Here is a 144,179-nt window from a genome sequence, read left to right on the forward strand (position 1 = left end):
TGATCAGGAATGATGGGAGTTGTTGTCCATTGACAACTGGAGGGCAGCAGGTCTCCCTGATTTAGATTTTTCTTTTCTTTTTGCTCTCTTTCAGGGTGATTTTGTAGCTTTTTGTTGCTCGTGGAGGCAGGGGGCAGCCAGTCATGTTTTACCACCTGGGGCAAAATGGAACGGTGCTGCCCTGTGTGCCCCCTGCCCCTCCTTGCTGCCCCTGCCACCACCAGCCCATTACCTCGGCTTCCGGGTTCTGGAGAAACTTAATCCGATTTTGAGGGGCTCTTATAATCTCTCACTAGAACACAGAAGCCACCGCAGCCCCTTCTCCTTGCTTTGGGACCCCTTGGATTCTGCCACCTGAGCTAGCTGCCTCAGTCTGCTTCATGAATGGGCCGACCCTGTACTTTTGAAAAAAATTAAGTCATTGGCTCAGCAGCATACCTGCCAAGTTCCTCTCTGAAAAATAAGGGACCGGACCGAAAGTAGCATACCGGAAGTAGAGCGACGGCCATTTTGGAACTGGGCGGAGCATGCTCAGAAGTGACTTTTGATTCTGCTTTGCCCAGTTCCAAAATGGCCGTCGCACCAGAAGTCGCGCTGCAGCCATTTTGGAACTCGGCACAGCAGCAGCAAAAGTCGCTTCTGAGCATGCTCCGCCCAGTTCCAAAATGGCCACCGCGCCAGAAAAAAACCGGGGAAAAACAAAAAAATCTGTTTTTTCAGCTGGGGACAGCTGGAAAAATGGGGGTTTCCTGGGGAAAACGGGAGACTTGGCAGCTATGCTCAGCAGGGCTCCAAAGCATATGCTAGAGCAAATAGTTCACTTCAGTGTCAAGGTGATGCCTGCACAGAGCTTTCACCAACACAGAAGCAAATGAGGAAACCTTTCTTGACTTTCAGGAACTCCCAACTGCGCAAAAAGCTGCTGTGTCGGGAGCAGCGTTAGGGCAGAGCAAGAGAGTGGCACTCCTCTAATCTGCATGGTTACTCATCCCCTGTCTCTTGGAATACCAGTTCCATTTCTCTCTGCCAATGGCTCCTTCCTAAACCAGTATTCTTCACCTTGTTGAAACACAGGGCCTTAAAGCGCGCAAATCGCAATATTCTGCAGAATGCGGAATTCCTGCTCTACAACAAAGCACGTGGACTGATACAAAACCAATGTATTCTTCCGAGGGTTACACTTATACATCCCTTGTCCAGAAGCTTGCTTTTTTTTGTTCTCTGATTAGGCTGCTGTGCTGCTGATGTTCCTCTTTAGCACTGACTTTAGTGTGCAATCCTTTCCTGGCCTCAGCTGAACTATTTGCTGTCGCCTTCATGGGCATAGGCATGGGGGGCAGGAGGGGGCAATTGCCCCCCCAGAAGCAGGGCCGCTGGCCAGCCTGCCCCGCTGCCCACTGCCGCCCGGTGCCGTCTCCCTTCTAGCCGGCTGGCTGTGGGGCAGGTGGAGGGAAAGCCAGCCAAACGCTTTGCGCGGCTCTGGGGCTTTCCCTCCACCCACCCCATAGCCAGCCAGCTAGAAGGGACATCTCCTTTCTCCCTTGCTGGCTGTGGGGTGGGTGGAGGGAAAGCCATCTTTCCCTCCACCCACCCCGGCGATCGCGGAGGGGGAGGAGGGGATCGGAACAGCCCGATTTCGGGCTGATCCTGGTGCCCCCTCGCCCCTGAACGACCATGGCTTTCCTTGCCCCACTGTGGCCCCTCCCCCTGTGCCTTGCCCCTGCGCCTTGCCCCCCCCCCCAATTTTATTCCTGGTCGCCTTCCTCATGGTTCTATTGCAGACGAGATCCCGGAATAATTATACTGTGTTCAAGTTCCTCGCCACTTCATCTCTGGGAATAGTCCGTCCTTTTATGTCTGCAATACTGTTGTGTAACTCAGGAATGCCCCAGAGGCATCAGGAGTTCGGCCGTACTTTACAGCCACTTAGTTTTGGTAGAGCAGCTGCTGCCACAGCCAGCTGCGGGAGGTACCGTAATACCGTAGTTTTGGCTTAGCCTCTCGGTGGCTTTTGGAATTCTAATTGCCATGCAAAAATTCTGCCTTCCTGCAGCAAACAGAACCTGTCCGCACTGAATGGCTGGGTGGAGCCCTGGGACGTTAATAAGCCTAGGAAATAAACAAAGCCATAACAAGCTGTGTTACCAACAGTTAACAAGTCCCAGGAACTCATTGGCTGGGAGGAGCTGAATGCTGAGGGATTGATCAGGGATTTGCCTGTGACCCAGAGTTTCATTGCTGCTCATGGTCTTCCAGTGCTTCAACAGAGTGTGTGAGACAGGAGGTGTTATGATTATAGGGTTTATGGCCCAGCCGACTGAAAGTGTGTGTGTGAGTTGGCTCATGTTCCAGTGGGTGAGCGTTACAATGAGGGAGAGATCAGGACCAAGGAGGATACCGCTGACAGATCTACAAATATGCAGTGACTAAATTTAGCCGATTGTATGTCACAACCTTCGTGCAGGGTGCTCTTTTAAACAAAAAAACACATGCCGCAAAGGTGTTGAAAATATAGCATAATGGATGTTTTGCGTATGTGTATATGTTATTAGGGGATTGCAGATAAACGCAGTGAGAATGTATGTGTCAAGAGGAGTGTCTTTGCAGGGAAATGTTTTAGAGGTGGATCAAATGTTTTGAGGAGAGCTGGAATTGACTCAAGAATAAGAAGTCAAAGCAACTTCTACCTCACCGTCAGAAAATGCCTAAGGAAGTGAATATTTCTCTTGGAAGATTTACCACCAAAGGGCACTGAGCTGTAATTGGCCCATGGATAAGATGGAGAACACCCGCAATCTATTATTTAGGTAAAGGTAAAGGGACCCCTGACCATTAGGCCCAGTCGTGACCGACTCTGGGATTGCGCGCTCATCTCGCATTATTGGCCGAGGGAGCTGGCGTATAGCTTCCAGGTCATGTGGCCAGCATGACAAAGCCACTTCTGGCAAACCAGAGCACCACATGGAAACGCCGTTTACCTTCCCGCTGTAGCGGTTCCTATTTACAGTATCTACAGTACTTGCATTTTGACGTGCTTTCGAACTGCTAGGTTGGCAGGAGCTGGGACCAAGCAATCTGAGCTCACCCTGTCACAGGGATTCGAACCGCCGACCTTCTGATCAGCAAGCCCTAGGCTCAGTGGTTTAACCACATCGCCACCTGGGTCCCCAATCTATTATTTAGGCAACTCAAATGCTTTCTTGTCTTGAAGCGCAGTTTCAGGCTAGCCATGACTGAAGCAGGACACCGCAGGAGGTGGAAGTGCATGCTATGTGATCCCATATGGTCTGTAGGGCTGGACTATCTCTGATTCAAACTGGGCATCTGTGAATCCACAACTTCTCTTGGTCTCCACAGGAGACTTCGCTCCATGATGATCTCCCTTCCTTCAACCTCAAGACACAAGGCAAGAATCTTCCTTGGTGTCTTCCACATAGAAATGAGCGCCTTAGGGGAGCTATTCTGATCCTCCTGTCCAGAGGATGGAATGGGGCAGAAGTTCAATTCAGTTCACATTTAACAGTGAGCTTACCCAATGCACACTTTCCGAGGCAGTACGCAAACTGAAACACAGCAATCTTTTGAAATTTGCACTTCTCCGAATTTTGCAATGCAGTTTTCCAGCCAAGTACTGTAATGTGCTCAAAAATGCATATAACTTACGGTTACCAGACGTCCCCGTTTCCCAGGGACCGTCCCCAGATTTACAAATCTGTCCCCGGACAAAACCTGTCCTGGGAATGTCCCCAGATTTCATTTAATATCCCCAGATTTATTTTTTAAGGCAAAATGGCGGGTGCCATGGCAGCGGGCAGCTCCTGAAGCCATCGAGGGCCAACTGTGCTACCAGGCTGGCTCCAGGCTGCTGAGACTGCCGTTGCCACCGCCACTGCTGAAAGGGAACCGGGGATGCCTGGCGCGTCAACTAGGGGAACCGCTGACCCACACCCACCCCACCCCCTGCATCCCAAATCGAGCTGGGAGCAAGAGTGCCTGGCCACCCAGCTGACTGCCCAGCGGTGCTCCAGGGCCAGAAAAACCCCGGAGCCGACGCAGGGAGAAGGAGGAGAGAAGGAAGAGGAAGAGGAAGGAGAAAAAAGAGGGGACCCCTGACCTTGCCGCGCTGCTGCTGCTAGGAGGAGAGGTAGGAGAGCACCAGGAGGGCAAGGACACATGGCTGAGCCCAGACCCGGCCCGAGCCTACGCCATGAAAGCTAGCGCTCCAAGAGAGTAGGCCCAGAGGAAGGCTGCGTGATAGAGGAGACCACAGAAGAGAAGATAGTAGTTCTTATAAAATAAAATAAAAACACCTTTTTTTAATAACGTTTTTTTCGCTTTTCAAAAAAAAAAAAGTGTCCCCGGTTTCTTTGGAAAAAATCTGGTAACCTTAATATAACTAGTTGAAAGTGTGCCTTAAAAATATTAGGGCAAATCACATGCAGATTAGTGCAAATAGCATGTGTTATCACTATCTTCTCCCTCCTCAGTCTTTGCAGGCCGAGTTAATATTTCTGTGGACTGAAAAAAGAAGTTGGGGGGAGGGAATTGTACAGAAGCCAAGGTTTGAACCTGGCTAGGATCCAGTGCAGAACTATTAACTCATCTGCCACAAGCATTCAACATCCTCATTACCAGTGGTCACTCAGGTCAGACTTTACTCCTCCTCTCCCTGTCCTCCCAAGGAGGCAGAGGCGAATGAGGCCACCCCAATCCAGGGAAAATTCTCACAAGCACAAACTCAACACTGCGGGATAGATTTGTAATTGGACCCCCTGAAATATTCTCTCAGAAAGTAGCACAGGAACGAGGAAAAGGAAGGAACCACCATCACAAATTGGAACTTCTGAAATTACGTGGACAATAATTACAACAATTAGCTGTAACAGAACTGGAAATAATGACTCTGGGGAATGAAGCATTGCTGGCAAAGACGATGCAATTTATTAGTTCAGGATTATGTAATGATTGGGCTCATCTCACCCAGATTTAGATATGCTGAAACCCGTCCGCTTCAATGGGTTGACGTGCGCCTAATTCTCTATTGGATACTAATCATTTTAACACCCCAAAGCTAAGAAATGCAATAGTCATCTCATATTGACACTGCTAACCTTTTATTACCCATTACACACCCTCTCCCAATGAGGGATGCAAACAGAAGTACCAGTACTGTATGCTGAAATTGGGTCATATCTTTGGGGTTGTATTCTCAGCATAATCATAGAATTGTAGTGATGGAAGAGGCCACGAGGGTCATCTCGTCGTAGTGTTCAAACTGTAATCTGTCTGCCACCAACGCCTTCTCCCCCCACCCCAATCTTTTTCCTTGCCCCATTTGTCTCCTTGTCGTTCTGTCTCCTTGTCCAAGAACGTTCCTTCTGCAGCCGCTTTAGGATGGGACCTGTTTTCGAGAAGAGGACGCTTGTGGCATTAATGTTGTAGCTCTTCTAAAGCACCGGTAGTCTTTGATCACATTGACTGTGGAATAACAAAGGCGTTTTTGAAGAGCCTTTGCTAAATCATAGAGGGAAGGAGGGTTCTGTGACCCAGGATCTATTACAGACATGGATGGGGGAAACCAGTGGTTCTCCAGACATTGTTGGGGGTCAACACTCATCAGCCTCAGCAACCATAGACGGGGATCAGGAATGATGGGAGTTGCCAGTAAACAACACCTAAAAGGCCACAAGTGACCCTCGTACCTACGGGACCGCCTCTCCTGGTATGCCCCGCGGAGGACCTTAAGGTCCACAAACAACAATATTCTGGAGATCCTGAGCCATAAGGTGGCTAGATTGGCCTCTACTAGTGCCAGGGCCTTTTCAGTATTGGCCCCAACTTGGTGGAACGCTCTTTCCCAGGAGACCAGGGCCCTGCGGGATTTGTCATCTTTCTGCAGGGCCTGCAAGAAAGAGCTGTTCTGCCTGGCCTTTGGGTTGGACTTAGTCTGACCCCTGTGTTTTCCTCCCTCATGGCTTGATTTATGGACTACTTAAAATCAGGCTGCATTTTAAATTTTAATACTGTATTTTAATTAATTGCCTTTTATGTTTTATTGTAATTTTATTGGTGTGAGCTGCCCTGAGCCCGGTTTTGACTGGGGAGGGCAGGGTATAAATAAAAAATTTATTATTATTATTATTATTATTATTATTATTATTATTATTATTATTATTATCTCTGTGTTACAGAACGATGGACTATGACCAGGGTTCGAATCCCCGCTTCAGCCATGAAGCTCGCTGGGTGACCTTGGCCCAGTCACAGTCTCTCGGTCTCATCTACCTCACAGGGTTGTGGTGAGGATGAAATGGGGAGGAGAACCATGTGGGAGAAAAGGTGGTATATAAATGTAGTAAATCAAAATAAACTCACCGAGGGACCCCTGCTCTACATATGACAGTTATCTGGTTCAGAATGCTTGGAGGTTAAGTGGAAACTTAAGAGATTGACTGACCACATTTGGTTGGTGACCTTTAGCAAAGGCCTCACCTGCATGGAAATAACCACTGTGCCAAATACACAGAAACACCAGCCCCTTGTCAGTCTAGGGACCCTACTTACTTTGAATCATTCCTTCCTGCTAAGCAGTCCTCCTTTCTGCACGTTTCTTCCTTCAACTCCCTGCAGCCTGGGCCATAGTTAAACTTATGTGTACAGTATAGATACTTTGCAGGTGGCATCTCTCTGCAACTCCAGGTGATAGTCCCACGCCCCCTCCCCCGAAACATAGGCTAACGCACGAAATTGGGAAACACGCTAAGGATTTGGGAGGGTAGGAAGGTGCAGGTAAGGCAAGGCAGAGGCACCACAAGCCCAGCAAGTTAAAAAGCCACACCAAATACAATAGGGCTCTCTCCACCACCACCGACTGAGCCTTTGCCTCTGACTCAGAAACACATTGGGTGGCTCCCTTGATCTTTGTTTCCACATTCAGCACACAGAGAGTAAGGACACCACCCTTCTAGTAAAGGGTGGCTGAAGCATACTGAGAAAATGTGCTTTGTGACGGTAACACATTAATCATAATGCTACTGATATGAGGTAGCAGAATCTTCTAAAGGTAAAGGTAAAGGGACCCCTGACCATTAGGTCCAGTCGTGACCGACTCTGGGGTTGCAGAGCTCATCTCGAGTTATTGGCCGAGGGAGCCGGCATACAGCTTCCAGGTCATGTGGCCAGCATGACAAAGCCGCTTCTGGCGAACCAGAGCAGCACACAGAAACGCCGTTTACCTTCCCACTGAAGCGGTACCTATTTATCTACTTGCAATTTGACGTGCTTTCGAACTGCTAGGTTGGCAGGAGCTAGGACTGAGCAACGGGAGCTCACCCCGTTGCAGTGATTCGAACCGCCGACCTTCTGATCAGCAAGCCCTAGGCTCTGTGGTTTAACCCACAGGGCCACCCGTGTCCCAAGCAGGGTCTTTTAGTGGACAGTAAAAGGTAAAGGGACCCCTGACCAGTAGGTCCAGTCGTGACTGACTCTGGGGTTGTGGCGCTCATCTCGCTTTACTGGCCGAGGAAGCCGGCGTACAGCGTCCAGGTCATGTGGCCAGCATGACTAAGCTGCTTCTGGCAAACCAGAGCAGCGCACGGAAACGCCGTTTACCTTCCCACCGGAGTGGTAACTATTTATCTACTTGCACTTTGACATGCTTTCGAACTGCTAGGTGGGCAGGAGCAGGAATCGAGCAACGGGAGCTCAGAGTTCGAACAGCCGACCTTCTGATGGGGCGGGGAAACAGCTGCAGGGAAATTCTTGGGCTAGCCTATTGGGGGGGGGGAACCCAACCCGGCCAAGTTAGGACCATAAATAAACAATGCAGGGCCATTGAGGGTCATTGCAATGCAAGGGAACTGTGCTTCCCCAATGCCCTGAGATAAAGACAGAAACAGCTTATAGTCGGCACAAGTGGCGGTGATTTATTGCGAGGTGTCCTTGGCCTCAATTGCTCACCATTGATGTGCTGGCTGTCTTCATTGTTATTCACATGTGCCATAGCTTTTCAGTCTTGCATTCATTAGCAGTGATTTGTCTTATGCAGGGGTCCCCAAACTAAGGCCCGGGGGCCGGATGCGGCCCAATCGCCTTCTAAATCCGGCCCGCGGATGGTTCGGGAATCAGTGTGTTTTTACATGAGTAGAATGTGTCCTTTTATTTAAAATGCATCTCTGGGTTATTTGTGGTGCCTGCCTGGTGTTTTTACATGAGTAGAATGTGTCCTTTTATTTAAGAAGCATCTCTGGGTTATTTGTGGGGCATAGGAATTAGTTCATATTTTTTTCCAAAATATAGTCCGGCCCCCCACAAGGTCTGAGGGACAGTGGACCGGCCCACGGCTGAAAAAGTTTGCTGACCCCTGGTCTTATGTAAAAAATAAATAAAAATTCTTTGTCTCCGAGATAAGTGGTGAGAAATAATCTTTTTTAAAAATTATTATTGCTCCATTGATGTGTGTCTCATCTGCATTTTTGGGAAAGCATCGCCTCCTGTAAAGGAAGTAATCATGCACTGGAGCCAGGCAGGTACAATTTGCTGCCTTCCTTCTGGGAATTTCCTTTATCAGTTTCCTTGAGTTCAAGCTGGTCTTTGCCCTTTTGGCTTGGTCATGTGTTGCCCCACAGATTCCATTTGCTTGTTGCTACTATTCCCAAACTGAATAGTCAATCCTTCTTCCCAGGGAACTCTGGGAATTGTAGTCCTGTGAGGGGAATAGAGGGTCCCCTAACAGCCCTCAACACCAGGCATAGGCAAACTCGGCCCTCCAGATGTTTCAGGACTACAACTCCCATCATCCCTGACCACTGGTCCTGCTAGCTAGGGATGATGGGAGTTGTAGTCCCAAAACATCTGGAGGGCTGAGTTTGCCTATGCCTGCTCGACACCTTTAAGAAACTACACTTCCCAAGAGTCTTTGGGGGGGGGGAAGCCACAACTATTTCAAATAGCATGATACTGCTTGAAATGCTTAGCAAAGATCTGGCCCAAGGCTGCGTGCACACTATTAAATGTATAGTGTATAGGCAGAAGTACCGTAGATGCTCCTGGTTGTGAACTTTACCCCGGGATGCAAGCAGAAGTCGCATGGCGGCAGCGGGAGGCCCCATTAGGAAAAGCGCTCCTCATGTTAAGAACGGTTTCGGGTTAAGAAAGGAATTCTGGAACGAATTAAATTCATAACCGGAGGTACCCCTGTAATAATAATAATAATATTAATATTAATAATAATAATAAATTATTATGGGCGGCTTCCAACAAAATATTTAAAATACAATAAAACATCAAACATTAAAAACTTCCCTAAACAGGGCTGCCTTCAGATGTCTTCTAAAAGCCAGGTAGTTGTTTATTTCCTTGACATCTGATCGGAGGGCGTTCCACAGGGCAGGCGCCACTACCGAGAAGGCCCTCTGCCTTACACTTTAGGTTGTGTCTGGGGATGTTTATTCAAAGGATTTCCCTGTACAGTATCTGTGTTCTTGTGGGGAGGGTGCCTCCAGCGACATTCAGTCAGAAGAGTACAAGTAACATACAGTGGTACCTTGGTTTGCAACCATTTTGGAATACAACTGTTTTGGATTGCAACCACGTCAAACCCTGAAGTGTGTGTCCCTTTTTTTTTTTGGATTGCAACCCATTTCTTTTGAATTACAACCTTTTTTTTTTAAGAGGCTCCATTGGCGAAAGCGCGCCTTGGGTTACAACCTGTTTTGGTTTACAACCGGACCTCCAGAACGGATTAGGGTTGTACAACCAAGGTATCACTGTTCTGCAAAATAAGCAGCCAGCATTTGCACAGGAAACTCGCTTGACAGGCAAGAAAGAAGTGTGTGGCATTCCCCCTCCCCCCTCAAACTGCAGACTAGCATTGCTCACTTATGAGGCTAGACAGGACGGCTCTCAGACCAGGTGTGACTTCCCAGAAAGCAGCTCCTCTTTGCAAATGAAGAGTTGCTCCTGCCTTAGGTGTAAAAGCACCCAGGCCTACGATACAGAATAATACCAAGGGTGATTGTGGGGACACAGGACAATTGCTGACTCCATGTGTTTCAGGAGCTCTACTGATTATTCCTCAGGACCTTGGGCCCTCCAGATGTTCACAGAATTGTAGAGTTGAAAGGAACCCTGAGGGTCATCCAGTCCAACCCACTGCAATGAGGGAGTATTTCCTGCAATGTGGTGCTCAAACCCACAACCCTGAGATTAAGAGTCTCAGTATACCTGAAGGAGCGTCTCCACCCCCCATCGTTCTGCCTGGACACTGAGGTCCAGTGCCGAGGGCCTTCTGGCGGTTCCCTCACTGCGAGAAGCCAAGTTGCAGGGAACCAGGCAGAGGGCCTTCTCGGTAGTGGCACCCGCCCTGTGGAACGCCCTCCCAGCAGATGTCAAAGAGAAAAAGAACTACCAGACATTTAGAAGACATCTGAAGGAAGCCCTGTTTAGGGAAGCTTTTAATGTTTAATAGATTATTGTATTTTAATGTTCTGTTGGAAGCCGCCCAGAGTGGCTGGGGAAACCCAGCCAGATGGGTGGGGTATAAATAAATAATAATAATTCTCTACCAACTGAGCTACCCTGGGCAGGTGCTGAACAACAACTCCCACCAGCCCTACAGAGCACAATCAAGGGCCAAGGCTGATGGGAGTTGTAGTTCAGTAACATCTGGGGGGGGCAAGTTTCCCTACACCTGTTAGGTAAGGAAAGTACTGGATAAATCTACTGTTGGGGCAAAAAGTACATAATGCTCTGCAGAGAGGGAAGCACTGTGATGTACGTACTGTACTGTACTTTAAACTATGCAGTTGGATCCTGTCCTGCATACATTGCTCTAGGGAAGGATAAGAGAGCAACAAAAACAAACAGACTGTGTTTTGTCCCTTGCAACCAAGGGACAGATGCTTTATACTCGCTTGGTTTTTATTCTGGAGCTATGGACCCGTAAGGCAAGCAAAAGAGATGACCATAGTTTGGCCTGCAACGGCATCAGTTAACCACACAGGTGCAGCTCAGGTAAACTGTAGGAAAAGCTGGACAGGACTTGCAAAATAGGGAAAAGAAGAAAAGTAAAGAAAGCTGTTGACACCTGTCTGTCTCAAGAGACAATACAGGTCACCTCTGGGGGTGAAGCACTGAAGTGACCTCCCTGGCGCAAAAGCATATGGGGGACCTGGGCTGCCCAGAAAACAAGACCTCTCGGCCTCACTGATGTGGTCCAAAGGAAAGCAGAGCAATAGGACTGGCTGCAGGAGTTGCTGGAAGGAGGCGTACAAGGCATCATCAAGCCATTTTAGGGACTCCACTCCAGACTTGTGTTCACTCCTTACCTTAGCCTTTTCTTCTCCAGAAATCCCACAAGGCAGCAGAGGTTTGGGATCAGAGTTATCGATGGGCTAGCCTTTCCAGGTGGAGGAGCCCCACCTGCCCCCCTTCCCTCTACCATAGCTGCCAAGTTATCCCTTTCTTACAGGGATTTCCCCTTATGCTGAATAGGCTTCCTCGCGAGAAAAGGGAAAACTTGGCAGCTATGCTCTACAGCATGTGCAGAAACTGCCCTCTTGACTATTGAACCCTCTATTGGTCCTGTGCACTCAATCTGCCCGAATCTGTGTCTTTGCGTGCTGGGCAAGTCCATATCTCACTCTGGGTTTAATACCCATAGCTACTTTCACCTGGTTCATCCGGCAAGTCGAAGCCATTTCTCTTAGAATTTTGAAGTGTTGGGCATAGCTCTAGTGGCTTTAGCCCAAACGTAGCAGAGTTTTCCTGCACAATGCAGAAGCTAGTTGAGGTGGAAATGACTAGTCAGCTAGACGCAGAATAACTATTTACAGGATTTATTAAAAGAAAATAAAACCAGCAGTTTCTGCATACAAAGTAAAGCAAAGCAAAATAAAATAAATCCTTTCTCTCTCTCTCTTTCTCTCTCCAACCATACGCAGCACACCTACTCCTAACACCCAACAAGAAACAGCTGTGCTAGCATTCCTAGATAACAGAGTTCAGTGCTGGTCTAACCAATTAGAGAGTAGTTTCCAGGCCAGGCAGACCGTGGCTTTCTGCCAAGAGTAAATTGACACTGCCTTGAGTTAATTGTATGAAGCAAGAATCTGTAAGTTTCCCATGAGAACCAATTAACAGAAACTGAACAGTTTCCCAGCTTAGGAGCCACAGGAGCTGAGTGCAGGGTGGGGACCAAAGGTGGACAAAAACGACCCCCGAAGGAGCCTAACGTGCCCTCCGCCACCAGAGGAGATACCGTCCCCTAACACCCCTAAGTACCGTAATAGGGGGCCCTGAATTCTGCGTTTCCCCCCTTTCTTCTAGAGCTCGCTTTCATTTCCTCTCCGCTCGCCAGTCCGATCACCCGCACGCTTTACGCGGAAGCCAGCCCGCTTTAGCCTATGGGATTCCTCTCTGCGCGCTTCGCCCCAGTTTCGCCTCGCAGGCGCGGAGAGGGAGGCGGCGCCGGAGGCCAGCCGTGCGCGCTGGGCTTCTGCACGTGCGCTGCGCCGGGGCGGTTCGTGGGCGGCGCGTTGGGCGGCGCTGGCTGGCCGTGCTCCGCCCGCGGCTCCTCCTCCTGCGAGAGGCCGACGGACTTGTCGGCCGGGCGCCGGGCACTGGGCTGTGGACGGGCTCCTGGCCGTGCACCGCATCGTGCCCTTCCCCGCGTCTCGCTGCTCACCATGCCCAAGCGGCTCTCCCGGGCCCGGCCGGGGCTGCCCGCTGCCGGCGCCTTCCTCGCCTCCTCCTCCTCCTTCCGGCTGTTGCTGCTGCTGCTGGCGCCCGTGCCCGGGGCGCTCGGCGTCGGCCTCTACACTCCAGACGACTCGGTGGTGGTGTTTGCGGCGGACACCCTGGAGCGCAGCATCTTCAACTCCAGCAGCGCTTGGGTGGTCGAGTTTTACGCGTCCTGGTGCGGCCACTGCATCCACTTCGCCCCCACCTGGAAAGCGCTGGCCAACGACATCAAAGGTAAGGACGGCGACTTGGTTGCCGGTAGGGTGGTGGGACACCTGCCGGTGATGGCTGAATGGGAAGGAAGGGCACTCTGCACGAGCCCAGAGGCGCTCTTTCTCTTAATGCGCGCTGCCCGGTGATGGTTCTTGGAGAGGACTTCGAGACACAGAAAAGCTGCTTGCCGGTGCCCCTCTCCTTGCGCATCCTGGGGGCGCCGGCTCTTCTTCTTGTGACGTGGGAACTCCGTTGCGTTCTTATTTGTACGGTATTTAAACCTCCCCTGTTTGGGCAGTTAGCCCTCGAATCGGCTTGCGTGTCTTGCAGCGCGCGCGAGCGCGCAAGCCTCGCGGTGCCCAAGAGCGCTGACTTCCTGGTGCGGTTTTCCCCTTCCAGCGTTTCTCCCTGCCTGTTGATTCTCCCCTTCTGCACCCACCCAGGATCGAACTGGCAACGTTGACTTGAGAGGCACGGTTCTTCAAAAATATTTAAGGCTTCTCTCTTCTCTACACCTGACGTGCTTGATGAAACTTAAGTAAAGTAGAAACTCGGAAGCAGTCGGAAGGGAAGTTGAGATTCACTTTGGGGGGGGGCAAGGGGGAGCGAATGGTGAGGGCAGACAGCCTTTTAATACTAATTGTGTGCCTCCACTTCCCCCAGCAGTTGGGGCCAGGGGCGGAGCAAGAGGGGGACGGGGGGGGGGGATGGGCCACCCCGGGTACCGCCCTGGAGGGGGTGACACGCAGGGCCCTCTCAGTTGTGTAGATTTCTGCCCTTGTGGGCATATGTCCCCATGAACTTTGTGTCGCTTTACGGTGCACCTCTGTTTCCCTTGGGGTAGATAAGCTACTTAGGTATTTCAGTGTTTCCTCCTCCTCCTCCCATTGTCATGTCAGTTTCTGTGTACTGTATCTCTTTACATCTCTACAGAAAGCGCGGGAGGATGCTGCGTTTAATGACCAGGATCTTATCCAAACTACTGCAAGGCCTCTTGCTGGCTGCTAGCCTAGCTTAGATGGCTTTAAACGGGGATGAGACTAAATGTAGGGAGGAGGACCAGTGTGTCATGGGCTCCATGGAGCACCAAGGTTCTGCGTTTAAGTGCTGCTTGTGGACTTCCTGGAAGTGGCTGGTTGGCTTGCTGTAGGAAACAGGATGCTGACCCAGGTAGACTTTTGATCTAGCAGAGCTCTCCTTGCAATATTTGCTAGCCAGCTATTTCTGCCCCGCCAGGGCTTACAATTCATTACTCTGCATCCCAGAACCGCTCTTGATGTTCTTGTGTGCAACTAACAGCAACTGGGTCCAGGGCCGTCTTAAGCATATCCGGTGCTGTGGTGCAAAGTTCCCTCCGGCGCCCCCCCCCCCCCCGTTTCCCAGAGTTTATTTATGATCAAACACTGGCCATTGGCTACGATCTCCTAGGATATTCTCCAGTCTTGTGTTCCTTCCCTGCAGCTTCTTTGCCATGCTTCTTGCGTTGTTTTGCGTTGCTGCGTCCGTGTGCTGCTTTGGTGTGATTCAATATGGCTGGAGCGGGAGAGCTTTCTGGTAACATGTACACGTTTATTACAGTATTACCATTATCCATATGTGCAACTGCAATTTAAACTTAATGACGACACCTCATAACAAACATAGCTAATTTAATTCATTCCAACAAATCAGAATATATACAGGCAACTCCCAGTTTACGTGGGGGTTACGTTCCGGGGCACCGTACATTTACATGAAATCACATATATTTGAAACACCATTGGAGAAGCCTGTGAACACTCGCTAAAGCCCTGGAAACCCCTGAAAAAACCTTTAGGAAACCAGTCGCACAACAGTCAGTGCCGGAGCTCCTGAGGTTGCACTTGCAAAGGTTCGTGGGATTGCTAAGCACATTCTTTGCCCTTTCTTGGCTCTCTTAGGGCCGCTTTTGCTGTTTTAAAAGTGACTTCCCAGCTCGACACAATGTGCACATGTGCATCGATTGGACATGCATCCGTTGGTCTTTGCCTCTTATATAGCCAGATATACCATAGCTATATTAAAATGGAAAGCGTAATGCTGGCAGTCAACAAAAGAGGTTTAAAGACTGTCTCAAGGCAATTAAGAAAAAAAGTAGTATAAACACCGACAATTGGGAAACAGTGGCCTGCGAGCGCTCCAACTGGAGAGCAGCCTTTACCAAAGGTGTCATGATTTTTGAAGTTGCAGGTAGGTAGCCGTGTTGGTCTGAGTCGAAGCAAAAATAAAAAAATTCCTTCAGTAGCACCTTAAAGACCAACTAAGTTTTTATTTTGGTATGAGCTTTCGTGTGCATGCACATCTGACGAAGTGTGCATGCACACGAAAGCTCATACCAAAATAAAAACTTAGTTGGTCTTTAAGGTGCTACTGAAGGAATGATTTTTGAAGACGCTCGAACTCAGGATGCAAGGGAGAAACGTGCTAAGAGGAAGGCACGCTTGGCAAATCCACACCGTGACCAACTCCCGACCGGAAACCAATGTCCTCACTGTGGAAGGATGTGTGGATCCAGAATTGGCCTCCACAGTCACTTACGGACTCACTGTTAAAACCAAGACAATCTTACTCGGCAAAGAAAGAAGCAGATATATCAATGGACTTAGTAGCTGCCGTGTGATTATTTCTACGGTACAGGGTAGGGTTAAACTGCATCATAAATTCTCTTTGAGTTATGACTTCATCGATTCAATGCACAACACTGGATCGTTCCTGCTGTACTTTTTCTGTTTTTGGCTCCCACTCCTTTCCCTCAGCTAGTTGTGTGGTTCTTACTCGTGTTTCAGTAAGTGAGTGCCTTTGGCTTTGCAGTTTGCAGTCTATTGTGTCTCTTGTCACGTCATATCAAGGTGTCTTCGCCACAATCCTTTTCCTCTTGTGCTGAAATGCCTGTCTGGATTCAGCAAGGGAGAAGCATATATCCAGAGACAGTTGATGCTTGTCAGGTTCCCTAGTGAATCAGTAGCCAAGGTGCAAGGAATGCATTTGCATGTGATGGAGGCATCTGGTCGTGATCTACGGAAGAGTTGTGCATTTCTATCTATGGAAATGTGCAAACCTAACCACCATATAGGGACCCAGGTGGCGCTGTGGGTTAAACCACAGAGTCTAGGGCTTGCTGATCAGAAGGTCGGCGGTTCGAATCCCTGCAATGGGGTGAGCTCCCGTTGTTCGGTCCCAGCTCCTGCCCACCTAGCAGTTCGAAAGCACATCAAAGTGCAAGTAGATAAATAGGGACCGCTCCGGCGGGAAGGTAAACGGCGTTTCCGTGCGCTGCTCTGGTTCGCCAGAAGCAGCTTTGTCATGCTGGCCACATGAGCTGGAAGCTGTCTGGGGACAAACGCCGGCTCCCTCGGCCTATAGAGCGAGATGAGCGCCAAAACCCCAGAGTCGGACACGACTGGACCTGATGGTCAGGGGCGCCTTTACCTTTACCTTTAACCACCATTTTGGCTTCTGTGTGTGTCATTTGACTAAAACCGTGGTATCTGTTCATACCTGGAAACTTTTGGATCTGATGCCCCATAAGCACTATACATTTAAAGCAGGATCCTGCCACTTTTCACGGGAACTGTAGTTTGTTAAGGATCCTAAGTGCTGTTAGAAGACCCCTATTCAACTCGCAGGGCTACAGTTCCCAGAGTTCCCTGTGAAGAGGGATTGATTCTTCAGCCACTCTGTTTAAAGTGGTATGAACCTGCCTTTAATGTATATTGCAGATGGGGCCCAATTGTCTTGTACAATGCCAACAGAAAAATTCCTTCAGTAGCACCTTAAAGACCAACTAAGTTTATATTTTGGTATGAGCTTTCGTGTGCATGCACACGAAAGCTCATACCAAAATATAAACTTAGTTGGTCTTTAAGGTGCTACTGAAGGAATTTTTTTATTTTGCTTCGACTCAGACCAACACGGCTACCTACCTGTAACTAATGCCAACAGAGGTATTGTTATCGGGCAGCTTGTGAACCGAATGAATGTGATCAAATCTTGAATTCAAATCTCTTCCCTGACATGATCTCACGCACTGATCTCAGGCAAGCCACTGTATCTCAGCCTCAGTTTCCCTTCCACCACCCTGATTTCTGTATGGAGAAAATATTGGCATACCATGCATTACTGAGATAAAAAAAAGTATGGCATATGCTTTGGACAAAAGCAGTTGACTTCTTTGGTCAGGAGTGAGTGACCAAAGTTTGCTATTGTTATGCGCAAATTCTAAAAGTGAAAGGTGCAGAACTCTGGTTTGGGGCTGGGCTATTCCCTTATCTCTGCTAATCTGAGCTAGCAGAGATTCCAGACTAAAAGCAAATGGGAGATTATAGCCCCCCCCCCTGAGGACAGTAGAAGGATGAAGGTTGAAAATAATCATGTAAGGCTAAGCAGAATTACACACACACCCCATTTTAAATGGGGCTCCTTCCTCAGACTGTTGAATGAAATAGATTGTTTGGTGTGACTTCTTGTTCAATCCCTTCCCATATGAAAACTAAAGGTGATATGATCACATCTACTGTAAGTTGTATACACACTGTAGTTGCATGAAATGTATTATTGTTACTTTAGTTTATCACAAAAAAAAGACAACCACATTTTCTTTGGGATTTTTCTTGCACCGTCTAAAGTGATTAACTATTGTCATAAGACAGATGCGTCAACTCTTGCCAAAAAACAACACCACCTATCTGGAAGTTTGTGAAATGTTTACAGTGACGATAGGCGTTAAGAAGTTAGATCAGCTGTTCTAACCTTACAGGTTAGATGATAGATCATCCACTGTTAACACGTAATACATTAAAAAAGGTCAGTGTGTGACTTGTTCTTCTTGTTTGATTAAACCAGGCAGAAGATTCAGGTTGTCTAGATAGAACACTGATTATTTGGGGCCAGTTTGCGCATTCACCCCTTTCAAATGGGAATGGACTTCTTGAATTGAATTTCAGGCTGCAGATTGGGACATTTGATGTTTCTCACACACACACACACACACACACACAGAGAGAGAGAGAGAGAGAGAGAGAGAGAGAGAGAGAGAGAGAGAGAGAGGAGAGAGAAGAGAGAAGAGAGAAACTCTTTGCACATAAAATAAGAAGGATTCACCCTCCTTATGTGATGTTTACTATATGCAGGCTGAATAGATCATATTTTTAAAAGGGGAACTAGGATGCTCACCAGAGGCCTGAAATGCTACAGTCCAGGAAAATGTTTTACTGTTGGACTCAGCAGAATGCTTAAACCAGCTGGTTCAGGGGTGCCCAAACTTTTTTCAAAGAGGGCCACATTTGATGAAGTGAGCATGCGTGAGGGCCGACCAAAGTTGTTGAGCTTTTTTTTGGATTGAAGTTGTTGAGCTTTTCTTACAATGTTACCCCAAGGTTGTTGAGCTTTTCTTAGGATTTTACACAGGGGCTGGATTAAATTATCCCCCAGATTAGCCCCCAGAACGGACTTTGTGCATGCCTGCTTTAAAGAGGCCTGGGAAGACTCCAGGGCTAGAGGAAGGTTATTTCTTCTATATGCCACCCTGTGCTCTTCCGCTTGTGTTTCTGGCTGATGCTAGAGATCAGCAGGGTGGCCCCCATATTTTCCAGCACCCCATTTACCTAACCTGTGAGGGCCACGTCGTGTGGTGGCCTGGCGTGTTCAGTTCTGCCCATATCGCATGTGTGCTAAACCTCTCCCTAACAAAATGGGCTTTGGCACACAGGCGTTTATGTTTCAATAAATGCGTTAGCTTTCACAATGCTGTGCGACTCTTCTCAGGCTTACCTTAAAAATTATCTAAGAGGGCGGACAATTCTGAGCTAGTTGGCTCAATGGTCTGATTCGGTATAAGGCAAATTCTCAAGATGGAAGATTAGATGCAGGCACATTTCAAACCAAATTTAAGCTAAATTGGCAAACTTCCACCAGATTTCCACCCCAGTCTTGCAAATAATTATTCCTAATGGTTCCCCTCCCTGCTCTGTTTGACGGACTGTTCTCTTGCTGCATTGACAGTAGCCATCCATACTATATTCCCAATTCCACCTGTACTGGTACGGCTGCTGCCTTGCTTCTGTCATTGGGTCTTTATTTGTGGTTTAAATAAACCAAAATCAACCTCTCTGGCTTGTGGCCTAGAAGTCTTCCCTTGAACCACAACACTCTCATATAAATCAGCCTACTTATGCTTCTAAGCTGAAAGTCCTGATTCAGTTCATTAATTTTAATCAATTCGACTTGTACCCACACTTAACTCTGAGCAGAACGACTCCGTCTTGGACCGATTAAGACATGTGCCATTAAAACGTTGTATCCAGACGGTTTCTTTTTACAAGGCTGCAACGGCATTGCTTTTCATCTGTGCAATCTCATAGCCTTCGGTTCCCAGCTTTGTGATTAGTTACCGTATGTGTTTTTGGTATGCTGCAGCTAGCAGTTTTATGCACTCTTGGGATTTTTAAAAAACCTTTTATAGAATTCCCTTGAAATTATTTCTTGCTTCTTCTCTATGCTCTTAGCAGGCCTAGAACCCTGCTAAGTGGTTTGAAGTGTATTTCCAGTGCAGATGCATAAGTTTTTACTCTTTTCATGTATGTTGTGTTTCAAAATGGAAGCAACCACGATAGCTATGAATTCTGCACCCAGGGAAAATGTGTGTGTGTGCAACATTGACACACACTTCCTTAATGCCACATCCCCACTTCATCTCATGCCATTCTTTGGTTTGGATATGTGCACAGAATACTTTCCACCCATATATGCTGGTACTTTTCTTGCGGATTCGACTCTGTTTCCAAGATTCGAATACATTATATTTTTGCTTTTAAATTCTTGTCAACTTGGTTTAAAGCAGTCGCGACTGCAGTGAAGCACAACAGACAAGCTTCAGTCATATACAGTGGAACCTCGGTTTACGAACACCTCGGTTTATGAATTTTCGGTTTACAGACGCCGCGGACCCATCTGGAACGGATTAATCCACTTTCCATTACTTTCAATGGGAAAGTTCGCTTCAGTTTATGAACCAATTACACCCATGCTTCAGGTTAAGTACTCCGCGGACCCGTCTGGAACAGATTAATCCACTTTCCATTACTTTCAATGGGAAAGTTCGCTTCAGTTTATGAACAGACTTCCAGAACCAATTGTGTTCATAAACCGAGGTACCACTGTATCTTTATGCATTTTGACACCCCCCCCCTTTGCACAACAAGGGTCTACCAATAAAATAAATGGGATAGATTATTCATTGTGGATGAAAGAGAGCCTTTTCTTCTTGGACAATGAACGTGTGTTTGAATGTTGCAGGCGGAGCCATTGTACTTTGCCGGTCAAAAACCACTTGCTCTCAGAGGCATCTTTCCCAACTCTTCCTGTCCTTTATCTGTAACATCTGTGAAGTGTGATGAACTTTTATCAGACGTTCAGAAACTCCCCATTTATCCAGGAGCCACAGTGCCCATTTTAAAATGGCAAGCAGGCCCGTTTCCAAGGCTTCGCCTGTTCGAGACTTCCAGGTGTTATGATGCCACCTTTGCATATGAGCGACAATGTCTCCGCCCTGCCATTTTCGGCTTTCCTCGACTTAATGCCTGCTTCCACCCAAAGAGACACTGAATCAAGACACACCTTTGCCCCAGTACATTCATATCTCCTCCCTCTGCCAGCTGCAATTTGGTTAGGGCAGGGGATCCCAACAAAATTTTCTCGAGGACCCGTCATCGAGCCGCTATTGTGACAAGGACCCCCATTAATTCCTAATCCTAAAATTAAAAAGTGAGAGTCAAATTAAGAGTCTTTTTATGTTTTATATTTATACGTTTTTTACAGTTACAACAGAGTACTCCATCAGTACAGTATACAGTTAGTTTTAATTTTCAGTTCTTAATGAGATGAGTTAAATCTGTCCTTTGAGTCCATTATTTCTGAAATATTAGGTTCCAAACTTGAAACTTTCACTCTGAAATCCGACCGCATGTCGAGCCGATTCCTATATTTGTTTTTCATGAAACACATGGAAGAAAATGCTTGCTCACACCGATATGTGGTTGCAAATGGAAGGATCTTTTTCATTGCCTTATCTCCAAGTTTCTTGTAGTCCTTGTGGCATACAGTAGAACTACTGCCTCTATCTAATTCTAGTTTTGCGCTAGACTCTGCTCATGCAGGAAGCGGCCAAAACAAAAAATCTGTTATCATACGAAATATATTTAATATATTTTTTATTCTAATAGGATCTTGAGGACCCCTCTGGCATAGCTCGCGGACCCCTGGGGGTCCCCGGACCACCTGTTGGGAACCACTGGGTTAGGGACCTACACAGAACAAGATGGTGGGGTTTGGGGAAGTCTGTCGTTTTGTTTCTCATGCCACAGAAACCACTCTTAGAAACTTCACACCCACCTGAGCAACATACCCGATATTGAGCTTATGCTTTGGGTGAATAAATGGCATTGTGGGGTCAATAATAATAATAATAATAATAATAATAATAATAATAATAATAATAATAATTTATTTATACCCTGCCTATCTGGCTGGGTTTCCCCAGCCACTCTGGGCGGCTTCCAACCGAATATTAAAAACAATACAGGGGCAAGGTGGTAAAGGGGCAACAACAAAAGGATTACACTATTATGTGTGTTTTTTTTGTTTGCCACAAAGTATATAATAGAAAAGGGGGCAACAATCATTTTAAAGGTTGTTTAAAAGGTTGTCACATGGAAGATGGAACAAGCTTGCTTTCTCCTGTTCCGGAGGGTAGGACTTAAACCAGGCATCCCCAAACTTCGGCCCTCCAGATGTTTTGGGCTACAATTCCCATCATCCATGACCACTGGTCCTCTTAGCTAGGGATCATGGGAGTTGTAGGCCAAAACATCTGGAGGGCCGCAGTTTGGGGATGCCTGACTTAAACCAATGGCTTCAAAGTTATGAGAAAGGAGATTCCGACTAAACATCAGAAAGAACTTTCTGACTGTAAGAGCAGTTCAACAGTGGAACAGTGGTAGATATTTAAGCAGAGGTTGGATGGCCATCTGTCAGGGATGCTTTAGCTGAGATTCCTCCATTGCAGGGGGTTGGACTAGATGACCCTCGGGGGTCCCTTCCTACTCTACGATTCTAGGGTTCTGCGAAATTTCAATACCCTGCTTTCATTGGGAGTATTATTGGGTGGGTGGGTGGGTGCGATAAATACCAGTGGTGAGCAGGGGTGGAGCCCACGATGGGCAGGGCCCACCCCCTTTCTTTCTGCTACCCCCTTTTCTGGCCCTGCTACTTATTTATTCCATTTATACATGCAAAATTTCTATACCGCTATATCAGAGCTTAAAACTGGATCCCATGGCATGGCAGGCTTGCGCAAGTAAAAATGTTCCAATGGCAAAAGAAAGCACTAACATGCCTAACATGTAGTGGCGATTAATTCTACAATATGGGGGGCTGCCCTCTTGGGCGGATGCCATAAAGTATAGTTAGCATGGAATGAGGCATCAGGTTCTGTGGCCCTGCTCTATAGGAATATTTTGGAAGATTATGTAATCTCTTTATTTCATTTCTATGTAAGTGGATGTAGTTTTCTTGCATTTTCCCTCTCCCATTATTCTCTAGTCTAAATTAAGAGATGGCCTGGTGTGTACTCAAATCTGGAGGCTCCTCGCTTATGGCCTAATAATAGGTCTGTGCATCCTCCAGAAATGTATTGCCAATCGCTTTGTTATTTGATTGCCGCAATTAGGACTGTCTGAACCACTTGGCAGCCGTGGAAGTATTGCCATCTCTGGGGTGGAGTGCATCGGCTGATCAAAAAGGTCCGCTGTGCTGGGTCAGGGCAGGAAGTGAGGAACATTTCCATCCCTTTGAGGTGGCGAGAGGGAATTGTAAGCATGGTGACTTGATTCTGCCTTTGAGTGGACTGAGTCACCCCTCTTTCCTTTACGGGAAGCGATCCTGCAGATTTCTATCATTAGGGCAACTGGCACTTCGAGGTGGGTTGAAATCTAAAGGCCTACGGTGAGAGCCAGTGCGGTGTAGTGGTTAAGAGTTGTAATTTGGGGAACCGGGTTCGCATCTCCGCTCCTCCACATGCAGCTGCTGGGTGACCTTGGGCTAGTCACACTTCTCTGAAGTCTCTCATCCTCACTCACCTCACAGAGTGTTTGTGGTGGGAGAGGAAGGGAAAGGAGATTGTTAGCCGCTTTGAGACTCCTTCAGGTAGTGATAAAGCGGGATATCAAATCCAAACTCTTCTTCTTCTTCTTCTTCTTCTTCTTCTTCTTCTTCTTCTTCTTCTTCTTCTTCTTCTTCTTCTTCTTCTTCTTCTTCTTCTTCTCCTTGTCTCGATCTGGTTCGTAATGCTGATTCTAAAGCCAGTGCTGGCCAGAATGTGTGTTTTACAGAGGCCTCCTCTGCTATACCTTCTGCATAAACCACGATCAAAACTCAACATAAATTAGCACCCAGTGGTACATTAGAGAAAGGTGTTACCGGTAATTACCACAATTTCTGCTGCCTACTTTAAGGAAGTGTCTGCTGTGTTGACTTCCTGCTAAAACAGGTGTGTGGGGGGTGGGGTGGGGTGGGGGAATATGCAAGCTTCTTTCAGTCGCAGCCAGCATGGCTCATGGTCAAGAATGATGGAAGTTGTAGTCCAATTGCATCTTGAGGGCAACAGCAAGATGTCCCCCCCCCCCCGGTGCTAAAGGACCTAGCTTACCCCGTCTTTCCAAAGCCCCTAAACCGGGGATTGTATGAGTGAATGGGTTGCCTCAAAGAAGGGAGACAGGTTTTTCTCCCATTTTGCAGAACCGAGGGAGAATTAGGCATGGCCACCCCCCAGACTTTGAGGAAGATACGGTATATCTCTCTGCTCAACATTCCTTGTTCCATGGGCAGATGGCAAATTGCTGCTTGAGTTTAGCATAGCTGTGGGTAAATGCAAATGAGTGTTGCTCTGGGCACCAGGAAGTTTGTTATCTTTGGTAAGAGATAGTTAACCTGTGGAACTTGCTGCCAGGGGATGTTGTGATGGCTGTAATTATACTGTATGTCTGGGTTTCTTTTCTTTTTTTCTTTGAAATGTTGACATACATTTGTGGATGACGGGTACGTTAATAGTTTTGATAGCCAGGAAGATCAGGGACGATAGATTTCCGTTTTATGGTGTTCCTGATCTGAGGGTTAGAATCTGAGGAGAAAACACTCATCCTAGAGCAGGGGTCAGCAAACTTTTTCAGCAGGGGGCCGGTCCACTGTCCCTCAGACCTTGTGGGGGGCCGGACTGTATTTTGGAAAAAAATATGAACGAATTCCTACGCCCCACAAATAACCCATAGATGCATTTTAAATAAAAGGACACATTCTACTCATGTAAAAACACCAGGCAGGCCCCACAAATAACCCAGAGATGCATTTTAAATAAAAAGGACACATTCTACTCATGTAAAAACATGCTGATTCCCAGACCGACCGGGGGCTGCATTGAGAAGGCAATTGGGCCACATCCAGCCCCTGGGCCTTAGTTTGGGGACCCCTGTCCTAGAGGGCTGAATCTGTATTTTACAGCTGGAGCATTGTGGCCAAACATTTTCCAAACATTTGCTTTTATGCATAGACCTCCTAATCTCACCCATCGGGAGTCCACACAGTAGTTTTTGTAGCCTATGCATTTCTGCTTCAAGTTGGCTTGTCAGTCAGCATAGATGGTCATGTCTATTTCTACCCACACTCTAATAACCAGTTTTAAATGTTATCTGCCAGGCATGCCATGATTTTGAACTTTAGGAGCCCACATCATTACAGACACAGGCTGTGATAAGGCAGGAATGGAATTGCCTCAGCAGCTTGGAACTGCGTTGCAGTGTTCTGGAATGATGAGATGAATTCGTTATAAGTGCTGTAAACTTAAGCCAAATTAAAAATGGACAGCAGATTTTTAAGAATAAAAGTTAATTGCATTTAAGTATTCAATGTATGACCAGTGGCAATTGTATTAATCCAGGAGGCAATGCTTGCTTTAAGATCATGGATGCTTTAGGACGGAATCCCACATTGCAGGGGATTGTACTAGAATCTCAGGGGTCCCCAGACTTACCCGGCTTTGGGCCGGTGCCCGCCGCGCCGTAAGAGCGGGCGACGGGGGTCATCGCAGGCCGGATTGGGAGGCCAATTGGGCCGCATCTGGCCCGTGGACCGTAGTTTGGGGACCCTGTACTAGATGACCCTAGTGAATAGCCTTCCAACTCTGCTATTCCTATTATATGATTCTATGAATCATATTGACTAATATGTGGGTTCAATCAGTCAATCAAAACTCACAGTACGTGTTATGTCGTGAGTGCGATTTCAGCTCTTCGTGAAGTCAGCTCTGAGTAGTGAGTCAGCATACTAGCAAGGAACTGCTAGGAGTCAAGTATAACAAGAACAGTCTTCTTTATTGCAGTAGGAATCTTGACTGACTGGAGCTCCTTTTATACTCTCAGGAGCAGGGGTTGGGAAAAGGATACATTTAGATTTTGGCGGGACCCTATCAGAGTGAGGATCCAAATTGTGCTAACAAGTTAACCAATAGCAACTGTCACCGCACCCATTTGAATCGCCCTGGAGCGGGAAAGGTAGTTGCAGGACTAGCAGAGAAACTCATGTACACAAATTAAACCAATACATAACAACGAATCTCCAGATGAAAGTTGTAGTGCACAAAAAAGCTGCAATAAATGTGTTAGTCTAAAGGTGCAGGTGGTGCTGTGGTCTAAACCATTGAGCCTCTTGGGCTTGCCGATTGCAAATCCCCCTGACGGGGTGAGCTCCCGTTGCTCTGTCCCAGCTCCTGCCAACCTAGCAGTTTGAAAGCACATCGGGGCAAGTAGATACTGTAAATAGGTACTGCTGTGGCCACTGGTCCCATCACCTCCTAGCAAATAGAAGGGGAAGAAATGGAGGCAGTGAGAGATTTTACTTTCTTGGGCTCCTTGATCACTGCAGATGGTGACAGCAGTCACGAAATTAAAAGACGCCTGCTTCTTGGGAGAAAAGCAATGACAAACCTAGACAGCATCTTAAAAAGCAGAGACATCACCTTGCCTACAAAGGTCCATATAGTTAAAGCTATGGTTTTCCCAGTAGTGATGTATGGAAGTGAGAGCTGGACCATCAAGAAGGCTGATCACCGAAGAATTGATGCTTTTGAATTATGGTGCTGGAGGAGACTCTTGAGAGTCCCATGGACTGCAAGAAGATCAAACCTATCCATTCTTAAGGAAATCAGCCCTGAGTGCTCCCTGGAAGGACAGATCGTGAAGCTGAGGCTCCAATACTTTGGCCACCTCATGAGAAGAGAAGAATCCTTAGAAAAGACCCTGATGTTGGGAAAGATTGAGGGCACTAGGAGAAGGGGATGACAGAGGACAAGATGGTTGGACAGTGTTCTCGAAGCTACGAACATGAGTTTGACCAAACTGTGGGAGACAGTGCAAGACAGGAGTGCCTGGCGTGCTATGGTCCATGGGGTCACGAAGAGTCGGACACGACTAAACGACTAAACAACAACAACAACAAGTGGCGGGAAGGGAAATGGTGTTTCCATGCACTCTGGTTTCCTTCATGGTGTTCCATTGCACCAGAAGCGGTTTAGTCATGCTGGCCACATGACCGGAAAGCTGTCTGTGGACAAACACCAGCTCCCTTGGCCTGAAAGCGAGATGAGCACTGCAACCCCATTTGCGACTGCCTTTGACCATCCAGATGTCCTTTACCTTTACTTTTTTACCTTGGCAAGACTCTTTGTTGCTCCAGCTTTCCAAAGTTTCTGTGGCTTGGACTTTGAGATCACAAGGATAGGGTGTTATTCAACTACAGAGGAGTCTCTGGCCTGGTTCACACACCTCCCTAAGCCAAAGTTGAACTATAATTTAACTTTATTAAACCATAGTTTATTAAGCTAACCATGCTTAAACCGCAAGACACCCCACAGACAAACCGTTTTTCGTGTCCCCCCTCCCCACCTGATACCCCAAAAGCCCCTTGCAGCACCCTCACTTTGCCATGCCCCTTCCCATTGGCTAAATGAAAGAGCAAGGGGATAGGAATCTTCTCACATTTTCTTTTCCCATGGCCATTCGCCATCAATTCCCTTCCTCCATTAAAGATCAAAAATCTTAGCAGTGTAGACCACAAAACATGATCCAGCCAAAACTGAGCAAGGGATCCCGTTGATTCCAGTGATCTCACCCTCCCATTGAAATGAATGGGACCAGTGACTGCTTGTGCCTTTCATTTTTTAAGAGACAGATTTAAAATTCTCAGTGTTTTGGTAACAGATTATGGTCCCCACAAGTGGCTGTAATTTCCTGACCTTTATGTCTCTCCATTGATGTCCTGGTGGTGTTCATTCTTATTCATATGAGCCATACCTTTTCAGTCTTGCATTCATTAGTAATGATTTGTGCTACATAAACCTTTTATGTGCCTCAGGGATAACAGGCGGGGAAGTACCGTAATCTTTTTTTCTGCTCCATTGATGTGTCTCTCATCTGTGTTTTGGGGAAAGCATAACCTTTTGTAAAGGAAGTAAATCAATCGTGCACTGAAGACAAACAGGTACAATTAGTTTCCTTCCTTGTCAATTAGTTGCCTTCCTTGTAGGGCAGGGGTCGGCAACCTAGGGCCCATGGGCCACAAGTGGCCCACAGGGGTCGTTTAACCCATAGCTGTCAAGTTCTCCCTTTTTTAAGGGAAATTCCCTTATGCTGAATAGGCTTCCTTGCGAGATACGGGAAAACTTGACAGCTATGGTTTCACCGGCCCACGAGCCACCCGCTCGGCGAGTCTCCATGCGCTGCGCCAAACCGGCACAGGGACTCACTTTCATGGTGCCAGAAATCGCGTCTGCGCAGACGCCGGAAATTGTGGCTGTGCACACTATCTGGCCCACGGAGGGATCTCCGCTGGAGTGAACCAGCCCAGGCGAGGTAAACCTTGCCAACCCCTGTTGTAGGGAGTCCCCTTTTCAGTTTCCTTTCAATGGGATGTCAAGGGTGCTGCCAAAACACCCTGGACTTCTCCACTGATCATGCATTGCTCAGTCTACACAGATTCGATTTCCACTCCACGCTTCGGAATCTGCGTTTCTGTGTGCATGTTTTGAAAGAATCCGTTTGGTAATTGCTTCTCCATTCCGCAATGGAAATGCCCCACGGGTCCAACTCTTGCAAATGCTGGCTCCTATTACTTTTAAAGTGATGTTGTAGGGGAAGAGGGGAGTTACGCCTCTCAAGCTTCTCTCTTCTGTGCATTTCATGGAGAAATGACTTTTAAAGTGACTTTAAAAGTCAGAGTTTACTCAAAGTGCGCCTACTGCCAAGCGTCTCTGGTGTGAGCAGGCTGACCTGTAGTGTTTGCTCTCCAACCCATAATCTCTGAGGTCAGTTGGAGCTGGACCTCAAGGTGCTAAGAGACCGGGGGCTCCATCTACACTTAAGGTTTGAAGCACACCATACCACTTTGAACAGTTGTGGCCTCCCCCAAAGAATCCTGGGAACTGTAGTTTTTTCAGGGTGCTGAGAGTTGTTAGGAGACCTGGCTTCACCTCCCTGAGCTACAGTTGGCAGAGTGTTTTAACACCCCAGGGAACTCTGAAATTGGGAGCTCTGTGAGGGGAGTTGAGATCTCCTAAAAACTCTCAGCACCCTTAAACAAACCACAGTTTCCAGGATCCCTTGGAAAAAGGCACGACTGGTAAAAGGGGTATGACGTGGCTTTCAATGTGTAGTGCAGATTGTGGCTGATGTTTTACAGGCAGAATACGTATACTGCCTTGCCTAGACAAGGTTAGGAGGCTGTGCTCCTATTATTTACTCTTCATAATGTTTCCCATTTTCTAGGAGCTGATCTTTTAGTGTGGCGTCAGCTGTTGACACAAGGCCTAGAGGCACCCTCGCTACCTTGTTTGCTTGCAGCAAACCTTTTTATTTCAGCAAGACTACACAGCCATAAAATTTAGTTATTTAGGTTTGCTTTTAAAGTATTGCCTGTGTTTTTATTGATAATTATCTTACGTGTGTGCATTTTTCAGTTTTGGGGGATTAAAAATCTGCTTTATCAATAATTTTATGGTGTACTCTGCTTAAAAGAGCTATGTGATTAAGCATCCTTTCTAAATTGGCTAATAACCAGCCTGTCCAATCCAGGGGCTTCATTTTGCCTTCCAATTGTAGGGGGCAATGTTGCATGCACCTATTTCAGGTAGCTGATCTGGACTCGACTGCTTCTTTGGAATTTCCCCAGCATTAATAAAGCTTCCGCTTTCCTGTGCACCCCCACATCCCACTGCCACCCACCCCCACCCCAACTGGGTCCACCCAATTTCCACAGCTGCAGAGTAGGAAATGTGCAGGTCTTGCTTCAAGGGGAAAGCTGGGACAAACATTCCGGGTTGTTGGTTTGTTTTTTTAAAAGAGATGTTGGCTTCTTAGGTAAACTATCTTTGTGGCCCTGAAGGTCTTTGCGAAAGCACATTTGGCATTTTGCCACTTTCCTACAATTTATCTCAGGGGTGGCCAACTCCCAAGAGACTGTGATCTACTCAAAGAGTTAAAAACTGGCAGTGATCTACCCCATTTTGGGGGGGGGGGGTTCAGGTCAAAATTGCTGAGCTTCTTTTTGAGAGAAGGAAGGCCTGCTTTTTTAGGGGTTCAGGTCAAAGTTGCTGAGCTTTTTTTAGGGGAGCCAAAGTTAGTGAGCTTCTTTGGGGGGGAGCCAATGATCTACCAGTGATCTACCACAGACGCCCAGTGATCTACCGGTAGATCACGATCTACCTGTTGGACATGCCTGATTTATCTTTTCCAGTACCACGTTGACGCTTTGCCTTTCCCTTTGCTTTCCTCGTTCTTGTCATCAGGAACTGCCTTGGTAAGCTAATAATCTCTGGGAACCCCTCAAGTTGGGGACCATTCGGAGAAGGGTGAGCAATGTGCTGCGTTCAGAACGGCACACGTCCGTGGTATGTTTCAAAGGCCTTTTTTTTTACCAGCATCAGGTCATGATGATTACCCCTATTAGGTTAAATGAGGAAATGGAGATCAAGAGAGTTGCCCAACGTCTTGCCGAATCAGTGGCAGAGATGGAAATGCAAATGTACGTCCGGTAGGAACTGATAATTGCCACGTTCTTAGTCCCAGGCTACAGCTCTCGTCACCTGTGGGAAGGGCAGCTTGTATTCCGCATGGAATCTCAGGGAACAGAAGCGAAGCGAAATGACTCACCGTGGGCTTTGCAATCTCCCTCACCTCTCTGCCTTCTTGGTGTTCTGCCACTCTTGCCTTCTCCTGCTCTCCTGGGTGTTTCTCTCATCCCCTTGTCAAAATTCGGATTGTAAGCACCTCGGGGAACAAACACTGTTCTTCCGTGTACGTTTATTGTGGACACCGAGGCCACCGTATAAGTTATTGTTAGCATCCAGCCATCTTGAGAGACAATGAAGTGTGGCTTCAGGGGTGAAGTCAAATTTCTGCATAGCCGCACTGAAGTGACCCCCCCCCCAAGGGCACAAGCCTGGGCAGTGTGAATGGAGGTCCTGGGCAGCCCAGGCAACACTGTGGATACGGTCCAAAGGGAAGCAGAGCAAGACGTTTGGCACTAGCTTGGCTGCAAATGTACAAGGCACGATCTAACCATCTTAGGGATGCCATTCCAGAATTGTGTAGGGTTTACTGCTTAGCCTTCTCTTGTCCTGAAGGTCTCCCACAAGGCAGTGGAGGTTTAGGATCAGAGTTTCCCTTCTCCTAGATGGGCTCCTTTCCCAGGAGGACGGGCCCCACCTGCCCCTCACTTCCTTCTACAGCACTTGCAGAAACCAACTTTTTGACCGTTTGGACCCGTCATTGGTCTTGCCTGCTCAACTGCCAGAACTGCGGGAAGTCCCTAACTCCCCGAGGGTGCTGCCTTCACCTGGCTTAGCCGACCAGTCGAAGCCATTTCCCAGGATGTGGTCGCTGTTGCATGCCGACAGTTTCTACCGGTAGGAGCCACAGGTGAGAGCTGAGTGCAGGGTGGGGACCAAAGGTAGACAAACTACTCCAGACGTGATTCCTGAGAATCTTCTTCTTTTAAAGCAAGGCGTTTATGATGACAGTTATCAGGGCTTTTTTTCTAGAAAAAGAATAATCATAATCATAATTTATTATTTATACCCCGCCCATCTGGCCAGGTTCCCCCAGCCACTCTGGGCGGCTTCCAGTAACATATTAAAATACAGAAATTCATTAAACATTAAAAGCTTCCCTAAACAGGGCTGCCTTGAGATGCCTTCTAAAGGTCTGGTAATTGTTGTTCTCTTTGACCTCCGGTGGGAGGGCATTCCACAGGGTGGGTGCCACTACCGAGAAGGCCCTCTGCCTGGTTCCCTGTAACTTGGCTTCTTGTAGCGAGGGAACCGCCAGAAGGCCCTCGGCGCTGGACCTCAGTGTCCAGAAGCAAAGTTGTTGAGCTTTTTTTCAACCTATGCCGCTCCAATTGCCTTGCCACCCAAGGCCTCTGTGCCATGAGATGGGGAATGGCACCTTAATGTTACAGGAGTCGGGGCACACAGAAGAGTTGCTGGAACTCATTTCCGGTGAGTTCCTGCTGGAAAAAAGCCCTGCCAGTTATGCCTATAAAAATGAGTGGGAGTTGTCTGGAAGTGCTCTAAGGAAGTGGCCACCAAGCCTTTTTAGGGCACATGGAAGCCACTCCCTCTGGTCCCATCTCTCCTTCCACCTTTACTGAGTTCTTTCCCCCAAGATAGAGAGGCAGTGACACACACACCACCTCCACTTCCCCGAGGGATCTGGGTAAAAGTTGGATTTGGTGTGCTTTGAGAAGCACACAGAGCTGAGAGAGGAATTCGAAAAAGCGTCGCTTTTCCTCTCCTTTCAACCACCTCATGACCAAGGGAGCCGCGAGGAGGGTGAGGGGCTCAGAGGCTTCATGGGGGCCGGGGAAGAAGATCCCTGCGACACCATTGCAGCCACGGGTGCTATATTGGTGTCCCCTGTTTTCAGGGCCAAACAGTTGGGCCCTGCACACAGTAGCCGGCCCTGCTCCTGTCAAAGTTGGCAGAAGTAAAAAGCACACGTCAGAGGTGCTACACGGAGAGGCTCCTGCTTCTCAGAGTAGCAAACAAGTCTGACCTGGCAGAATATCTAGTGGTATCGCTTGACCCTGCTCCATTGGTGCATGGAAACTTCCTTGGCTGGCAGGGCCGTCTTAAGTATATTTGGTGCCCTGGCGCCGTGGTGCGACGGATTGTCAGGAGTATGGGCAGGAGTCAGGCTCTGGGGCCTATAGGGCTTTGCAGGACTGGGGCCTGCCTCAGCCTGTGCTGGAGAAGCAAGGCGTGGCCACACAGGTGAAGACCTCAGCTTGTGCTGGAGAGGCAAGGAGTGGTCACTCAGGTGAGGCCACTTGATACCTCACTGCACCTGGTGGCAGGAGCTGGGAGGGATAATAGCTCAGCATTTCCCTTCAGCTCTTTGCCACAGCAACGCTATCCCTGCCTGGTTGCCTCTGGCCTCTCGCTCCTTGGACCCTTGCCTTGCCGATGCCTTGCTCCTTGACTCCCAGACCTTCGCCTCTGCCTTGCTCCTTGACCCTGCGACTGCCTGCTGCTGGACCCTCAGCCCTGCACCTGTTCCTGCTTCTACATCACCATCTTGCCTCTGGTCCTGACGTCCTCTGTCAGGGCTTCAACCGCCCGCCGACCGGACCGTGACACGGATCCCTCTGGCACCCCCACCCTGCCCCGTTTCCCAGCGCGGCGGGCAGAGCTGCATGGGCGGGCGGAGCTGTGTGGGCGAGCAGGCGCCCTGGTGCCCTGCACCACCCAGCCTGGTCGTAGGGCCGTCCCTGTTGGCTGGGTGTGGTCAACCCCTCTCTGCAGTTCCTCTCAATCCCTCCAGAGCTTTGCTGGTGGAAAAGGGGTAGAATTCCTGTCTGAGGTCAAGGGTTTGAGACCTCCCTCCTCCTCCTCCTCCTCCTCCTCCTCCTCCTCCTCCTCCTCCTCCTCCTCCTCCTCCTCCTCCTCCTCCTCCTCCGTGGCTGTGCTGTACTTCTTTAACTCTCTTCCCAAACGCTCCAAATTACACAAAGACCTTAGCGGGGAGAGGAGGAAGTTGCCTTTTTGCTTAGGGATAATGCAAAGCAAGCAGTTCTGTTTATTTATGTTAGAGCATCAGTACCCTGTTCCTCAGCCAGAAAGGCTCCCGGAGGAGCAATAAATTAGAACAGCACAGTCCCTGCCCCCACAGGCTTGCAAACTAAAATGACACAGAAGGGAAAGTGGAAATCAGACTCGGGCACCAGTTCTGAAAACAGGTGGCAAGCTGGCAACGTTTCAGGGGAAGGAGGAGCCTGACAAAGCTGATGGATTGATCCCACCTTCCCTTAGGAAAGTTGAAGGGGCGGCCATCAACTTCTGCAATTTATTTTGGTTACAGTTTTGGGCTGCTGCTGAGTTGCCTTTGCCTTCCTACGCTCCTGGGCCTTTCCTGGAGACTGCCTGCTTGAAAATGAGCATGCCTCCTGTCAGGGCGGTTGCTGGCTACCCTCGAGCAACGACACTCCAAACCATCTTGTCTTTAGTACTTTTATTGTGAAAGTTATTCACAAGGCAAGAGCTTCATGAAAACATGTCTACTCAGATTCTCCCAATGGCACTTTTCGGCTCCTCCCCCAGCAGAGTAGTTTGGGGACCCCAAATCTCCTCCCCCTGCGTTTTGGAGCCACTGATCGCCTCAGTTCCGGGGTGAATTTGAAAGGACACCCCTCTGCTGTTTCCCCGCTGGAACTCTCTACTGGCCCCTCCTTCCTTGCTGATATCACAGCCTGCAGGTAGGGCTCTTGTATGCTGCCTGAGCCCCTGCCCGCTCCGCTCACTTCCTCCTTCCTTCCTTCCTTTCTTTTCCCCCCCTGTCCCTCCGCTGTTGTCCGAGCCATTCGAAGAGCTGGATTTGATGAGGGGTGGCTGTTCCCTGTAAGCCCACCCCCTTACACTTCCAAAACAAATAAGTAGTATAAAGACCCTCCACAAAATGCACTGTTTTGTATGAAGAGTAAAAGTTTATCTAGATCACTTGCATGATTATTGAGCTTCGTAGAATTGTAGCGGAAAGGTCGCCAAGGGCCGCCCAACCTCCTGCAATGCAGGAATCTCAACTTGTGAACCTTGAATGTGAGGTTACAAAATCTCTGCGCATACATTAGGTGTAGGGCCATTTTATGGGTGTGGTAACTGAGGCCAAGTTCTGATGAGTCCAGCAAAGCAATTCAAGTAAATCTGTGCCTGAGCTGGGATTTGACCTCCGGCCTTGTAGGTCCACGTGCAGACTCTTGTCTTCAAGGTTGTCTGGGCCGTGTAGTTTGGCCATGGACCAAGCATGTGGATGGGCAAGCATCTTTGCCACTCCCATGAAACAAGAGTAAGGCGTGGCAAGGAATGGGAATTTTAACAAGGGCTTCCTTAATCTCCAAGACAGTTGGGACCAAAAGCCTAGGGTGGAGCAGCTGTTGGGATTTGGGCTGCTGCTGTTGTGACTCCCTGCTAGGGTGGCGACTGGGAGTGTCCCCTGATCCAGAGGGTTTGCAATGTGCAGTCTGGAAATAGCTCTCTTGGTTAACACCTTCAGCTCTTCCCTATAGTAACACGTCCTGAGCCTGAATTTGAGTTCCTTTGTATTTGCTCAACACAATGTTTTGACTGATGTCGATGGAATAATGGAATGAGACTAAAGATGGCAGGGTCAAGGCTGGAGGCCCAGAGGCAAGCAAGATGTCGAGTAAACTTGTGAGGTTGGGGGGGAAATATGGCACATGTGGCTCCTACGATTTTATTCTTAGAATTTTTTGAATAGTCAAGTTACTTTAGAGCCAGTCTAATGTAAATACTGTCTGTTTAAGAGAAACAGGTGCCAGTGTTTCTGTTAATTGCTCAAAGGCGTGGGCTCTGCTTCTTGTATATAAGGCTCTGCCAGAAAGCCTTCTGTATCTCTTAGTTAGATCTTTCAGTTTGATTCATCTCTATGTAGATCTCTCTCTCAGTTGTTCTCAGTTTAAGAGATTCCCAGTTGAATCTTAGTATGAGAGTTGCTTAGTTATAATGCTAGTTTGCTGTTAATTCTCAGGTAGTTTAATGGGAGTTTTGTGGGAGGTTTGGAAAGTGGGCAGATAACATTGCTAAGGGAGAAAGCATTTATCTTTAGTTTAAAGTCTCTTTAGATTCAGTTTGTTTTTCAGTTAAAGAAACCCAACCGTTTGTATTTTCATCTGCATACTTTTACAAGTGTGCAGCTAGTAAGGAGTTTCATATAAGGGAGATTAATTCCCTATGCTCTTGGTGATGTTTTCTAAGCCAGGTCGACTTCTGACTGCATATACTCTGCGTGAAGCGTACTTTAAAGGGCCGCTGTAAAACTGGGATATATGATTTAGATTAAGCAAGTTTCAATACCCAGTTTTCTCCAATATTATTCTTATCATATATATTATTTTTCAATACATCCCTGCAAGGTAGACAGGTTATGACTGGTCTGAATTTGCCCACTGACCAGTCTTCATGGTCCAAGCTGTGACTTGAAGCCAGGTTTCCTTGGCCTTAGTCTAACATTTTGAGCCTTACTTGGGTCAAGCCAACTGTCTGTCTGGACCAATATTCTTCCTCTGCCAGGCCCAAATCCTGATACTTTAGGATTTTTTGAAGTGCTAAGCACATATGAAGCACACCACTATAGTTCTTGTTGCTCTTCTTAAGCTTCTTGCAAGTATAAGATATGGGGACAGTGAAACCTCATGAAAATCCAGGTCAAATAATCCCTGCAGTAATGCCCAAATTAACATATTTTCTAACAGATCGAGAAAGAAGACAATTTCTTGGCAAAACAGCAGAAGTGTATTGATTATAGTAAGAGATACGGTTTTGAGCCAAAAAAGATTTATGGATTTATGATGTGCTAATATTCGTGAAGGAGCGTTATGGAATATATATCATTTCTTACGAGGTAGATCAAGGACCTTATGAGAATTCTGCTTTAGAATTATTTTAACATGGGATCACAGCTAGTAGGAAGATTAAAGCATATCTTTTGGGTAAGCGTTTGGTTAGTAACCTTATTGTTAAGTGGTTATTTAGAGATCATGGTTTTGTTGTTCAGTTACGATTAAGAATCCTATTCAGTTTGTGTTATAGTCACATATGATGCTATGATAATAAATAAATAAATAAGAAATAAAAGAGAGAATGGGGGTACGGACCCAGAAGGTCATGATAACAGTCGTGGGGTGCAGAAGCCAACAAACTTCCAATCCCTACGAACTTTCATTCTTTTCAAAAAGTGTATTTCCGTTGCCCTTCATCAAGGATTTTCTGGGTCGTTGGTGCTTCCTAACATGTGGTCTTTGAAGGTTTGAACCTTTTCTATGCATTAGAATGGGGTTCTTGACCAACTTTATAAATAAGGTTATCCCATCTTACACAACTCCTTATTAAATTGGCGCGCGCGCACACACACACACACACACACACACACACACATGTCTGTTCATGGAGAGCGACAAGTTTGTCATTCAACATGCACCCTGATGGACTAATCTCATTGTCTAGATAAATATACAGTAAAGGTAAAGGGGCCCCTGACCATCAGGCCCAGTCGTGTCCGATTCTGGGGCTCATCTCGCTCTATAGGCCGAGGGAGCCGGCGTTTGTCTGCAGACAGCTTCCGGGTCATGTACTTCTGGTGAACCAGAGCAGCGCCCGGAAACGCCGTTTACCTTCCCGCCGGAGCGGTCCCTGTTTATCTACTTGCACTTTGATGTGCTTTTGAACTGCTAGGTGGGCAGGAGCTGGGACTGAGCAACGGGAGCTCACCCCGTTTGCAGGGATTCGACCCGCCGACCTTCTGATCAGCAAGCCCTAGACTCTGTGGTTTAACCCACAGCGCCACCTGGGTCCCTCCTTATTTGTATAATTCAAGTCAGCATGTCAACTTCAGCCTTTCTGTCCATTAAAAGCTCTCCAGTCGTCTCCCAGGTCATTGTCTCTTCCTCCTCATTGATTTCATCCTTCTCCTTATTCCTCTTTCAACCTTCACCTCGGTTGGCCTGCAGGGCCCCTCCTCCTCCTCTTCACTTTCGTTCCTGCTTCTCCTACCTTCTGTTCCCATGACCTTTCTTCTATCCAACTCTTTGCCTCTCTGGGACATTAGGGAGGCTCAGCCAGTCTCTGTCATAAGCTAAATACCACACGGGAGATAATACAGTACTATTCAAATTTGTTCCTGTAATTTTTCTGTGCTGTGGAAAAAATGAGCAAGTGTATTTCTTAACACAGAAGTTTTCAACCTTTTTGGAGTCCACGGCTCCCTTGACCAACTACATTCTTTCTGCAGCACCCCCGTGGGGCTCAGGAGTCCAATCAAGACACCCCTTGCCTGCAGAGCTGGCAGCCTCTCACCCTTTTTTCCAACACCCTCCCTTGTGGAGGGTTCCCTCAGGCTCCTCTCCTCTCCCCTCTCCTTGGGAGTCCTCCAGGCAGCTGCTGCTGACACCCCTGAGCTGCCTCCCTCTGCCCCAAAGAGAGATGCCTCCACACACTGTCCCTCAGCGGCTTGCGAAGCACCCCCTGGCCAGCCCCAAAGGCACCATTCAGCTGCTGAGCCTGTAGCCAGGGCTGCTGCAACCAACAGCTGTGCAAGCTTTGGGAGGGAGAGATGCGAGAGGGCTTCAGAGGAGGGAGGAAAGGAAAGAGGGACAGAGGCCAGTGTTGCCTGTGGAACATCATTCAAGGCACCCCAGGGTGCAACAGCACCCTGGCTGAAAACCACTGTCTTCCAACATTATGTTATGTCCTTTGCCCAATCAATCATTACTGATTTTGTTTGTTCATCTTTCGTATGCCATTCCAACAATAGCTTATACATTCTTGAGAGGTTTTTAAACTTTTGGTTCTATTAATTCTGTTTCCAACTTTGATTTTTCAGATTGAAAACCAATTTTTTAAATCCATTTTAAAGAACTCATTTATCTGACAATACTGCAACCAGCCACTCGATTGATCTTTCATCTGTTCATAAGGCTTTAACTTCACCTGGTCATTTACTTCCATCAACAAATCTTTATATCTTAACCATTTATCTTCCACATTAAACTTTTTGTTGACTTTTGCCTCTAGGGGTGATAACCATCTGGGTGTTTTCCTTTCTAGAAGATCTTTGTATCTGACCCAAACATTGAACAATGACTTTCTTATAATGTGACATTTAAATCGATTATGCACTTTAACTTTGTTGTACCATAAATAATAATGGTAAAATAATAATTTTTATTCTGCTGTCTGTATCTCATTCTCCCTCCAGATTGGAGACCTGCTGTGACTCTGGGGGTCCTAGACTGTGCTGATGCGAGCAACCAGAAAATCTGCTCGGATTTCGGGATCACCGGCTACCCAACACTGAAGGTAACGTTGCCGTTGGGGTAGGTGAGGGCAAGTTCAAGGGTGACGATGCTGCAGCTAGTTCATCTGGATCCTCCTATTGTGCTTAGGATTGATGCTGAATGCCCCTATGCCAGGCATGTCCAACAGGTAGATCGTGATCTACCGGGCACTGGTAGATCACTGGTAGATCATTGGCTCCCCCCAAAGAAGCTGAACAACTGTGGCTCCCTTTTAAAAAAGCTCAAAAATTTACCTCCTCCCTGAAAAAACTCAACAACTTTGGCCCGAAACCCCCCCAAATAGACCTTCCTCCTTCCTAAGAAAAGCTCAACAACTTTTGACCTGAACCCCCCCAAAGGGGGTAGATCACTGCCAGTTTTTAACTCTGTGAGTAGATCACAGTCTCTTAGGAGTTGGCCACCCCTGCCCTATGCCTTTGCAGAAGGCTAGCAGGAGAGCAGGAGCCCCCAAACTGAAGGAGAGGGCCCTTTCTGTAAAACTAGGCCTTTATTCAGAAAGCAAAGCAGGAAAATCTGGCTTGCCTGTTTAAACGGAGAGATTTGATTGATCATATTTCTATGCCTCTTTACAAACAGTAAATAACAGCAGCATAACAAAACACAAAAGAACATCAGAAATGCAGCGTAAATAATATAAAACAATCAACAAACCATCAGTAAAACACCATTAGTGAAACAGCAGCTAAAAAATAAGCTCAACATCACAATTACAGCAAGTCATGTTATATGATTAACAAATCCTTTGTAATCTATAAAACAATGTTAACAGCACTAACAAAATAGCAACTGGGGGGGGGAAGCTAATTGATGTTAAGTTCATACATCTTCTTTGGCGATCACTCATAGCCGAGTAAGATTGTCTTCCATAAACATGGTTTTAACAATGGGTCTGTAAGTGACTGTGGAGGCCAATTCTGGATCCACACGTCCTTCCACAGTGGGGACATAGGTTTCCAGGCGCGAGTTGATCACGGTGAGGGTTTGCCAAGCGTGCCTTTCTCTTAGCACGTTTCTCCCTTGCGTCCTGAGTTCGAGTGTCTTCAAAGCCCATGACACCTTTGGTAAAGGCTGTTCTCCAACTGGAGCGCTCGCAGGCCACTGTTTCCCAATTGTCAGTGTTTATACTACATTTTTCAAGACTTGCCTTGAGACAGTCTTTAAACCTCTTTACGCTTTCCATTTTTAAGTTCATACATACACTTCCCATGTCCCCATGATTAATAATCTTTCACTCTATTCAGTTCATTGAAATATGCATAGAATACACACAGTGCCCATTGCTAAGCCTTCACAGCCCAACGCTGATCCTGCTCGGGTCCTCAGGCCATGGGGGAGACTGTGGGGCAGGGCTGGCGGGAGCCAGTGAGCTTGTAGGCACTGGGCGCTGGTTGAAGGTCCTTCTCACCTATCTCATCTCAGTAATGGAGCTGGTTCTTATACTTCTCTCACAGCAAGGACGGATGGAGCAAATAGGGTTACCTGTGTGTATCTCCAGGAACCCTTCCTAAACGAAAGATTGCAACAATGTCGTCAGAAGCACCTATAAACTTTTACTAGCCTACCTACGTTGCTGTGTTAGCCAATTGTGACCATGGCTCTTTTTGTTTACAAAAGCTTCCCCACCTAGCTATCTGGAAATGGTTCTGATTCACCTGCTTGGCCAGGCAAGCAGAGTGGATAGATATAGATATAGATTAGCAAGCATTTTTATTAAGAGGATAGAACACAGCTGTGTTTAAAAGAAAGCAACTGAAGTGATTTTGAAGTTTAAGCACTTTCCTCGTATGCAAAGTATTTTTTAGAAATAATAGTAATAATATTATTTATTTGTTGTTGTTTTGTTATTGTTTATTACTACAGTGGTACCTCTACTTACGAATAACTCTACTTATGAATGTTTCTATTTACGAACAGAGCTCCGTCCGCCATCTTGGATGCGTTTTAGATAGGATTTTTTCTACTTACGAATTTTTAGATAGGGTTGCTTCGACTTACAGATTTTTTTCTCCCAATGCATTCCTATGGGATTCGACTTACAATTTTTTTTTTTACTTACGAATGTGCGTTCGGAACGTATTAAATTCGTAAGTAGAGGTACCACTGTATTGTTGTTGTTTATATACTGCCCTTCATCTGAAGATCACAGGGTGGTTTACAACATAAAAATGCAAAATGTAAACACAAAATACATTACAAAATGTAAACACAAAATACATAACATAATAATAACAACAACAAAATCACACTCACCCCCCCCCCAAATGTGGTTGCATAGGCAAATCCTATGTTTGCCTTCGTTCCCATGGTCTAGGAATGCAGTAAGTATGAGGGCTGGTTCATATGTGCAAATTGGCTTGTTTTCTGTTTTTTCCTCTGTTCAGCACTTTTCTGCCACTTGATTCACTAGTTGCTCTAGTCTAGGTGAACCCGCACATAGCAAAGGATTACATGGCGAAGAAATAATACCTAAACCTGGTTTCATTCTATGTGAAGGAGCCTCCATGAGCCTGACCATAGCACTGGGCTTGAGAAACTCCCCAATTCCCTTGCTTCCACCTGCATACCTGGGAGGAGGTTTTGTCCTTTTAAATGTTCTAGTTACAGGTAGGTAGCTGTGTTGGTCTGACGTAGTCGAAACAAAATAAAAACATTCCTTCCAGCAGCACCTTAAAGACCAGGCATCCCCAGACTTCGGCCCTCCAGATGTTTTGGACTACAATTCCCATCTTTCCCAATCACTGGTCCTGTTAGCAAGGGATCATGGGAGTTGTAGGCCAAAACATCTGGAGGGCCACAGTTTGGGGATGCCTGTTAAAGACCAACTAAGGTTTTTTATTTTGGTATGAGCTTTCGTGTGCATGCACACGAATGCTCATACCAAAATAAAAAACTTAGTTGGTCTTTACGGTGCTGCTGGAAGGAATTTTTTTTATTTTGTTCCTTTTAAGTGGACATTCATTTGCTGCCCCTACTGCTTCCAGATAATATACCCACAAGTGGGTATGCTGCTACAGTAGTTCCACAGGAACGATCGTGCGAGTGTGCATTAGAAGTTAGAACCAGGAACCGGACACGGCCTTGAAAAGCCTGACGCAATTGCTCCAACAATGTCTGGTCTCCTTTTGTGTGGTACCTTGCCTCTGATCCTCTTTCTGTGTTTATTGTCAAGACCCCATGACTGGTTTGTAGGAAGAAGCCAGGCTCATTCCTGTGGGGACCTTGACTACATTGCTGGGTAGGAATAATTAGTGCCTTTAGAAAACCTTGGGATAAGTGCCAAAACCTCACCAGAAAATGGTTATAAGTGTTCCCAGCTCTCCTTAGGAAAGAATGTTCCTCAGACGCACAGTCATTAGCATTTATATGGTCCTTTTCCTGGGGGCATGAAGATTTTCACAGTATTTCAGCTGCTCTTGCAACATTATTGTAAGGTAAGCCATAGAGCGCATTTGGAGTAAGCTTTAGCGAACAATGGCTTGCATAGTTAAAGCTGTTTTCAAGAATGAGGTGAGATTTGAACTGGGAACCTTCCAGTTCTGGACTCTAAATTGCTATCATGATTTGATGGACCTGTGTGATCTATCCCGGAGGCATGTACTGGAATCCGTTGAAAGGAAAGTTAGGGCAGCCCCAAGGAATCCAGGCACAGAGAAACCATGGCTAGTCTAATGGCATACTAAGATGGATGCGTTGCATCAAGAAATAGATGCAGTGCATCCGTCTTAGTGTGCCATTAGAATAGCCATAGTTTCTCTGTGCCCAGAAGCTCTCCTTTCTACATGGGCTGTGGGGGGTAGCAATCCCTTCCCTAACCTTCTGGCAACATTATATGACACACGGCAGGGATGTGTGTTCAGCGCCGGTGCTAGGGCTTTTTGCGCCCTAGGCTAAATCACCTTCTGGCGCCTCCCCCCGGCACATGTGTCATGACGCGTGCACAACGCCGCTGACGCCGCTGCGTCCCCTCCATAGGCGGGAGGGCGCTGAGCTCTCATTTTGGCTCGCACGCCTCCCGCCTATGGAGGGGACGGTGTGAGCTCTTCAGCGGCTGCGGCAGCGAGCAAGCGTTAGCGTCGGCAGCAACAGCACCCATAGCTGAAGGCTTCAGCTACGGGCACTGCCACCGCTCGCTTGCTGCTCCCGGCGCTGGCGGCAGCGTGGGCGGCAGGCAGTGGGCAGGCTCGCCAGCACCCCCTCCATTTCAGGGGCAGAGCCAAGCAGCCGCCCGCCAGGCTCCGGCGGGCGGGCGGCAGGCAGGAGGCTCTACAGCGCCCCCTCCATTTTGGCGCCCTAGGCCATGGCCTAGTTTGCCTAAATGGAGGCACCAGCCCGGTGTGTGTCAATAGGTAGGGTTGTTCTATATAAAACCTGGAATGCTTCGGTGCACAGCACAAAAACGCAACCGTTGGCCATCAGAGAAGAACCCAGGAATCTCCATTTCCACCTACAGCATGTAAAGTAAACCAAGAGCCCTCAGCCCTCGCTATTACGAAACAGAATCTTAAAACGTCCTGGGAATTTCTGCTAAAGAGCCAGGTGGGGTTTCAAGGTGGAACCCTCGGTGAATAGAAATGCCCGCCACTGCAGTGTAAAGCTCACCCCTCCATTCCCACAGCGTGGGGTTCAACTTGCCTCAAAAGCTGTTTTGTTTTCTAGCCAGAAAGAGCCAGCGATGCTGTCTGGGGGCGCAGCAGTCAGTGAGAAAAGGGATCCATCGTCCCATGTGACCTGGGAGGGTGATGGTGGTAGGGACTTGACAGGTCTTCTACAAACCTGCCACTTAAGCACAATTTTAATCCAATGACACAATTTGGGTTCAGTTGTTACAGAATCCCCGGGAGAGGGTTAAGGCCAAACTAGATACAGTGGTGCCTCGCTTAACGAATGCCCTGCTTAACGAAATTTCCGCTTAACGAAAGGTTTTTTCTAGCGGAGGTTGCCTCGCTAGACAAATGCGTTTTACGAAAAATTCGTCTAGCGAATCGCGGTTTCCCATAGGAATGCATTGAAATTCAATTAATGTGTTCCTATGGGCAAAAAACAATTCAAAACAATTCAATGCATTCCTATGGGATTCGCTAGACGAATTTTTCGTTATAAGAAAAGACCCGTGGAATGAATTAAATTCGTCTAGCGAGGCACCACTGTATAGCTCAGGACATAGGCATCAGTTCCTAGGGGTCAAAGCAGTCTCGCCTCCCCCCCCCACCCCATGTGTTTTTAGGGGCCAGGGGCAAATGGCAGCTTAGGAGGGTGGGGACTGATAATAATAGGGGGGGGGAATACAGTCATCAGGACAGGAGTGCCTGGCGTGCTATGGTCCATGGGATCACGAAGAGTCTGACACGACTAAACGACTAAACAACAACAACACTCATCTATTTCCCAGTGCTGCTGGCGCCTAGACCCATCAGAGAAGTGTTAAATGGTTAAATTCAACATGTTACAAGTTATATTCACTTTTTTAAAAAAAGTGCAGGAGATCCTATTCAGAGATCTCCAGCATTAGTTTTACAGGCATGCCTCCCTCCCTCTCTCCCACTTGCAAATGCTTTTATTCCGCTGCTTGCTAGAAGCCTTCTAAGATCTCCGGGGAAACCTGATGATGTGGCACTGACCTCCACTTTCCCTTTCGCTCACGCACTGCCTACTCCTGCAAACAGATTCCAGGGCCAGCCCATTAAACAAACATTTGAGGTGGGTACCTTGAGGCAGGTAGGAAGTAAATAAATACACAGCTGGCAGGGAACGCTTGAGGATGGAGCGAAAGCTGAACGAAGCACATACAGCCAGCAATCGGGAGCAGAATAAACTGTCACCCAGGGAGGGTAGCCAAGGGGACCTTACTGAGCTGACAATATTTCCCACAAAATAAACCATTTTCTGTAACAGAAGAACTAGCAAACGTAAGGATTACCTTGCTCGATGGGACCAGAGCATTCCGTTTCGAAGGTAATCGCTTGGAGAATGGGCTGTATCATCTGCTTTGGATGCTACAGGTAGGGCCCAGGTGGAGCCTCTGCCTGAAGCCCTGGAAAGAGCTGCTGCTTGTCAGTCTAGCCCAGAGGACACTAGCCTGCCACTCTCCAAATCTTGTTGAACTACTACTCCCATCAGGCCCTGCCAGCACAGCCCAATGGCCAGGGTTGCTCATCAGCAACACCTGGGAGGGCTGCAAGGTTACACCACAGTACTGGTCCAGACAGCAGTGAGATGGATGGGCTGCGAAGCAAGCATCTTCCTGTGTTCCTAGGCCAGTGATGGGCAACCTTTTGAGCTTGGTGTGTCAAAATTCGCCAAAAAACCGAGCATAACTCGGGTGGTGTGTCACTTCGAGAAAAAAACCATAATTTCGTGATATTGATAGTTTAAATAACAAAAAGTATAATTGTAATATACAGTGGTGCCTCGCTAGACGAAATTAATTCGTTCCACGGGTCTTTTCTTATAGCGAAAAAATTCGTCTAGCGAATCCCATAGGAATGCATTAAATTTTTTTTGAATTTTTTTTGCCCATAGGAACGCATTAATTGAATTTCAATGCATTCCTATGGGAAACCGCGATTCGCTAGACGAATTTTTCGTAAAACGCATTCATCTAGCGAGGTAACCTCCGCTCGAAAAATCCTTTCGTTAAGCGGAAATTTCGTTAAGCAAGGCATTCGTTAAGTGAGGCACCACTGTATAACTGTATTTAATAATCCAAAAACTAATTATTTAACCAAACCAAACCAAACCAAAAACCCATTATTTATCACAAAGTGCCCAGAGTTGTTGAGCTTTTTGGGGGGAGCTGCTGACCAAAGTTTTGGAGGGTTTTTTGGGGTGCAAAAGTTGCTTTGCTTTTTGGTGGGGATGCCCCAAAGCTGCTGTGCTTTTTTGGGGGGGAAAGAGAACAGAAATAAATGACAAATAATACCTTCGTTGGAACTAACACGCAGCACCGACATAGTCTGCCAAAGCGCCAAAAAACCCAGCACAGAACGGGTTAAAAAACGAATGCTGTTACACCCAATCATCGTCTGCCAAAGCGCCAGAAAAAAACAGCACAGAAAGGGTTAAAAACCAATCTCTGGCTACCAGCAACAACAACAAAAAAAAGGATCCGGGTTTTAACAGTGGAGACAAGCTGTAGCGTGAGGAGGAGCGGGAGAACAAATGGGGGGGGGACAACAACAGCAGCGTGAATGGGCAGATGGAGCGTGTGCCAGCAGTGAGGGCTCTGCGTGTCACGTCTGACACGCGTGTCATAGGTTCACCATCACTGTCCTAGGCCTAATAGGGCAGGAGCAGAGAACCTGTGGCCTCAGGCCTAATTTAATGAGGCAGTAGGGGCATGGGGGGGGAGCCCAAACGCAAGCAAGCAGTTTGGACAACTGTTCAAGAGAAGAAGAAGAAGAAGAAGAAGAAGAAGAAGAGTTTGGATTTGATATTATTTCTTGGTAGTCTCAAAGCGGATAACATTCTCCTTTCCCTTCCTCCCCCACAACAAACACTCTGTGAGGTGAGTGGGGCTGAGAGACTTCAGAGAAGTGTGACTAGTCCAAGGTCACCCAGCAGCTGCATGTGGAGGAGTGGAGCAGAAAGAGCAGTCGGCCCTTTCCCCTGGAAGCCTGAGCGTGAGAGAAGTGGGTGGCAGAAAAGCGGAAAGGATTGCCCAGCCTGCTCTTGGTTCTGGTCCTCTCTGCTGCTACCACGAGGCCCTTGATAGCTCACCCCTGAACGAACGTGGCCCTCGACAGGTAAAGGGCCCCACCACAGCACTTTGCCCACTCGCAGCTCCCAGCAAATGTCACTACTAGCTGCCTTCAGCAGTTTAGGCAGAAGGCTCAGGTTTGTGTGTAATCCTAGTAATCCAGGAAGGGAGAAAAGCGAAGGCAAGCACTGAAACTGATTTGTAAAAATGTTACGAGAGACGTTGCACATACTTTTGTAAATCAAGGAAATCTTCAATATATTTTTTTTAATAAAGCTACGGTGATTGCTAAAAAATTTTTTCAATATGTAGGGGCTGCAATATTCTGCCCCCCGTTGTTGTTGTTTTGCTTTAACAGCGTTCTTTGGAGATGAAGGTTTCTCAAAATGTGCTTTGTTTGAAAATTTGACTGGGGAGATGAATAGGCGAAGGAGCCCCCCTTTCAAGCTTCTCTGCCTTTCTGGGGCCTCCACTGAGCACTCGGACAGGGCCTGTGAGGGCTCCTCTCAGCTTGTGCTGCTGCTTCAATATGTGGGGAGAAAGGAACTCAGCTTTGGAGTTCATTCGATTGTGTGCCTCTAGACGTGCAGCCTTACAAGCTCTGTTTGTTCACTGGGACCTTTGCCAGGAGTTAGACCGCCAAGTGGATTTATTTCTCCCCCCCCCACCTCCCTTTTGGCTCTGAGAGTTTTTGTTCTCTCTCTTTTTCTTTATTGTTTGCTTTCCCCCTTTTTGTGACACCTAATCAGCCTGTGCCTAGAGAACCTCCAAGGCAGGATTGCTAACAGCGCTGGAGGAGTGTACAAAAAAAGAAGGAAGATCTCCCTTATCTCGGACTGCTTGTTCCTTTCTGAAGGTCTCTGAGCACTTGCTGTCCTAGCTTAGCAGCACTTGACAAAATTCCCACAGTGAGGCTGAGGGCACAGGCTGGTCACAGCCCGAGGTTGCCTGCTCACAGCTCACAGCTTCCATGGATTTTACTCTGAATCATAGAATCGTAGAGTTGGAAGAGACCACAAGGGCCATCCAGTCCAACCCCCTGCCGAGCAGGAAACACCATCAAAGCATTCTTGACATATGCCTGTCAATCCTCTGCTTAAAGACCTCCAAAGAAGGAGACTCCACCACACTCCTTGGTAGCAAATTCCACTGCCGAACAGCTCTTACTGTCAGGAAGTTCTTTCTAATGTTTAGGTGGAAACTTATTTCTTGTAGTTTGAATCCATTGCTCCGTGTCCGCTTCTCTGGAGCAGCAGAAAACAACCTTTCTCCCTCCTCTAAATGACATCCTTTTATATATTTGAACATGGCTATCATATCACCCCATAACCTTTGCTTCTCCAGGCTAAACATGCCCAGCTCCCTAAGCCGTTCCTCATAAGGCATCGTTTCCAGGCCTTTGACCATTTTGGTTGCCCTCCTCTGGACATGTTCCAGCTTGTCAGTATCCTTCTTGAACTGTGGTGCCCAGAACTGGAAACAGTATTCCAGGTGAGGTCTGACCAGAGCAGAATACAGTGGTACTATTACTTCCCTTGATCTAGATGCTATACTCCTATTGATGCAGCCCAGAATTGCATTGGCTTTTTTAGCTGCTGCATCACACTGCTTACTCATGTCAAGTTTGTGGTCTACCAAGACTCCTAGCCAGAGCTTGTGGCCCATCAAGCCCAACAAAGCCCACAGACTGCTTATTGTGCTTGCCAGCCCTCCCACATTTAGGTTAAAAGGTAACCTCTGGATGATTATGTTATAAGAAAAATACCTCTAATTCCCTTATGGGGTATCCAGAGCCCGTATAGAGTCCCTCAGGAGATCTTGATATCAGTTGAAGAGAAAGCAGAGGCCAGTCAGAGTATATTGAAAGCAAAGCGGCTAGTAAGCCTGATCTTTATTAAAGGAAATAAACTGTTGCAACAGGGTCCCCGCTCACCACACGCTGGAGGGAGGAGAACCCTGAACAATGGTGCACAAGCCCCTCTAAAGACTTTTGAAATTGCCCACCCTGTAGCCCAAGGACCCCCTCCCCCATACATCACAGAAGGAGACGCCTCCAGCAGAAATTTGAGAGTGTTGCTTCTCTCCTGACTGCCTGATAATGCCTTACTTGATTGCATTTTCTAGGTAGCCTGGCCATTCCTTTGAGATGGTAAATACTTTAGTTCCCGAATCTCTTACGCATATTGATAGCTCAGCTTAACAGATGCTTGCCAGACTGCATTTGAAAAGGGAGGGACATGGGTGGCACAACCGAGTGAGCTCTGTCCCTGCTCCTGCCAACCTAGCAGTTTGAATGCATGCCAGTGCAAGTAGATAAATAGGTATGGCTCCGGTGGGAAGGTAAACGGCGTTTCCATGCACTGCTCTGGTTCGCCAGAAGCGGCTTAGTCCTGCTGGCCACATGACCCAGAAAGCTGTCTGTGGACAAACGCTGGCTCCCTCGACTGAAAGCAAGATGAGCGCCACAACCCCATAGTCGCCTTTGACTGGACTTAACCGTCCAGGGGTCCTTTACCTTTTTGAATTGGGAGGTGTAAGCCCCTACAGTCCAAAGACAATCGGAAAGCTTTTCCCATTTCCTTCCTCCTTACAGAGAAATATTTGAGGTCAATTTGGGAGAGTCAAAATGGCTTCAGGATTGTTCTCCTGTACTATTTCAGACAGGTGGTTTATATACTTGTATACCTTGTACATTTATGAACATTTATTCTATATTTGAGACCTTAGAATTCTTATAAAAGTTAAGTCCCATCAAAGGTGACTATGGGGTTGCGGCGCTCATCTCACTTTTCAGGCTGAGGGAGCTGGCGTTTGTTCGCAGGCAGCTTTCTGGGTCGTGTGGCCAGCATGACTAAACCGCTTCTGGCACAACGGGACTGTGACAAGTGACAAGCACACGAAAACGCCATTAGGTTTCCCGAGGCCCTGCTTGGCTTGGCGGGTTGAGCTGGTCTGCTTTAACGGATCTGCTGCAGCTGCAAAACAGGATGCAGGCTCAGATCCTCGCACCTTTGCTCCTTCGCTTTCCCTTTGCCAATCCCTCCCTCCCACTTGCCAAAGCAAACTGTGTGCTCTTGAGTTGCTCAACGGCAGTTGGAAGGGGTGGGCCATAGTTGGAGCAGGGTTTTGGAAAACAGGGGTTTCGCCATCTCATTTTGCAACGCTTGATATTTCATTCTGTATCCAATGGTTTTGCAAAACCAATAGCTGGCAGTTTGACCACATCCCACCAAATTGCAATCTAAACTCTACCCAACCCCAGCCACCAATCCATCGGCATGTACAAACAGCAGCATAATGTATCCATATTAAATACCATACACATACTCGAACATGCAGTGCTCTCGCAGAAAAAGTGAAATGGGGGCAGGCGAACTTGAGGAACTTCCCTTTTCTGGGGAAAAGGAAGAGGGACCCAATTTGCTGTTCTCAGGGGTGGAATCTGATAATATTTCATAATACAGCTCCCTGTGCGAGGCCAAAATTTGGTGCTGTCAAATGGATCTTCTCAATTATGGACCTTCTCCATTTTGCACCCCCTTGGCTTGGCACCCTGGAAGGGGGGGCAAGGACGCCTGCCCAACATTGCCATTCTTCTCCAAAATGTACAGGGTTTGGCTGCACTCATCCTCTTTTCCGGCTCCATATCTGTTTAAGAGGTGGGTATCTCCCCAGGTTTCAACCTTACAACTCAGCCGCTTAGGCAATTGGAGGCACAGTAACAGACTTGCCAAAAGCTAATCTTCAAAAGCAAAACCTAACCGTAGGGTCTCTTTCCTTTCAGTTTTTCAAGGCATTCTCCAAGAAGCCCGAGGATGGTGTCCGACTTCACCGTATGTATCCTGAAGTTAATTCCTACCTAAGCTAGAAGCGAGAAGTTATGGCTGAAGTTTAGTTTACCGAGCTGGGCCTGCCTAGAGAGGGGTATCCACTCCCCATCCTCCAAGCTCATGAATCAGAGGGCTTATGGAGGAATTATAGGGCCCCGCTAATCAAATCCGGTGGTCACCCTCCATAAAATGCCCCCTAGGTCGTTGATGGGTCAATCCACAATCTCTTTGAACTTTCCCACCCTTTCCCCTCCGTGATGTCTCTTAATTTGATCAGGAAATGTCAACATGCCCCTCATCTCACAACCAGCAGCGTGAGAAGACCAATTCCACGCTTTCATTTTAATTTCCATTTTTGTCTCAGGATTCATATTCCCCTCCAAATCAAACTCGAGATGGGGCTTCTTTGTCCCCCTGTGTTTCTAGGCAGATTAATGGCTTTCCTGGAAGTCCTTCGCTCTCGTACTGGGCCTGTGTGTCTGAAGGCACACACATAATCATAATCAAGAATCCCATAATCAAGAAAAGAAAAGCACCCAAAGGGAGGATCGTGCGCTTGTTCTTCCTCACCTGGGGAAGGTTCATTATTGCAGAGTTTGAGAAATTCTGCAGGAGGAAAGTCTCCAAAATGATTCATGTTTTCTGGAAAGGGAATCCCCATTCAGGCATGAAGACTGAAGATTGCACTTGGAGAAAAGATAGTATCTGTCTGACATGAGCCACGTAGGAGTTAAGTTGGGAGTGGTTCCCTGGCAGTATTTAGGTCTAAGCGTAGGGTTGTGAATATGTGTTGCAGCCTGGCATAATGTTTATCTCGTATCCAGGCAGCATTTATTTTGTCTCTCGATTCCCAGGCCCAGATTGCTTCCTGCCACCAAAAGGTAGAGTAAGGAGAATGCCTGACTTTGAGTAGCACCATCCCATAATGATCCCAAGGAATCCGACATGAGAGAAGCTGCTGTTGTGCATTTCCTAGGATATGGCAGGTGCCTGAGAGCAGGGCGCATGTAGGCCGGTGCAGAGCTCCTGGCCTGAATTGTGATCCCGATATGCTTTCTTCCTTGCACAGATAAAGGAGACGACATTCGGAGCCTGAGAGAGTCCATCATCACCTCATTAGAGAGCCACAGAGACCTGTGGCCTCCTGCCTGCCCCCCACTGGAGCCAATTAGGTAATTTGGGCGGAGAATGCACCATAGCATGAAAAACAATTATAGCAATGCAAAGCCTAGTATGTATGGGCAGGGCCGGTGCGTCCATTTAGGCGGACTAGGCCATTGCCTAGGGCGCGAAAATGGAGGGGGCGCTGCCGAGCCTGCCCCGCAAAACCCCCGCGCCACCGCCGACCTCCCAAGGCGCGCGCTTGCGCTCCTCCCACCTATGGAGGGGACGTCGAGAGTTCCCCAGCGGCAGCGGCCGCCGCAAGTGAGCAAGTGGCGGCGGTAGTGGCGGCAAGCAGCCGAAGCCTTCAGCTATGGGCGCTGCCGCCGCCCGCCCGCTCGCTCACCCGCTCACTCACCAAGGAGCCCCCAGCATCCCCTCCACAGGCGGGAGGAGTGCAAGCCAAAAGGAGAGCTCAGCGCCCTCCTGCCCACGGAGGGGACGCTGTGAGCTCCCCAGCGGCTGCAGCGAGCAAGCAGTGGCAGCGCCCGCAGCTGAAGCCTTCAGCTATGGGCGCTGCTGCCGCCGCCACTCACTCGCTACAGCCACCAATGGAGGGGATGCAGGGGCATCAGCGGTGTGCGTGCGTGCGTCATGAAGGTGTTTTTGTCTAGGGTGCAAAAAGCCCTAGCACCGCTCCTGTGTATGGGCTTTCCCAGACTTGTGAATTCACTCACCCTTTGCAAAATTTCCATTGACTCCCTCTTAGAGGGGTAAACTGAATAGAGTCAAGAAATATCAGTATCCAATTGGCATTTATTAATCACTTCTACTAGGAATCATAAAATGTAAAAAGTAGGGGAAGCAGGTCTAATGAATAATGATACCATACTTCTCAACCTCTGTGCTGAGATGGCTGGACCTGACGCGCTTTAACAAGTATATAAGGACTCTGAGCCCCATGTCTGAGAATACTGTTGTATCGTGGAATCTTATGATCAAATGCAGAGGTTCCTCATTGAGAGGGGAGACGCACTCTGGACACCCATGCCCCTTAATTCTGAAGCTTATAGTTTCTTTTTTTTTAACATGCTATACCTTGTAAACTTATTTCCACCCCAAGTCCTTTTTGACCCCCTTTCAGACCCCCCCCCCCAGGTCTCCATTCACCCCCTTCACAGTCCCAGTGACCCCAGGGGGCCAATATCAAGCACTTTGAGAAACCTTGTCCTGGTATGTTTAACAACAACAACAAGGCTCTATTATCTGGGATGCTTCCAGCATTTCTATGCCAAGCAGGTTTTTATGACTTAAGAAGAAAGAGAATCAATTTCAGACTCAAGACTTCGATGCAATGGGGATTACGTCTGTTAAAAATCCTCCACGGACCTCCCAAATTTCAACCCATTTATTCTTGACTCACCCACGTGGGGAAAGAAGCAGTAACGGGAGCTATGACACAAGTTTCTGTATATTTAGGTTCTTGAACCATACATTTCCCCACATGAGGACAATAACTGTCACGGAAGCTGCTATTTACCAGACGCCTATGTGCCTTTTGAATACAGCTGGAAATGGGAGGTCTAAATTGGTGCATATTCCACATGTGAGCTGAAGTAACAGCTAAGAGGAGAGTTGCTGTTCTTTTCCATCCATCCACCCAATTTCCCGCCTTTTTCCCAGACAGGGACTCAAGGCAGCTTGCAGCTATAAACATAGAAAGGAAAAAATCTTTAAAAACCAGTGAAACACTTATGGAATCAAAACTGTATATGAATAGATATGATCTATTAGAAACATACAGATAATTGCAATAACATCACGGCACCAGCCCTTTCATTAAAAGGAGTTAGTTCTCAAAAGACTTCCTGCTTGATGTGTGGGATTGAATGTTAGACATAGGTGTTGCTGCAATTTAGGGTTGGCTTCCGGGTAACATTCCACAATGGTGTTTTGAAATCTACACACACAGATATGTAGATCTAGATGTCTTACGTATTTCATCGATGGCTTCAGCTCCCTTCCTGCAATAGGCTCCCAATAAATCTGACATCATGCTTCAGCCCCAGCTGGTTTGTAGAATCATAGATTGTTATCTAGGCCAACCCCCTGCAATGTAGGAATCTTTTGCCCAATGTGGGGCTCGAACCCACACCCCTGAGTTAAGAGTCTCATGGCTGCTCTAAGCTGTGCAAAAGGTGGGAGGTTTCTCCAGTGTTTTTTTTCCTGGGGGGGGGGAACGCACGGGTACGCATACCCCTAAACATTTTGTGAATCTAAGTTTGGCCTCATTGAGGGGCAGTATTTCAATATGAGTAGGAAAACGACCCCTAACGATTTTTTTCAAGAAAAAAAGCACCGAGTTTCTCTGATCAGCTTTCTTGGAAGCTATAGATTAGAACATGCCCTTCTCTGTCACTTTCAAATTTCCCTGCCCTGTTCAATGCCTAAGACAGTCAAAGCCTTTTCAAGGGAAGTCAAGGAGACCTACAGGTATAACTTGGATTACGGGGCACAGTAAAGTCAGAGCTGGGTCTTCAGAATCCGATGGTCTTCGTATGCAAACTGTTTTGCTGAATTCATTCCATGCCTTATAATTATTATTATTATTATTATTATTATTATTATTATTATTTATTCCCCGCCCATGAGAAGCACTGGTGGGTGGGTATTTTGAACTGGCGGTACTTATTTTATCAGGATATTTATAACCTATTTTTCACCCCTAACAAGGGCCCCTAAGGCATTACACCAAAAGTAACACATTAATATTTATTTATGTATTTATATTTATTAAATTTCTACACCACCCTTCATCCAAGGATCACAACGGGGTGGTTTACAGTGTCAAAAACAAAAATACCTACTATAGTGACAAACAAAAGCAATACCCCTCCCCACAGTTTTGAAGGGCATTGATTGTGTAATTAGCCAAAGGTTGTTTATTTGTTTTTTGCCTGGTGACTAAAAATATGTAGTAAAGGCCCCAGGCAAGCCTCCTTGGGGAGAGTGTTCCACAAGGGGGAAACCACTGGAGAAAAGGCCTGTTCTGGTGTTGTTAATCTTCAAACTTCTCACAGAGGAGGCACGCAAAGAAAGCCCTCAGATAATGATTGTAGGGTCTGGGTTTGGTTCATACCGGGAGAGGTGGTTCTTGAGGTATTGCGTCCCTGGGCCATGTAAGGCTTTACGGGTCAAAACTAGCACTTTGAATTTGGCCCAGAAATTAATTGGCAGCCAGTGCAGTTGGGTCAGGACTGTCGTTATATGCTGAAACCATCTTGCCCCATGAGCAACCTGGCCGCTGAATTCTGCATCAGCTGAAGTTTCCAAACAGTCTTCAGAGGCAGCCCTATGTATAATCATAGCTGCCAAGTACCCCGTTTTCCCCGGGAAACCCCTGTTTTTACTTACCTTTTCCCGGTGGTCCCCCGTATCACTTCATCTCCCGTTTTTCTCCGTTATTTTCTCCTGCCGGCGGCCATTTCCCCCCCTTCTGATCTGCCCTCCTATGGGCACCAAAAATGGCCGCCGCTGGCTTCAAAAGTCGCATCTACGCATGACCGGAAGTGCGTAGATGCGACTTCCAGTGTTGGCGGCGGCCATTTTTTGGTGCCCATACATGGGCGGGGCGACACCGGAAGTTGCGTCGACCCACTTCCGGTCATGCGTAGAAGCTACTTTTGAAGTCGGCGGCGGCCATTTTGGGTGCCCATAGAAGGGCAAAGCGACACCGGAAGTTACGTCGACGCAACTTCCGGTGTCACACGGCTGCCAGTCCCGGATTCTGCAGTATAATGTGTTGTGGTAATCTAACCTAGAGGTTACCAGGCCATAGGCACCAGTAGTTAGGCTATCCTTGTCCAGATGGGTGTAGCTGGGCCACCAGCCAAAGCTGATAGAAGCCACTCTGCGCCTCCAAGGCCTCTTAAGCCTCAAGCGACAGCAAAGTGTCCAGATGTACCCCCAAGCTATGTACCTGCTCTTTGGCGTAGAGCCCCATCAAGAGCAGGCAATCTCCCAGCCATGTGGTGTAGGGAACCACCCACTAACAGTGCCTCGGTCTTATCTGGATTGAGCTTTAGTTTGTTGGTTCTCATCCAGCCCATTACCAAGGCAAGAACATCCATTGCCTCACCTGCAGCTGTAAAGGAGAAGTGGAGCTGAGTGTTTTCAGCACATTGCCGGCAACATACTCCAAACCTCTGGATAACGCCACTCAGCAGTTTCATGTAGATGCTAAACAGCATAGGGGACAAAATAAAAAAATTCCTTCAGTAGCACCTTAAAGACCAACTAAGTTTTTATTTTGGTATGAGCTTTCGTGTGCATGCACACTTCTTCAGATACAATTGAAACAGAAGTGTCAGACCCTTATATATATATAGAGGGTGGTGGGGGTGGGTGGGAATGGGTGATGGGCTGATGGGAGTGGTAAACCTGTAGATGGCTGTTAACGACTGTTGATGACTACAATTAGTCCTGGGGGGGGGGGGAGCAAGGGATGAGGCACTAAAGAAAGCTTGATCATGCATAATGAGCCAGGTTCTTTCATTTAGTCAGAAAGATTATGTCAGTTTGTACCTGTGCAAGTTTCTTGGTGAGGTTGATGGACTTCCATTTCATGCGGCTCAATGTGGTGCCTTCCATAGTTCTAGTTACAGGTAGGTAGCCGTGTTGGTCTGAGTCGAAGCAAAATAAAAAAAATTCCTTCAGTAGCACCTTAAAGACCAACTAAGTTTTTATTTTGGTATGAGCTTTCGTGTGCATGCACACTTCTTCAGATACACTTGAAACAGAAGTGTCAGGCCCTCATATATATACAGAGGGTGGTGGGGGTGGGTGGGAATGGGTGATAGGGGACAAAATTGAACCCAAATTGAAGGTTCCATGGGGCTTAAGAACACTTCCCAAGCACCACCCTCTGGGAACAACCATTCAGGGAGGACCAGAACCATCATAAAGCGATACCACCCACCCCTAACTCGGACAGCCATTCCAGAGCCAAACCGTGGTTGATGGTATTGAAAGCCACTGAGAGGTTGAGGAGAATTAACAGGGATACATTTCCCCTGTCTGCCTCCCCAAAAAGGTCATCGTTCAGAGCAACCAAGGCAGTCTCTGTGTGAAAATCGGGCCTAAACCCTGATTGAAATGGATCTAGAAAACCCGTTTCCTCCAAGAGTGCCTGGATCTGGTCCACAACCAAAAATTAAAACAATAAAACCGGATGAAGAAAAGAGCAGAAAATGTTTCAAAACGAAAAGCAGAATCAAGTGTCCGCATACTGAAAGGCACACAGAACAGAAGTGTGTTTCACTGGCGTGGGAAAGTAAACGGCGTTTGTTCATCGGCGGCTGTCAAGCCTTTGTTTTAGTGTTACCTGCTCCAGGCTATTGTACTCCAAATAGCAGCTGAGCAGTTCAGTTCCAGAATGCTGCAGCTTCCTGTTCGACTCCTCCTTTGTGCGTCTTAAGTGATTAGTCTTCAGTCCAAGTTTATGCATTTGGTCTGGAGATACAATTATCCACTCAGAGTACATGCGCTGATGTTCCATTCATCTCCTGCAAGGAAATGGGTGATTAGAGGAACCGACCTGTTAACATGTTTTAGACGGCTTATGGCTCACAAACTCAGAACATGACAGAGGATTCTAACTTGCCCAGGCTGCATACAGCGTTTGGAAAGGCTGGCTTCTAACAATTATTTACCGTTTACTGAAACATCTAATAACTATCCGGTTTTCAGAAAACAGTTGGTTTTTATGTTCGCAAGCCATCTTGAGGCTTTCACACGTCACGCAAGCAGACCAGAATCGCCACTGCCTGGGGCTAACTTTATTTATATTAATAAAGTATCCATCAGCCGCCAATCTCATAAAAATATCAGGGTGCCACAACGCAACTCTCTCACACAATAAAAAATAAAGCACCATTAAAAGCTGAGTGAGAGATTTTACTTTCTTGGGCCCCTTGATCACTGCAGATGGTGACAGCAGTCACGAAATTAAAAGACACCTGCTTCTTGGGAGAAAAGCAATGACAAACCTAGACAGCATCTTAAAAAGCAGAGACATCACCTTGCCGACAAAGGTCCGTATAGTTAAAGCTATGGTTTTCCCAGTAGTGATGTATGGAAGTGAGAGCTGGACCATAAAGAAGGCTGATCGCCGAAGAATTGATGCTTTTGAATTATGGTGCTGGAGGAGACTCTTGAGAGTCCCATGGACTGCAAGAAAATCAAATCTATCCATTTGAAGGAAATCAGCCCTGAGTGCTCACTGGAAGGACAGATCATGAAGCTGAGGCTCCAATACTTTGGCCACCTCATGAGAAGAGAAGACTCCCTGGAAAAGACCCTGATGTTGGGAAAGATTGAGGGCACAAGGAGAAGGGGACGACAGAGGATGAGATGGTTGGACAGTGTTCTCGAAGCTACGAACATGAGTTTGACCAAACTGCGGAAGGCAGTGCAAGACAGGAGTGCCTGGCGTGCTATGGTCCATGGGGTCACGAAGCGTCGGACACGGCTAAATGACTAAACAACAACAAAAGCTGTAATCATTAAAAGGTCTTAAATTATAAAAAGGTCACCAAGAGATGCCTGAAAATCAGTATCAGGGGTGTCTTTTTGTGGCTTTAGAAATCATAGCACTGATCCTTAGGCAATGGAGATGTAAGTGGGCGTATTCCTGCATTGCAGTGGGTTGGACTAGATGATCCTCAGGGTCCCTTCCAACTCTACAATGCAATGAATCCATGATATTATGGAGGAGGAGAGCTATTTTGGGCTGCAGCTCCGTATCTCTTGTAATGAATTCCACCCTGGCATGCACAGGCACCAGCTGTGAAGCTTTTCGCACCACTGATCCCCATGCCAAGAAAACAACAACGAACCACCTGTTAAATTTCTGTATTGGGCCGCTCTCTTAAGAACACAAAAATAGGGCTGGTAAGGTGTCGAGCCAACCATCCCATAATAATCCCCCACAGGGCCATAGATCCAGGTAGATTAAAAGCTCAGTGCTGTTCCATACTGCGCCCAGGAAAAAAAATTATGAGCGACCGGGAGGATCTCCTCCAACAGCGGGGAAGTTGAGATGTCTGAATCTGTGTGAAATAATGGTTTGCCCTGTACTTAAAGCAGAGTTGCTCAGCGTGTGTGTTGCTCTTTGTCGTTTGCAGTGCGGCAGAACTTCACGACTTCTTCCACACAAACAACGTGACTTATTTGGCCCTGATATTTGAAAAGGAGGACTCCTTTTTGGGCAGAGAGGTGAGTCTTAATGGACTGATTGACAATCAATGTATGCATTGCAGCAGGCTAGCTTTAGAGAAGTAAGTGGGTCCCTTGCTCTTTTATTCTGCAAATGGCCCCCTGCAGGTCTGCATGGAAATATGGGGTGACTTTTTCTTTTTTAAGAAAGTTGTTTATTAATTATATGGAACTACGCAAGATGTCCCTTATCTGTACGAATACATTCCCTCTGGGAATGTTTGACAGTCCTTCATTCCTTTTCCTGCTCAGGCATCATTGGGAAGTGGAGCCAATGTAAAACAAACTGCATCTTCTCTCCCTTTTGTAACAGAATAGAAAATTGGAGATAACTGCATTCAGTGGGCATGCTTGGCACAAAATAGTCTAGCTGCCACTGTACCCCCAAAGCCCTGAATCCAAGTCTCTCCTTTTTTTGTTGAGCCTTCCCTTGTGGGTTTTCCACCTTTTCCCCCATTATGTTTGCTGCCTCTTTGGGGTCCCTTCTTTACAATCAGAGGTATACCTAGTGGTTGGTATTGCGGTAAAGTGCTGGGCATGTGTGTGTGTGTAACTGTGTGTGTGTGTAACAGTGTGTGTGTGTAACAGTGTGTAACACAAGGGACAATGATACCTGTGACACAAGGGATACCTTTGTCTGCAATGTAGTCAACTGACAAATAGGAATGATATACTGGAGCAGGAAGCCTGAACAATGCTTTCTTCTGGCTAGCATCTTTCACTCCTAGAAGGAAGTGTTTTGGTTGCTTCACAGTACTTCTAGTTTCTTCAAGAGCATTAAGCGTAATCTCCTTTGCAAACTGTACGATTAGCAAAAGCAAACTTGGATTAAGCAAAACAACAGGATCCTGTGCTTTCACAAGGAGCTGCTTCAGCATCCTTTTCCTGGCAGGCTAAGCTAGAACTTCTGGCTTCAGGTCAGACTCAGGCAAGCCAAGTCACACAGGCCTTTTATACCAAAATAATATATAGACTACGCGGGTGGCACTGTGGTGTAAACCACAAAGCCCTAGAGCTTGCTGATTGGAAGGTTGGCGGTTCGAATCCCTGCGATGGGGTGAGCTCCTGTTGCTCGGTCCTAGCTCCTGCCAACCTAGCAGTTCGAAAGCACGTCAAAGTGCAAGTAGATAAATAGGTACCGCTCCGGCGGGAAGGTAAACGGCGTTTCTGTGCGCTGCTCTGGTTTCCCAGAAGCGGCTTAGTCCTGCTGGCCACATGACCCAGAAAAACTGTCTGCGGACAAACGCCGGCTCCCTCGGCCAGTAAAGTGAGATGAGCGCCACAACCCCAGAGTCGTTGTGACTGGACGTAACTGTCAGGGGTCCTTTACCTTTACCTTTTTAATATAAATACATGAGAAAAGAATCTACCCCTCTACAACACTCCCAGGGTGGTGGCCAGCTCCATGATGTGAGAGCTCTGCGTTTTGACTCAAGTCAGCCAGCAGAGAAAAGTACAGAAAATTCACCTGCATGTGCGCACAACACAAACAAATATCCCCCCCCCCGGCAGCCTCTACCCACCCTGGCTCACTTTCTGAGTCTGTTGATCTCTCCCTTATTTCTCTCTTTTGCAGTTAACTTCCCTGAAGACTTGGGAATGGGGGAGGAGGAGGAGCAGATAATGTTAGCAGCCCCGAAAAGAGATCAGTAAGGGATGTTTAGAGAGACCCCCTTTCATTGTGCATGCACACGGTTTTCAGTGCACGCCCGCTTTCTCTGCCTGCTGGCAGGAGAGCCTTCCAAATTTTGCCCAGGCAGAGCTCTCGCAAGGTTTTCCATGACTAAGGCATTGGGAGTATTGCACATACAGTACTGGTAAAGGCGGGCAAATCCCTGGCAAAGAGGTGGGAAGCAAGCATTTGTCATTCCTTTTGTGGATGTTCTCGTCAGATGACTCGCCAGTACTTTTAGCAGTTTGAAATTCAGCAAAATTACACACACACTGGGCAACTGGTTTCAGAGGCAGCTGGAGTTTCTGTTGGAGAAGGGAAGGGTAAAAGTGTTTCTTCTACAGCTGGCACACCTGTGCCATTCCTGCTTCACCTATACCAGGCACGTTCAACAGGTAGATCGTGATCTACCGGTAGATCAGTGGACGTCTGTGGTAGATCACTGATAGGTCACTGGCTCCCCTAAAAGAAGTTCAACATTTTAGCCCTTCGTGGGGCTTCCCTCCTCCCTAAAAAAAAGCTTACTAACTTTGACCTGAACCCCCAAAATGGGGGTAGATCACTGCCAGTTTTACTCATATTGAAGTACTGCCCCTCAATGAGGCCAAACTTAGATTCACAAAATGTTTAGGGGTATGCGTACCCCTGCTTCCCCCCAGAAAAAAGCACTGGTTAGAGAAGACCCCGTTTGCATGGGACGCATTCAACACTGAGTCTTGTATGCACACATTATGCTCACCACAACTCTACCTGTTGAGAGTTCAGAAGGCCCTTCCACCAACAGGCAGAGAAAACAAACAAGCGCAGTTCCTCTAATGAAAATAATCCTTGGCTGCCGTTCACTGTTCATCTCCCATTCAGCCTCCTCTCCTCTTAGTGGCTACCTTTTGGCTGCTCCCCGACTCCCAACTCCTAGAGAAAATTGGCTGCTAATGCGCAGTGGAAGAGAGAAGCGGCCAGTGGCTCTTTCTTCACCGTATAGATTTGTGTGTGTTTTCTTTTATAACACGCCTTCTTTCTTTTTTTAAAAAAAATATTTATTAATTTTTGCAAAAACACAACAAAGAAACAGAACAAAGAAAACACAAAACATACACAACATAACAAAATACCAGCATTACATTAAAAAAAATTCTAATCAATCTTATATCACGTATCTTTATCGACTTCCTCCATTCCCTCCCAACTACGTTTCTTTATATTACTTCCTTAATACTTTCCAAATCTTGATTCCAATCTTTTTATTATCAAAACCTATTAATACTCTTAATAACTTATCGATACTATAAATCTCTTATACTTATCTCAAAATACAATTCTATTCTGGTTAAATCTTGAAATTCAACACAATAATTACACTTAACTAAATCTTAATACATAATAAACTTAACTAGCACTCTTCTACAACCTCCTTTTACTTCCAAATCTTTAGCTAAAACTACTAATCTTACAATTCTTTTCTAAATAAACTTTAAATTTCTTCCAATCTTCTTCCACCGATTCTTCCCCCTGGTCCCGGAGTCTCCCAGTCAGCTTGGACGGTTCCATGAATTCTATTATAACACGCTTTCTCTTTCTGTTTGGGGGGAGAACCTTTTGGGACTTCAGAAATCAAAGAAAAAAGAAGAAAAGTACTATAAAGCTTCCTTACCTGGGGGGCAATTTTTCACTGCAGCCAATCATACGAGTGTGACCTATGCTAGACAGGAAAGGATTGCCCCATGGCCAGAAAGGCCCTTCACACAAGGCCTGAGGCACACAATCGACAAGCCTGTCGGTGGCCATTTCTAAGAAAACCAGAGGACTCGGGTGGAGAAATTGGACTTCTGCGCAGCATATTTAAAGTGTGGAAAAATCGTTTTTAAAAATCGCTTTGCCTGGGATGCAGAATTTTCAGGGGAAAGTCACGAACAAGTCCAGCTAATGCGTGGCATTCACAATGCTTGGACAGAAGGCCATTTTTGATGTCTAGAACCTATTCATACAGTTTATTGTACCACACTAAGGGAAGGCTGAGCACTCCCAGTCGTTTCACCTTTCTGCATTGTTCCCTTGTGATAGGATCTGGGGATAAGAGAAAAATCAGGGATAATAGTTCTTTAACCGGCAGGAAGCTTAAAGTAGAGTTGAGTAAATACCTTGCTGTACCTGCTAGGATTTAAGCAAACAAGTACACAAGGCACTTTAATGTTCTTTAGTTAAAAATTCCGATGCACTTTGAATGAAGACATTGAATGCTTGCAGTGGGAAAGCTCTCCCTGTCCCCTTGTATCCATTTCAAGTGTTACGGGATACTGCATGTGGGTAAATTTCTGCCAAATAAGCCGTAAAATATTCCATTGGTATTCTAGGGAGTGAGTGCTTCTCTTTCTAAGGAGGAGGGGGGCAGCAGCCATTAAAACCACACCCCACTAATTTGGCATCCTTTTAACCTTTGTAGTAATTGTACTACGATGGCTTCCTGTTAATGATGCCGTTCTAGTGGCCCTGCCCCTTTCCAGAGCTCTATTCAAATGGTACATCTGCGGCGGGAGTGGCCTGCAGCACCTACTCACCCCAACACTGGCAAGTTTGGCGGGGCATTTGCAAAATCGAGCCTTCACGTATAGTCTCTCCATGTGATAGGGAGCCTTGTATGATGAGGTTTCCCGAATGTTGAACACGCACGTAGACTTCGCTTTACAGATGTCCTGCCAAATGCTCAAGATCCCGGGGTGGTCCAGGTCGCAAGTGCCTCTGTTTCCCTTTCCACATCCTCTGTGTATGGAACGTCTTCCCATCAGATGTCAAGGAAATAAACAACTATCTGACTTTTAGAAGACATCTGAAGGCAGCCCTGCTTAGGGAAGTTTTTAATGTTTGATGTTTTATTGCTTTATTATTATTAATATTATGTTGGGTGTCACCCAGAGTGGCTGGGGAAACCCAGGCAGACGGGCAGGGAATAAATAAATATTATTATTATTATTATTATTATTATTATTATTATTATTATTATTATTACGGGTGGGGAGAGAGAGGGTGCCATACAGCCAGGGCTTAGGTAAAATGTCAACAGCAGAGAAGAGTCCAACAACACTTCTGGAAGAAACAGATTTTTGAGATCGAGCGTTTATAGAGGCAGAGGAGAAAAATATATTGTTGCGTCCATCTATTAAAATCCGACTCTATTTGGATTTACGGGAGCGCCTCTCCTAGTATCTCCTGCAGACGACCCTAAGTTCCATGAATAATAATAGCTTAAAGGTCCCGGGCCCTAAGGAAGCCAGACTATCCTCCACCAGGGCCAGGGCCTTTTCAGTGATGGCTCCGACCTGGTGGGATGCTCTGTCCCCCGAGACTAGAGCCCTGCAGGACTTGATCTCCTTCCGCAGGGCCTGTAGGACAGAGCTATTCCGCCTGGACTTCAATTTGAATTAGCCTGATCCTCTATTCCCTTTCCCCTTTCCTCTTCTATGAAGAAACCCTTTCTGGGAGCCCACATTTAAATTCTTCCCTGGTCTCCTTGCTGGCCCTAGTAGGACCAACTTGGCCACTTAGCCCTGGTGATCATTTGATGTCTACTGACTGGGTTCCCCCCCCAAAAAAAATGACCAATGAATTTTAGAATTTTAGAATGATGCTTCATTTTATCTTGCATTTTATGCTGTTTTTAAGTCACATTTTAATCAATGTTTTATATTTGCTGTTAGCTGCCCTGAGCCCGGTTTTTAAACTGGGAAGGGCGGGGTATAAATAAATAAATTATTATTATTATTATTATTATTATTATTATTATTCACAACGCTAACTAAATGTGGTATCTGGTTGTAGGTAACACTGGACATGCTCCAGTTTGAGAACATTGCAGTGAGGCGCGTCGTAAAGAGCAACGAGGAGCTCGCGAGGAGCTTCAATGTTACCACCTTCCCTTCTGGCACCCTCCTTGTCAAGAATGGCTCATGCCGCAGCATCCCTGCGTGAGTTTCTGCTCTTCCCGCACCTCCTTATCTAGGAATATTTTTTAGCATGCGTAAACTCTCTTATGATCCATATTCATTTTCTTTAGGAGTTCAAATATGACAACAACCTAGTTCACCATACAGTCACGGATCTTGCCGGTGTATGTGAGTGTGTGTGTGTGTGTGTGTGTGTGTGTGTGTGTGTGTGTGTGTGGATGGAGTCCAAAGAAATAAGTACTGTACTTATTTGTACCAGTTGTACAGCCTGGGAACATTCAGCATTAATGGTTCCTAAAGACCAGTGCAAATGAGTCTGCTGCTGCATAGCAGTGATTTGGGGTTCTGCTTTAGTAGACTGAAAATTTTGTGTCGGAGGGACTCCGGATTACTGAACAGTTCTGAATTGCAACCATCAGGGTAAGGCCCAGTTCTACCACTGCAATCAATTATGCATGCGAGACAAATTTGCATAAATGTGACGTAACATGTTGTGAGTTGCATGAAATGATTGTGGGGGGAGGGAGTGCAAGCACTGGAGATGATAGGAGCATACCTGCCAAGTTGCTGTCAGAGAAATAAGGGACCGGCCGGAAATAGCAGACCGGAAGTAGCGCTGCCGCCATATTGGAACTGGGCGGAGCATGCTCAGAAGTGACTTTTGATGCTGCTTTGCCCAGTTCCAAAATGGCCGCTGCACCAGAAGTCGCACTGCAGCCATTTTGGAACTGGGCAGAGCAGCATCAAAAGTCGCTTCTGAGCATGCTCCGCCCAGTTCCAAAATGGCTGCCGCGCCAGAATAAACCAGGAAAAACAAAAAAATCCTGGGGAAAACGGGAGACTTGGCAGCTATTGATAGGAGGTGCAGTACGGTTACTGGACATGTTCTTGTGGTCCAGATGGTTGTGTTCTGCTTGTCCTGGCCTTAAAAAATAAAGGTAAAGGACCCCTGACAGTTAAGTCCAGTCACGAACGACTCTGGGGTTGCGGCGCTCATCTCACTTTACTGGTTGAGGGAGATGGCGTACAGCAGGCATCCCCAAACTGCGGCCCTCCAGGTGTTTTGGCCGACAACTCCCATGATCCCTAGCTAACAGGACCAGTGGTCAGGGATGATGGGAATTGTAGTTCAAAACATCTGGAGGGCCGAAGTGTGGGGATGCCTGGCGTACAGCTTCCGGATCATGTGGTCAGCATGACTAAGCCGCTTCTGGTGAAACCAGATCAGCGCACGGAAACACTGTTTACCTTCCTGCTGGAGTGGTACCTATTTATCTACTTGCACTTGACATGCTTTCGAACTGCTAGGTGGGCAGGAGCAGGGACCGAGCAACGGGAGCTCACCCCGTCACAGGGATTCGAACCACCGACCTTCCGATCGGCAAGCCCCTAGGCTCACTGGTTTAGACCACAGCTACCCGCGACCCCTGTCCTGGCCTTACCCTTCTGCAATCAATCTTTGGTAGTGAGCCTCAGCTCTGCCTTTTATGTTGGTGTGGGTGGCTGTTCAGGGAATGGATGACCCAGGCTTTCAAGGCATCCAAGTCAAGCCCCCTGGGGAATTTCCACTCAGTTGCTACCTAGTTTGAATTACACTGGAGGAAAGCTGTTCCCTGTCAGGGCAGTGGCTAGGGGGTGGCGGGGGCTTGGCGCAAAATCGGCTAAAATATGTCCATAAATATGTCTATAAATAAAAATATTGATTGTTGCCTCATAAGAGAAGGTTTTAAATAGAGGGTGAATTGAATGGGTGGAGGAGAGGTGGAAAGAAGAGCTAAGTTATCCATGGCTAGGGGGTCCTATCTGGACAGTTCTGCAAGGGGCACAAGATCACCTAGCTAGGGCTCTGTTCCCTGTACCCCTAGGTTTTGTTCTGTAACAATAACAAAAATCCTTCCAGTAGCACCTTAGAGACCAACTAAGTTATTCATAGGTATAAGCTTTTGTGTGCATGCACATTTCTTCAGATAACAACGATGTAACAACGATGGTTGAGGGACCCAGGTGGCGCTGTGGTTAAACCACTGAGCCTAGGGCTTGCTGATCAGAAGGTCGGCGGTTCGAATCCCTGTGACGGGGTGAGCTCCCGTTGCTTGGTCCTAGCTCCTGCCAACCTAGCAGTTCGAAAGCACGTCAAAATGCAAGTAGATAAATAGGAACCGCTACAGCGGGAAGGTAAACGGCGTTTCCATGTGCTGCTCTGGTTTGCCAGAAGCGGCTTTGTCATGCTGGCCACATGACCTGGAAGCTATATGCCGGCTCCCTCGGCCAATAATGCGAGATGAGCGCGCAACCCCAGAGTCGGTCACGACTGGACCTAATGGTCAGGGGTCCCTTTACCTTTTAACAACGATGGTTAGAAATTTGCCAAAGTCCCCCCCCCCCCGCCACAGGATTCTCCCCCCCCCCGTTTTTTATAACTTCATTTGTGGGCGGTCACATTTGGTCCACCCGCAAAACAACAAAAGCTTTCCAGATTCCTAGATATCCCCTCTTCTGGTCGATCTTTGTGGTAGGACATTGGTTCCGAACCTCCTGTACAGATCATGGGCAGGTTTGCGGCAACTCCATTGCCGAAGGCTGTTTTTAGCCAGATGCTTGGGCATGTGAGAGCTTGTTGGAAACACATGGGCCGTCCTGCGCTCTGCATGACAAACTCTCTCCACTGGAGGGAGGATCCTGTTGCATCTGAAGCCAGGAACGTGAATGTCTCCTTTGGGTGTTTCTCAAGTATGGATGTCTCCTAGCGATGGAACCAATGAGCAGGGAGGCCTCTCGCTTTATGGAGGGCGTGAAATGTGTCTTGGAATGTTCGTATGGGAAGCACCAGTAGAGCAGCCATGACGGATAGGCAGTTGGACCAGATAATTACATGTCTGTCCTTCTCTTGCTGTTTTGTCCCACAACCTCCTACATCGAAAACCTACAGAGTCCTCTAAAAGTATTTGTCTGCAAGCTTGAGACCTTAGAAAGACTGGACTATTTGGACGGAGGAAGCTAGCAGCACCTCGCAAGATTTTTCCAGTCCTACGCTGATATACCTGTGTTGGAACCTGGGACCTTTTGCATGCAAAATACGCGCTTTTGTCACTTAGCTATAGTCCCACCTGAACTGGAGGGCTCTGTGATAAGCATATTGTAATATACTTGTTGTCCCAGTGACCTTGGTAGCTGACACCTGTAGCCAAGGAACTCTCATTTTCTGTTGTGGATTTCTGTCTTTTTCTCCTTAATGGATTACAGATTATAAGACTCCACCTAGACTGTGCAGAGGAGCCTTTACTTGATTTAAAAACAAACAAACGTGTTTTTGAAACGTTGAATATAATCCAGCATGGGGTTCCAAGTCTGGCAAGCGATCGGCTCTAGTTTCCTGACCCTCCTCTCACCCAGCTGCTCTCCTCCTCTGCCTGCTTTTCTCATTGCAGAAAAGTTCATTAGGAGCCACACAATGGCTGGTTCGGAAATGCTGGCAGAGAACAATAGAACCTGGGCTTGGACCCTCTGGTGGATTCTTGCTATTGAATAGGGCATGAAAATAACAAGCAGATGGTCTCTCCCTCCCTCCCTCCCTCCCACCCCCCCCAAACCTCCGTGCAGTTTGATTGATGTCCACCTGGCAGCGAAGGCATTAGTGCGGCAGGCAAAGGGGCACATTGGCTTGCGTCTTCCTGAGGAATGGAGCTCGGAGAGGAGGCGGTTCTGCTCGCCCCGTTGCCTATTCAACACGTGTTGTAGCTGGCTTCCCTAACTGGTGCACATGGGATTTGCAAGCCCCTCTCCTAAGAACGAATCAGGGAGGCGGTGAGCCGCAGGGGGGCTGCCTTTGTTCTTCCATGCCAGCTTCACCCAACAGGAAAGCCATTGTTTTCCTTGCTGGTAGAGGAGGAAATTGTTTGCCTGATGTTGCCATCTCCTGACCATCTGCTTGCAGGGAGGCACGCGGCTGAGAAGGTAGAGTGGCTGCTGTTGCCTTCTGCCACTACCACCCCCCCCCCCACGGTGGGCAGCTTTCCCTTTTTTAAAAAATAATTTTTATTAAATTTTCCAAATATTTTTTAAACATGACACCTATCTCATACATAATACATAAAAACAAATTGACCATCTCAGCCTGTGACTTCCCTCCTCCTCAGCTAATGGTTTTCTTATTTGCACTCTAATATTGCATTTTGTTGTTACCCTTAAATCCTATTCTTAAATAAATCCATTAAAAACCATACTGAATAGTAAGTGATAAAAATTTAACCTTGCCAAACTTCTTGTAACCCTACTAACGATGTTTGTTGTTTACAGTTGTCTTTCAAAGACAAAGCAGCTTTCCTGCTCATTTCGTTCCACTTTGGGTTGCAGGCAGAGTCGGGATATTCAGAGCCGGCTTCTGCTCTGTGCTGCCTTGCCTGAAAATGGCCGGCTGGCTGATGCGGAGCTTGTTCCCTCTTGGATCCTATGGGGAGGGTGAGATTTATTCCATGGGGAATCCAGTGAAAGTGAGAGGCAGTGAGACACAGAAAATCTTAAGACGGTGGGAAAGAAGTCTAGGCTACAGCTCCCATCGTCTCCGACCATCGGCCAGGGCTGATGGTAGCTAGAGTCAAACAGTTCAGGGCCACGGGGGGGGGGGCAGTTGCAGCTGGAGTACTGTGTCCAGTTCTGGGCACCACAGTTCAAGAAGGATACTGACAAGCTGGAATGTGTCCAGAAGAGGGCAACCAAAATGGTCAAAGGCCTGGAAACGATGCCTTATGAGGAACGGCTTAGGGAGCTGGGTATGTTTAGCCTGGAGAAGAGAAGGTAAAGGGTTGATATGATAGCCATGTTCAAATATATAAAAGGATGTCATATAGAGGAGGGAGAAAGGTTGTTTTCTGCTGCTCCAGAGAAGTGGACACGGAGCAATGGATTCAAACTACAAGAAAGAAGATTCCACCTAAACATTAGGAAGAACTTCCTGACAGTAAGAGCTGTTCGGCAGTGGAATTTGCTACCAAGGAGTGTGGTGGAGTCTCCTTCTTTGGAGGTCTTTAAGCAGAGGCTTGACAGCCATCTGTCAGGAATGCTTTGATGGTGTTTCCTGTTTGGCAGGGGGTTGGACTGGATGGCCCTTGTGGTCGCTTCCAACTCTACGATTCTATTATTCTATCACAACCACGGTTATTGTTCCAAGCTCATAACAACAGCACCTTCTCCTTCTCTCTCTTTTTAAATAATAATTTGTTTCATTTTTAGTCATAATCCACTAATAGCCTCATTATAACAATACCAATTTATAATAAAATTATTAATACCAATTGTTCAAATACCAAATTACATACGTAATTTAGATAAAGTGGCCCCCTGCATGCTAGAATTGGTGGTTTGATGATTTTTATTTTTGCATTCCAAAATCTTATTAATTTCAATTATATTCCTAACGAAATAAAAAAAATCCTTCCAGCAGCACCTTAGAGACCAACTAAATTTGTCATAGGTATGAGATTTTGTGTGCATGCACACTTCTTCAGGTACACTGAAGCAGAAGTCCCCAGAAGCTTATATATAGTCAGATGGTGGTGGGGGGGTATTACTCAGAAGGGTGGAGGGAGTGGGTGATTGACAGACTGATAGCTGTTGATGACCATTAATGACTGCAAATGGTCTACTCTACAGGAAAAAGCAAGGGGTGAGAATTCCTTCCAGCTTTATCATGTATAATGAGATAAGAATCCAGTGTCTTTATTCAATCCAGGTCTCTCCATGGTTTTAAGCTTGGTAATAAGTTGCAGTTCAGCAACTTCACTTTCCAGTCTATTTCTGAAATTCTTTTGTAGTCAGACAGCTACTTTGAGGTCTTGTATAGAATGTCCTGGGAGACTGAAGTGTTCTTCTACTGGTTTCTCTGTCTTGTGATTCCTGGTGTCAGGTTTATGTCCATTTATCCTTTGGCATAGGGCAGACATCCCCAAACTGCGGCCCTCCAGATGTTTTGGCCTCCAACTCCCATGATCCCTAGCTAACAGGGCCAGTGGTCGGAGAAGATGGGAATTGTAGTCCAAAACATCTGGAGGGCCGAAATTTGGGGATACCTGGCGTAGGGTTTGGCCTGTTTGTCCAATATAGAGAGCTGATTGGACAAACAGGCCCATTGTTGCTCCAGAAATTTCTCCCTCACTCTGTCCCAAATTCCTTGGCCCCACATCTGAAATTTACTTCTGGTAGTGATGTGGAAGAGTTGCAGCTGTGATGCAAGGGGCGGCCAGATTGGTTCACCTTTGCGTGCAAGTTAAGCTGAGTTTCTGAAACCCGAATGGATGTGTGATGCTGGGTAGAAGGGTGAGAGTACCCATGATCTCAAATAGCATCTCAAGGTCTGTTCTCCTTCCCACGCAGGCATGTTAACTCGAGGCCACTTTACACAGACTTCCTGAAGAAACTGCCTGGGGTTGTTCGAGGAGACTCCTTCAAGCCCACTGTGCCGCCAACTTTAATACCACCTACTACACCTGGGCCCTGGAAGGTGATAGACAGGTGAGAACCACCTTTGATACTTCCAGTTCTTCTGCTCTTTCTTCTCGCTCAGCACTGCTTTGTTTTTGCAGCATCTCCACCACTTCATGGCTTATGAAGGCCCTGTCAGGGTTTGACATCACAAGCTCATTAGCCGAGGGCCCTTCCTTTGCAATACTGTAGCTCTGCTGATTACTAAAAGGTAAAGGTAAAGGGACCCCTGACCATTAGGTCCAGTCGTGACCGACTCTGGGGTTGCGCGCTCATCTCGCGTTATTGGCCGAGGGAGCCGGCGTACAGCTTCCAGGTCATGTGGCCAGCATGACAAAGCCGCTTCTGGCAAACCAGAGCAGCACATGGAAACACCGTTTACCTTCCCGCCAGAGCAGTACCTATTTATCTACTTGCACTGGTGTGCTTTCGAAATAAAGTAGCCTTGCGGTGCCCCTAATTTTTGAAAACTCCCTCCAGAAAATGTTGATTCAGTTGGAAGAGGAGGATCAAATTCATTCCTTTAAACTGAAAAAAGAAAAACCCACCCTTTAGGCCAAGAGAAGAGAGCGTTTTTCTTCACTCCGGACATGAGGGAATTCTGGTGCACAGGCTCAAGTTTCTTGGTGGGATGAGCTGCAAAGGCAACAAGCAAGCCATGCGCCATTCTGAAAACCAAGAGATTCATTATGACTTCAGGTGCTTGTGTTCCAGGGCCCACTTTATTGGGACCTACGAGGCTTTTGGCGAGCCCCATCCCACAAAAATGCATGCCACAATACAGCTGCTAGTGGTTGAGGTGCTTCCTTCTTCGTTTTTGCTACAGCAAATGGATGGGGGGTGGCCTCCTCTGCAACACAGCAGAGACTGTGGAGGACTCTCGAGTGTCAGCCATCAGCTCTAGTGAAGGTTCGCTCCGAAGGGGTAATGGGAGATGTTGGGCAAAGGTCCCCTTTTCCCCTTCTCCAAAGTGGATTGTTGCAAATTCTGTGGCTAAAGTTGGACTGAAAGAGGAGCTGGATTTAGCTGGATTTAGCCTTAAGGACCTGGTTGATGCTTCCTGTGTAAGTTATCGTGTTCCTCCAAAAATAAGACACCGTCTTATATTTATTTTTCCTCAAAAAAACACATGGTGGCTTATTTTCAGGGGATGTCTTATTTTTTTTATTAAGTATGGTACAGTTTAAGGTTAAACTGCCTATCACTATGGCTTATTTTCGGGGTATGGCGTATTTTCGGAGAAACACGGTATGTACAGTCGTACCTTGGTTTTCGAACAGCTTAGCTTTCAAACTTTTTGGCTCCTGAACGATCGAAACCCGGAAGTGACTGTTCCAGTTTTTGAATGTTCTTTTGGAAGCCGGACACCCGACGGGGTTTCTGCAGCTTCCAATTGGCTGCAGGAGCTTCCGTGCTTTGATTTTCAAACGCTTTGGAAGTCGAACGGACTTCTGAAACGGATTCCGTTCAACTTCCATGGTACTGCCTTGTTGAGCGCTCTCTCTCTCTCTCTCTCTCTCTCTCTCTCTCTCTCTCTCTCTCTCTCTCTGTCACAGGAGAAAATTGTACATGGCTGATGTAGAATCTGCAGTGCTTTACACTCTAAGGAGAGAGGCAACACGATACGAATTCCTCGAGAAAGAACAACTCTCCGCCCTGAAGCAGTTTGTGGCTGTATTGGTCAAGGTGAGCTCTGATGGATTCTTTTCCTGCCTCTCCTCCTTCTTCCTCATGAATCTTAGCTTCTGCATATATACAGACTTGCCTCCCTGTTATATCGGCAGTGACTTTGTTTTTTAATGATATGTGAGAGCTCCTAATCTTGTTCCGGGTTTCTTTCTTTTATTCTTAAAAGTCACATGCCAAATATCCTCTTTTCTCATAAGACAATAACTTCTCAGTTATCAGTACAGTGTTATTTTGTAAAGTCTTTCTGAGGGGTGTGTGTGGGCTTTGACAGGGACCTGCGAGTTTGCATAATATGTCGGTGGTGGTTGAACCACTACAGAGAGGAAGCAAGGGAGAGGGACGAAAAAAGGTCTTAAACCAGATTGGGTGAGTCTTACCAATCAAGTCTGTGGTTGAGGGAAATCTGAGACATGGGATGTGTATGTCTACATTGAAAACAAAACCACAACAGAATAAGAAAAGTGGAGGTAAGATGAAGCGATTTCCTCAAGCCTCTGAGAATTTGTAAGGAATATTTTGAGGGAAATTCCTTGCCTATCCGCAGAACTGCTTGCTATACAATATTTTTTATAGCTACAACGTCTTCAAATTTAGGGTTGGCAAACTTCTAGCACGTTACAGCACAGCCAGGAGAGCAACATATTGTCGTGAGTTCTTTAACCCGTCCCCTTTCCTGAAACTCCGCCTTCAGGAGGCCTGAAATGGGAACAAGTTGCACTGCAACATTTTGACACAGATCTCATTTGTTTGTCTGTAGTCACGATTGTTCCATCTCCGTGGTTCCAAACGTGGAGAGAATCGTATCAGCTTTGCTATGTAGCACAGAATCTGGAGTTTTGAAAACTTTAGCTTCCATCCTTTTAAAAAAAAAGAAAAAGGCTTCTTGACCTTGTTTTCTGTGGGCTTCAACATTTAGGGAGCAGAGTTTCTGCTATACATTTTCCTTCCCTGGCCTTCAGTCTTGTCGCTTTACCCAAACTTCTCTACAATCTCTCAGTTACCCTCTTTGCCACCAAAGCCTTTTCCCTTGAGGTTATCACATGGGGTTGTGACAAGAGTGTCGTAATAACAAAACCACAAAACAGTTAACATGGCTTCTGAAAGGCACTGTATTGTTTTGTTTCTTTTGCTGCAATAAATCTTTTAAACCCTGGTATTGAAAGGCCATAAAACGCAAGAGGGTACAGTCTGTGACGCTTATTTTCAAAGCTCTTAATTATAGCTCAGATACATTTCGTTTCTGTTTGACCTTTGCATATGAATGTTACGGACTGCATGCTCTTTTGCTCTAAGTGCTTTCTGGAGTTTCTCTCTCTCTCCCCCCCCCTCTTTGTGCCTGTGTTATATGAGTATTTTCAATGGATCCTCTTCATCAATGGCTCCTCGTTCATCAATGGCTCCTCCTCATCCTGGAGAGTAGTGACTAGTGGGGTGCCACAGGGTTCTGTCTTGGGCCCAGTCTTATTCAACATCTTTATAAACGACTTGGATGATGGGCTTGAGGGCATCCTGATCAAGTTTGCAGATGACACCAAATTGGGAGGGGTGGCTAATACCCCAGAGGACAGGATCACACTTCAAAATGACCTTAATAGATTAGAGAACTGGGCCAAAGCAAACAAGATGAATTTTAACCGGGAGAAATATGTAAAGTACTACACTTGGGCAAAAAAAAAAAATGAAAGGCACAAATACAGGATGGGTGACACCTGGCTTGAGAGCAGTACATGTGAAAAGGATCCAGGAGTCTTGGTAGACCACAAATTTGACATGAGTCAACAGTGTGATGTAGCAGCTAAAAAAGCCGATGCAATTCTGGGCTGCATCAATAGGAGTATAGCATCTAGATCAAGGGAAGTAATAGTACCACTGTATTCAGTTCTGGTCAGACCTCACCTGGAGTACTGTGTCCAGCTCTGGGCACCACAGTTCAAGAAGGATACTGACAAGCTGGACTGTGTCCAGAGGAGGGCAACCAAAATGGTCAAAGGCCTGGAAACGATGCCTTATGAGGAACGGCTTAGGGAGCTGGGCATGTTTAGCCTGGAGAAGAGAAGGTTAAGGGGTGATATGATAGCCATGTTCAAATATATAAAAGGATGCCATATAGAGGAGGGAGAAAGGTTGTTTTCTGCTGCTGCAGAGAAGTGGACACGGAGCAATGGATTCCAGCTACAAGAAAGAAGATTCCACCTAAACATTAGGAAGAACTTCCTGACAGTAAGAGCTGTTCGGCAGTGGAATTTGCTGCCAGGGAGTGTGGTGGAGTCTCCTTCTTTGGAGGTCTTTAAGCAGAGGCTTGACAGCCATCTGTCAGGAATGCTTTGATTGATTTAAATAAGACAATAATAATCTTAAGACTTGAGACAGAGAATCTACCCGCAGGTGGGGATAATGGGTCCAAACACCAGAGGGAAGATGGTGAAAAATAGATTAGTTGAAACCACACCTTTTGCAATGTTTGCGTCTCTGTTTTTTGCCAACCCGAAATGTGATTTCATTCTCTCCTTCCCTCCGGAAGGAAAGGGAAATATCTTCTATCAGATATTTCTGGGATGTTGCAGTGGTCTCCCTCTCTGCGATTTGGTGGCAATACATCTCCTGTGTCTGAAGTTGTGAGGTTTCAAAGCTAAAACCATGAATCACGCGAGGCCAACTAGTACACCGCTATGCCTCTTTTCTGGTTACGAAGCAAAACGGGCAGAGGAGGGGAATTGATGGCAAGGCTTTGGCTGGCTGGAGCCTCGTCCCAGAAGTTAAATGCCTGTCACCAGCCTAAGTAGTCTCTTACAGAAACGGCGGCGTACATGCCGAGAGAAGGGAAGGATGCTGCCAAGGGAATGAAGATGGGAAAGGACGGGGCGATTTGGGGGGGGGTGCCTTAAGAGACAGGTGGTGTCGGGAGGAAAAATAGGTGCTGAAAAAGAATTTACATCCATCAAGTTATCTGTGTGTCTGTTCTCCCCCGCGCACACCTTCGCTACGAATGAATGCCATTCTCTCCAGCCCAAATAAAAGCAGGAATGGAAACAAGGGTGCCCTGAACATCAGTGTGTCCCTTTCTCTCTCTCCACCCCCCCCATCTGCAGAGTAAGGGGACAGAGGCTGAAAGATGGAAGTGGGGGGACATGGAAGCAAAGTTGCAGCTGTTCACAATATGCGAGGCCGCAGAACACGCTTTGCTGCTTATATTGTGTGGAAGGTGCAAGCAGGTGCCTTAGTGTACAACTTTGACGCTTTTTAATGGATGAGGCAAGTTGTAAGACTGTTAAGTCTTACCTTAAGCAAGGGATGGCGAACCCGTGGCTCTCTCTCCCTCTCCGCATATTGCTAGACTTCCATCACCCCCGACCATTGGCTGCTCTGGCTGGTGGCTGAAATCCATTGACAATTGGAAGGCAACAGATTCCCCATTCTCTGTCTTAAATTAAGGGTTTTTTGGCCCTAGAATGAAAATACCCCTACGCACCTGCCAGCTGTGGATTTATATCAACTTTGTTCTTCTGACAATGAGAGCTGGAGTCCACCAAAGTTTATGTCGCAAACAGATCTTGTAGAGCAGGGGTGGCCAAGAGACTGTGATCTACTCACAGAGTTAAAAACTGGCAGTGATCTACCCTCTTTTGGGGGGTTCAGGTCAAGGTTGTTGACCTTTTTCTATGAAGGAAAGCCCTGTTTTTTGGGGTTCAGGTCGAAGTTGTTGAGCTTTTTAGGGAGGAGGAAAGCCACATTTTTGCGGGGTGCAGGGCAAAACTGTTGAGCTTTTTTTTAGGGGAGCTAAAGTTGTTGAGCTGCTTTGGGGGGAGCCAGTGATCTACCAGTGATCTACCACAGACGTCCAGTGATCTACCGGTAGATCACGATCTACCTGTTGGATGTGCTGTTGTAGACAATAAAGTGCTACAAGATTCTTGCATGGATTTACACACACACACACACACACACACACACACACACACACACACAGCCTATAAAAGATCACGTACAGATTGTTACCATAAAAACATCACGGTACCAGCCTTTTCCTTAAAAGTAAGCGGCCCTAACAGAGAAGAAGGAAGTCCCAAAGGGCTGTTTGCAGCAATGTGCTGATTCTGTAGGTTCCCCCTCTCCGTACTTGAAAACAGTCATAAATACAGGAAGAATAAAATTGCAAGAGATTAAAATAGCAACCATAATAATCACAGGAAGCTTTTTTTAAAAAAAGCGTAAAATAAATTCCATTGTGGAATACAAGGTTCATACCAAATAGTCGTGCATGCCGCCAAACAAACTCATATTTAGTGGGGACCTGCCAACCATTAAATTGTTGGGTCATATAAATCGCAAAATAAATAAATATTTATTTATTTAGCAACAGGCTCTTTAGCTACCCTTCCGGAAAGCTCAACAGGGATGAAAGCAACAGTTTTGTGTGCCCAATGCAAAGTGTGCTGCAAGATCTGGCCACAAGATGGAGCAGTCTTACTAGGATCCAACTATTGAACTACTGTAATTATATTGCTCTTGAATTTTCTCTCATCCAATAGTTGTGTTTCTCTCTCCCCCCCCCACCCCAATGTACTGAGCCACTGTACATGCTTGAAAAATCTAAAGCTCTGGAGGACCCATAGCTTTGCATCTATAACAGGCACCCCCAAACTTCGGTACTCCAGATGTTTTTGACTACAATTCCCATCACCCCTGACCACTGGTCCTGTTAGCTAGGGATCATGGGAGTTGTAGGCCAAAATATCTGGAGGGCCGCAGTTTGCGGATGCCTGTATAAGCTCCTAGGTTCAGGCCCCAACATCCCTGCTTCAAAAGACATTTGGGTAGCAGGATGGGGGAGAGTCTTGCCTGAGACCCTAAGAGAGCTGCTGCCCTCCTCTGGCCCTACTTCAGTCTGATTCTGGACGGGGCAACTTTGCATGAATGGCGGCAGTGCCATAGCCCCAGGGCAAGTGCTTGATCCTCCTACTCTTCCTGCAGACTACTTAGGAAAGGTAGGAATCAAGGGAAAAGGAGTATTTCTCTAGCTTGGTTGGTTGGTTTTAAAACCCACTGTATTGGAAGTTAATGGCTGCTCTCTCCCATTTAGAGCAAGTCGCACCCCATGATTGGGTAGCAGAGCAGGTATATCTGCAGAGCTTTCATGAATAGCAACAGTGGGTTCTTAATATCCTTTTATTCATCCTCCCAATCAACCTTCCTGTTTCCTTCCCTCCTTCCCCCTCTCCCCCCCCCCCCGCTCAACCTGTCAATTTCCCACTTGTCTGTCTTTCTTCCTTTGACATGCCCCCCATCTCTCCCCCCCTCTCCATCGCCTCTTTGGCCCCCTCTCCCTGGAGTGCTTGTGGTTTTAAAGTGCTGATGCTAATCGGATTTGAGTTGACTTATTGTCAAAGTAGCTTTGCGTGTTCCTTGGAGACTATTTTGGAGTTACGACCAAGATTTGGATCTTGGCCGTTGGCCCACAGGGACCGGCTTGTTTGCTTATTGCAGCATCTAAGGATACAAAATGAACAAAAGGATCTCCCGGTATTAGCAGCAACTAAGAGGAATTCGGACATGGAATTGCCACACCACCCACATGAAAGCAGCGGGAAAGCTGGATAATAATAATAATAATAATAATAATAATAATAATAATAATAATTTTATTTATACCCCGCCTTTCCCAGTCAAGACCGGGCTCAGGGCGGCTAACAACAAATAATATCAACACAAGTATAAAAGAAACAATTCAGTTAAAATGCAGATTAATACAATGTTACAATTCAATTTTAAAACTAAAAATCTACAAATAAGATAAAACCACGATGAGATAAAACCTTAGGGGAGGGTAAGCGTGGGGTCAGACTGCGTCAGTCCAAAGGCCAAACGGAACAGCTCTGTCTTGCAGGCCCTACAAAAAGATGACAAATCCCGCAGGGCCCTAGTCTCCTGGGACAGCGTTCCACCAGGTCGGGGCCAGTACTGAGAAGGCCCTGGTCCTGGTCGAGGCCAGCCTAACCACCTTGTGACTCGGGATCTCCAGTATGTTATTATTTGTGGACCTTAATGTCCTCTGTGGGTCAGACCGGATGAGGCAAGCAGAGAGCAGGGTGGGGCTCCTCCATGCCTTCTGCCGCACCAAGTTTGAGGAATTCCAGCTTCCAACAGTTGGACAGGGAGGAAGGACTCGGAGCAGAGTGATCAGCAGGCAGGCGGAAGGGGAAAGCCAAGGATAGCTTTGTGGCTTCCATTGGTAACAAGTTGCAGCAGCCATTGGGAATGGTGGACTCTCCTTCCTTGGAGGCTTTTAAGCAGAGGTTGGGTGGTCATCCATCCTGGATGCTTTAGCTGAGATTCCTGCATTGCAGGGGGTTGGACTAGACGGCTCATGGGGTCCCTTCCAACTCTACCATTCTAGGATTCCATAGGCTGTGGTGCAGGATGAGCTCTCAGGGGCATAGCTGCCAAGTTTTCCCTTTTCTCACGAGGAAGCCTATTCAGCATAATGGAAAATCCCTTAAAAAAAGGGATAACTTGGCAGCTATGCTCAGGGGTCCCCAGAGCCTCAGGACCGGAAGGATTTTGACCCGTGGAGTCAAATTGCCTGTCACCTCTGCTGTGACTGGCAGGGCTCAGTAGCTGGACCTCTGCAATATCTGGGAGTCAATAGCTGCAAGGAGCCTGGGGCTCCTTCACCATGAAGATGGGCGTACAGGGACTTTTGACCCCTGCCAGAAGGATGCAAAACAACTGGATTGATAGCAGCAGCAGCAGTGAGTGAGGGGGTGGAGTACCAGGGGAGGCCCCATAGCGAGGTCAAGGGAGCTCTGGGCTGGCGGAAACTGCGGGCACAGATGCCGCCAACCCAGAGCTCCTCCGACTTCTGTATCTTCACCCTCCCCCCCTGTTGAAAATAGCACCACCACTTTTGGGAAGATGTCACTACAACTCTACTTCCCATATCCCAGTGCACTGCTGCTGTTTGGTCTGCATTTGTTTGTTTGTTTGTTTTAAAATTTATATATTGCCCATTCTCCCCAGCCACTCTGGCCGACTTACAGCACACAGCGGTGCCTCGACTTACGAATTTAATCCGTTCCGAAGGCACCTTCGTAGGTCGGAAAATTCGTAAGTCGAAAAACGCCATTGGAAACGCGATTTCCCATAGGAATGCATTGGAAACAGAAAAATTTGTAAGTCAAAGCAACCCTATCTAAAAATTCGCGTCGAAAAATCCCTATCTAAAACCGCCGCAGTTTCCTTTCGGATGTCGAGACATTCGTAAGCGTGCGGCCATTAGCCCCATTCGTAAGTTGAAAAATTCGGTTGTTGAGTCGTTCGTAAGTCGAGGTACCACTGTATGTGAAAACACAGCAAAGCATCAAACTGTGAAAAACAAAATATCCTATAGGAGCAACAAACCAACCAATAAATCAGTAGAAACCAATAACAACAGTAGCAACAATAATAAACATTTTACAGTTATACCCAAATTAAAATAACTGCCAACCCCAACTAAACATTTAACCAACATTAACCTGATAAAAACAAAACCCTGAGGAACCAACATTAGAACCGCTTAAAACATTTTAAAACATTTTAGCCAGTTGTCTCAACCCAAGAGTTCTTGCATGAGAAAATAATGTGGAGGTGGATGGAGTCTGAGGACTCCTGACGACTGTTGGGGAGATTCCTTTCTAACACCTGGCGAAGGTCTGGTCAATTTCTGGAATACGGCTATTGCCCAGACACTGGGCCTGACCACACCTCCCATTGATCCAAACTAGATTTGCTCACTGGAGCGTAGTTTTTTGAAAGAGCGGCCCGCATCCATCTTGACAAACTTTGAAACCTTCAGGTGCTTTCCCCCCCCCACCCCCAACAAACATGGGAGGGTGTGAAGTGAAGTCAGTGCAGGAGGGATGTTGGGGGCTGGGGTTGTATGTATAACCCACCTCCTCCCCTCTCTAAGTCATCCCAGATGCCTGAAGAAGGCAAATGACAACAGGAAAAGCAAAGGACAGCAAAGAAACTTGCCTCGCTTCCTATATTCATTTCAGTCCCCCGGCACATCGACCTGACTCTCAGTGCAAAGCTATAGAGACTTCCAGGGATGCAGGTGGCGCTGTGGTCTAATCCACCGAGCCTCTTGGGCTTGCTGATAAGAAGGTCAGCAGTTTGAATCCGCACTATGGGGTGAGCTTCTATTGCTGTGTCCCAGCTCCTGCCAACCTTGCAGTTTGAAAGCACGCCAGTGCAAGTAGATAAATAGGTTCCACTGTGTGTGTGGGGGGGGGAGGTGAACGGCATTTCTGTGCGCTCTGGTTTCCGTCATGGCATCCCGTTCCTCCAGAAGCGGTTTAGTCCTGCTGGCCACATGACCTGGAAAGCTGTCTATGGACAAACGCTGGCTCCCTCGGCCTGAAAAGCAAGATGAGCGCCGCAACCCCATAGTCACCTTTGACTGGACTTAACCATCCTGGGGTCTTTTACCTTTACCTTTTGCCTTATAGAGACTTCCCCTGAGAGGAATTGCCATCTTGAAGCAAACTACACGAATAATCCACTCCTCCTCTGTACCTGTGCATATAATTCTGCACCTGGGGATAGAGGAAGTTTGATCCAATTCCCCCCCCCCATGAAAAAGAAGACATCACAAGAATTGAATTCTCTCCCCCATACTATTTATTCTGCACTACCACATGATTGGTATTATACACTTTTGGCCCCCGGAGCGTCGTGGTTTCACCTGCCACAAATAGACATTAGTTGGCTTCTGTTAATTATCCTTCCTGTCTTCATTTTTCTTCTTCTTTACATCAGTACTTTCCTGGACGCCTGGCGGTCATGAACTATCTTCGCAACCTGGACCGGTGGCTGAAGCAAAAGACAAGCGTTTCCAAGAGCGAGTGGGAGGAAGCTCTGAGGAATAAAAACGAGGTATCTTTAACTGGCCATGCTTCTGCCTCAAAAGCATTGGGGGGGGGGGGTCTCTTCCATTTTCTGCTGAGGTGGTTTTGAAATATTCTGTCTTCTGGGAACTTCGTCCACACTAAACTGTGGAAAACCCCTGGGTCTGCCGTGGTATACCCCGAGGGCAGGCTCTGAGGTGTCTTTGGTTCATGCTTGGGGGGGGGGAGCCCAATGGACTTGACCTGTCGGCACCACCACAAAATGGCTCAATTATTTTATTTAAAAATGATTTTATTATTTATACCCTGCCCATCTGGCTGGGTTTCCCCAGTTACTCTGGGCAGCTTACAGCACATAAAGAATTGTAAAACATCAGAGATAAAAACTTCCCTAAACAGGGTTGCCTTCAGATGTCTTCTCAAAGTCAGGTAGTTGTTTATTTCCTTGACATCTGTTGGGAGGGCGTTCCACAGGGTGGGCGCCACCACTGAGAAGGCCCTCTGCCTGGTTCCCTGAAACCTCACTTCTTGCAGTGAGGGAACCGCCAGAAGGACCTCAGTGTCTGGGCTGGAAGATGGGGGTGGAGACGCTCCTTCAGGTATACTGGGCCACAGCCGTTTAGGGCTTGAAAGGTCAGCACCAACATTTTGAATTGTGCTCGGAAACGTACTGGGAGCCAATGTAGGTCTTTCAGGACCAGTGTCTTGGCAGCCGCTCCATCACCAGTCTAGCTGCCGTATTCTGGATTTAAGTCAACCTCTTTTTCTTATTATTTCTGGTTACAATCAAGGAGATTTAAATGTTCATTTTTTACATCACTTTGATTTAAACTTAGCTGCTGCCAAAGGTAAAAGAGAGAGGGAAATGTTATAGACAGATTAGGTGGGCGTCGAGGGAGTTGTCTGGGGGCACATTGGTGCCCATAGGCATCACTATGGGGAACCCATATCTAGAAGCTTCCCAGAGATTTGGCTATTTTAAAAAAATGACCTAGTGGTGCAGCAATGAAACTGCTGACACATTTACAAAGCTAAGCAGGGTCCAATGTGGTTTCTAATTGAATGGGAGACCACAGGCTGAGATTTCTGCATTGTAGGGGGTTACACCAGATGACCCTCGGGGTCCCTTCCAAGTACGATTCTGTGAGCACTAAGTGGGTATCTCTTTCCTCATAGATCAAAGTATACATACACTGTCAATGTAATTCATGTTTCTCTTTATCACTTTTTGGGTGGAGCTGTGGTCTAAACCACTGAGCCTAGGGCTTGCGGATCAGAAGGTCAGTGGTTCGAATCCCTGCGACGGGGTGAGCTCCCGTTGCTCGGTCCCAGCTCTTGCCAACCTAGCAGTTCGAAAGCACGTCAAAGTGCAAGTAGATAAATAGGGACCACTCCGGCGGGAAGGTAAACAGTGTTTCCATGTGCTGCTCTGGTTTCGCCAGAAGTGGCTTAGTCATGCTGGCCACATGACCCGGAAGCTGTCTGCAGACAAACACCAGCTCCCTCAGCCAGTAAAGCGAGATGAGCGCCGCAACCCCAGAGTCGTCTGCGACTAGATTTAATGGTCAGGGGTCCATTGAAACATCTGTGTCGTTTGTTAAACATGGATGTTAAATTAAGTTTGTTAGCCTCAAAATAAAACATATCCTCCATTTGGATTGGGGGGGGGGGCGAAGTTGGCTTTACTATTTTTGAAAAGTGTAGAAACCATGGAATATATCATTTATGGTGAAAATAAACATTGGTTTGTTTCCAATTGTGTCCTTCTGCTGGTGGGGGGGCTTCTTGATCCAGCAGAATCGCCTGTGAGAGGGGAGAGGCGGTTTGTGGCACTGCTGCTACCCCTCATTTGGGGTAGAGTAGAGGGAAAGGAGAATCTGCAGAAATTGTGCTTCTCCCAAAGCCTCTGCTGGATCAAAGAGCCCTTCCATCAGGGGAGGGACAAAATTGGACGCATTATGCAAAACAGTCTCTAATTCCTGCATAGGAGATTAAATAGCTAATATTTCTTTTCCAAGAGCTAGTCAGTGGTCAGTAATGGGTTAGAATTAGAAGACAGGGATTGCCTTGTTCTGTATTAGTTTTGCATGATCTTAGTATGGGATTTTTTTACTCTCTGTGTGTGTGTACATATGTGTACACACACTCTCTCTCTTTCCTCCTCCTCCTCCTTCCTCATATGCATAGCTGCCAAGTACCCCGTTTTCCCCGGGAATCCCCCGTTTTTACTTACCTTTTCCCGGTGGTCCCCCGGATCACTTCATCTCCCGTTTTTCTCCGTTATTTTCTCCTGCCGGCAGCCATTTTTTTTCTGATTTGCCCTTCTATGGGCACAAAAAATGGCCGCGGCCAGCTTCAAAAGTCGCATCTACGCATGACCGGAAGTGCGTAGACGCGACTTCCGGTGTCGGCGGCAGCCATTTTTGGTGCCCATAGATGGGCGGGGCGACACCGAAATTTGCGTCAACGCATTTCCTGACATACGTAGAAGCTACTTCTGAAGCCGCCGGCGGCCATTTTTTGTGCCCATAGAAGGGCAAAGCGAAACCGGAAGTTACGTCGACGCAACTTCCGGTGTCGGCGGCGGCCATTTTTGGTGCCCATAGATGGGCGGGGTGACACCGGAATTTGCGTCAATGCACTTCCTGACATACGTAGAAGCTACTTCTGAAGCCGCCGCCGGCCATTTTTTGTGCCCATAGAAGGGCAAAGCAAACCGGAAGTTACGTCGGCGCAACTTCCGGTGTCACACGGCTGCCGGTCCCAGATTCTGCAGTCCGGGACTTGGAAGGTAAGCTCACATGACACCCATCTGGGCGGCGTCTAGCGAATAAAACACATTAAGCACAGTAGAACATCAAACATTAAAAACTTCCCTATACATATTCACACACACACACACACACACACACACACACACACACACACACACACACAGATGTCTAATATTCACTTTGTTTTTGCATTCTCTCTTTCAGCTTCCAAACGCCTGGCTGCCAGAGAATCCAACCTGGGTAGCATGTCAAGGGAGCAAGCGAGGTTTCCCGTGCGGCCTCTGGACTCTCTTCCATCTCCTGACGGTGCAGGAAGCACTGCTTAGCCCTCAACCTCACGGTGAGTAATGCAGCCCCTGCTCAGGGGTCTGCAGTAAACCCACAGCCCAAGTCATGCCATGGTGAATTCAGGTACTGTTTTCTTCCCCCAAAGCACATACGACATGGGTGCATATAATCTGTATTGCCTTCTAACCCCCAGCCAATGTGTAGGAGGATATTAGGCTACTGGACTTAGCAGTGGAAGGCTTGGGTTCACATCCCAGCTTGGCTCTCTTTGGTTTCTCTTGTGTCAGTTCATAGAATCACAGAGTTAGAAAGGGACCCAAGGGTCATCTAGTCTAACCCCCCGCACTGCTGGAATCTCAGCATCCATGATAGATAGCCATCCAACCTCTGCTGCTTAAAAACCTCCAAGGAAGGAGAGTCTACCACCTGTCGTGGGAGTCTGTTCATCCGCCCCATTGCTGGCTGGTCTTTTGCCAAAAATTACAGCAATGAAATGAGTATTTAAAATTGAGTGTCATTGCCCATATTCAGTTATACAGTCATTTTTTAAAAATATATATATATTTATTGAAGATTTTCAAAAAATACATTTATAAAAACATTCCATTATTATTATATAACTGCCCAAATCCATATAAAAAAGAAAAAGCACTAGAAAAAAGGGGGGAAACAAAAACATGACAACGCAGAAAAAAATGAAAAACAACAATTTTATCAATATTACTTGGTCATAACTTCCCGACTTCCCCGTCCCTCCCTTCCCGAATCTACTTTATACCTCATTCACACAGCTTTCATAATATGCAAGAAAATCCATCTAATATTACAAATCTATATCTTAATTCTATAATACCACATTACAAATCTTATTCCTTACCTAATAATCTTTCTTAATTATCTTTTAAAATCATTCATACTCATGCCTATCTCTAATTATTCCCCTTTAGCCTTTAATTCCCCCCCAAAAAAGTACCCCACTGTATTCCACCTCTAACATCTATCACAAAAATAAAACATTCCCACCTAAGTCCCCCCTCCCTTCCTCGGAAAACATTTCCCTAGGTGTCCCGACCAGCTCCTTACAGTTATACAGTCATACCTTGGAAGTCGAACGGAATCCGTTCCGGAAGTCCGTTCAACTTCTAAAGCATTCGCCTTCCGAATCGCAGCTTCTGATTTGCTGCAGGAAGCTCCTGCAGCCAATCGGAAGCTATGGAAGCCCCGTTGGATGTTCAGGTTCCAAAAGAACGTTCACAAACCAGAACACTCGCTTCCAGGTTTTGATTGACCGGGAACCAAAACATCCGAGTGCCAGGGCATTCAACAACCAAGGTATGACTGTATATATTTTAAGAACCTTGGAGGAAGAAATAGGTACGCATATGGGAAACATTCAGGAGAGTCACACCGAAGTGAAAATAAATGTAACTAGGGATACAGGTGCAGAACTATATTTTTTGTTACCTCTGCGAATTTTAATTTTTTAAAAAATGGGGATTTTTGCATTTACACTCTGAAACCATGATAGCTGACTGAGTAAAGTGCTTCACTCCTGTGCTATCTACGCTGCCAGCTTTCTTTGCTCCCTACTTAATGCCAAACATGTGCAGAGCAGAAGGGAAAGGCATAAATTTAAGAATGTAAAACTCCCATGGTCCATCTAGTCCCTGCTCCCAGTGGCCAACCAGATACCTATGAGAAGCCCAGAAGCAGAACCTGAGCAGAGTTACATTTTCCCAACCTGTGATTCCCAGCAATTGGTATTCAGAGGTAGACTGCCCCTGACTCTGGAGGCAAAAAACATAGCCATCATGGCTAGGAGCCATTTTTAGCCTTATCCTCCATTAATTTGTCTAAACTGCAATACCTCAAGTTACCAAGAGGTCCGGAGGGCAGCAACACGAGAAAGGGCCTTTTCCGCAGTGGCTCCCTGTTTGTGGAATGCTCTCCCCAGGGAGGCTCGCCTGGTGCCAGCATTATCTATCTTGTAAGCACCAGGCATAAAACATTCCTCTCCTCCCAGGCCTCTTGCTGATTAAACAATGTATGGCCTTTTAAACTTTGTGGAGGGCATTGGTTTTGTACTGTAATGTATTTTTGTGTTTTTAATATTGTAAGCTGCCCTGTGGTCCTTGGATGAAGGGCAGATTATGATGATGATCATGATAATAATAAAAATAGTAATAATCCCATATAAAAATATAATATTTGCAGTAGAAAAGAACTAGGAGAGAAAGCTGTGCCAAATCCTTACCCCCTACATTCTGCTTTTTTCCTATAGCACTCCCCCCAAAAAGCTACTTTCCTTCTGGCAAAGGTTTGCCTAGAACCCCAGTGGCCGGGGGGCGGGGGGCGGGGAGTGGTACACAAGCATCTCCTTATTTCACCTTGAAAATTTTGGCCTTTCCTCCAACACTTTACAGTTTGGCAACTGAGGTTTGCTTGCAAACATTCAGGTTTGACTTGAGCCTGCAGGGTGGACGGTATGAAAGTGAAGTACTCCATAAAGTAATAACTTCAGCAATAAACAAGCTTCCACGCTTTGAGTGCAGACGCTGCGTTTCTTCTGCAATAACAACAGAAGCAGCAGCTGTGCTTTAGGGTCGAAAACAACACCTGAATTCATCATCTCAAGGGGGCTCAGGGTGCATGCGAATGGTCTGGGTGTTTTGCCCACTCGCATTTTAACGGTTCTGTCCCTCCAATCCCTTCTCTCCTCCCCAGCACCACCAGAGGTCCTCTCCGCAATGAGAGGGTACGTCCACTACTTCTTTGGCTGCCGGCAGTGTGCAGACCACTTTGAAGCCATGGCAGCAGAGTCCATGAACAAAGTGAGGAACAAAGATGGCAGCATTCTCTGGCTTTGGACAAGGCACAACAGAGTCAACGCTCGCTTGGCAGGTGAGAGCACTGCTACTGGTTGGTTGCATGTAGATTGCTGTCTGTCTGTCTCAGGGCAACATGGAAGAGCGCTCTCTATTGGCAGACTAACAGAAACTTGCTATTTCATTATTATTATTCCTTCTTTGGCGATCCCTCGTAGCTGAGTAAAATTGTCTAACTCACACAACACAAACCTAGGTTACGAGTAAAGGTAAAGGGACCCCTGACCATTAGGTCCAGTCGTGACCGACTCTGGGGTTGCGCGCTCATCTCGCATTATTGGCCGAGGGAGCCGGCGTATAGCTTCCAGGTCATGTGGCCAGCATGACAAAGCCGCTTCTGGCAAACCAGAGCAGCACATGGAAACGCCGTTTACCTTCCCACCGGAGCGGCTCCTATTTATCTTTTTTTTAATATATAATAATTTTTATTAGTTTTACAAACAAAACTAAACAAACTACACAAACATACAATATAACACTGTCCCTTCGTTTTCCCTCCACCCACTGGTTCACCTCTGCCACCAGTGAAACCCGTGCGCTTTGAGAATCAAAGGGGTCCATTGTAAGTTGGGTTTGGCCTCCCCCCTCCCTCCTCCCCCCTCATCCCCCCCCTGCCACTGAAAGGACAGGAATGGAGGAGCTCTGAGGATTGGTTTCCCCCAGCTCATTCATAAGCTACTTAAACAAATACAAACATAACAATAATAGGGGAGAATTTTAACTCCCCAATTCTTATTACCTTAACCTTATACTTGTGACTTCCTCGATAGTCTTCCTCCTGGTTTTCCTTAAACAAATCTAAAATTTATGGCGGGTTTTCTATTTCAGTTTAAAATCCTTTTCTTATATTATTAACTCAACCCTCCTCCTTTTCCATGCTGCCCTCCCACAGGCCCCCTCCTGCCACAAGAGGAACCTGTGGGGCACAGCATTTCCAAGGTTCCATTGTATCCCCTCCTCACCCCTCTGAGCACTCCCTGCCACTGAGTATCTCAGAGTAAGGAAAGGAGAGTAGGCAGCTTTCTGCCTAAACCTAACTTAACTTACAAAAATTTACATTAACTTAAATTCTTTCCTAAGCCGTTCTTAGAACTCCCTCAAGAAAACACAGCTTTTTCCATTCATTTTTACACTCCATCTCTTCTCCCTAAGTCTTTTCCCCCAATTGGATCAGCATTTCCGTTAACAGGCCAAAATTTCAAAAACCGTCTTTCAGAAACCAAAAACAAAAATTTTTTTAACTAAATATTCACCCCACACCCATTCTTTCCCATATCCGTCTCCAGACCCTTGTCCTCCCTTGCCCCTGTCTTTCCCATTCCTCCCTGACATCACCCCACATTTCAACCCCTCCAGGATCTTCAAGTCCATTAATCCTCAAATTCCTTTGCTTCTCATTTTCTTGCTCTGCTTGATTTTCTTCCTTTTGAAGTCCATGCTTTGCTTCATCCCAAACATATTTTTTATAGTCCAAGTCCTCTTTAAAATTTTCATCTAGTTGTTTCTCCTGGCATCCAGATTCAATCTCCACAATCTCCAAAGTCAATTTTTCCTCTAAATCCTGGACTTGGACTTCATCCTCGACTGCTGAAAAATTGGGATGTTGCCGTTTCTTGTAGATATCCTCCCATATTTGTAGATAGTTTAGCACAGCCTCCTGGAAGGCTCGAGAGTACTTTGTTTTCATATTTCTCCTGACCGCAGACAAACAGGAGGTGGAGAACAAAGAGGTGCTGGAAAATTCCTTCCTCAGACGGTCGACTCCATTTTGGCTGTTCTTTTCCTTTGTCTTTTAAGTCAATCACAACTCCATTCTTAATTCCAAAATTGAATAATTCTACCACAATTTCAGTCAATTTTTACTGATTTCAACAGTACGATAAATCCACCCGGTCTTTTAACAGCTTGACAGCTTTTGACAGCTGTCAAAGCACTCTCCCCCTTGATAAAGCTGTACCTCAAGGGGTGCCGGACTCGGGAGTTGAGAGGGTTCAAAAAAGTCTTTCTTTCTCTCGGGTCCACAGTCCCAGATGCCTTTTGCCGTTCAGTTTAAGATTATTTAAAGCGCCTCCCAGTTTTCCATTAGGAAGAGACCGACTTCCGTTTCTTTAAAGCCTCTCCTATTTTCCAATTAACAAATTTAAAGTCCGTGATCGCAAATTCCACTTACTTTTTGGAAGTTTAAATTTGTTCGGAAGAATCTGCCGCTTGCCGGGTCAGGACTCGGAGCTTCACTTCTCGGAGGTAAGATATAGCCCAAAATGGCTCCCGCGGTTCCACCCCGCCGGCTCTCGATCGCTCTATTGAGCTCTCGGGCAGCGGGGGATCCGCAAAAAACGGAGCAACCGCTGGGCACGTGAGTCACCGGGACTCTCTACCCGGTGTTTTTACGGGGAATCCGCTCGCTCTGTGGACTTCCCCCCCCCTCCGCGAAGCCAGGGACATCGGCACGCGAGGTCCCTGCGTCCTTCTCTCCGCCGCGACAGACCGGAAGTCCAGCGGCTCCTATTTATCTACTTGCACTTTGACATGCTTTCAAACTGCTAGGTGAGCAGGAGCTGGGACCGAGCAACGGGAGCTCACCCTGTCGCAGGGATTCGATTCGAACCGCCGACCTTCTGATCAGCAAGCCCTAGGCTCAGTGGTTTAGCCCACAGCGCCACCTGGGTCCCTCTAGGTTACGAGTAGCAAGTATCAATTACACAAAAAGCGTAACCGGCTGCTGTAATCAAACACTAATTTATAAACATATAACACAGAATAACTTAAATAACACAACCATAAGCGTCATATCACTCGCGATTCAATCCAACATCAGTTCAATGTATTCAGTCATATGTTGTAGTTCATATTGGGTATCCATATGACATATAAATTGGGTTCAAAAGTACTTCCAAATGGATGTGTAATACTTAAGATTTTTTGTTGTTGTTGTTGTTCACCGCTACCAGGAATATATATAGTTTGAAATATACTGTGCCTGACGATGTCAGTTAGCGGTTATTCCACAGAATGGATTGTCCAAGCGCGGTGACAGGTATAGGTGGCAGTGGAGCATCCAGGTGAAGACGAGACGTATATATGAAGGTGGCAAGGGAGTATCCAAAAGCAAAAAGTATCCAAAAGCAAAAGACAAGGTTACCCAGGTTATGTGCCTTGTTTCGCCAAAGTTGGCTTCTTCAGTGAGCGAATTGCTGCATGTTATAAGGCAGGCACGTCCAACAGGTAGATCGTGATCTACCAGTAGATCACTGGACGTCTGTGGTAGATCACTGGTAGATCACTGGCTCCCTCCAAAGAAGCTCAACAACTTTGGCTCCCCTAAAAATGCTCAACATTTTAGCCCTTTACCTCCCAAAACAGGGCTTTCTTCACACCTCAGAAAAGCTCAACAACTCTGACCTGAACCCCTAAAAAATGGGCCTTCCTCCTTCCTAAAAAATCTCAACAACTTTGACTTGAACACCCCAAAAGGGGGTAGATCACTGCCAGTTTTTAACTCTGTGAGTAGATCGCAGTCTCTTCGGAGTTGGCCACCCCTGTTATAAGGGAATAAAAAGTCAGTCTTTTTACCACCGAAACCGTCAGTAATGTTCTTATCAATGTATGTACGTACTTTTCTATGATAAAGTACTAGCTGGAAAACAGCTCACTGAAGAAGCCAAGTTATTCTGCGTTATATGTTTATAAATTAGTGTTTGATTACAGCAGCCGGTTATGCTTTTTGTGTAATTGAGTAAAATTGTCTTCCATGAACACGGTCTTAACAGTGAGTCCATAAGTGACTGTGGAGGCCAATTCTGGATCCACACGTCCTTCCACAGTGGGGACATAGGTTTCCGGTCAGGAGTTGATCACGGTGAGGGTTTGCCAAGCGTGCCTCCTCTTAGCACGTTTCTCCATTGCATCCTGAGTTTGAGCATCTTTGGTAAAGGCTGTTCTCCAGTTGGAGCGCTCACAGGCCAGTGTTTCCCAATTGTCTGTGTTTATACTACATTTTTAAAGATTTGCCTTGAGTGAGTCTTTAAACCTCTTTTGTTGACCACCAGCATTACGCTTTCCATTTTTAAGTTCGGAATAGAGTAGTTTCTTTGACAGATGATAATCAGGCATCCGAACAACATGACCAGTCCAACGAAGTCAATGTTGAAGAATGGTGATCTTTGCTTCTTCCAGTACACTGGAATTAGTTTGGCTGTCTTCCCAAGTGACGTGTAACATTTTTCAGAGACACTGTTGAGGGAATCTTTTGAGGATTTGGAGATGGTGTTTATAAGTGGGCCATGCTTCGCAAGCATAGGAACCTGAAAATGAAATAGAAACCTGCTATTTCATTAAGTCACTCCTGAGTGGGCACTGAGAAACAGGAGGATGTGGCTGTCTGAAAATGCTCAGCCTATGAATGTTCAGAATCTTGGTATTCTGGTTGAATTCCATCTTCCACAGCTTAGCTCAGAGTAAATGGAACTAGTCAACAGTTTGCAGGTTTGCAGGTTAAACCACTGAGCCTAGGGCTTGCTGATCAGAAGGTCGGCGGTTCGAATCCCTGTGACGGGGTGAGCTCCCGTTGCTTGGTCCCAGCTCCTGCCAACCTAGCAGTTCGAAAGCACATCAAAATGCAAGTAGATAAATAGGAACCGCTACAGCGGGAAGGTAAACGGCGTTTCCATGTGCTGCTCTGGTTTGCCAGAAGCAGCTTTGTCATGCTGGCCACATGACCTGGAAGCTATACGCCGGCTCCCTCGGCCAATAATGCGAGATGAGTGCGCAACCCCAGAGTCGGTCACGACTGGACCTAATAGTCAGGGGTCCCTTTACCTAATGCAGCTAAATGCACCACTAACAGTGAACCCCCTGCCGTACGCACAAGTTCAATTGTGAGGCAGAAATGCGGGCCAACCTCAGTCCTTGAGCAAGCAGCTGGTGGCGATGTAGCTACTAAATCTTATCTGCCTTTCCTGCTGCGGGGGGCTTCTAAAGGCCTACACGTGCCCTGGGAAGACCCTCCTCCCGAGACGGCTGCCCACATGTTCAGTTTTTTGCAGACAGATGCAATCCCTTGTTCCCCGGGCTTGTTTCCTTTGACATGGGGAGGAGGAGGAGGTGATTCCCGTTGACAGATGATTGTGGCAGGGAGGAGGGGTACATTGGCCTAGCCAAGGAATCAAAGGAATTATTCCTTCTTTGTCCCTCTTGGGCTTTTATACCTTCTCTTCCCTCCCCCCTGGGACATAATCTCCCTTTTTCTAAAGCATGTACTCCAGCTTCACAATGCCTCTGCCGTTTGTTTATCATCCGATATGGTTCTCTCCTACCCACCCACCCCCCAAACCTATTTATTTCTTCAAGCCCGCAGTAGGTAACAGCCACTTGAAACATGCTAAATCCTCTTTGGAATTTCATCACGGCATTTCGTGGCTGCGTGTTTTGGTTAATCTTATAAATGCTGGAACTGTCAACAAGTGCAAGGGCGCATCTGTCTAAAAATATAAAGACAACGCAGCGAACATGGGGAAATCGCCATTGTCAACATTCACTACTGCTGTAACACCGTAATCTCAGATGTTCCCTTCAGACTGCTAGCGTTCCTTTGTAGTTGTCAACAGATTCCACATTTGGGATACGATTTGTAACACAGCCATGCATGCATGTAAAAGCATACCAGCCTCCATGCTTTCGAGCTAACCTTCCACTTGGTTCAGAAAACTGGAAGCGCCTAGAAGGCAGGTTCCCTGCCTCTCCCTGCGTAGTCTTGGCAGTGTTTGTGCTAAGGTTTTAAATGCTGACATGGTATAACTGGATGCACTTCAAAGACAGTCTGCTCTTGAATGTCAGCTGTGTGGGGACCAATGACAAGGGCAGGCTGTCTCCTGCATGCCCTGGGCTTGTGAGTTTTCAGAGGCAATTGGACTTACTGGAATCAAAATACAGTACTGGGCTCAGTGGTCCTTGGTGATCAAGCCAACACGAGGTGTGTCATTCATAACTAAAACTGCAACCCAGTACATAATTCCCTGGGAGTAAGACCTGATGAACTGAATAGTACCTAATTATGAGTCGAGACGACTAGGATTGCACTATGGGGTACTTACTGCTCACATGCACATATAGAATTGTGGTCATTGTGCTATCATTTGCTGAACAATTTCTAGCATTGTTTCCAATGAACTTTTAAAAACTGAGCTGAACCTATTTTTTTTCTCTTCCACAGAGCCTAGACAACTAATGATTTGATTTTTCAAAAATTGCTGCCCTCTTTTTGTCCCAAGAGCAAAATTGCTTATAGATACTGCTAGTTTCCAATATAGTTTATTGGTAATATGCACAGATCTAAGACTTCACTTGTTATCTTCCTTGTTTAGGCACTGCAAGTGAGGACCCCAAATTCCCCAAGATCCAGTGGCCTCCCAAAGTTTTGTGTTGGTCATGCCAGATAACCATCAACGGAAGGCTCATGTGGGACGAGAGGGCCGTTCTGAGATTCTTCAAGAAACATTTCTCGCGGAGCAACATTTACCTGGATTTCCTCAAAGCTGAGAAAGGGCTTCGGGTCAGACAGGGCCGAGATGTTGAGGAGAGAGACTACGAAGCCGACAGGAAGCTGGAAGGAGGAGGAGGAGGAGGACAAGAGACTGGCAGAGGAGATGAAGAGGCCTTTGAGGAAGAGAAGAAGAGGACAGAGAGGAGGAGACCTGGTTTCGAACGATCAGGCTCCCTGGAGGCACACAAACCGTCTATCGTCAAGATGAGCACCAAAACCAAAGAGCTGGAGGAAAACATTGTCGATCTGGATACGTTCAGCGAGCAGCACTTCAGGAGCAAGGCGCTGAAGATGGCGGGCCAGGCCGGCAGCCGGCGCGGCCGCAGTAAGAGGGACGTTGGGCTGGTGCTGATGGAGGACCGGGGCCACCAGTCTCTCGATTATGATGCCGCCTGGGGGCTCCTGCAGCAGAAGGGCATGGGAGCCCAGCAGATCGTGGGCATCATGGAGGAGTCTGAGAAGGAGGGCGGGGTCACCCGGAGGAGGAGCCAGTGGTTCCACATCCTGGGGGCGGGCTTCTCCAGGTTGGACGTCAGCTTGTGCATTGTCTTGTACTTCCTCTCCTCCATGTGCCTGCTGGGCATGTACACTTTTTTCCGCATGCGCATGAGGTACCGCAAGGGCCGCCCAGCCTTCCCCCAAGCCTGAGAGAGACAAGCAGAGTGGCAGCAGATAGCGGGTTGGAGAAGGGGTGTGCGTGCGTGCGTGCGTGCGCACTCGCGCGCATGCGTTGCATGCCCACTATGCTCGTTCCTCAGCAACAATTCATACTCTGGTTTATGGATGCACAAATGCGAAAAACACGCAGGTATCTCACTCAGTTCTTAATTTAAATGGGTCTGTTCTGAGTGAAACTTAGTTGAACGCCACCCACGGCAAGTAAGACAGGCCTGCTCATATGCCACTGTTTCCACAGTGTGTATGTGTGTTTCATTTCTGTATCTATAATGGAGTGCGAATTGTTGAGCAACATGTTGACTTAGCTGTCGAAAGGGGTGGTGGTTTCCATTTCAGACCACATACGGATAGTGTGATTGTCTGGGGCAGGCATAGGCAACCTTGGCTCGCCAGTTGTTTTGGAACTACAACTCCCATGATCCCTGACCACTGGCCCTGTTAGCTAGGGATCATGGGAGTTGTAGTTCCAAAACATCTGGAGAGCCAAGGTTGCCTATGCCTGGTCTGGGGAGTGAATGGACTTAAAAGAAAAAAGGCCTCTCCTTGTGGGATCTTTAGCTGAACACATTCTGACCCCCACCGTGGAAATGTAGCACATATTCCTTCTTCAGAATATCAGAGTGTGTAACAAGGCTCTTGCGGAGCTTTTATGCGGCTAGCTTGGGAGCAGTGGCAAAATGACTATTTTCAAATATGAATCGGAGACCTGTATAATTTGTAAAAAGCTGGTTTGTTCCAGGATAAAGTGACTCCCTGACATGATGGACTTTGCAGATATAAAGCTGAACTTTTTGTGCTTGGTGTCTTGGGGTATCTCTGAGCCCTTTCCTACCTGGAAGAAAACTCAGTCCTGGTTTCTTGAATTTAGGCGTAGAAGCGCCAGTTCCACGATACCTTGATTCGTTTTTACTAAACTGGATTCCAAAGCTTCTGAGCCATTGTGAAACTACCTTCAATAAAGCCAATGTTTGCAACTGTTAAAAAAAAGAGAGAGAGTTAGAACGCTTATCTCTACCATCAGCCTCAGCTGAACTTTTGGGTATATATGAGTGGCACAGGCATTTTAAAGGTTTGTCTCCTTCTGCAGTCCTTCCTATGAGCTTGGCAACAGGGCATTGTCAGGACTTGTCTGCCTCACCCACACAGCACCACCTCCTGCTCCCTGGATTAGGAGAGCAAAGGCTAAAAACTGCCCCATGCGGTCTTGGACTTGAATGATGTTGTAAAGACAGGGAAGGGTGCTAGGAATGGCAACAGGCACAAATGCTATCCCTAACAGTCACGGCTGAGCAATGGAGAGTGCAGATCCCACACCTGAGAACCTCACAGCAAGCATTTTCCAGTTCACATTTTCCTGTTTTCCCACCAGCCAACCTGCCCACTACTTCCCTCTCACCTTCTTTCCAAGCCAGCTTGTGACGTGTGACCCTCGCCGCCACCCCAAAGGGACACCCCTATCTTCAACACTATCAACACCCAGCGGCCTATGATTTCATTGCCAATAAAAAGAGAAAAGATGAAGGGATAGAAGGACAAGGGGCATGCGCGAATCTGGTTCTGAGGTGCAGATTAACTCCATTTGTTCAGAAGGGAAGAGACTTCAAACATAGGAGGGCCGTTGACTGAACAGACCATTCCTGACCAGTTCCTCGGACTCCTCAGGAGCCGGCCAGTTCTGGTCCACACCATCCCTTCTGGGTAACTAGCATGCCTTTTCCAACTTGGCTGCTTAGGTTTTCCTGAATGCAGGGGAAAACAGCTGGGTTTTAGTTTTAGAGACTGGAAGGGATCCCTGACACGTATATGATTGGTGGTTTTAACACCTAGAGTGGAAACATAACAAGTAAATGAACCTGACTCTTCACTAAGAATACAAAGCAAAGTTAATGATAGCAGAACCGCCACCCCTATAGAACTGAGTTTTCAAATAAGACATGGTAAATACGCAGTTTCTTTTCATTGGTGTCTCCCCGCTCTCCTTTGAAAGTTAAGCTGCTCATTTTTTGCGCAAGTGCCTTGCACCATCTCATCCCGCCTTTGAATAGCCCCTTTGGCCTGGGGCAGCATGGCGGCTTCAGTGGCGAGGGGTGAGTTGGAAGTCCATGATTCACATCTTCCCTCTGTCCAAAACTTAAGCAAACCATCTTCTCAAAACCTCAACCCCGCACCTGCAGCTAGGGAATGGTAATACGGCATGTTTTACCAAACCGGTCAGGATTACTGAGGTGCTTAACGTATGTGAAATGCTTTGAACACTTGAAACCCACTTACACAGATGTGCATTAATATGATTGGGGCTGACCTATTTTTCCAGATGCATCTAAATGCTTTTGTTCTTTGCTGGGAGACTTCCTCCTGTTACCTGTTGGTGTTTGGCTCGGCCCCTTCTCCTTTGTTTCTCTCTCGACTCCGGAGAGGTGCTGGCAGTTTTATTCAGCCACATTATGTTCAGTTATGGCATCTAAATGTTTTGGGGAAAAGTTAGGAAAGGAGGGATATCCTGACAAAACACCTGAAGCGGGTAGATCATCACTAGCTTCCCCAAGATGTGGGGGCTGGACTGATCTAACCCCTTTCTGGATAAAATTATACGAAACCTTTGGAGCAGTGTACGTGCATCTCAAGGGACTAACGTGCTTCCTCAAGCTCCCTTGAAAAAGGCTTGCCATTCCTGCAGTCATTTCCCTTTCCAGAAGATGCTTCAGATAACAATGCAGTTTAAAAAAAAAGGAAGGAAGGAAAAAGAGAGCTCTGTGGAACAATTGACCCTCTTGAGCGTTAACTGAATCATATTTAGTCAGTAGGCAGAACGCAAACACAGGCCTTCTGGGCTGCAGATTGTGCAGAGCTTTTCTGTGTGGTTGGGGGGGGGAAAGCTACATTTGTGTGTAAAAGAACAGGATTGTCTATCCCTGCCTGTGGGCTGCTCTTAGATTCTCTCACGTTTAAGTATGCTTATCAATGACCCTGAAAGGCATTTCCATCTTTTAGAAAAACGTAGTTAATTGGCACCAGTTATTTGCCAATAACTGGACCCAGGTGGCGCTGTGGGTTAAACCACAGAGTCTAGGGCTTGCTGATCAGAAGGTCGGCGGTTCGAATCCCTGCAATGGGGTGAGCTCCCGTTGCTCGGTCCCAGCTCCTGCCCACCTAGCAGTTCGAAAGCACATCAAAGTGCAAGTAGATAAATAGGGACTGCTCCGGCGGGAAGGTAAACGGCGTTTCCGTGCGCTGCTCTGGTTCGCCAGAAGTAGCTTTGTCATGCTGGCCACATGACCCGGAAGCTGTCTGCAGACAAACGCTGGCTCCCTCGGCCTATAGAGCGAGATGAGCGCCGCAACCCCAGAGTCGGACACGACTGGACCTGATGGCCAGGGGCCCCTTTACCTTTACCTATCAATGACCCTGAAAGCCTTAGATTACCTTTTCTCTCTTCAAAAGAACCTGGGGTTTTCTTTCAGAGGGTATGAATGTCTCTGTGTGCCCAAGGCCTACTACTGCTACAAGCATCTCTGCACCCCACCCCCCAAAAATGTACTTGTATGTCTTTTTGCAGCAATTGCAGGGCCTTAAGTATTAAATTGCTTGTGTTTAAATGGCAGCTTTGAGAAGCTGTCAGTCCCTCTCAGGTATCACTATTGAGGAGGCTATGGCATTAACAAGGAATGTCTTTCGGCCATATTTTCTTAGTAGTAGTTTGCAAAGGAACTGCATGTGGGATGCTCTGCTAAGAGACTAGAAATGCGTTCCACTGCACAAACTGACATCATAGTTGCTCGGACTCTGTAATAAAGTTGGCAGCATTTAGGGGAGAGCTGCATATTCCTGCGTTGCGGAGGGTTGAGCAGCGCTTGATGACCCCCAGGGTCCCTCCCGACTTCACAATTCTATGATTCTATGCAGTTTGTCATGATTTGGTTTGTTAAAATATGTACAAAATCGGGTGGTATAAAGTGTGGGACTTGCTTCTATCTCCCACTGAACTGCTTGAAGGTGGTGGGCTGGTTATTGTCCTTATGAGTGAAACCGGAGACATTTTCCCTTCAGATGAGTTTGAAATCTGGTTTAATGCCACTTGTTGTTTGGTCGTTTAGTCGTGTCCGACTCTTCGTGACCCCATGGACCAGAGCACGCCAGGCACTCCTGTCTTCCACTGCCTCCCGCAGTTTGGTCAGACTCATGTTGGTAGCTTCGAGAGGCCACTAGAGGCCTGATAAATACTATTTCAGTGGACCTGCCAGTTGGCCATCCTTGAGTGAGGAGCTTCGTGCCTTTTCGTCCCCATCACAAAGAAAAATACGGTAATTTAGTTATGAGTAGGAATGTAGGCCCATCTCCATGCTCAATCTTCTTTTGCCATATCCTCCCAAATGACTGCCTAGTAACTCCACAATTCATTTGGGACAAGTCTGACCCACTTCATCACCATAATACTACATGAGAGAAACTTACTGCCCCAAGTGGGTCAGGCCTGTTGGCGATATCTCCTTTTGACATACTGTTCACGTGCTGACTTCTAACAAAAAGTGTGGAGTGGGGGGGAGAAGGAGAAAAGCCAGACCTGTATATTTGGACCACACTCTGAACTGGGGAAAGGGAGGGTGTGAACATTCTGTATCCCCCCTTCTCTCTGCACCCCCAGACCCCTGAAGCATTTTATAATGGAACAGTAAAGAACCAGCCTCTTTAAATAAATGAAAGGAAAGTTTGCTGTCACTTCTTTAGATCCAAATGAGTTTGGCACACTGCCTTCCCTCCGTCTTTCTCCATTTCTGCTGCTGCACAAGAATGGTCCAAGGAGCATCTGATCTCGTGCTGTCATTGTGTCTTAACTACATTAGTGGAATAAATTTATTTTTGCTAATAAATATTGGTGTGCGTCTGACCAAAGTTTTTGTTTCTAAGTATGCATTGCAGAGGCGCGGGTGTGTGTGTGTGTGTGTGTGCAGCTCACTAAACTGTTTAAATAAATCTGAAATAGCCTTGCAATTTCTCCTAAAGTGAATTTGCTCCTATGAAACCTTTGTAGGAATTTTGGGGAACGCTAAACCACAGAATCTAGGGCTTGCTGATCAGAAGGTCGGCAGTTCGAATCCCTGCAATGGGGTGAGCTCCCGTTGCTCGGTCCCAGCTCCTGCCCACCTAGCAGTTCAAAAGCACATCAAAGTGCAAGTAGATAAATAGTAGATAAATAGTAGATAAATAGTAGATAAAGTGCAAGTAGATAAATACCTTCTCCGGCGGGAAGGTAAACGGCGTTTCCGTGCGCTGCTCTGGTTCACCAGAAGCAGCTTTGTCATGCTGGCCACATGACCCGGAAGCTGTCTGTGGACAAACGCTGGCTCCCTCGGCCTATAGAGCGAGATGAGCGCCGCAACCCCAGAGTCGGACACGACTGGACCTTTACCTTTACCTTTAAGAGGATTTCAGCAAGATTAGTAAAATATATTGGAAGTGTTCGGGGGTGTGTGTGTGTGTCACACCCTGTTGTGGATATATTTGCCTCTCTCATGACAGGCTTCAAGTGCCAAGTGTTGGTTTGCTTTCTGGACCTTTTTTGGGGGAAACTCCCCACCACTAAAGCCATTCTTCAGCCAATACTCTAGGCACTCCTGGAATATCTTTGCCATATTTCCAGCAGTAGGGGAACACCTTGCCCCCTTTTCTTGACATGTTAAGGATTGGGGGTTCTTTTTGGTAAAAACAAGTGGCGGGAGAACGGGACCATTTCAAATCTGAGCTGCCCACAGTGTGAACCACACAATCTAGCTTAAAACAACTCATGCCACGTGACGCTTCTGACCACAGGATCAGTCACTGGGGACATTACTCCTTGGTTTTTTAAAAAGCTTGCCTCACCCTTTTAAAACAAAATTTATATATTCCCCCCCTCCCCGGTTAGGAAAAACCAAATTCTTGGTAAGGTGAAAAATAACAGCAGCAGTTGACATGCCTTGGGACATTTCTCCCTTAATAGAATGGTTCTTTTGCTTGCACTGTGCTTTTCACACAGAGGATTATATTCACAAATGCCAACTTCCACTAACAGTTCAGGATTGTGCCAGCTCCGTTTGCTATATTTTGTACGTCAAACTCAAGCCACAAATGCAGGTTCTTCCACTGGCATTCAGATTCTTGGCAACAAGTAGCCTTTTCTCCAGCAGCCTGTTGTGTTTGGTCAGGCCTTTCTTCCTTCAGGCTACTGCAAAGCCAGGCATGAATCCTGTCCATTGCCCTCAAACTTCTGACAGGAATATGGGCTACTTCCAGGATGTCCAGGCCTTTCCACTTCAGACTGTGTGTCCCCCGTCCATCTGAAGTGGTGGAAGGGCCTGGGCATGGTGTACCCCCTGGAAGTAGACCATATTCCTATCACATGGAAGGCCCAAAAGAATTTTATCCATAGAGAGAAGGTCAGGGCCCGCCCAAGACATTTTGGCACCTGAGGCAGACCTAAAAATGGCACACAAACACACACCCCACACTTCACCAGGGAAGAAGGGGTTAGGGATTATCTACATCAGGAACAGGGGCAAATAGCGATCTACATTGGAATCTGCTGCCCCTGTGGATCCTGCCGCCTGAGGCATTTGCCTCACCTCGCCTTTCATGGGTGGGTAGGCCGGCTGTGGGGAAGACGTAGAATTGAGCTCTTCTCCCTAACACACCAGTTTTTTGTGTGTGGACTTTCTCTCTCCCTAGCCCCACCAAAGGCGCTTTGGATCATAAGAACCCCACACACTTACAAGGGGGCAGGACTAACATAGGTTTGACGCCAGACCAAAACCCCATTTTACAAGAACGATGCAAAGGTTAGCGCCTGCGAAGCTTCCCTCCTGAGTGTCAAGAGCAAAGGGTTGCTTTTTTATTTTCGTTTTTCCTCTCTCTTTTTTTTTAAGGATATGGCAAAAGCTTGCCTTCTTTCATTCAATCCCCCACGCCCACCCCGCCCCCCAAAACAAAACCCAGAACCGCTGCTCCCATTTCTCTTGTCCTTTTATCCTTGTTACAAATCATTAAAGAAAATGGTTGTTTTCTATAGCTGGGACTTTGGCCATCTGCTCCCCTGGCACTAGCTAAATCCTCCTGTAACCAATTCATTGGGATTACATTGACCTCCCCTAATCCCAGCCCTTCCCCCGCTGCAGGGGATTTAAAGGGATTACAGACCGCTGATAATAAACTTTATTAAGGGGGGTAGTGGGTGTCAATCCGATTTGGCCTCTCTCTCCCCCCCCCCACCTTACATCTTCACTTTACAGGATGGAGTTGGGGTGGGGGCCATCGGGGGACCCAGATGTACCAAGACAACAAGGGAGATCTCACTGCCCCTGTTTAGAGGGATATACAGTATTTTGATGCATTTCAGCCATCAAATGCTAGAAAGAAAGAAAGAAAGAAAGAAAAAGAAAGAAAGAAAGAAAGAAAGAAAGAAAGAAAGAAAGAAAGAAAGAGAAAGAAAAGACCAGGTGTCAATGAAGGGTGTAGATGTTTTCCCCATTCCTTCCTTCTAAAAGCTGCCACCAAATTTCTCCTAAGGCAAATTTTGAGGCAAGTTGTGAAGGCAATTAAATTGGTTTCAGTAAAGTTTTGGCGCATCTCAGAAGGGTGGTATTATGTAATTATGCAACTGGGTTTTTATTTCTCTTTTCCTTGTTATATTTTCCCTACATCCTCCTCATCTCCTTTATGTTCTCTCCCCGATTCGCCCGCATTTTCTCTTTTGCCTTTCTAACTAACATCACCCGTACTTAAAAAATCCCACATACTCTCTGCCACAGACTTGTTTGGAGCGGGGAGGCATTCCAAATTTCAGGGTATGGCCTGACATGAGATAGGATAGGATACAAAGAAGATCTTCCCATATATTTTGACCACACCCATGTACTACATCAAATCACACGTGTGTGTGTGTGTGTGTGTGTGTGTGTACATATATTAGGATTTAGTCAATTCCAATTTCTGCTATTCATAATCCTAAAAACAATTGCTTAACAGTGCTGTGGTTCAGACTCCCATCGGTAAAACCTTTCTAGGTATTAATGTATTTCGATGTCTTCCTTTTTTCCATTTCACAGTGTTAAGACAGGCCACCATGCAGCTTTGCAGCAATGCTACGAAGTAGCTTACACTAAGGCAGGGGTCAGCAAACTTTTTCAGCAGGGGGCCGGTCCACTGTCCCTCAGACCTTGTGGTGGGCCGGACTATATTTTTTTTTGGGGGGGAAACATGAACAAATTCCTATGCCCCACAAATAACCCAGAGATGCATTTTAAATAAAATGACACATTCTACTCATGTAAAAATATGCTGATTCCCAGACCGTCTGCGGGCCGGATTTAGAAGGCGATTGGGCCGCATCCGGTCCCCAGGCCTTAGTTTGGAAACCCCTGCACTAAGGAGTAACAGCTATCCACCCCCCAAAAAACCCACATTTGTGGCTGAGCAGGCATTTGACCATAGGTCTCTCAAACCATAAAAGAATCCAAAGCAGCACAGAAGAGAGACATTTCATCAAGCATAATAATAATAATAATAATAATAATAATAATAATAATAATAATTTATTATTTATACCCCGCCCATCTGGCCGGGTTTCCCCAGCCACTCTGGGCGGCTTCCAACAAAATATTAAAATACAGAAATCCATCAAACATTAAAAGCTTCCCTAAACAGGGCTGCCTTATAATGGCCACCTCATCTGTTTGACAGGTGGGGCATTTTCTCTCTCTTGGCGACACTGAAAAATCATGCTGCTGTTGTGACTTCCATTTTTATCAGCAGGATGGCAACAACGGGCACACAAGGGATGATATTGGGGATAGGGGGAGCAGTTCTTGAAAGCCAACCTGTCTAAATCCAAGCCAGATGTGTGAGTAGGAAGGGGACAGCCCTGGGCCATGTAGAAGTTAATATCAAACATCTTAACTCCTGCCTACCCATAGTGGTAAGTAATAACTTAGGACTTTTGTGCATTTTTTAAGAGTTCTGTGTTCTGCAAGGTGTTTTTTATGTGTGCGTGTTTTCTTTACAGCAATGTTACATACAGATTTGCACCATGGCTTCCCCCCCCCCTAAGTCTCCGCAAAAGAGACTTTTGTATCATTCTGTATCTCATTAATCACCCCTGAAACACTATGAGGTAGGTGACATATTATTCGCATTTTACGGACTCACAGAATGAGAGAGGTTGAGGGAGACCGTGACAAGCCACTCGCTGAGACTGTGGCCAATTTGGGATCTGAGTTTGAGCAAATCCAAAATATCATGAGGTGACAATGCACACTCTCTCTTGAAATCAAACCGTAAAGGGCCTTATGGCAGCCTAAAACTATAAAAATTCATTAAAGCATAGCTAAGCAGAAACCTTGAATTTTCTGCGGAGATGTGCGATTCCACCCCACCCACCCCCTTACAACTTTGTCCCTTGCCTTAGATCTTGAAAGAGCTTTAAGAGAGAGATGAATTCTTGTGTAGGTGGCAGAAGGAGAAGCTTTGGCCAGGCTTTTGACCTAAGTTTATCTGTGCCAAAGAAGGGACTGTGTAATGATGGAAGGTTGCTGGAAGCCAACGGCTGAAATCCTGCACCAGTAGGAAGAAGCTGAGGTGTACATTTTCCTTGCCCAGAACTGTTGCCATTGTCTCTTTCTCTGTAATAGATCTCTTCCATAACTTTGCCTCTTACAACCGGAGAATGTGCCCCCACCACAAAGATACATCCTTTCTCCCCCCCCCCTGTTGTGGTATGACTTGGGTTACTCATCTGGGTGTGTTTGATCTGATATCACCCTCTGCAATACCAAGGCCTGTCTTTTATAAACTGTATAGGTAAAAGACCCCTGGACGGTTAAGTCCAGTCAAAAACAACTGCGGGGTGCAGTGCTCCTCTTGCTTTTCAGACCAAGGAAGCTAGTGTTTGTCCACAGACGGCTTTCTGGGTCATGTGGCCAGAATGGCTAAACTGCTTCTGGCGGAACAGAACACTGACGGAAGCCAGAGTGCGCGGAAACGCCGTTTACTTTCCCGCTGCAGCAGTACCTATTTATCTACTTGGCACTGGTGTGCTTTCGAACTGCTAGGTTGGCAGAAGCTGGGACAGAGCAACGGGAGCTCACCACCGCCAAGCAAATCCAAACCACTGACCTTCCGATCGGCAAGCCTAGTTTAGACCACAGTGCCACCTGCATCCCCATAAACTGTATAAATTGATGCTGGATGGGCCTGGGGATTTTGACAGTTGGGTCCTTTTTTGTACTTTCCACCCCTATGATTCTATGAATTATTTACAGCATTCCCCCCCCTTATTATTTTTTTTAATAAAATGGGATGCATTGTGCTGCAGACTTACCAGGAAGCCTCATCTGTTGGTTTCCAGCAAGGGAGCAATTTGCCACGTCTGGTATTAAAGGCCACAGCAGCTTTTGTTGTAGCTTGAAAAATCATCAAATCATAGAGTTGGAAGGGACTCTCAAAGGTCATCCAGTGTAACTCTCTGCAGTGCAGGAATCCTGCCCATAGCCTGAGCGGCCTCAAACCACCAACCTTCCAGTTAACAGCCAGATGCACTGACCCGTTGCGCCACAATCTAGCCAGCTCTGTGTATTTTCTCTCCAAGGTTGCCTATACAGAGAGAGAGTCTGGCTCACAAAAAATTAGCAGATGAAGGTGTGCGCCCCCCCCCGGCACAAAGGGTAAGTAGTGGGGAAAGCTTCACTTCCTTAATGTTTTGTGTTGGCCTGGCTAGTGGAAAGACTAGTGGTACCTCTAGTTAGGAACTTAATTCGTTCTGGAGGTCCATTCTTAACCTGAAACTGCTCTTAACCAGAGAGGTGCTTTTGCTAATGGGGCCTCTTGCTGCCGCTGTGCCGCCGGCACACAATTTCCGTTCTCATCCTCCTGGGGCAAAGTTCTCAACTCGAGGTAACTCTTCCAGGTTAGCGGAGTTTGTAACCTGAAGCATTTGTAACTCGAGGTACCATTGTATTCCCTTTTAAAAAGAAAGCTGTGTTTGGGCTGGCAGGTCCTAGTGATTTGGCACTCAGAACTCTCCTCCCTTTAGACAAGGCTGTCCTCAAGTCCGTCCGTCCCCTGCATATGTGGTGGGCACCCAATATCTTTGTGACAATTCCCTTTGTGCAACCGGTTGTTTTGCGGACTCTGAAGTGCCCTGTCCCCTCCTCAACCCTTAGATTGATAAATGGTGTGTGTGTGTGTGTTTGTTCCTCCTTCTCATTAGCAAAGCTCCACGCCTGCCTTTCACCTTGATTTCCCCTGGGCACATGTTAGAAATTGTAATAATGAGCCTAAGGTTTTACATGCCCACCCAACTGTCCTCCTTTCAGCAAACTGGTCTCCTCCCCTACCCGACCCAGCTCTCCATAAAAAATGGGGAGAATTCTCTCAGTTATAATACCCCCACTTTAGCTGTACGTGGTTTTAGTTTCCTTAACTCCTACAAACCCATATTGTCTGCCACCAGCAGTGAAGTTTACAACAACAACAACAACAACAACAACAACAACAACAACAACAACAACAACAACAACAACAGCCCACCAACCCCTAGCAATGGAAAGGTGGAGAATATTTGCTAGAAAGTCTCTCTTTTTTTTTTTGCAGAATCCACATCATAAAAGGGATTACACTGGCCTTTTTAAGACCTGTTTTTCTGTTTTTGTTTAAATTCCTGTTATTTTTTACCTATGTTATTTAAACTGTATTAATGATGTATTCTTAGTTTTAGATATTGATTTATGTTGAAATTGTTTTCTATTCGGTTGTGTGTTTTTTGATGTGGTTTATGTATTGTTTGTGACTTTTGTAATTGTGCTATTGCTGTATTGTTTTGATATTCAACTGGAAGCCGCCCAGAGTGGCTGGGGAGACTCAGCCAGATGGGCGGGGTACAAATAAATAATAATAATAATAATAATAATAATAATAATAATAATAATGTATTGTTATTGTATTCCTTGTATGTTTGAAATTGTTTCTAATGCAGCATTTTAAATTGTTGTAATCTGCTCTGGGACTGAAGAGTGGGTAATAAAACAACATTTTTTTTAAAAAAAACAACAACACACACACTTAAAGCAGTGTTTCCCAACCTTGTGCCTCCAGATGTTTTGGGACTACAACTCCCATCATCCCTAGCTAGCAAGACCAGTGGTCAGGAATGATGGGAGTTGTAGTCCCAAAACATCTGGAGGCACAAGGTTGGGAAACACTGACCTAAAGAACGCTCCACTGCTGTGAATTGAGATCCCAGAATTCCCTGGGAAGAGGAATGGGCTGTTAAACCACTCTGAGCATTGCAGCCCAATGAGGGGAACAGGGGGGTCTCCTCAAAACTCCCAGCACACTTAGGTCACGAGTTGGCAGAACACCTGGGAAGGGGAGGAGGATCCCAGCAAGGGGTGTAGCTGTGATAGGTACACATTGGGACAAGTTCAAAACATGGGACTTGGGAGTTACTCACAGGGCCGTCTTTAGCAGATGCGGCGCCGGGGTGCAAATATCTTCCCAGTGCCCCCAAATCACCATGAATCGTGTTGGGGTGGCTGTAGCTGCGCACTGCCAGCCATGGGTGGGGGGGCAATTCTCCCCCATGCCGCGCCTGCAGAGGCTTGGGAGTGAAGTTGCGCCCCTCCCAAGTTTCCTTGGGAGGAGAGCGATCCTCGCAGAGGCTTGGGAGGGAAGCTGCACGCCCGCCAGCCATATCGCTCTCCTCCTGAGGAAACTTCAGAGGGAAGCTGCACGCAGGGAAAGGCAAAGCCGCGCAGCTCCCCCACTTGCTGGGGCGCCCCTGAGAGGCCGGCACCCTGGCGCAAGGAACCACTAAGCCCTATGAGAAATATGGATGTTGAGGGGGCAGGGGACAGTTCATCGGATCTAGGGGAAGGAGACATAGAAAGGTGGCCCTGTTTCCGTGGACATGGCAGGCTCTGAGGCATCAGGAAGTGCACTCCAGGAGATTGAGGCAGGCAAGGGAAAACAGCCCAACTCACTAGTGCACCAGATGACGATAATGAGGCTCATTAGGTCTTGGTGGAGGTTGGTTAGGCTCAAGGCAGGTGAGGAGCCCATGCTTCATCAAGTGGAGAGGCAGGCACAGCTGGAGCAAACTCAGGTGCATCATTCCAGATTGGGAAGGGTAAAAGGGAAGCAAGGCAGAGACACTCTATCTGCTTCAGGAACTGCCTTGGAAGGTGACTTTGGGACTGACCCCCCCCCCCAGGTGTTCCAACCCTGGATCTTCTGCAGAGGTGGGAACCTGACCTTACAGGTTGACTTTGGAACGTGCTCTTTGGATTAGACCTGGGCCGGTATTTGGCCATTTGGAATGTCTGAATACATGTAGTGGGGTCCAAACTTTTTTCAAAGAGGGCCAGATTTGATGAAGTGAAGGGCCGCGGGGGCCGACCAACGTTGTTTTTAGGATTGAAGTTGTTGAGCTTTTTTTAGGGTTGAAGTTGCTGAGTTTTTTTAAAGGATTTTACCCCAGGAAATAAACTGCCACAGGGGCCGGATTAAACTGACCGGCGGGCCGGACTACACACCCCAAATGGACTTTGGACGTGCCTGGACTACAGGTAACAAGTGCTTTCCGTGGGGGTTGCTTTCCGGAGCCCCACGCATGTCGTCAGAGGCCTTATAAGCCTGCCCCACTTCCTTTTCCAGCCACTTACAGGGTTGTCCCAATGCACACATGTATGGTCACCTGTCAACTGGATGCGCCTAAAACAGTCATTGCCTGTACCCTCTAGCGGTGCCCCTTGGGACTGTGTCAGGGCTTACCTTGGGGTATGCTGGGATTCAGGACCCCTTGGCAGACTCCAATTCCCAGGATTCTTTTTTTTTTTTTTTTTTTTTATTATTATTATAGAAAACTTTATTATATACAGTCAATACCATAAAATGAGTAATACATCTAATAGTTACATTGTTCTTATTCCGTTCTCACCCGATTATATCCCCTCAAATCCCTCCCCCCCCCTAACCCACCCGTTGACTTCACAACCGTTTCTAAACTCATCCCACTATTCCTTTTGGTTGTTCTGCATACCTTACTTTACGGTTTTGTGATGTTACATAATTTCATTTAAATTTTCTTTATATCCTTATTTGCTAGCTTTATTTATTAAAGAGCCCTTTAAATATCCAAAAAAATTTGTGGAATTTCTAACTTTTTTTGCAAATAATTTAGAAATGGTTTCCAATTACTTTTGGATTCTTTGTTTTTTTTACTACTGATTTCATCGTGTTTTATCGCCAAATTATAATAGTTAAGAAGTTTTCCTTGCCATTCTTCTTTGCTGGGGGCGCTTGTGGTTTTCCAGTTTTTTGCAATTAGTATTCTCGCAGCGGCTACCGCATAGCTGACACAGCATCTATCACTGGGTTTGATATCATTGGGCATCATCCCCAAAAGGAATAGTTTCGGGCATTTCTTAAATGAGTACTTCAACATTTTCTTTAATTCCTTATAAATCGAATCCCAATACACCCTGATTATCTTACAATTCCACCACATATGTATGTTAGTTCCTACTTCTTGGTTGCATTTCCAGCAGATGTTGCTTGACCCCGGGTAGAATCTGGCCATTTTAATTGGTGTAATATACCATCTGCTTTGCATCTTTAATATATTTTCTCTCAAATCGTAATTTGGTGTGAAATAAAGATCTCTTTTCCAAAGACTTTCCCAATCCTTCATTATTATTGGTTGTCCTATGTCTTGGCTCCATTTTATCATATAATCTTTGGTCATTTCCTCCTCTGTTTTCCATTTTAAAATGATTTGATATAAATTTGATATAAATTTATCTTTATTCACCAATAATATTTCTTCTAATTTGGATGGTTCTTTATTAAATCCTATTTTTCTGTCAATTTGTAGCCTTTGATTTATTTGAAAATATTCTAGCCAAGTGTTTAATAATCCCTTTATTTCCGAATATTCTTTTATCTGCCAGTTCCCGTCTTTTTGAATTAATAACTCTTTGTATGTCGGCCAATTTGATTCCATGTTCCTTCTCCTCACCGCAACTACCTCTAATGGTGAAATCCACCAGGGTGTATTGGGCTCGAAATATCTTCTATATTTCTGCCATGTTAAGTATAGCGATTTTCGAATGATGTTATACATGAAAGTATTCCTTTTAACTATTTTTTCCTTTAACATATAATGATGCCAGCCGAATCCCAGCCCTTGTCCCTCCAGGTCTAATAGGTCAGTATCTTTAAGTTGAATCCATTCTTTAATCCACCATATCGCTGCCGCGTCATGGTAACTTTCTAAATCTGGTAGACCATACCCCCCTCTCTGTCTAGAATCTATCATAATTTTGTATCTTACTCTAGGTTTCTTTCCGTTCCAAACAAATTTAGCGATGTCCTTTTTCCAATCTTTGAATATTTTTTTCTGATCCCCTAATATAGGTAAATTTTGAAACAAATAATTCATCTTTGAGGTCACAAACATTTTAATTGCTGATATTCTCCCCAATATAGACAATTTCAACTTGTTCCATACCTCTAGCTTTTGTTTGATTGTTTTCCAAATCTCCTTATAATTTTCTTGTATTAAGTCGATTCCTTTTACAGTTGTTTGAATTCCCAGGTATTTTATTTTTTTTACTATTTTTAGTCCAGTTTTTTCTTGAAGTTCTATTTTTTCTTTCCCCTCCAAATTTTTCACTAAGAGTTTTGATTTTTCAAGATTTATTTTAAAGCCAGCTAGGTCTCCAAATTCTCTTATCTTTTCCATTGCTGCGGGGATGCCCTCGACAGGGTCTTCAGTAGTTACTATTACATCATCGGCAAACGCTTTTACTTTAAATTTTTTCCTTCCAATTACAATTCCTTTAATTTTCTCTTCTTCTCTTATATTTTTTAATAGAATTTCTAAAGTAATTATAAAAAGAATTGGAGATAGGGGGCATCCCTGTCTGGTGCCCCTCATAATGTTAAATTTGTCTGTTAATTTGCCATTTATAGATATTCTGGCTTCTTGCGTTTTATATATTGCCTTGATTGCGTTATCCATTTTCTTTCCTAAATTTAAACTATCTAATGTTTTTGTCATAAAAAGCCATGATACCCTATCGAAGGCTTTTTCCGCATCAATGGAAAGAAGGGCTGCTTTTTTATCTCTTCTGTCCTCTAAACATTCCAGGATATTTACCACTGTTCTGATATTATCTTTAGCATATCTTCCCTTTATGAACCCTACCTGATCTTTATGAATAATTTCTTCAAGAATATTATTTAATCTTTTCGCTATTATTTTAGTAAAAATTTTATAATCACTATTTAGGAGTGAAATTGGTCTATAGTTGCCTGGGATATCCAAATCTGCTTGTGGCTTCGGTATTAATGTTATCTGAGCTTCTTTCCATGATTGAGGTATACTACCTCTCTGGAGAATCAAATTCATTAAATCTTTTAACGGATTTAATAATGCTTCTTGTAGCTCCTTATAAAATTCTATTGGGAGCCCATCCGGGCCTGGGGTTTTCCCTTTTTTCATATCTTTAATTGCATTTGTTATTTCCAAGATTGTTATTTCATTGTTTAATTGGCTTAATTTTTCTTTTGAGATCTTTGGTAATTTATATTTCTTTAGAAAATCGTCAATTTGTTGGGGGGAATTTTCTTCTTTTTGATATAAAATTTCATAATATTTTTGAAAGATTTTTAAAATTTCTTCGGTTTTATATATATAATTTCCTTCTGATTTAATTCTATTTATTATTTTTTCATTTTTCCTTTTTTTTATTTGCCAAATTAATAATTTGCCAGGTTTGTTGGCCCATTCAAAGTTTTTATATTTCCAATATTGCAATTGTCGTTCCAATTCTTGATCAATTAGATTTTCAAATTGCATTCTCAATATTTTAACTTCTTGTTCTAACGTTTTATTATACTTTTTATATAGAAGGTTTTGCTTTTTCTTTATCTCTAGCAAGAGTTTTTCTTTGTTTTGTTCTCTGACTTTTGTAATTTTGGCCCCTTGTGCAATAAAATAACCCCGCATTACCGCCTTTGCTGCATCCCAAACAACTAGTGGGTCAACTCCACTATTATTATTAAGTTTGAAATATTCCTTTAATCTTTCTATTGCTTCCTGAGTGATCTTATCATTATTTAATAAAAAAACATTTAACCTCCATTGTCTGTCTTTTTGGTCATTTTTTAATATCATAGTAACCGGGTTGTGGTCTGATAGGATATTTGGTCCTATTTCGGATTTTTGAATCCTTGATGACAATTCTTTCGGGATCCATATTGAATCTATTCTACTCGCAGAGTGGTGTCGGGCGGATATGTGTGTATATTCTTTTTTTAACGGGTTTTTAAACCTCCATACATCTATTAGGTTTAAATTTCCCATTATCTCCATGAACTTTTTTGGTAATTTTGTCTTATTTGTACCTTTCTTTGTACTATTTCTATCTAGTTCTGGGTCAATGACTCCGTTCATATCGCCCATTATTATTATTTTTTGTCCCATATAATTCATCAGATGGCTCTCTAATTTTTTCAAATATTCCAGGATTCTTTGGGGAAGCAGGATACTGCTTTAAATGTGCAGTGTAAATGGAGCCGTAAGAGTATTTGGTGGGGAACTTTTGGCCCTCCATATATTGCTAGTATGCAATTTCCATCAGCCCTGACCATTGGCTATAGTGGGCGGGTCTGATGCAAGTTGGAACTCCAGCCACATCTAGAGGGCGACGGGTCAGCCACCCCTGGATTAGAGATTAAAGGAGAATATACATGTTGTCGGGTGCTTCCTGTTTATAAGCACCTAGGGGGGAAGAGGTGTGTGTATGTATGTGTTTGGGGTGTAATGACTTCAGATAAAGGGGACAGTAAAAGAGAACGGGTGGCATTGTGAAACTGGAGTAGCAATTTTAGTTTTGGACAGGAAAAATAGTATCTACTGTATCAAGAAAGCAGAGACCATACAAGCAACTTTGCAAGTAAGAGGACACAGTACCTGAGGCTTGTCATAAACACGCAATAAATAAGAAAGATGTCTGACAATGGTCAGAATTATTGCAAAAAGGCTTTAGCCAACGGAAGTAATGAGCAACTGCTTTCAGTGCAGATAGTTGGAGGCCTTTGTAAAATAATTTCAAAATACTCCTGCACACCTCTTTCCTCTCAATTATTGTTTAAGGCATGCTTCATTCTTATATCCCAAAAGGATTATCCACCCGCAATGCGTAATAAATCTGGGTGCATCACATGAGCAGAGAGAGAGACAAGCCTAGAGCAGAGATTCACAAAGAGGCACAATGACAGCCCCTTTTGAGGGTGAGTAATTCTGCTGCAACTCTGCATTGAGAGTGATTGAATGATCCGATCATTCCCAATGGCTGATGCAGAGACTCAGCACAATTTCCCCCTTGTGCAGAATCTGATTGGAAAGAGTCGAGGCCAGACTAATAAATCTTACAGAGACACAGTGGGCAATCTCCTCTGTGGGTGGGGAATTGGGCTGACAGAAGCTTTTAATTATTTCATTCATGAACATCTTGCAGCATGCAGTTCTTCTACAGCACACTAATGTTAACCTGCATCATGTGATAATTCCTGAAAAGTATTGCATGTTACATTTATATCTTGCCATTCCTCCAAGGAACTCCAGGCAGTGTCCATACCTCTCTCCTCCTTTCCATTTTAGCCTCGTAACAACCCTATATTGCTTCCATCGAGATAATACAGCAACTGGCCTAAAGGCCCAGTATGCCACACCAGCCCATAATCGCTTCGCTGCCCTCTTTCTTTCCTCTGAGGCCCTGCCCATTTTAACAGTGCTACTTCATTCTTTCTGCTCAGTTAGGCACTTTTTCACTTCGGAAAACATGCTGTTTTTCCTCACCTTTACAGAGCCTGACGTCACACTGGTTCATGCAAGAAAGAAAGAAAACCAGCCGCTACTTTTTTCTAGAAATGGAATAGTATACAGTGGTACTGTACCTCGGTTTATGAACACAATTGGTTCCGGAAGTCTGTTCATAAAGTGAAGCGTTCATAAACTGAAGCGAACTTTCCCATTGAAAGTAATGGAAAGTGAATTAATCCGTTCCAGACGGGTCCGTGGAGTACTCCACCTGAAGCGTACTTAACCCGAAGCATGGGTGTAATTGGTTCCGGAAGTCTGTTCATAAACTGAAGCGTTCATAAACTGAAGCGAACTTTTCCATTGAAAGTAATGGAAAGTGAATTAATCCGTTCTAGATGGGTCCACGGCGTTCGTAAACCGAAAATTCGTAAACCGAGGTGTTCATAAACCGAGGTTCCACTGTAGTACTCATTTGCATCATTGTAGGTTCACAGAATGTGGGTTTTTCTTCAAGCCCCCCCCCCCTCTCTCTCTCTCTCTCACACACACACACACACACACACACATTTCTGCTGCTGCCTTCACAAATAACTTTCTGAGGCCACAGTCCATGCCTGTCCCTGAAAAGTCTTACTGCCCTTTCGATGGTGTTCTTAATTGTCTTTTATTTTCCCCTCCTTGTCACATTCACAGCACAGATCCATACACAGTAGTCCTGATGTCTAACATCCAGTTCCTCTTCAAAACCTGACTACCCCCCCCACTCTCTCTCACACCCTTTTGTGGGCCAAATGTGACACATTCCCCCTGACTGAGTCCTGTGTTTTCCCCACAGCTGTCCTGCCATTTAACCCCAATCAATCTTTGTCCAGCTCTGCTACCCTACCCAACCGACTGCTGCTCTTACTTTTGCCTGTCCCTCTTGGACCCTTTCACAATTGCCTGCCCTGTTCTGTATTTGCATCCTGCCCCTTGCCCTGCCCTGCCCCACCCCCACGCTGAACTGCTCTCGCTTGCAGAAAACCCAGAGAGGCATCTGCCCCTTTTTGACGAAAAATTAAAATGGATGTGCAAAGCAGAGAGGAAGGACCAGAAGGAACGCAGAAGGAAATAATGAGAGTGACTGAGTTGGCAATACAGTACAGAGATGTCTCCTGTACCTTTAACAATTATTTAGAAGAGAGTATTTTGGCAGGTACAGCTTGTCACGCAGGGATGAGAACAGCCATAGCTGCAGGAATGGCCTCTTTTGCCAAACTACTGAAAGTACAGGGTCCCTGCTCTGTTTTGCATCCTATTTCTGGTTTTTGAGGATCGAGGGGAGGGAGAAAAGAGAGAGAGAGAACATAGCACAGAGAATCCTGGGGGGATACCCTCACATTTTGTTGATGGTGATCACCTTGTCGGATAAGACATGCAGTGTGTTTTCAGGTAGTAAGCAGAATTGTTGATTGGCAGGCGGCTCGCCTGGCCTGCTCATGTGCCTTCAACAGCATCTTGAAGGCAAAAAGCAGCAGGTGAAGATTGTCTTGGCAAGAAGGAGATAAAAACCACTGTCTGTTAAATGAGAGAGTGACCTATTCAAATGTTGGCAACCCTGTTGATGGAAGTAGTGGATGAGGATCTTGTCCCTTTCATAGCTGGGTAGGAAATTTGGCAAGTGCTGCTTGCCACGTCACACAGCTTAGGGAGAGAGAGGTTGAAGAAAACAAAACCTCCCCCTGCCAACATTATCTCATCTGCACAACCATGAATGATATGGGGGGGGGGCTATTGGTCCAAGTCAGTAAGATAACCCAACTCCTCACCCCCTCTACCCCCAGACTTTTAAGCATTTGCCAAGAGCTTGGCACACAGACATTTCTTCAGGAAATGGTTAAAAGCATGGGAACATGTAACCTGCCAAATTCTTGTATGTTGGGTGGTTGGAAGTACATGAGGGCTTTGTTTTTTTAAAAAAGTTTCATAATGGTGACATGATTGTCCAAGTCTTGTTTCTAAAATTTTTGTGCTGGTGTAGTACCCTTTTCCCCAACCCCCACCTGGCAACTTTTCTTAGGAGGTGCTGTGTGTGTGTGTGTGTGTGTGTGTGTGTGTGTGTGTGTGAGAGAGAGAGAGAGAGAGAGAGAGAGAGAGAGAGAGAGAGAGAGAGAGAGAGAGATGTGAAAAATGGGGTTGTGGATTGTGTATGTGTGTGGATATAATTAAGAGCAGGCACCCCCAAACTGCGTCCCTCCAGATGTTTTGGCCTACAACTCCCATGATCCCTAGCTAAGAGGACCAGTGGTCGGGGAAGATGAAAATTGTAGTCCAAAACATCTGGAGGGCCGAAGTCTGGGGATGCCTGATTAAGAGCTACAAAATGGTACTGTACGTAGAGCCATTTGCTCCTTGGGGCGTTTTCCAGCAGTCTCTCCCCTAGAGATAGAGAGGCTTATGGTACACAATTAGCACAGTGCAACCTGACCCAAGTCTTCAGGATGAGACAGGCTTTGTCAAAATAATAATAATGAATAAGTTAATTCTATTGTTGAAATGCTTCTCAGGGTAAGTTTTGACTTGGATTGCGAGATGCCAAGTTGCAGGGAACTAGGCAGAGGGCCTTCTCGGTGGTGGCGCCTGCCCTGTGGAACGCCCTCCCAACAGATGCCAAAGAGGAAAACAACTACCAGACTTTTAGAAGACATCTGAAGGCAGCCCTGTTCAGGGAGGCTTTTAATGTTTAATAGATTATTGTGTACAGCCAGATGGGCGGGGTATGAATAATATATTATTATTATTATTATTATTATTATTATTATTATTATTGGATTTACTTCCACGTAGTTTAAATGTGTACTTTCTGTTCTAACTTGCAGCGAGCAATTTTCCCTCCTCTTTCTTGCATTTTAAAAAAACTATTTTAATTATGTCAACATATCTTCCCCATAACCTTCCTTCCTCTAAGCAAAGCATATTCCCTTCAGTTCTTTTCTTTGTGCTACATCTTTTTAAACGCCCTTCTTCTTGCAGCTCACATCTGAGCCTTTTCCCCAGTGGGTCTGCATCCTCCTTGAAGTATGTGGTGCCCAGAACTGGACATCGTAACTTCAGAATGAGGGTTTTCCGATTACTGTTCTGATGCAACTAGGCTGCACTTCTAATCACCCATATCGGGGAGTAAGCCCCATTAAATTAATTTGCCTTACTTCTGAGTAGATATGTATAGATCTGTGTTGCATTACTAATGATAATGGGAGGGTGCTGCCTATTCGGGGGCAGGGAGGGAATCCTGTTGATACAGCATTCCTGCTTGTGAAGATCAGGACACTTGTCAACTAGGAAATGAGCAAAGAACGAAAGACAACCTTCATTTTTTTATTATTTTCCCCACCTCCCTACCCCCAGACCATCAGACACCTGCCAAATGACAGTTTGCTTTCAGTAATAACCCAGCTTGGCTCTGAGCCAGCAACCTAAAAGGTCCAGGAACTAGATCTCATTACCAAACCTCTCTGATCTATCCAGTCTATCCCCCTTTAACTCTGCCCCCCTCCGAATATTGAGCTGCTTCCCCCTCCTTTTCTTGTCACCAAAGGCGGAGGACAGCAGATCCACGCATTCCAGTCAGTGCAGGAAACCACTGGTGTTTCTTGCAGTAAACTTGCAAAATTTGCTCCCTACATGTGTGTGGATATCAATAATAATAATAATAATAATAATAATAATAATAATAATAATAATATATTATTTATACCCCCGCCCATCTGGCTGGGTTTCCCCAGCCACTCTGGGTGGCTTACAACAGAAAAATGAAATAAAACAATTAAACATTAAAAGCCTCCCTAAACAGGGCTGCCTTCAGATGTCTTCTAAAAATCTGGTAGCTGTTTTTGTCTTTGACATCTGATGGGAGGGCGTTCCACAGGACAGGCGCCACCACCGAGAAGGCCCTCTGCCTGGTTCCCTGCAACTTGGCTTCTCGCAACGAGGGAACTGTCAGAAGGCCCTCGGTACTGGACCTCAGTGTCCGGGCAGAACGATGGAGGTGGAGACGCTCCTTCAGGTATACTGGACCAAGGCCATTTAGGGCTTTAAAGGTCAGCACCAACACTTTGAACTGTGCTCGGAAACGTACTATATAAACAGTTGAATCTGTGCATCTTGGTGCCCCACTTGGTTCAGAAATTGCCCTAGTTGATTTCCCAGAAAGTATGTGCACACATGTGTGACATCTGTGTTGGTTATGTGCACAGCTGCCTTGAGTGCGTTGAAGTTGCTCTTACTGTAATTTACAATTAGCATATGAACTTCTTCTAACTAAACCACCATCTGAATAATTTTCACAATGATTTTAAATCAAGCAAAAATTATTGGATTTAGCTGAGATGGCAAAGTTGAGGTGTTCAATCAGAGAAAAATCTTTGGTATGATTTACTAAAGATTGGAACCGCCTTAGACTTTTTGCTTAAAAAAGAAAATGAACTTGGAATATCTGGGTTTGAGAATTGAAGAAAATACTGGTTTTATAGGAAGTGGAATTGTTGGGTGTTATTTTGGAGTGGATGTTTTGAATAATTTTGTATATATAACTGACAAAGGAAGAATCAGAATTTCTGGGGTTTTGTTTTGGTTTTTTCCTCTGCTTTTCTTTTTTTCTTTGATAATATTTGATATTAGCCTTTCCTTTCAAACGTTAATAAAATTTATTGGGGGAAAAGTAAAGCGCAATCGCAAGACGATTTACACGCAGGAAAACTAATAACAATTAAAAACGCAAAACCAGTACATTTAAAACATGACTTAAAACCCTAACAACTGGACGCTTGTGGGGGAAAACCCATTTATCCAGCTGGGAAGGCCTGTCGGAACAAAAATATCTTCAGCTGTTTCTGGAAAGTACAGATAATGGACAGGAATTCTATTCCACCAAACAGGGGCAGCCACACCAAAAGCCCTGCTCTGAGTTCCTCTGGACCAGGCATCCCCAAACTGCGGCCCTCCAGGTTTTGGCCTACAACTCCCATGATCCCTAGCTAACAGGACAAGTGGTCAGGGAAGATGGGAATTGTAGTCCAAAACATCTGGAGGGCCGAAGTTTGGGGATGCCTGCTCTGGACCCTTCCAAGATCTTTGGAACTTGCAGGAGACACTGTCCTTTCAGTCCACAGTTAATTACTGGGTGTATTTGTGATGAGGTGTCTCTCAAGTAGCCTAGTCCTGAGCTATATCAGGACTTATCTTCTTTGGCGATCCCTCATAACCAAGTAAGGGACCCAGGTGGCGCTGTGGGCTAAACCACTGAGCCTAGGGCTTGCTGATCAGAAGGTCGGCGGTTCGAATCCCTGTGACGGGGTGAGCTCCCGTTGCTTGGTCCTAGCTCCTGCCAACCTAGCAGTTCGAAAGCACATCAAAATGCAAGTAGATAAATAGGAACCGCTATAGCGGGAAGGTAAACGCCGTTTCCGTGCGCTGCTCTGGTTTGCCAGAAGCAGCTTAGTCATGCTGGCCACATGACCTGGGCGCTGTACGCCGGCTCCCTCGGCCAGTAAAGCCGCAACCCCAGAGTCGTTGGCGACTGGACCTACGGTAATGGTCAGGGGTCCCTTTACCTTTTACTGTTCACTAAAAGACTCTGCTTGGGACACGGGTGGCCCTGTAGGTTAAACCACAGAGCCTAGGGCTTGCTGATCAGAAGGTCGGCGGTTCGAATCACCGCAACGGGGTGAGCTCCCATTGCTCAGTCCTAGCTCCTGCCAACCTAGCAGTTCGAAAGCACATCAAAGTGCAAAGTGCAAAGTACAGCGGGAAGATAAACGCCGTTTCCGTGTGCTGCTCTGGTTCGCCAGAAGCGGCTTTGTCATGCTGGCCACATGACCTGGAAGCTATACGCCGGCTCCCTCGGCCAATAATGCGAGATGAGCGCACAACCCCAGAGTCGGTCACGACTGGACCTAATGGTCAGGGGTCCCTTTACCTTTACCTTTACCATAGCCAAGTAAGATTGTCTTTCATGAATATGGTCTTAATGGTGTGTCCGTAAGTGACTGTGGAGGCCAATTCTGGATCCACATGTCCTTCCACAGTGGGGACAGAGGTTTCCGGGCAGGAGTTGATCACGGTGTGGATTTGCCAAGCGTGCCTTCCTCTTAGCACATTTCTCCCTTGCGTCCTAAGTTTGTGCTTCTTCAAAATCCATGACGCCTTTGGTAGAGGCTTTTCTACAATGGGAGCGCTTGCAGACCAGTGTTTTCCAAAATTATCTGTGCTTATACTGCATAGATTTGCCTTGAGAGCGTCTTTAAACTGGCATTTCACTTTCTATTCTAGAGTTGGGAATAGAGTAGTTTCCTAGTACTAGCACAGGCACCCCCAAACTTCGGCCCTCCAGATGTTTTGGACTACAATTCCCATCATCCCTGACCACTGGTCCTCTTAGCTAGGGATCATGGGAGTTGTAGGCCAAAACATCTGGAGGGTCGCAGTTTGGGGGTGCCTGTACTAGCACCTTGAACTAGGTCCAGCAACAAACTTGGCAGCCAGTGCAAATGCTGCAAGCAATGTGTTAAATGCTGGTGGTAGTTCTCCCCCCACCCCACCCCACCCCAAGCAACCTAGTTGCCACGTTCTGCACCAGCTGCAGCCTCTGGATCAATCCAAAGGGCAGCCCCACACAGGACGCATTGCAGTAATCCAACCGTGCAGTTCCCACTGCATGAACCATTGCAGCCAAGCTATCCCCATTCAGATTAAGAGAGGGCTGGCCCTACTTAACGAAAAGGGGGGTGATCCAAGCAGTGAGCAGCAGCAGCAGGGCAAAGCAGCTAAGTTGAATCATCGGCAAGGTGGCTGCTTGGATTAGTATTTTACTATCAGGCAGAGTATAGAGATTTAACAGAGTGCGGGAGATGCAGCTGCCAGGAAAGGCAGGAGAAAGAGTGTCCAGTAAGTGGCCTTTCGGTAATCCTGTTTGGTACATTCATTTCCAATCCTCCGGAACACCTGGTCCGTGTGGTAGGGGCTGGTCCAAGAGGGCTTTCAGATCCAGCCACATGCATATCTTCTGTGCAGATGGTGGCAGGAGGACCGTCCCCTGTGACCTTTTGCTGCCATAGCTCTATTGACAAGGGCTGTTTCCACTCACCCCCCAACTGTCAATAATGCCAAGCAGTATTAACAGTGGCACGCTAATACTGTCAATAATGCCAAGCAGTATTAACAGTGGCACGTTTCAAGATCAGGAGCAGACCAGGATGTGGTTTCATTTACTTGTTCTCATTTACTTTCATTTCAAACAACTGTTGTGTCTTTGTTTCCAGTCCTCTAGGTGGGCTGCTCATCTAATGTCATGGCAATCACTGCAGCCCCAGCTGGAATGCAGGGTATATCCCTTCGCCCACCCCAAAAGCTGCAAAGATGCTTCTGTGCACTTCCTCAAATTGTCTGTTTCCCCAGTACATCGGCCTAGGATTTTGGAGTTCCAGGTGATTGTGGCCTCTTTTTCATAGCTGCCAAGTCTCCCGTATTCTCTGGGAAACCCCTGTTTTCCCAGCTGTCCCCAGCCGAAAAAACGGATTTTTTTGTTTTTTCCCGGTTTATTCTGGCGCGGTGGCCATTTTGGAACTGGGCGGAGCCTGCTCAGAAGCGACTTTTGATGCTGCTCTGCCCAGTTCCAAAATGGCTGCAGTGCGACTTCTGGTGCGGCGGCCATTTTGGAACTGGGCACAGCAGCATCAAAAGTCACTTCTGAGCATGCTCCGCCCAGTTCCAAAATGGCGGCAGTGCTACTTCCGGTATGCTACTTCCGGTCTGATCCCTTATTTTTCAGAGAGGAACTTGGCAGGTATGCTCTTTTTACCTTCATATGGCTGGGTTGGCTGTTGAAAAAAATATGCTTTAGTGTGATGTTTTAATTTTTTAAAAGAAAGTATCAAATGTGTGCCCAGTGCCAACTAACACCCACCCACCCACCTTGAAGGGTATTTTCCCATGTAATGTTTTGAGCGATTCTAATAATGGTGATAATAAAAAAAAATATCCAGTGCTGGGCAGGGGGAGCTCGTAAAAGCAGGAAGGATGCTTGCTGCTGCTTACTACAGCAGGAGAGATCGATAACTATATTTAAAATAAAACAGGATGGAATTCAAAGACGTGGCCCCTCCCACCCAACACTCTCAAAGCTGTCATTCATTTTAATACTTCTTGCATTAAAGAACAGCAAGCTCTGAGGCTCAGCATCACTGCCATGCCCATTTTGCAACTCAGGGGCATTATTATTATTATTATTTCTGTCGTGGTCTTTGCTCCCAGCATATTAGTGCACAAGCACTGACAGCCGCTTCTTTATTTTCCATGTTAGTATTTCAATTATTATCCATGCTGCAGGCTTGCATTGAATCAGGCTCTGATGACCACAAACCACAGTTCAGCTGTTCCGACTTCATTCCACCCACTGCTGGTGCTCTTCAGCGTGTAAAGCAGTGGTTTTCTAACATTCCGCCTTCAGGGAATATTTTTCTTTGTTGAACTGTCTGCCAAGGAACCGTCGTGGGACCTTTTGGGATTCACGCTGTCCTCTTCTGAATTCGGTGTTCACCTGTGATGGAGAATTGCAGCAGATTAGGAGGCTGTAGAGGGACCCAGGTGGCGCTGTGGGTTAAACCACAGAGTCTAGGGCTTGCTGATCAGAAAGTCGGCGGTTCGAATCCCTGCAATGGGGTGAGCTCCCGTTGCTTGGTCCCAGCTCCTGCCCACCTAGCAGTTCGAAAGCACATCAAAGTGCAAGTAGATAAATAGGGACCGCTCCGGCGGGAAGGTAAACGGCGTTTCCGTGCGCTGCTCTGGTTCGCCAGAAGCAGCTTTGTCATGCTGGCCACATGACCCGGAAGCTGTCTGCAGACAAACGCCGGCTCCTTCGGCCTATAGAGCGAGATGAGCGCCGCAACCCCAGAGTCGGACATGACTGGACCTGATGGTCAGGGGCCCCTTTACCTTTACCTTTTTAGGAGGCTGTAGACAAACTTACTTCTGGAAAGCTTATCCATAATTACGGATCTTCTCATTAAGACAATTTCTATAAGGGTAGTCGAATTCAGCAAGGACAACAAAGTCTTATGGTATGTTAAACACACACACTGTGTTTTTGCATACTGAAGCATTGCTGAGGCGCTTCTGAGGAACCTCTGGCCCCCATGACATTTTGAAAGCCACTGCTAGATCGAGACATGCAGAGAGAACCGTGGTCTGTTTATTATGCAGTAATAAGCAGTAGTTTATGCAATAATGAATTTGGCAATCTTCAAGGTGCTGCGTTTTCAAATACGAAATGGCAGATTCCTCTGCTTTCTCAGATGATCAGGATGCAGCTCTCCAAAGATTTGTTTGCAGGATTTTACTATTTGCAGTCAACAGCATCTTTGGGGGCAAATAGCAGCTGGCGCGGAGGATTTTTTTTGCCAGGAACTGGCATAGGGACCTGATCTGGGTCAGGAGAACAGGGCCGGATCCCGCTCCGTCTACAACAGGAAGTGGTACAGTCCAGACATGGCTTCACTTTGGTATGAACAAGGCCCTGCACTTTTTAATAGTGACACAGTAGAGACATCACCTTGCCGACAAAGGTCCGTATAGTTAAAGCTATGGTTTTCCCAGTAGTGATGTATGGAAGTGAGAGCTGGACCATAAAGAAGGCTGATCGCCGAAGAATTGATGCTTTTGAATTATGGTGCTGGAGGAGACTCCTGAGAGTCCCATGGACTGCAAGAAGATCCAACCTATCCATTCTGAAGGAAATCAGCCCTGAGTGCTCACTGGAAGGACAGATCCTGAAGCTGAGGCTCCAATACTTTTGGACACCTCATGAGAAGAGAAGAATCCTTGGAAAAGACCCTGATGTTGGGAAAGATTGAGGGCACTAGGAGAAGGGGACGACAGAGGACGAGATGGTTGGACAGTGTTCTCGAAGCCACTAAAATGAGTTTGACCAAACTGCATGAGGCAGTGGAAGACAGGAGTAGTGCCTGGCGTGCTCTGGTCCATGGGGTCACGAAGAGTCGGACATGACTAAACGACTAAACAACAACAACAGAGGAAATATCAACCAGGGTAGCTCACGTGATAGCTATTAAAGGGACAGGAGCCCCTTTCCCTTCTCAGTAGGAAAGAATGCTCATGGGGAGCTGCAGGTCATCTTAGGGAGTAGAAAGGAAACTTAGAGCAAAGACACAGTGGTTGGCAAAGCCATGGAGTTACCTATATTTAGGACTGGAGCATCTGCTGTTTTATTACCCTTTGAGGGCTCCTGAGTCCTTAAAAAACTTTGTGACTGGTAGGAATGTTACAAGTGCTGCTGCTTTCACCATTACTGCCTCTCTGTACTGGTAGCAGAGAGAGCTGTTACTAACAACCATAGAATCATAGAGTTAGAGGGGACCCCAGGGGTCATCCAATCCAGCCCCCTGAAATGCAGGAATTTTAGCTAAAGCATCCATGGCAGATGGCCATCCAACCTCTGCTTAAAAACCTCCAAGAAGGAGAGCCCACCACCTCTCATGGGAGTTTGTTCCACTGCTGAACAGCTCTTACTGTCAGAACGCTTTTCCTGACATTTAGTCGGAATCTCCTTACTTGAAGCCATTGGTTTGAGTCCTGCCCTCCGGAACAGGAGAAAAACAGCTTGTTCCCACTCCCATATGACAGCCTTTAAGATATTTGAAGATGCCTGTCTTACTTACCTACCAGGAGTGTTGCATTCCCTGATAGTCTCTGTGGCTCAATGAATTGGTGCATCTAGTTGTTAACTGGAAGGTTGGTGGTTCATGCCCACTCAGGGACAGCCGTGGGCAGGATTCCCAGGATCCTTGGGAACCCTTCCACCTTGACAATTCTGTGCTTCTAAGCCTTTCCCATTTAATGCTGACATGGGTGCATCTGATTCCCCGAGCCGACTTTTACCTGGTGCCCTCCAGATGTTTTGGACTGCAGCTCTCAACAGCAGCACACAAGATCTGGAGGGCAACCCTGCGGGCAAAGTCCACGTTAAACCAGAGCCAACTACTGGGCACTCCCTATGTGAGGAACCTCTGGGTGAAGCCTAGTTCTGCTGTCTGCAGTGGGAAAGGAGGTGGGTCAAAGCAGACCTGCAGGAAGTCTTGCTCCTGCATGGCGATTCCTATCCTGCAGCTAATTACCTAAATGGACGGCAGGCTGTTGAGAGACAGTTGCTATTCCCTAATAGAATTTGCCCTCAAGTGCAATTTAATTTTCTCTGGGCTTGTTTTCCACCATCACCCCCTCCTCCCCTGACCCACACACAGAGTCACTTTCTCGGCTCCACATTGTGGAGATCGCACTACCTTCTCTGCTCAGATCTGGCACCCTTAGCCTCTCTTCCCCTTTCACTTCTGCTCTTTTCAGTTCCTCTTCCCTTTTCCATTTGGGAATCTCCTTTATGCATTTATTTTACCGTCCATTCTTTCTCCCGTCGGAAACAGGGCCCTGCCCAGGGGATGAAGGGGAATTAGATGCCAGACAGTGGGTGCAGCTGGTTACAAATGGGTTTCATTGTTTTCAGGTCAGGTCCATGTCTTGAAATGAGAGACCCATCTTGCTTTTGCCTCTGGTAAGTACAGCCATTCTTATTTATGTGTCAATATTTACGGACAAAATCTGCCAAGAGGTTCCTGGGTGCACCCAGCCCCCTTAAAATGAATTGAAGTTGCTATTGAGTTCAGCACAATCACGCCATCGCACTCTTGCGCAGCTCCTGTGCATTTTGATGCGACTTGTGCTGCTGAACTTCCTGGTGGATTGTGCTCCGTGTTTCCATCAGCTTGTAACTGCACATCTGGTATATTCCTCTCTTGCGAAGAAAGACGGAGGCTGCATTAAGTTAGCGATATATAATTCCTGAATGCATTGTGAGTGTGCAACTACTGTATTGCTTCCTGTTTCGTGAAATAAAATCCCCTAATATATTCTCACAAGAGCAGAGAAGGTTCCTTGATTTTGGTAAGGCTGTTGATAACTGGGCATGGAATGCACACAGTCTTGGGCAGTTTTGATTTTTTCCTAACAGCCGGGATTTATCATTTTCTGTTTCTCTACACCAGAACTGCACAACTTGGTTTATTTGTTTCCCCTGCTTAAGAGCTAAAAAAAGGTCATCTCTTCAACTGAAGTGCTGGAATGATCCCACTTGCTTCAAGGCCTTTGTACCACGTTCTTCTAAATTCTCTCTTGGTGTTGATAATTGGTGTTGTTTTGGCAGATGTCATAAAGTCAGAGGAGATTTCAAGGGGTGTAGCTCGCATAAGATTTTCCCCTGACTTCAGTTCAGCTGTCAAATATTGCCCAGACCTTTCCTCCACTGGGCCACCCTTGTGCCCCCAGGTCTTAGCCATCAAGGCAGAAGGGGTTTTCTCATTATGACTAAAAAAGGCCCTTTCTATGTCCAGTGTGGTTGCTGGATTTGGCAAGTGAGACACAGTGCTTTTGATAATCACACCAAGTGAAAAATATTGTCAGGTGTTGCTGCTACTCCTGCCACAGGACTGCAGGAGTGGAAAAAAGCATTGCCTACCAACCTTTCCTCTTCTGAGCAGCTGTTAAAAGACCAGGAGCTCCTGTTCTAGAGACAGTTCAGGACTTGTTCCCTCTGTTAGGTGCAGGAGATTCTCCCGCAAGCCCAGTAGAATCTAGGTATGTGTTGGTATGATTTCTCATTGTGTACACATTGTTAGTTCCCATGCTTTGATTCCAGTTTTTAATTATAATGCCAAATCCCAAGTTCTAAAAAGGTGACAGCATCACTTTTTAACTCCTTTTTTAAATAAATAAATTTATCAAGATTTGCACCCTTAAATAAATAAACTATGGGATTTATAGTTGGCCCCAACAGGGTTTATATATGTTTTTTGAAAGTTACTGCTTATTTTGAACATAGGTGTATATAAATGATACAGGACTGTGGCCAGATATGGGGGGGATGAGCAATGATGAGTAAATTAGACATTTGAACTTTAATTCCTGCTGAATCTCTAGGTAAAATAGAGAAGAGTCTATTATGCCCCTGGCACAGAATTTAGATTCTTCAGGAATTAGTGCATGCAAATTGTGGTTGGGGAGATTCCTTTTACATCATGGAACCAGGGCTTTTTTTTTCAGCTGGAACTTGCCAAAACTCAGTACTGGCCCCTCAGGTGGGCGCCATTGCCATTGTAGCAAGAGAGGTGTTCACAGTGAGTTCCAGCACCTCTTTTTCTATAAAAACAGCACTGTATGTAACCGGTGCTTGCAAAAGATTCCAGTGGTTTTTAGGATTTGTGAGTGCATTCCATTGTGGCCCCTACTCAAACCTCTGCGATTCCCATTATTGTCAACTCTTTTTCTCCTTCCTGAACAGCTAATATTTGTTTTTAGAAAGAAGCACAAATACAAAACAACATTGCTTACAAATATGTCATTGTCTGCCTGATTCCTCCTTAGCCAAGAGCTCTGATTCATTTTAGGAACTAGAGAACAGCTTTGCTTAATCAGACCCAGGGCCTGTTTAAGCCAGAATTCAGTTTCCAGACAGTATGGTGATCTGAAGCAAAGGAGGCCAGGCACTTTCACCTTTCGTAGTTGTGCAGAAGAGGAAATTCCAGCAGGTGTAATGTATTGTGTTTCCTTTTTCACCTGGCCACCCTATCAGTCAAATACCTCACAAAAACAGGGCGACTGAGTTATTTCTCCCCTCAAAGGACATTTCTTATTTCTCAGTCTAATGGTGAGAACAGAAACGCAAAATCAAGACAGAATGTTGGGACGGCCTTAATAAACGCACATTTATTGCACACACATGCAAACTAGGCAGGGAGCCCCTTATTCTCTGGGGTCAGCACAGAAGCAAAGTGATCAATGTGTATGGAGAATGCCTTGCTTTTCAGTCTTTTCCCTCTATAATATAACGGGGGGCGGGGGCAGCGTATGTGCCATGGTACACCTTACCTGCTTATTTGGGGAATCGCTTCCTATGGGTCTAATAAGTGCTAAAAGCAGGGTTTCTGGAATCTCCTGGGTTTTGCTCTTCTGTGACACACGGATAGGCTGTCCTCCCAATCTCTCCACTTCCCTGCACCCTTTGCCTTTCCAACCTGTTCCCCTAATTATTCCATTCTGACGGAGAGCTGGTTCATCACTCTTCTTCCTCCCCGGCATCCTTTGATTTATCTTTCTGTCTGGAGCACAGCTCTCCCTCCTTCCCCTCCCGCTCCCTCCCCCTCCCCAAGGGAATTCAATTTTCATTCATTTTTCTGCCTTGCTAGATTGATATAGACCCTCTGCCCTGGTCCATATTACTCAGGGCTGCGATGCAGCAGCGAGGAGAGCGATACAGAAGCCATCTCCAAAGGGGGCTTTTTCCCATACAAAAGAAAACAGCAGGAACATTCCCTGCAGAAAGAATGGGAAACCCCCGCGAAACCCCCTTCCCTTCCCACTGCCACTAGGCTTCCCCATCCTGTCACCCCTGAACCTCCTTCACAAGGTAATTTCTTGGGTCCTGTTCATAGGGTGGTTTAGTTTACGAAAATGTAAAGTTTTTTTAAAAAGGAGACTTTGGTCCGGTAAAACAAAAAATAAAGAATTCCAAGAACTACATTTCCTGAGGCAGGTCAAGAGTGATTATATATATATTAAGAACCGCTGTGCTGCTGTGAGATCCAGTTTGTCACTAAAGGCCACTCTGTCTAATGCAGGCTTCCCCAAACTGCGGCCCTCCAGATGTTTTGGCCTACAACTCCCATGATCCCTAGCTAACAGGACCAGTGGTCAGGGATGATGGGAATTGTAGTCCAAAACATCTGGAGGGCCGAAGTTTGGGGATGCCTGGTCTATTGGTCAGGCTAAAAACAGCTAATTATTCAATAATTGAATGTGCATTTTCTGTGTTAAGAGATTGCACAGAAACTAGCTAAAAAGTTTAAACGGTGGTTGCTGTGACTGGCCTGTTGCCTGGTTGTTGTTCATTTGCTTCCTTTGAAGACTACATTATTATTTCAGACTGGAAATGAAAATTCTACATAATTGGATCTTCTTATAGTAATTGTAAATATACCATATTGCTTTGTTCTCTTCGGATCTGGGTTACTGTACGTAAAGTTAGATATGCCTCTCCAGGCTTCCTCTGGGGAATGCATGGAAGTTTGAAAGCGCAGTTCTTCCCATCCTTCATAAAGTGTTCATGGCTGTGAGCTCAGCTTGGAGGGAACCTTAGGAGCCTCAGACATATGGGGAAATCCCTTTTTAAAAACAAAACAAAACTCAGAAGCCAGGAAGTGGAGGTAGCTTCCTGTCATCAGGGGCCAGGCTTCAGTTCATCGCTCCTCCTTGCAGCTAGCAGAATAAAATAAGCTTGCATAAGCACATATATGCAAATGTTCTTAATTTGTATGATTTCTTTTGGCTATGGCCTTGGGTGTAGAATTTTGGTTTAACTTTTTATTTTTATTTTTAAGCAATTGTATATAGTGGCTTGGCATATGCTCATAAGCCAACAATGGCTCTCGAGTGGCTGTCTGATTCTCGTAGCTGTTGCTTGGATTGCTTTTAGGTGATTGATTTGCCGCTCTGCTGCCAAGATGCAGCTGCATTAGAAAGAGCTGCGACCCTCGTTGCAGGTAGCATGTGCATGCGAGCGAGAGATAAATTAAAATTATATAATATGTCTTCATGCACTTAAGGGAGGGCTGAATGCTGCTTCTTGCCAAACAGGAGAGACACTGTGGCTTTGCTTTCCCCTGGAGAGGCGACTTCTAGATCTCTCCATGCTTGGAAAGGCTGCAGGTCGATTCCCAGTGGATCAGAGTTTCAATCTCTGGGTGCTCTGTTGGCATGCTTTAACCCTCAGGTTGACTTGAGCAAAGAGTCATGAGCTTTGATGCTCTTGAGCTGGCTGGCTGCTTGTCCTACCCACTGATGACCCAGTACTTTCTTTTTCATTAGGAAGCCCTTGAATGAAAGACTTGGAGAGTGGATTTTCCTAATGTTTGACTGCTGCGTTAAGTCTCCGTTCCACACAGAGCTGTTCCACACAGTGAGCTGAGGGGGGGGGTCATCTTTTGGAAAAGAAAGAGCGAAGGTCCCCACCCCAGTAAGAAGGAGGCCCACAGCATAAAGGCATAGCTGCCAAGTCTCCCGTATTCCCTGTGAAACCCCCGTTTTTCCAGCTGTTCCCAGCCGGGAAAACGGATTTTTTTGTTTCCCCCCGGGTTATTCTGCCGCGGCGGCCATTTTGGAACTGGGCACAGCAGCATCAAAAGTCACTTCTGAGCATGCTCCGCCCACTTCCAAAATGGTGACAGCTCTACTTCCGGTCTGCTACTTCCGGTCCGGTCCCTTATTTCTCAGGCTGGAGCTTGGCAGGTATGATAAAGGTGAATAAAGCACCTTCCCATGGTAAATAAATCAAAATCAATTTCAGAATAATTTCAACAGAGGGAGATAATGGCAAAGAAGCTATACAAACCTGTGTGACTCCACACCTAAACAATTTTGCATGCAATTTGATTTCCGATACGAAAGATTGATTCCTGCACATCTCAGTTTTTAATCGTAATGTTTCAAGTACTGTACTGCTGCATTGTGCTGATGTATTCAAAACAATGCCTTTCTTGTGGCCTTCAACTACGTTTCCCTGCCCATAAACCCAGCTGCGAAAGACAGGGAAAGAGAGCTTTTATCCTTAATCCAAACAATGCATTGCCATCTAAAAACATGCATGGATGTAAATGTACAGGATACAAATAACCACACCGTTTATCATAATAGTTGGCAGATGCTAATGCCCATAATCATCCAGACCATTAACCTTTGTAGCCCTAACAGAGGGCAAATTACTAACCAGGAAATGCACTGAGATGGTCAGGGATATGTTGTAATCAGATTAGATAATTTCAGGGTCTGCAGCCACACTGGGATTTACTAGGAGCAGATCTGTAGCCTTGTTCTTTCCTTGAAAACCATGGATCTCTGAATCTTCAGGAAACTCTACTGCACAGGGTCTAATCCCACTGTGGTCTGCATGGGCGTAGGCAGGGGGGGCAGGAGGGGGCAATTGCCCCCCCCTAGAAGCAGGGCCACTGGCCAGCCTGCCCCACTGCCCGCCCGGTGCCGTCTCCCATCTCCCTGGCTGGCTGTGGGGCGGGCGGCGGGAAAGCACCAGAGCCGCGCAAAGCGTTTGGCTGGCTTTCCCTCCCTCCACCCCACAGCCAGCAAGGGAGAAGGGAGACGTCCCTTCTAGCCGGCTGGCTGTGGGGCGGGCGGAGGGAAAGCCAGGCAACCGCTTTGCGCGGCTCTGGGGCTTTCCCTCCACCTGCCCCAGCGATTGCAGAGGGGGAGGAGGGGATCGGAGCAGCCCGATTTCGGGCTGATCCTGGCTCCCCCTCGTCCCTTCCTATCGCAGAGGGGGAGGAGGGAGTCGGAGCAGCCCGATTTCGGGCTGCTCCGATGTGGCCCCGCCCCCGCCCCTTGGCCCCGCCCCTTGCTCCCCGCCCCTTGCCCCCCCTGATTTTCATCCTGGCTACGCCCCTGGTGGTCTGGCATTTATACTGAATGCAGCCATTTGGGTGGTTACCCGTGCCAGGCAAGTAAGGTTTGCTCTATGGATGTGCAGCTATAGAAAACAAATTTAAAAGTCTTTTACAAGGATTACCGTATTTTTCGGCCTGTAAGACGCACCGGACCACAAGACGCACCTATATTTTTTTTTAAAGGAGGAAAACAAGAAAACAAATATTCTGCCTCAAACCTGGCGGTGGCAGCTGCAAAAAAAGAGAAGGCAGAGGGCCTTCTCGGTGGTGGCACCCAACCTGTGGAATGCCCTCCCACCAGAGGTCAAAGATAACAACAATTACCAGACCTTTAGAAGGCATCTCAAGGCAGCCCTGTTTAGGGAAGCTTTTAATGTTTGATTTCTGTATTTTAATGTTTTGTTGGAAGCCGCCCAGAGTGGCTGGGGGAACCCGGCCAGATGGGCGGGGTATAAATAAATAAATTATTATTATTATTATTATTATTATTATTATTATTATTTATTTGGGCTGCACGTTCCTCCTCCGCAGCCTCAGGCGCCAGCAGCAAGGGGGTGGGGGGGACGTTCCTCCTTCCTCCCCTGCCCCTTTGCCGCTATGGTCTGTCTCTTCTCCCCAGCTGGCTTCAAAGCAAGGGGGAAGAACTGCTAGTGCCGCGCACAGCGTCAGGGCAGCTCTCCCCTTTCGGGCCACTGGTCCCACCCCCCGCTGCCCCCACCTCTCGCCGCGTTCAGTGAGAGGAGGGGCAGGGGCAGGCAGCGGAGGAGATGCTGCTGGTTGCTCCCCGCCGCTTCCGTTCGCAAAAGCATGGCGGGGAAGAACCAGCTGCCCCCTGCTTCTCGACGCTTGTTTGACAGGGAGCCCTCGCTCCATAAGATGCACCAACATTTTCCATTACTTTTAAGGAGGGGGAAAGTGTGTCTTATGGAGTGAAAAAATACGGTAGACAAATTCAGGAAGGTTCAATCTATCAGGAACTACTAGCCGTGATACCTAAGTGAAACACCAAACAAGGTGGACATCACAATTGTGCCTTCCTTTCAAGATTCATAGGGCATCTGGAATATTCTGTTGGAGATGGAATGCTGGGTTAAATGGACTTTGGTCTGATGCTGAAAGACCAATTCTCATGTTCTGTGCAGAATAATACAGTATAAGAATTTTAGAATATAAATAATATTCAGGTTGTAATAATGATGATGATGATGATGATGATGATGATGATGATGATAATAATAATAATAATAATAATAATAATAATAATAATAATGCCCCATTTCTTTCCCTGATGGGACTCAATACTGGGGCTCAGTAACCCACCTGCAATGGGCCATAGTTTGCAGCTGCTTTTTAATGTTCATGGGACCTTAAAGCTCCCCTCTCCAGCACCACTTACTGTAGTTACAATCAGGCTTAATTTCTCAAGTGCAAAGGTTGTGAATAGAAGTGAAGCTTTCTGCTCTGGAAGTTCTTAATACTTATTATATGCTGCCTTTACTTTGCACAGACTACTAAGTCTCTCTCTCTCTCTCTCTCTCTCTCTCTCTCTCTCTGTGTGTGTGTGTGTGTGTGTGTGTGTGTGTGTGTATCTTCATGAGTGCATACATAAGTGTGTGATTGAGTGGGAGAGAACACTGTGTGACTATGCCTGGCAAGTGTGTGCGCGTGCTGTATTTGTGGTGTATATGCACATGTGGTGAGTGTATGTAGGGCCTCTATGTTCAGGGTATGTACGCATTAGCCATGCACGCTGGCCCTCGGAGAGGTGGCTGGGCAGCAATGCAGCCCTCAGGCTGAAAAGGGTTAGCCACTCATAATCTATACCTTCATTCTCCCACATTGTTGATACAAATCTCCTACTGTGTCAAGCTTTACTGAAGGCAAGATTTATGGGCATTCCCCGTATCCACTAACTGCTTTCCCCTGACCTACCAAACCAGCTACTGTGTCAAGGAAGGAAATGGAATAAGTTAGCTTGATTGCTTTTGCTTGGAAGGGCCTGTGTTTGGTACTAGTAATATTTCCCCATTCTCCCCTCCCATGTTTACAGATGAGTTGTTTTATTACAATGATCTATCTAGCAGCATCCCAGGAATAGGAAATCAGACTAGCTGGCCTATAATTTTTAAGGTCCTCCAAATGGCAGTGAGCCATTTACTTGCCCAAGGGTCTCCAGTAACCTGAAGCAGCTGGATAATTAGAAAGTTGGATGGTTGTGTAAAGGTGTGCACACATGGCATAGAGTTATATTAATAGAAGAGCTACAGTACATTCAAATAACTGACTTGGCTAATGATTTTCCAGAGGAATACATAATTATTAGGAAGTCCGCCTTTGGTGAGGCCATTGGTCCATCCAGCTTAGGGCCAGCTACTAACAGCTGGCATCCTTGTGTCTCAAGAGACAATGGAGTGTGCCTCTGGGAGTGAAGTCAAACTGCTGGAGAATCGCAGCGCCTGCTGTGGCTGCAGAGACCAGTAACTCATAACTGCTGCCTCTTGCGTTGTTTTTGCTGAGTTAGCAGCACTCAAGTGACCTCAAGCCCTGGGCTGCCCAGACCAAAAAAAAACCCTCTCAGCTTTGCTGGTGTGGTCCAAAGGAAAGCAGAGCAATACATTTGGCTCCAACTTGGCTGCAGGACTTGCCAAAAGGAGGCATATAAAATGACTCTCCAATATTTTTGATTTAGAAAGAGGTCTCTCCCAGCCCTACCTGGAAGTATATTTTTTAAAAAATTAAAAGGTTCTTGGTTTACAAAGATATGTGCAATGTCCCTCATAACATTTTTACAAATCAGTTTCATTTGTTGAGACATTGGAAAGAAAAGGGGAAAAGAGGTAGATGGGGGGAGGGTGGGGTCGGGTGACGATGTTTCTATTTTGCTTAATATATGTGTGTGGGGGGGGGGTTGTCAGTGTCACTTGTGTAGGTTCTCTGCTGTTCGCTTGTGTTCCTTTGGTGGTGAGAGATGTTGGGGTTGGCCTAGGATATGGTTGTTCATTTGTGGTTGGCTGTGGTGGTCTTTGTTTTGTGTGTGAGTGGGATGGGTGGGTGTTTTGGATCAGGTTAGCCATATTGATTTGTATGCTGTTGGTGGACTTTTGTCATTGTCTTGTTGGGCTGTGTATGTGATAAAGGGGAGTCATACTGGGGTGAAGTCATCTTCTTCGATTTGTCCCCGTGTCAGTTTCAGCTCATTTATTAATTTTTCTAGTAAGGCTGTTTTCCCATACTGTTTGGTACCATTGGTCCATACTTACTTCTGACAGATCTCTCCAGTGTCTGGTTATGGTGCTTCTGGTTGCTGAGAGTAAGTGAGTTATGAGTTCTTTGTGGTGTAGGTGGGCATTATTGTATTGGAAGATGTTCTGGGGTTATTTCTAATTTTTGCTTGGTTACTTTACATTATTCTCTTATGGTTGTTGTCCAGAATAGTTGGATTTTGGGGCACTCCCACCACATGTGGAAATATGTGCCTGTTGAGGTGCACCCTCTCCAGCATTTTGGTGAGGTTCCTGGGCGTATTAGCACTAGTTTTCTTGGTGTTAGGTACCACCTGTAGGTGATTCTCAGAGTGCGTTCTTTCTTTTTTGTTGATATGGATTTAAAGGGGGGGTTTAGACCACATTCTGGTCCATTGAGTGGGGTTAATCTCATAGCCTATGTCATCTTCCCATTGTCTTTTGATTTTGTCTAGGGGACTCATGGGATTTTGGAGTAGTATTTTATATATTGCAGATACCATCCCTTTGCTGTGTCCCTTTGTCGTTAGGAGAAGGTTTTCGAAGGTTGTCAGGGGCCTAGTTGCTGCTGATGTTACTGCTGGATTGTTTAAGAGGGCATGTAGTTGGTGTTGTGCTAACCAGGGTATTTGGGTGTCTTCTAGTTTATCCTGTATTTCTTGTGTTGACAGAGGTTTGTGATTTTTTATAAAAGTCTATTAGGTGATATAAGACTTTGGTTTGCCAGTTTTTTATCTGAAGGTTTTATGCTGCATGGTGGAATAATAGGTGGTAAGCCCAAGGGGATTAGTGGGAATGGGGTTGGGGATAGTTTGCCTGTTTCTGTTTTCCATGCTTTGAACATGGTTTGTGTGTACCTATTAAGTGTGGTGGGAATTTTCCTTGGTTTGTTTGGGAGGAATGGGTATGCTGTGGTGCAGATACTTTCAATTGCGTCCCTCTCTAGGTGTATCCATTGTTTTGTCTCGCCTTCCAGTGTATATGGGATTATATGTCGTATTTGGTTGGCTCTGTAATATGTTTCTATGTTGGGGATTCCCCATCCTCCTTGGGAGGTGGGGAGGTGCAGATATTTGGTGCTTATTCTTGGTTTTTTATGTGAGAAGATAAAAGAGTGTAGTTTTCTCTGCCATCTGTGAAGTTGGATTGGGAAAATCCAGATTGGGAGGGTTTGGAATAGGTAGGTTAATTTTGGGAGGGTGATCATTTTGATCATGGCCATTTTGTCTGAGAGAGTGAAATCCTACCTGGAAGTATTGAGGATTGATCCTGGGACCTTCTGCATGCAAAACAGATGCCCTAACACCGAACTATGGCCCTTAGCTCCTCACAGTGTAACAATTCAAGGCCCACCAGAATCGGCTTGAATGTGTTGTGCCTTGAGCACCGGAGCCATAAGGAAACAATTAAGCATCTTTTTATCAGTGTAACATTTATGTACCTCTAACACAACACCATGTTGCCAAATAGCATATCATAGACATTTTCTACACAGGTTTTTTTCCTGCAGGCTCTCTTCCCCTTTTTATCTTCTCCATCAGCAATTGTTGTGTTAACAGGAAGGAGGAGTCCTGGCTGTATTTTATTTCTAGGACATTTCCCCATAAATAGCATTCTAAGAGGGGAGTTCGTCGTTTTGTGCACAGCCCCTCCCCCTAGCCTCTTGTTAGACTTAAGAATGAAATGGTGCAAATTTCTGTCTCAATGAAAAAAATTAGAAATATAAATACTGCACTGGGTTGTTTTAAACAAATGTTCCAGGGAGATGCAAAGCAGAGTGCTGTCCATGGTGAGATGGTGCTGAAAGCCTATGAAGTTTCTAATGTGCATGTTAACTTATTGCCCAGCAATGAAATCTCCCCTTGTATTCTTGTGAGCAATTTATCACCTTCCTCTAAAATTACTGGGTCCATTCCAGCCACAGCAAAATATTTTAGGACAATGGTTTAAATGGAGAGATTTAATCATTTGCTTATCTCAGTATTTCTCAAACTTGTGAATTAAAATAGGAGGTGTCAGGGGCGTACCCAGGATAAAAATTAGGGGGGGCAATGGGCGGGGGCAAGGGGCGGGAGGGGAGGGGGCACAGTGGGAATGTGGGCGGGGCTACGTTGCCTGCATCTCCCCGGTCTTCCGAGGAGGCGGCCCCAGGCTCCCGCTCCCGCCGCGGAGCTCCAGAGGCGTGAGGGGAACGCGAGTCTGTGGCTGCCTCCTCCGCTTACGCTCCCCACTCCTGCTTAGCGCTCCTCCGCTTACGCTCCCCGCGCGCCTCTGGAGCTTCGCGCCGGGAGCGGGAGCCTGGGGCTGCCGCGCCTGCGCCCCTCAGCCTTTTGCTTCTAGGGGGGGAATTGCCCCCTCCTGCCCCCCCTGCCTACGCCCATGGGAGGTGTGCTTCACTTATATTTTTAAGGGTTACTTTTATGGTATGTGAGAGTAGGAGTTACCACTCCCTGAGGAGTTCACCCCTTCTGGTTCTGTTTGAGTCATTGATCTGATTGGAATCTTCTTTCTTGTAGCTTGAATCCATTGCTCCGTGTCCGCTTCTCCGGAGCAGCAGAAAACAACCTTTCTCCCTACTCCACATGGCATCCCCTAATATATTTGAACATGGCTATCATATCACCCCTTAACCTTCTCCTCTCCAGGCTAAACATGCCCAGCTCCCTAAGCCATTCCTCATAAGGCATCGTTTCCAGGCCTTTGACCATTTTGGTTGCCCTCTTCTGGACACGTTCCAGCTTGTCAGTATCCTTCTTGAACTGTGGTGCCCAGAACTGGACACAGTACTCCAGGTGTGGTCTGACCAGAGCAGAATACAGTGGTACTATTACTTCCCTTGATCTAGATGCTAAAATTAAAATAAATAAAAGCATTACAAATAATATCATTTTCATACATAAGGGGGAGCCAAAAGGGGCTGATCATGTAGGTTAAATAGAATATTTTTGAAGAAAATGTTGTATCACTGTAAATAAATAAGATATAGCATAGATAAGACCACTGTATGTAATAAAAGAAGGTTGGGGTGGGATTATGTAAAACAGTCTATGACATATCTGCATATAGAGGCCATTCCAGTCATGCTCTTTGCCTAGTAAAAGCAAAACAATTTTGTATACAATGAACTATATTTTTTGTTGGATTTCTCCTTTACCCTAAGTGTCAACGAGAACATCATTGTTCACCTAAATTTCCATTAATCTGATTCATTAATCTGTGGGCAATTACAATGTGTGTCACTCTAAAGGACACACATTGAAGAAGATGGGTTTGTCTGTACCATCAAAAAATGGATAATAAAGCCATAGGAGGGTTAAGTGTCAGATTTTGCCCCTTAATTCTATTTCATAAAATACTTTGTCCCAGAAGTACTGAATTATTAGGCAAACCCACCAAATGTGGGTGAATGTCCTTAGCAATCCACACCTTCTCCAGCAAGCTGTATTGTTACTTTGAGTAATTCTACTCAGCATGTGACTCAGTTACACACAATCTTATGAGCAATCTTAAATAAATAAGTTATCCCACTAGCTGTACTTTGACTCCACTAATTCATTTCTTGGGGTGTGGGGCAAACACATAAGTTATTTTTGTTACTGCCCAGCTCTTCATCTCGTAGCAAACTCCAGCCATTGCAATAAGCTTGTTCCCTGGATAACTTAGTGTCACGCCCTGTTTAAAGGTAAAGGTAAAGGTAAAGGGACCCCTGACCATTAGGTCCAGTCATGACCGACTCTGGGGTTGCGCGCTCATCTCGCATTATTGGCCGAGGGAGCCGGCGTATAGCTTCCAGGTCATGTGGCCACATGACAAAGCCGCTTCTGGCAAACCAGAGCAGCACATGGAAATGCCGTTTACCTTCCCGCTGTAGCGGTTCTTATTTATCTACTTGCATTTTGATGTGCTTTCGAACTGCTAGGTTGGCAGGAGCTGGGACCAAGCAACGGGAGCTCACCCCGTCACAGGGATTCGAACCGCCGACCTTCTGATCGGCAAGCCCTAGGCTCAGTGGTTTAACCACAGCGCCACCTGGGTCCCTCACGCCCTGTTTACAAAGGGAATAAATGGGACACATCTTTTAAAAAGAGGATATTTTTCATTAAATCACAGCACAGCATTTTGAATGGCCTTCTTTCAATAAAACTTAGCAAGACATTGGGTAGGCTCTTTACAATTAAATAACTCCCCCCCCCACTCCTCCACCTTCCCATTCCCTATGCTTATGTTACTGGAGCCTTTGATGGGGGGAATGGGGATGGAATGTACCACTATCAGGGGAGGGGAGGAGAGAGATTGAGAATCTAAAATGCACATTAAAATTTGTTCGTTCGTTCGTTGTTTGTTATTTGGGTGCCTCTGAGACTCTCTCCTCTTATTTTTTGCCTCTGGAAAAAAATTGCAGCAGAAAGCTAACTTTTTCCTCTTTAGAGTTAAACAAAACATTAGAGTTAACTTTAGAGTTAAATTATTATTTTTTCTTTTTAAGAAAATGTTTTTAAATCACAGCTATAGAGCCTTCAGTCCCTGTGGTGGTTGGGCTTTTCACAATCACAAAAAAGATTTGCTAGACTTTCAGTTCTGTTTGGTAAATTATTTTACATATTCCTTGCCTGCCCAAGGCTCTGCAAATGCCTTCAGAGTTTAACTCTTCACTATCATGACAGATCTTAACACTGTTCCACTTATCTACAGCACCTAAACTTTGGAACTCCCTGCCTCTTGACATCAGACAGGTTCCTTCACTGTATTCTTTTCAGAACCTGCTTAGAATACTTTTGTTTAGGCAAGCCTATCCAGACAAGGAGAAGTTACTTGTCTGGAATCTCTGTTAAGTTACTGTTGATTTTAGTTACCTTTTGAATGCTTTTATATACATGTTTTTACCAATAATTTTAATGGTGTATATATGTGTGTGTGTGTATGTGTGTGTGTGTGTGTGTGTGCCACTTAAGAGGTTGTCATACAACCAAGCAGTATATAATTTTGTTTGATAAAGAAATCTAATGCCTGAAAGGAACAGAACGAAAGCTGAAATTGTCATTTGAGATCATAAATGCAGTCAACTCACACAGGCACCCCAAAAACCCCTCAGAAGAAACTAGTGTTTAAGCTTCTGGTTTTTATTTTATTTTTAAAGAAAAGTTTAAGCACGGGGACTCTTGAAATTCACAGCATACTGTTCTTTTCACCAGAACTCTTATTTGAAATTGTTCGCTGATCCTAATCCGAAAACGTAATGTGTTTGATCAGCTTCTGGATGCGTGCTATTTTAACTACAGCTCTGTTTATAGTTTATATTCTCCCCTATGGCTGTCAAGGAGGTTTTCATAATGGAAAATTCAGGATGCCATCTTCTGCCTGTAGGAGTGAGTCTACTGAATACAGCAAGACATGCTTTTGAAAAACCCATACATAGAAGTGGGCTGTAAATAAAGAATTCGAATAGTCATCAAAACCATTGCAAAGTAAGAAAATGATTTAAAAAATCCTTAAAACAGTAGCAAAGCCTCAGGCTTCTTTATTCTCTCAACTTGAAAGTAAGCCCCATCAAACTATGTATTTGGAAATTGCATCTGAGAAAACGGTCATTTAAGAGAGGAGGACGGTGCAGCAGTCACTGAACTTGAATGGGACAATGACAATAGTGAGAGGGCTTGCTTGTTTCTGAAACTCCTTTCCCCCCAATGTTTGGGGGGAGGGGCTGCTCACCCATGCATCACGTCATACAGGGAAGAAAATAGGTTTGTGCTCACCTGAACTTATTCAAATTCCCTGCTCGGTTCTTTTTCAACGCCTTCACTATATCCCTCTTGGTTCCGATATTGTGCAGCAAGCCCTTCTCAACAGATTTGGCATCTAAATTCCGGCTGCTCTTGCTTGAACCGCGCTCCTCTTAACCTTTGACTTCGCGCATTGCCGTGGATTCACACGTAACAGGTGACTTTTCGCGTGTGAAAGGGAGGTCGCGGAACAAAACCGCTGGCGGCGCTTTCTCAATCCCCTGACTCATTCTTTACTGGCGCGTAGAGGGTCAGCGTGTGGAACCAGGCCTTGGGCTGACTAACATCCTATATGCTTTTAAATATGTTGTTGGGGGGGGGGATATGGTGTGTTGTGTTTCTCCTTGTAGTTTTTATTATGCACCTTGTGTTTTTTATCTTGCATTTTTATGCTGCGGAGCACCCTGAGATCTTTGGGCAAAGGGCAGTAAACAAATTTAATAAATAATAAGAAAGAATAGAAGCAATAATAGTAATTTTATATTGTGAACCGCCCTGAGATCTTCGGGTGAAAGGCGGTATATCATTATTTTTTTAAAAAAATATAATTTAAAAAATAATGATGATGCAGCTGGGCGCTAAGGTGCACCAGCAGCAGCCTGTAAACCGAAGAAGCCGCTTGCCTTTGGGTGAGGACTTGGCAAGGGGCGCTTGGAGATGTCCCCCAGGCGCCCCTTGCCAAGGGCAATGGAGAGGCGCGCCCGAGACGCGTCCGCCCAGCCACGCTCTGCTCCCTGAACTTGCTGCTCCGTCGCCTTCTTCCCCCGCCCCGGGTCTTTTTGAAAGGAGGCGCGCAGGGATTGGCTGGAGGGGGCGTGGCTTCCCTGCGGAAAGTGACGTCACGCCCTCTCCCTGCAGTGTGAATGAATCAAAGCTGCCTCTCCTGGACCAGCGCTCCTACGACAAGGAGGTTGCTGCAGCACCACTTTTAACCCAGGATACAGTCAAGCTGGGATAGCAGGAGAAGCCAAGGGGATTCGAATCGGACCAGGGCTCGCCTCAGCCCTTCTATAGCGCCTAGGAGGATCGGCCCTGATCATACTTCGTGGTTTTTTGTTTTTGTTATTGATCAAGATTTTTTAATTTTAATTTTATTAAATCTATAGATATATATTCTCCTGGGGTTTTTTTCCGTCCCCATTTTTTTCCTCTGCTCGATACGTTTGAAATAAAATGATGCAAAGCTCAGCACTCACTACAGAAGGTTCTGTCAAGGGGCTTCCAGAAATCCTTGGTGTGCCAATGCAACGTAAGGAATTTTCTCTCTCTCTCTCCCTCTCTCGCTCCCTCTCCCACATTGATTTAATAATAAAGAAAACTGGCAGTCTTAGGAGCTCGAATGGTGCAGGGAGGATTATTATAATAACTGCGCTGCCCAGATATGAAGAAGACTAGGAGAGTGTGCGCGTGTGTGTTTATGTAGCGCTGCGCTAGCGATATTTCAGGGTTGTAAACAGGTGGGCTGGTTACTTTTCCTGTTTAAATAGCTGCATAGGAGTCTCCTTGCCTCACGGATAATCTTAACGTTCAAACCACCTCGGGAAGGCTTAAAGAGGTTAGCGGTCAGAGAATTGGGAAGGCAGAACGAAGAATGGCAGGTATAGGAATCAGGGAAAGACGTATCAGCGGCTTGCAAAAGTTTGCCTGAAGCTTGACCCCTCCAATCCCTCCTTTTCCTCTTCCAAGGGGCAAATAATAGGGGCCACCCCTTCTTCGTGGGGCCTCCATCCGAATAGTATGCATGAGAGGGGGGGCATTTGTTGCTTTTAAATGAAGTGATTGCCTGAGAAGGAAGTGCGCCGGGATGGGGGACTGGGCGACAGTTTTGTTTTGGCTAGGCTGCGTCGTAGGGCAATTGACCCCCCCCCCAACTGCTTACTCCAACGCTGTGGTTTTCTTGAGAGTAAGAGTAGCGGGTACACAACCGCCGCTGCACTGGTTATTTGTGCGTTGCTTTACCAAATGGCATCTTTTTGTGTGTGTGCGCGCGTATATATTTGTAGCCCCGGGAAGATGCGTGTACCGAGGGGAGTGTGGGAATTATCTGGTGTCTATTCTTAGACGTGCAGCATGTTTTTCGAGGTGTGCCTCTGCAGATAGACCAGGAGTGTCTGTTTACGGTAAGAGGTAGGTAGACCCAAGTATGTGCATATATAAACGGGTACAAATAGGTGAGGGAGGTCTGGAGAATTCAATAATGTATATATTTCCCTGTGCAAAACGTATTTTCCCCCAACCTTAATACGTATGCTGATGAACAGTATAGTATATATAGCACAGCACCTGTCTGGTTGTATCCTTCCTTGTGAACCTGCCTCGATCTGCCTGGCAGCCCAGCCTCAAACTATATTCAGAGGTGAGAGCCACTGATTTAAAATGAGACCAGCTTCTAGGTAAGCAGCAGTCATGGATCAGCTTGCTAGTTCTTCCCCTGAGTTCAGTGGGACAAACTCTTAAGTGCATATTTCTTTCTAAGTCATGTTTAGGATTTCAGCCTCCGAGTGCAATCCTAAGACCCCCCCCCTCGCTCACTTATAAGCGAATAACTTATATAAGTTAACTTAAGTGAGTATAAGTTACTCACTTATAAATAACTAAATGCCTCGGGGCAGATTTCTGGGTTGAAAGGCATGGAATCAATCTGCTTATAAAACATGTGGCTACTCCGCTCATCTATGAAGCAGCAAAATGCACAGTTTGTGGGGTTGTAGTGTGTGTGTATAAATTACATATGTGTATATTACCGGTAATTTGCCAAGCGGGAAGCCTGCCGATGAGCACAAGTTTTGTGTGTGCAAATGGCAAGGGCGATGTGTACCTTTTAAATGGGGCCACCTCCAGAGAAGTCGCCAGACACAATTCAAGGCTACGAACCCCATTACGCTTACTTAAATTCCTTTGGCCTCCGTGGGCTCTGCAAATAAATGCGTTTCAGAACGGGTATGTGCGTGTGAGAGAAATTGGGGCACTGTCCACCCCAGAGTTAACAGCACAGTTCATTTCAGTGGAGCTTTTAATTATAATGAATGTGTTTTACTTTGTTTTTGAAATCTGCGGGACTTAAGAGCGTTCGACTTGGCTGAATCGTGTCCGTGCTCCTGTGTTGAACATAATGATGCTGAAAAGATCCTCTCCTCCCTCCCTGGGTCAATATGACATTGCTGGCCAAGGAAACATTCAGCTTGGTTCCGGTCATATGAGCCGTTGTAGCCGCAGAGCGGGGGCTATTTTGCCAGTACGGGCCTCCTGGCCTCCTGTGTCGCCTTCGCAGGATGCACAGACGCTTTATGGATAGATAGATGCATGCACGCGTGCGTATGGACTGGTCACCCTCCTGTCTCTCTATCTAGTTGCACGTGTGAAGTCCCGAGAGAGAGGGTGCTGAAACAGATGTGCTCGCACGCCCTTTCTCCCTGAACGCACAATCACAGTGACAGGACCTGCCGCCGGCGTGTGGCGGAGGGCTGCGCGTCTCTCTGTGAGCAGCGAGCAGGTGGTAGCGCATCTCCCGCTTGCTGTGCGCCCTCGCCTGCCCTTTCCGACTGCTGCGCGCGTGGCACAAGTGCGATACGCCGTGTTCTTCGCTGTTCCTTTCTCTTGCCCGCCGCCGGGCTCCCCACTGCCTCTTGCTGCTATCCTTTGGCTGCTTTGGGCCGGTAAATCTACCTGGCTGCCTCGGGGGCTTTCAAAAGGGAGATCCTTAGTTTCAGAATTGAGCTCAGGGCAAGCAGCCCTTGGCTTGGAGAAGGCTGCTCCCACTCGGCTGACGCCGCATGTTTTGGCATCGCCCGAAGCTGGAGGGCCTCGCCGTTGAAGCTGGAGGGTTGCGCTCTGCATCCGGCACAATCCTATTCAAATCGACAGTCTAAGTGTAGCCTTAAGCTGGGGGCACTTACTTGTCTGCGTAATGGACCCATCCTGAGAGAGTACACTCATTTACTTGAGGCCAAGAGAGTCTTTTTTTTAAAAAGCCGAACGTTAATTTCCTAACAATTTCTGTCGGTAGGAACATTCCGTGGCTTCGATCCAGAAAACCTATTAACTCTAAGACGCGGGCATCGTGCTCTAAGCGGCGGGGATCCACGTGAGGCCCTGATCCGCATGCCAGCCCAGCCAAGGCGGAGCAGGCTCCAGCCTCCGATCCTTGCCCACACACTTCCTTGGGATCAAACCCCGTTGAACGCAGAGGGCCTTGCTTCTGCCTAAACTCACACGCAGAGTATTGGGCTGCTTTTGATTTCCTTCTACGATGGCTTGATCTGCAGTCATTCACTGCTTAACTTGCTTGCGGATAGTAGCCGCGCGCGCAAACAATATAAGGCATCCCTGTTACAAAGCGGGTTCTTGCTAGGCACAGCTCAAGGAACTGCCTACCTAAAGGAACCAGAAAGATGCGCATTTCATTTATGGAGGGCTTAGGGAGGAGTGCAGCCGATACGCCCAAACCACCACCCTCTCCAGTACAGACCCGACTGGAAAAAAGCGACTAGGGTCCCTCTGCCGTTCTTGCTAGCTCCAGGGCCACAATCCTAAACTCCGCTACTTCAGAGTAAAACCCATTGAACACGATTACTTGCGAGT

The 144,179-nt window shown here is 46.3% G+C and overlaps 1 protein-coding gene across 1 annotated transcript; it reads left to right on the forward strand.

The window, feature by feature from the left end:
• The first annotated feature begins 12,576 nt into the window (after positions 1–12,576).
• Positions 12,577–99,039, forward strand: QSOX1 (quiescin sulfhydryl oxidase 1). Its single transcript, XM_035122015.2, has 12 exons — positions 12,577–12,975; positions 38,340–38,440; positions 49,920–49,968; positions 51,035–51,137; positions 58,251–58,341; positions 63,827–63,972; positions 70,321–70,458; positions 71,985–72,114; positions 80,917–81,033; positions 83,984–84,119; positions 86,792–86,968; positions 93,315–99,039. Exons 1-12 carry the CDS (start codon positions 12,687–12,689, stop codon positions 94,139–94,141), a joined length of 2,304 nt encoding a protein of 767 aa, XP_034977906.2. The 5' UTR covers positions 12,577–12,686; the 3' UTR covers positions 94,142–99,039.
• Positions 99,040–144,179: the final 45,140 nt, after the last annotated feature.

Source organism: Zootoca vivipara, chromosome 7 (genome assembly GCF_963506605.1).
Source record: "Zootoca vivipara chromosome 7, rZooViv1.1, whole genome shotgun sequence".
NCBI classification, from domain to species: Eukaryota; Metazoa; Chordata; class Lepidosauria; order Squamata; family Lacertidae; genus Zootoca; species Zootoca vivipara.

Bases quoted from the DNA above. Each gene is read 5' to 3' on its own strand.
- QSOX1 (XM_035122015.2), top strand. From the start codon at position 12,687: ATGCCCAAGCGGCTCTCCCGGGCCCGGCCGGGGCTGCCCGCTGCCGGC. The intron at 63,973-70,320 runs GTGAGTTTCTGC...CTTCCCACGCAG, and splicing joins TCATGCCGCAGCATCCCTGC to GCATGTTAACTCGAGGCCAC. The intron at 86,969-93,314 runs GTGAGAGCACTG...TTCCTTGTTTAG, and splicing joins AGTCAACGCTCGCTTGGCAG to GCACTGCAAGTGAGGACCCC.